Source organism: Dermacentor andersoni, chromosome 9 (genome assembly GCF_023375885.2).
Source record: "Dermacentor andersoni chromosome 9, qqDerAnde1_hic_scaffold, whole genome shotgun sequence".
Taxonomy (NCBI): domain Eukaryota; kingdom Metazoa; phylum Arthropoda; class Arachnida; order Ixodida; family Ixodidae; genus Dermacentor; species Dermacentor andersoni.
In genome coordinates this window covers 48,218,057-48,339,952 of record NC_092822.1, presented here as the reverse complement: position 1 = coordinate 48,339,952, position 121,896 = coordinate 48,218,057, and the positions used below count along the sequence as shown (strand labels likewise).

General features: G+C 46.8%; 3 protein-coding genes across 5 annotated transcripts in view; 2 read left to right on the top strand and 1 right to left on the bottom strand.

Annotated features, from left to right (window-relative positions):
• Positions 1-11,081: 11,081 nt before the first annotated feature.
• On the top strand, positions 11,082-50,802 carry LOC126528005 (solute carrier family 22 member 6-B-like). 3 transcript variants are annotated; one of them, XM_055069074.2, is made up of 10 exons: positions 11,082-12,279; positions 17,493-17,921; positions 26,494-26,597; positions 28,082-28,236; positions 29,435-29,603; positions 31,570-31,800; positions 41,600-41,814; positions 46,153-46,334; positions 46,624-46,775; positions 50,519-50,689. In XM_055069074.2, exons 2-10 carry the CDS (start codon positions 17,541-17,543, stop codon positions 50,601-50,603), a joined length of 1,674 nt encoding a protein of 557 aa, XP_054925049.1. In that variant the 5' UTR covers positions 11,082-12,279; positions 17,493-17,540; the 3' UTR covers positions 50,604-50,689. The 3 variants fall into 3 exon arrangements, with proteins under 3 accessions (XP_054925049.1, XP_054925047.1, XP_054925048.1); XM_055069072.1 differs by lacking the exon at positions 46,624-46,775 and having other exon boundaries at positions 50,519-50,802; XM_055069073.1 differs by lacking the exons at positions 11,082-12,279; positions 46,624-46,775 and adding an exon at positions 14,724-15,063 and having other exon boundaries at positions 50,519-50,802.
• A 23,338-nt stretch (positions 50,803-74,140) lies between these two features.
• Positions 74,141-90,731, top strand: LOC126528009 (uncharacterized). The gene is made up of 4 exons (XM_050175851.3): positions 74,141-74,365; positions 80,460-80,958; positions 82,601-82,848; positions 90,156-90,731. The coding sequence occupies exons 2-4, from the start codon at positions 80,474-80,476 to the stop codon at positions 90,584-90,586; spliced, it is 1,164 nt and encodes a 387-aa protein (XP_050031808.1). The 5' UTR covers positions 74,141-74,365; positions 80,460-80,473; the 3' UTR covers positions 90,587-90,731.
• Positions 90,732-116,064: 25,333 nt separating this feature from the next.
• LOC126528010 (uncharacterized) overlaps positions 116,065-121,896 on the bottom strand; it is an 18,563-nt gene continuing 12,731 nt past the window's right edge. Inside the window, exon 4 of the mRNA XM_050175854.3 lies at positions 116,065-116,603. Within this exon, the coding sequence (XP_050031811.1) occupies positions 116,173-116,603 (431 nt within the window). The 3' untranslated portion in view covers positions 116,065-116,172. The remainder of the gene's footprint in view (positions 116,604-121,896) is intronic.

Sequence of the window (121,896 nt, the reverse complement as noted above, 5' to 3'; positions counted from 1 at the left end):
GGCAGGGAGGTCAACCAGAAGAGTATCCGGTTTGCTACCCTACACTGAGGGTGGGGGAAAGGGGAATAGAAAAAGGAGAAAGGGAGAGAGTGAGCACTGAGTACGTCTGGGCGGGACACTATGCACAGGGACACTATAAGCGGTCTCCTAAACCGGTGCACCTAGAGTATTGCAGTAATGCACGATTCGCTTTTCGTGCCAGTGACGGGTGGGGCCACGGTCCGAGTATCTTTGACTCGGTGAAAGGTCGTAAGTCGAGTCGGTGCAAAGTTTCCCGCAGAGGGAGGCGTTGTAAATCGTAGCGGGGGCAGGTACACAATAGGTGCTCAATGGTCTCCTCGCACCCACAGGAATCGCACATCGGGCTCTCGGCCATTCCCAAACGAAAGGAATATGAGTTTGTAAACGCTACTCCCAGCCACAAGCGGTACAGCAAGGTTGCTTCACCGCGGGAAAGGCTAGATGGCACTTGTAGCCGTAGCGTGGGGTCCAGTTTATATAATCGGCAGTTGAAGGCACCTGAACTCCATAGATCTTGCGACTTTTTGCGTGCATGTAGGCGAAGTTCCCTGGCAGCGTCCGACCTCGCCAAAGGTATTGAACGCGTCTGGGTATCTTCGTGGGCAGACCGGGCAGCCTTGTCTGCTAGGTTGTTGCCGACAATGCCACAGTGAGCAGGAATCCATTGAAATGTAATGGTGTGCCCCCTTTCCAGAGCATGGTGGTGCACTTCCCTGATGTCAGATATCATCTGCTCATATATTCTGTGACGTAATGCAGACTTGATGCTGTGAAGGGCTGCCTTAGAGTCACAAAATACGACCCATTTCTCTGTTGGCTCTTCGGTGACGTAGATCATAGCGGCATGGAGAGCTGCAAGTTCTGCCGATGTCGATGTAGTCGTGTGCGACAATTTGAATTTAATTGTAACCTTCTTGGTTGGAACGACCAATGCGGCAGTTGAGCTGGCACGTGAGGTTGAACCATCGGTATATATATGTATGCGGTCATGATACGTCTGGTGTAGTAATAGGAGCGTAAGTTGCTTCAGAGCCGGCGATGGATGATTGGACTTTTTTGTAATTCCAGGAATATCAAAATTCACTTGAGGCTGTCGTACGCACCACAGGGGAGATGAAGGCTTTGTCGCCGGTGTAAAAGATGACGGTATGCACTCTTGATGAGCGCTAATCACTCGTGAAAAGGTCGCTTGAGGTCTTTCGGCTGGTAGGGAGGTCAAATGATGGTCGGGGATCCTTGACAGATGGCGAATGTGCGCCCTGAGCGAGTCGAACACTACGTGTGTCTGGATCATATGGTCCCCAGCGATGGCAATTGTTGCTGCTGTTGACGTGCACCGAGGCAGCCCTAAACACGTGCGTAGGGCTTGACCTTGTATGCTCTCCAAGGCGCGAAAGTTCGTCTTGCATGCATTTGACAACACTGGTAGACTGTAACGTAGGAGTCCGAGAAACAGTACCCTGTAGAGCTGCATCATAGAACGGACTGGTGTACCCCAGTTTTTGCCGCAGAGAAATTTAAAGACCTGAGCAATGGCAACCAATTTCTTCTTTAGATAGACGCAGTGAGGGCTCCACGAGAGGTTGCGGTCAATGATTACACCCAGAAAGCGATGTGTCTTAGAATAGGATACCGCTTGACCATTGATTGAAACAGGATACGATGACATTTGCTTGCGCGTAAAGCCAACCAATGCGCACTTTTCAGTAGACACGCTGAGGCCTTGTTCTCGTAGATAAGACGCCGTCATGGTTGCCGCCCGCTGAAGCCTGGCTCGTACCTGAGGTCGAGTCACCGCAGAAGCCCAGATGCAAATGTCGTCGGCGTATATTGAGACGTGAACTGACCGCGGTAGGTACTCCGCTAGTCCTACCAAGACGAGGTTGAACAGAATGGGGCTCAACACTCCACCTTGCGGCACACCACGCCTGATGTAATGTTCCAAAGTTGGGCCGTCTTCAGTCTGTAAGAAAAAGCACCTCAGTTAAATAGTCCCGTATCCATTGATACATCCGGCCACCAACTCCAACGGCCTCAAGCGAGTTCAGTATGGCCTCATGGGCGACGTTGTCGTATGCTCCTTTAATATCTAGAAAAAGTGCCACTGATAGGCGCTTGAGGCTTTTTTGATTTTGGACCCAGGTAACGATGTCAATGACGTTGTCGATGGACGAGCGACCTCGACGAAAGCCCGTCATGGCGTCCGGATAGATGTTGAATCGCTCTAGGTACCATTCCAAGCGAGCAAGAATCATTCTTTCCATCACTTTACCGACGCGGCTCGAAAGCGCAATCGGACGGTATGATGAGACCTCAAGCGGAGACTTTCCAGGTTTCAGAATGGGGATCAAGCGGCTTGATTTCCATTGTCTAGGAACGGCGCCGTTCTGCCAAGACTCATTGTAGTAGCTTAGCAGCTCATCACGTGCGTCATGTCCAAGGTGGCATAGGGCAGCATACGTGATGCCATCAGGTCCTGGTGACGACGAACGTTTGCAGGTCGCCAACGCAGCATCGAGCTCTTCGAGTGAAAATAGCACGTTCATTTCTGGTACACGTGCCTCAGGGATGTCATTCAATGCTGCGTCAGTAATGATGGCCACGGACCCAGCAACCCGTGCACAGAACTCTTCAGCCACTTGAAGTTCCGAGCGGAGTTGGTAGAGGGCCAGAGCAGCGAAGGGCTTCCTTTGATGCGGAGATGAGCGAAGTCCCCTAACAGTTCTCCATATGTGCGAGAGCGATTTTCGGGGATCAAGCGACTGACAGAAAGTTTTCCATCGCTTGTCATCCAGTTTATCTATACGACGCTGTACTTTCTTCTGTATGCGTCGTGAAGCCCTGAGATCCAAGACGGACTTCGTGCGCCGATACCTCCTCTCCGCCCGTCGGCGTTCCGCACGAAGCCTCTCCAGTTCCATATCCAAGTCTCTTCGCCTTGCTGACCTTGTGAGCGAGCAGATGGATGTTTTCAATGTCTCTGCGATTGTATCTTCGATAGTGTGTGAAAGGCCTTCTCGACATGCGTCATCCATATCCTTCTTAAACTTTGTCCAATCAACTGTACGCAAGACAGTAGAGGAGCGTTGCTCAACTCCTCTGATCTTTATGTATGTTGGAATATGGTCACTTCCATGTGTTTCAATGTCCGTAAACCAGTGGACGCTCGAGGCAAAGCGCCGTGACACCAAAGTTAAGTCCAAGCAGCTACTATAGGTGGTGCCTCGCAAAAACGTAGGGCTGCCGTCATTCACACAGCACAAATCATGGTCGGCAGCAAAGGAGGCGAGACTCCTGCCTTTGGAATCAATTTTTGTGCTTCCCCATAGCTGGTGATGCGCGTTGAAGTCACCTGTGATAACCCAGGGGCCATTGTTCATCATTAATATTTTCTTGAGTCGTTCGCCGTCAAAGTGGCCCGCTGGGGATATGTAGGCTCCAATTAGTGTGAATGACACATCTTTCTTTTGGATATTCAGGCAGACATATTGGTTGTCGTCGTGAGGCTCTACCGCGTTAGCGACATATGTAATGTCCGTGCGGATGTAGATGATTACTTTCGTGCTCGCTCCGCATGTGGACGAGACGAAAGATTCGTAACCGGACAGTCTGAGTGGAGTTGATGTATTTGGAGTTGATGTAGTGGAGTTGATGTAATGCTAATTAATACAATGCGCATCATACTGAACAAGCTGCAAACCCCAGCAGCTCGAAGTGCTCTGCAAATACTGGATGCACTAAATCCAGTGCTTGCTAGCATCGTTTAAGCATCATGGCTCGACCAATAGTCCCCTTCCGCACTGAAGTTAAAAGGGCGTCGATCTTTCAGTGGAATGTTAGGGGTCTAAGGACCCGCATAGCAGACTTTCGCCAATTCATTTTTACAAATCGGTTTCCCATACTTCCCATTCAAGTTCAGACAATAGTGACGGGGAGACTAGGCTAAGATCTATTGAAGAAAATGTTCTGCTTGCAAGAGAATAGTATGTCGCTTCCTTCTTATTCAGAAGACAAGCACCAGAAGAGAAAAGGAACTGTTCAACAAGACGTCCTCGCGCATCTATACGAGGGTTGCCCCACAGGTAGTTGTGTGCATTGAAGTCGCCAAGAACAACATAAGGTTCTGGCAATTGATCTATAAAGGATTGGAATTCATGTTTAGTTAATTTGTAATGTGGCGGTATGGAGAGAGAGCTAATAGTGATGAGTTTGTTTAGGAGAACAGCTCGAACCGCCACTGCTTCAAGAGGCGTTTGTAGCTGTAAATGTTGACACGCAATGCTTTTATGGATGACAATGGCAACACCGCCCGATGATGCGACACCATCATCGCGATCTTTACGAAACGTTATATACTGTCGGAAAAAGTTTGTGTGTTTTGATTTTAGGTGTGTTTCCTGTAAGCACAGCACTTTTGGGTTGTGTTGGTGGATGAGTTCTTGTACATCATCAAGGTTTCTCAGAAGACCTCTGATATTCCATTGTATGATTTGTGTATCCATATTTAATGTAAATTGGTGCTGTGTATGCGGAAACAGAAATGATTAGTTAGATTACAGGGCTCTTGCGAGGCCCTGTAACCGGAGTTTTGCCTTTTTTGGAGCGTTCGAGGGAGCCTCGCCGCTCCTTAGGCGCTTGGTGCGCCGTGGGGATAGGTGTTGTGTCGATTGCCTCTTGTGAGGCGCTGGACACGCGCTCTTGCGAGCGAGAAGTTTTTCGGGAGAGTCTCACCTCGGAAGGCGAGACCCCTGCGCCCACCAACCCGGAGGTCGACGGAGCTCCCTGTGGAGTTTGGCTGCGCCGGCTGGTGCCAGCGCTGGGGGGGGGGGGGGGGCAGGTCGCGGCAGCCTCAGCTGCGCCTACCTTCGTGGCCGCTATCGGTGCTGCGGGATCGCTGCGTGTAGCGCAGGTTGCCGCAAGTAACTCTTGTGGAGCCGGCAACCCAAGGGTAGCCTGGCCTGGTTGCTAGTTGGATGGAGTAGGCTTACCTACTTCCACCCTGGGGGCAGGAGCCAATGGTACCTGCTCGCTGTACGCGGGCTGGGCACTTGGCAATGACCGCTGCGACGCTGCCCCCCGACGCGCCGCATCAGCATAATGTGTGCTGTGGAAAGGTAGCACCGTTTACGGGCTTCCTTAAACGAAATATTTTCCTTGACTTTAAGGGTGATTATATCTTTTTCTTTCTTCCAGTTCGGACAGGAGCGTGAGTAGACTGGATGGTCACCACTGCAGTTCACACAGTGAGGTGTGCCACTGCAGTTCTCGGAGGGGTGGCCCTGCACTCCACACTTTGCACAAGTTGTTTGACCACGGCAGCTCTGCGAGCCATGGCCGAACCTCTGACATTTGAAACACCTTCTAGGGTTGAGGATATATGGTCGAACATTTAATCTGATGTATCCTGTTTCAATCGTTTCTGGCAGTACGCTGGATGCAAATGTTAGGATAAGATGCTTTGTAGGGATTTCCTTATTGTCCCGTCTAATTATAATACGCTTTACATCGGTCACATTTTGATCTTTCCACCCTTCCAGCAGTTCAGCTTCTGTCAAATCCTGAAGGTCTGCCTCTGAGACGACTCCGCGTGAGCTGTTCATTGATCGGCGAGGTGTAACAGAAACTGGAATGTTGCCAAAGGTCACCAGGCTGCCTAGCTTTTCGTATTGATTTTTCTGTGGGATCTCAAGAAGAAGATCTCCACTTGCCATTTTCGTCACCTTGTATCCTGACCCTAAAGCTTCGGTCAAGGATTTTGAAACTATGAATGGTGAAATGAGTCTGGCCTGTTTTGCAGCATTCTCACTATGTACAACATGGTATTTCGGGTAGTTCTCTTTGGTGCGGGTCAAATATGAATTTATGTCATCGGTGCGTCCCCTCTTCTGAGGGTGACGATCAAGTAGGCGGGGAAATGCGGGTGTTCCCATAATTTGTTAGTTCGTTTTCGGCAGCAATGGCGGCCACCCACCACGGAGCCCAACATGGGGACGCTGCAGGCCTTAACGTGTAAGGCTGCAGGCGCCAACCGTACATTGCCACTATAACCTAATATATTATACCCAAGGGAGGGCACATACACAAGGTTAACCCTAGCCGCCGTGAAGAAAGGAAGTAAATGGAAGAGAAGAAGAAGACAGGAAACATCAAAAAGTGAGAGATAAAGACTAAGGTTTAGGGAGAGAGAGACAGGAAGAGGCGACTGCCGATTTCCCCCGGGTGGGTCAGTCCGGGGGTGCCGTCTACGTAAAGCAGAGGCCAAAGGGGTGTGTTGCCGCCGCCGAGGGGCCGTAAAGGTCCAAACACCCGGCATTGGCTCAACCCCCAGGATCCCCTTTTCCCCGGACACGGCTAAGCCGCGCACGGCTACACGCGGGAAGGTCCAACCCTCGTGTGCTCGGGTACGTGGTGTCGCAACACACCAAACGCCTGCTCACGCAGACGCCCCTGCGGGGTCCGCTTGCCATCTCTGAGGCTTTACAGCAAAGTCCATTTATATTTGCTAGGCATTTAGCTCCTAGAAAAGTGACAGTTTTCATAAACTTGTGTTGCCTTCAATGCGAAGGACATGCTACTTTGGGAAGGTGTCTTCATTTCATTTCAAAAAGAACTGCAAAGCTGCTTCTATGCGCCCTCTTTTTAGGGGGCGATCTTGAATGGGGGGAGCGGTAATTGTTAGCCATATAAACCTTGGAAAATTCGGAGGCGATGGTAGCCACCCACTACCGAACCCAACAAGGGGACGCTACAAGGCGGGAAGAATACCTGCAGACGCCAGCCATGCACCGCCACTATAACCTAATATCCGAGTATATGTACCCAATACTGGATATATTACACAAGGTTAACCCATGCCAGCTGCAACTTTGGAAGTGAGGAGAGTGAATAGAAGATAGGAAGGATGTAAAAGTGGGCTTGGTAGCACCACCCGGTGCACTATCACTTACTTCGTACTGTTCTTCATGCAGATCCCGCTGGGGTTACGTGGATGCAGCGCTGGTTCCTTCTCTGTCTCGGCAAAGGCGATGGCATCAACGGCGTCGATCACACGACAACCCACTTCCACTGCACTGGGCGTATTGCCAGCATCGATACCGATGTGCTCAGGTCACACGGATTTCGTGCTGGCTGAGTCACACCTGGATCGTTCATTTGGCTCACCAGCGACCCCTGGAACATCGGTGGACCAGCTTAAAAGGAAGCCGACCAGCCAAGCACTACTCGGTGGGCTTGGTAGCACTTCCCGGAGCACTATGACTTACTTTGCACTGTTCTTCGTACAGGCTTGTAAAAAATAGTGTTTTGGTACCTGCGTTAAGAGCAATGTTGTCTGTCTGGTAGTGCTGCCGAGACCGCAGTGCACACTGCGTGGTTGTTTGGAATCATTTCGCGTCATTCTCATGCTATTGCAACGGAGTGGTGACGTAGAGAAAAATCCGAGCCCCGATAAACTATATGAAATATTGCGGGCTGTAACTGAAATCCTAACTTCGCACTCGACCTTAGAAACTGGTCTATCAGATGTGCAGCAGAGGCTTCCATAAACTGAAGCGACCCTCTCGTCACTCAAGCAATATCACGAGAAACTTGATAAGTGTGAGGCAAATGTGCACGCCATGCGCAGTGAAGTTGCCCAAATGACAAGAAAAATTGATGAGCTGGAAAATAGGAGCCGACGCAATAACCTCGTCATATATGGCGTGAATGAGCACGATATAGAAAATCCTACAGCCTTGGAATCGTTTGTAACAAAAGATATACTGCATAATATTCTAGACGTTCATGTGAGAACTGTGGAACGTGTGCACCAAATTGACTTAAAAAAGCCAGGTCGAGATGGATCAGTCATACTACGCTTTTATAACTTTACAGAAAAAATGACAGTTCTTCGCAACGCTTTCAAACCGAAAGGAAAGAAATTTTCAATTTCTGAAGAACTTTCCGCTGACATTCGTGATATACGCAAGAAGCTATGGAAAGCCGCGGCAGGTTGTCGGGATAACGGCGATAAAGTGAGTCTACACTTTGACAATTTAAGGATTAATGAAGATCTGTACGTCTGGAATAACGATCACAACAAAATAGGACCATTGCAGCGCTCGAAGCCCCACGTGGCAGCGAACGCTAGCACTTCCAATGAATGACAAATACAAAGTACTGCCCGGCTAACGTTACTGTGCTTTAATGCGAGAAGCATTGTCAATAAACTTGAAACATTTGAGGAACTGCTGCTGTTGCATGGCGCAGATGTAATCGTAATTACAGAGACGTGGTTGAATTCAGATATGCATGATTCTGAGGTGGTTCCTCCCTCCGATGCATTGCGACGCACAGATCGGCACGGTCGTGGTGGAGGTGTTGCTATTGATGTTTAGCGGCATTTGTTTTTTCACCGAGAAACCGGTATTGCTGATCGTGAGAGCGTATGGTGTACAATAAGTGTCAATGATGTCAATTTACTAAGAGTCGGTGTCTACAGACGACCAAGCACTCCGGACAGTTACCTTGTAGAACTGTACGACTTCTTATACACCCCCATCTACCAAAGAACCACATTAATTCTAGCTGGAGACTTCAACTTGGGGGGCGTTGATTGGGATAACTTGTTACTTGGCAATAAAGAAGTCAAAAGTTGCGACCTTCTTTTTGATATCACACAGAGTTTCTCGCTAGCTGAACTTCTGCATGAACCAGCACGCGTTCAAGGTCAACTGTGCTCAGTCCTAGACCTTGTGTTCGTGTCCGCATCTTTAACCTCTGAAGTTAGTATAGAACCGGGTATATCCGACCATAATATGATTTTATTGACAATTGACGATCTTGGCATGGGTGCCAACATCACCCTAGTACTGACAACATAATTTTGGTTAAGGATTACACATGGGCAAATGATAAAATCATCATTGATTTTTTTACGAATTATGGAAGATGATTTTGACGATAATACGTTGGACGCCAACGACCTATGGTTAAAATTAAAAGGTGGGATTGCACACTGTGAAAGTAATTTTATTCCTGCCAAGCTCAAAAATATAAAGCGGAATAATACTTTACTTGAGTTTATGACGAATCAGCCTCGGAAATATTTGGTGGCATCTGTCAAAACCGGAAAGTCCTCCAATCAAATTGGACATTGCCGGTATAGTGGTTGAGGATGCGCGTACTATCGCTAGCTTATCGCTAGCTTATTCCATGCATATTTTCAGTCGGTCTTCTGACGTGCCCACGTCCCTAATATGCACTGATCAGAGTACGAATCAGCAATGCCTGAAATCCTGATAACAGAGTCCGTCGTTTTGAATTTGCTGCGGCAAATAGAGCACTTTCCTCAAGCGATACGCAGGTCAATTGCCCCACTTCCTGCATAAAATTTTCGGTAAATCACTTGAAACGTCAGTGCTTCCCGCGGACTGGTTGTGCGTGAAGGTCGTGCCAATTCACAAAGGCGGGAACAAGCAGCTTCTAAACACATACAGGCCAATATCCCTAACCAGCACATGTTGCAGACTAATGGAACATAGAATAAATAAGGCTATCGTGACTTATCTGGGAAGCAAACAACCTATTTCACTTCAGACAACAAGACTTCAGGCCAGGGCTTTCAACTGTAACTCAAGCTTTCGAAATTACACACGACTTTGTGGTAAATCGATTCAACACTGCAAGCTGATGCAATTTTTGTCGATTTTTAGAAGGCGTTCGACCGCGTTCCACACAGTTTATTAATCTTGAAATCAAGTGGTATTAATCCCAAGATTGTTTCATGAATCGAAGCCTACCTCTCGAATCGGTCCCAGTTTCTTCGCGTGACGAATACTGAATCAGACTACATTAATTTTATTTCTGGTGTGCCACAGGGATCGGTTCTGGGAACAACTCTGTTTCTTGCATATATTAACGGCTTGTCTACATGTATGGAACCAGGGGTAAAAATAAAGCTTTTTGCGGACGACTGTGTCATATACACAGTCGATGAACGGACAAAGCTTAACAAGTCTCTACAAAACATCGTTACCTGGCGCGAAAAATGGGGCATGAAAATTTACACACAGAAAACTATGTGCATGACAGTAACACGAAAAAAAGAGGCCTTAAATTTCACATCTAAACTAATTAAACTAATTGATACTTCGTTGGAACGAGCCGACTCAGTCAGATATCTAGGTGTCACAATAACAAGATCGCTGAAATGGGACGTGCATGTCAATAATGTTTGCGCACGCGCCTTCAAAGAACTCGGATTTTTACGAGGAAAGCTAGCGACCGCGCCCACCTCGGTGAAATTAACTGCTTATAAAGCCCTGGTTAGGCCCATATTAGAATAAGGCAGCACAGTATGGAACCCGCATCAAAAGTTTTTAAACTTGCCATTAGGAAAGATCCAAAGCAGGGCGCTGCGTTTCATATACACAAAGTGTTCGAGGTACGGGAGCGTAACTGCGCTCCGCACACAAGCAGGCATACCAATGCTTGCTGGTCGGAGGCGGTTGGCCTGTTTGCCGTTCCTTTACCTTCTTTACCATGACATGATAAACTTAACAAAATCCGACTACTTGGTGCCCCCCGGACGTCACTCCAGCCGAGCTAACCATGATAAATGTATTAGACCATTCCTTTCGCTTTGCAGCACAGTAAAAAAACTACTTTTTTCCTTCAACAATAGATCTGTGGAATTGCCTCCCAAGTGACATTATCTGCTCACAATCTGTGCACTCATTCATGTCGACACTCGAATTCAACCTCGAGCCATTATCGGAATGATGACCGCATTGTGGTCGTCTTGGCTGAACGTTCTTCAGAGATTTATCAATGACGTGTTGCCCTGCCCCAACTTCTTCCACACGCGCCGGCGTCCATACGTTCTTTCGTACTTTTCTGCGCTTGGTTATTGCGCACGTTTGTCCATTGGATGGTATGTTAATATACGTTACACTTGATAGTGTTTGTATATTACACAGCACACCCAATATGAATTTTGTTTCTTGTATTACCTGGTTCTTACACTTTACATGGCGCATGCACTGTATAATTTGTTTTTGTTTCCTTGTATTTAATTATATGGTGCGTCGATTCTAACCATTGTTTTTTATTTGAGTTTGCTCCAAACCCTGTATAGCAAAGCGCTACGCCTGTACTCTTTGTATGTCCAATCCTGTATGAACCTTTCAAGGCTTACAGTATTGATAAATAAAAATTGAAGTAGGAGAGAAAGAAAAGGGTCCGAAAGGGGGTAGAAGAAAAGGCAACTCCCAATCTCCTCCAGGTGGGTCAATCTGTAGGCGCCGTCTATGTGAAGCACAGGCGAAGAGGTGTGCTGCCTCCGCGGTGGGGCCGTAAAGGTCCAAACACCCGGCTTCAGCTCAACCTCCAGAATTCCCTTTTCTCCGGACACGGTTCAGGCGCGCACCTACACGCGGGAGAGTCCGACTATCATGTGATCGGGTCAGTGGTGTCGCAACACAGGAAACACCTGCTCCCACAGACGTCCCTGCAAGAGTAAAACACTTGCATTTTCAAAACAACAAGCGGATGGAGCACGGATCACCTAATTAAGGACACGCCCTCCATTTTGTATCCACTTTTTTTTGCTATACGAATTACTAACTTGACCAAGGCTTCACAACTGTACGTTTCCGAGGAATGAATCACCGGATGCATTATTTTACCTCGCTCTATTCCCATAAAGCTCCCCACAGTCCTAAAAAGCAAGTACAAATTGCGTATTAAAATAAACAACGAAAAACGGGAAGGCAGGCTCGTGTCCGCAAAAAAAAAAATTGAATAGAGAACGTCCGATATTGAGCCTCTTCTAAAGGAGGCGATAAATAACGGCGCCACTAGAAGCTGTGATAAGGACAGGTCTTTATCGTGAAGAAACGTCGAAGAAGCCACGACCGTAATCGTGGCCTCATTTGGATTCCCTCGTTCCGTTCCGCGAGCGTCTCCGATGGCTTTTCTGAAATGTGCCGCGTGGAAATGGTATTCAAGGGCGAAACAACTTGGTGGTTTCCTGTAGAAGTTAAAAGCAGTGCATCCGGAACGTGAAAAAGTTAGAGTCAGTTGAAATTTGTAACTCGACTGCCGCACTGTGCGAGGGCGGATGCAGGCTGACAGATGTTTGGTTTCGTTCGTCGCAACCGGATAGACGTCACTATAGCACAAAGCCGCCGTACCCCAGACTTCGTAACCCGGGACTGTTCCCCAGGCAGCTTATCAGCATTCGTGTCAGTGATCGCCGTTTTACAGCACCTGCGAAAGGTCAGTCGAGATGCACTTCGGGAGCAATAACTTTCGCGCTGCAATGGTCTCTGTTTGTCAAGGAAGCGTTAAGTTTGCAGTACAGAATAGTGTTAGGCAAGAAGATTGGTAAATCGTTTGTCACGTGCGTTGCCTTAGGATTCTTTAAATTTGTATGTAGTAAAATCCAGTAAATAAGAACGCAGTCATTGGATGAAAGGAGTATTCGGAAAATACTTGCAAGGCTCACACTGAAGCGAGAAGCGTGAAGCTTACCGTCAACATGACCCCTATATCCACCGAATACGAAGTCGGTGCCGTGTAGAGTTCTCCTAAGACCTTGGAAAGCATTACGCATAACGGTCGTAATAGCTTTTGAACGCTTTGTTAGGATTTTTTTTACAAAACGCGTTATCGACTAACGCTTTTGAACTTTTTGTAATCAAATTAATAGTCCTCCGCTTTCCTTTAAATTTCAACCTTTTCGCGCGTTCACTTCTTTCAAGGTATTGGGCGAACTTCCTACGCGGTTCTTAAAACACTGTTATAAAGTCCAAAACACTTGTATAAGTAATTTTCTGCAATGACTGTAATTACTCTACACACTTATTACATTCAGTAAACGTCTTGCAGAACATCGCCCTATTATCTCCGAATTTAGATTTGCACCTTGTTTAGTTTTTCGCAGAACCACGGGGAAGCTCTGCAAGCATTTCATAACACAGCTAAACGGTAAAAAAGCGATTGCCGAGTAATTTTAATATAACCCATGTTAAGAGACAAAAAATTTTCTCCACATAAACCCTAACTTGTTCTGGATTCCTTCTAAATATATTTACTTATTTCTCCCAGCACACTGTGAAAACGCGGATAACATGTTTCAGAGCGCTTATAGACGCAAGAAGCTTTGTTATAAATCACTTCATTTTATTATTTGAAAGTACCTTACAGGCCCTAAGGGGAACACTTAGTAAGGGGGGCCTCGCTCAAGACATTATGACAGAAAACCGATACATGAGAGCTAAAAATGTGAAAGCTAAAATGGTCTTGAGAGCTAAAAATGTTTACAATGATAACGTGCTTGCAAAACACTCTTACGAATAGAAATGGTAAATCAATACAAAGATTTGTCCGGAAAGGAATGAAAAGCACAGTTCACAGTGACGTAAAACGCTGCACATCACTCGTGCAAGATAACGCACCTACCGCGAGCACATAAAACAAACAGCATAACTGAAACAAGAAGTTGAAAAAAAAAGTTGGAAAGAACAAGAACTACCAGAGAAAGAGACAATTCAACCCGGCATACAGAACGGCGCAATGGACAAAAATTTGCAGTGGCTCAGCTCGGCTATGCCAGGATATACGTAGCGAAAGCTAAGGTATAGAATGGTTAGCCCTGGTCAGTGTTGATTGCAAGTCCACGTTAGTCTGGTTGTCTAGCTATGTCGCGGTGTTTAGCCTGTCGTTCGGCGCGCTGTTCTTCTGTTTCCTGGGCGATTCGTTTCCACTTCATCTCGTTCCGGTGTCGATTCCAGGCCTGCTTATCAGAATTGCCGCCGTCCATACTGCCGTCTCAACTGCGGTTGCGGCGCACGCGAGCTCTTCTTTTCAATCCTTCGACATGTTATCAGGATGCGACACAGCTGGCGAAGCTAGCGGAGGCGAGCGCAACGTCGAGGAACGCGGTGTGACGTCATGTGCCTTCTTGGAGCACGGCCACGGCGAAATCGCATCTTCGCGGCGAGTAAAGCTTTCACTTTAAAAAAGAGACAGAAATGGCGCATATATGACACGTATTATATGACATGACATATTTACGGACGAATATATTTGTTATGATGAAAACTGCGGGTTCAGTAGTTGTCTTAATTTATCTTTGCTCATTGGCACAACAGTGCTGTTAGGAAGCGAATTCCATAACCGAATTACTTGTGGCCAAGCTTTGAAGTTAAGTGCATTAGTGTTCCCATAAATGCAAATGAAGCTTAAATCATTATAAAGTCATCTTGATGTGCAAGACGCGCTTTCCAGTGGCAAGTTTGATGGGGTCATTTCGTGACTACATCTATGGAGCACAGACAGGAGTGCTATGTCACGTCGGCTACTTAGTGATTGAAGGGAAAGTTCGAGCTTTGTTTGAGTAATGCCTGACAGGTGGTTCTAACTGCGGGAAATGAATCGAGCATATCGGCTTCGTATGGCTTATAACATGCGGATTAAGTATTCACGGTAAGAAGACCATATACACTGTAAAATAGTTTACCCCCCTAAAATTGAAAAAGGGTGTAAATGTATCTATAACTGACACCCTTAGGGCGTTATTTATTTTACCGACACCCGAACGGCATGAGTTACAGACACATTTACACAATTTTTCACTTTTAAGGGTGCAATTATTTTACAGTGTAGGGGACGCGAACTCAAGACGGGGCGCGGGGTGGTGGGGGGTGGAGGACGGCAAACAAATGATCAGAATGCTAATTTACGTATGTTACACGGGCAGATACGCAAGTTGCGTAATGCTATGCAAGTAATGCTATGCAAGGGCAAAGGTATTTGATAGATACAAGCTGCGAGCTAATTTAGTTCGCAGATCCAATGTGAGTCTGCCACAGCTGTCAATCCAGTAAGTAGGAAGCAGCCTTGCTGAAGTGTCTAAGCGCACGTCGATGTTCGGTGAGTAGCAGAAAACGCGCACTGAGACGCTCGCCCGCGCCGGCTCCCTTGCTAATGTCATGACGTTTGGTCTATGAACTTGTTGATGCGAGATACTGGCAAGTTCACTGGAACAGAAAGGGAGAGGTAAGTCGCACTTTAAAAATAAAAGGCATGGCATATGGCTATCTTTGTTATATGAATTAATAAACTGGATTACGAAAAAGAAGCAGAGGGAAATCGCACGCTGAGAATACCGATAAACATACAGTGCGACACAACTTGAGAAGTAATATTGAAATGTCCAAGAATTTAGAAGACAAAATGGATTGAATCGTCACGACGGCACATCTCAATCGCCGTACGTAGAGTCGAAGTCTGTATAACGAAGGTATTTTTGAACACTTCTGATAGCGTCCACGCAACAATGTTTGCTTGTGTATTGTCAAAAGCTCATATGCTACGGCCTAAAGCTCACGCCACGGTGCGAGAACGCACTCACAGCGAAAGCAAAACATTGTGCGCGGACATGCATGCAGACGCGCATTCTGTCGCTGCGAACCCGCGCGATCGCTGAATTTAGCCTTCATTCTGTTATGTTACATTTGGTTATACAGACAACTCACTATGACAACATATTTCACATAGTTTACTCTCAGCGTTTGCGTACCTTTCACGCAAGAAGCCGGTTCGGGAGACTTCATCGCTGCGATCGCGCGCAGTGGCGTTCACTGTACGTATTCGATAAAGAGATAGCGCCTGTTAACAATTATGTGCTTTCAGTTCGCCCAAGATTATTAAATCGACACTCAACAACTTCCCTCGTTTTGAGAGTACTTACGTAAATTACCAGGTGGGCTGCCGCGTGGTGTTTTTATTGAGCGCGGTAAGCGAAACCTATTAGGAGCGCGCCGCGTGATCCCTCATACTACGCAAGGGAGGCGCTTCCGACAGATGGTGACTCCGTGAGTCTTCGCCCCCAATAGCTTCAGGCTTGAAGCAACGCCTGGCTGCACTACTTTCGACGCTCCCTATAGGCTACGTGCGGCGCAAGCCCCATCTGTTTATAGTGACCGAATTATCCGGTGAAAAGGTCTATCAGCTTAAACGCACGCTAATGGTTGACATCGCAGTCAGTGCTGCGCTTTTCAAGGTAAACTGTTAAATTTATTCTTTGTCACCTCCCTGTTATCTTTTCAAGAATCTTCACGTCATCTTCTTTTACGTTTATTCTAACTGTATTAGGCAGCATACGCTTATGTTAATCTTTTTTTTTTATTCCTGGTCAGGTATTACTAGTTTCGCTGCATTTTTGAAATGTATCGACGAGAACCGACGGCTTCGTACACTTGAGCGACGACGTAGGTTGTGCAACATAGCAGGCAGGAGAAGTACATTGTCGCACTTGACGTTAATATGCGTCCTACTCTCAAAATACAAGCTTTATTTATGTATTCGAGGACCACGTTCTGTGGCAATGAAGGAATAGCTAGGCAGAAAAAGCGCGCAAGTAAGAGCGCTAATAAAAAAAAAAAGCTCAAGCTAGGGAAATGACAAAAATAATATCTCATTTACAACTGCAGAATGTGGCAAAATACACCGCTGAGCGTTCAATTTCACTTATTTCCTCAATACGTGCTAGGTGAAAGAGCTTTACCAATCGTGAGAGTAGCTCGCGAATACAAGAAAATATAGCCGCGCGACTGGCCGCTCGAGGCACTTAGCGTGTATTCACGGGCTTCTTTCATGCTCAGTAAACCCCTTTTATTTAGCGCACACTGAGCAAGACAAAGCTGTATCGGGAGTTTTTCATGTTGTTCTACAATTTTCTGATTGACACCTTTCATCTAATTATAATATTTGAGAAGTTTATTAGTCAGCTAAGACTAGTAAAGTAATTAGGCGGAATGCAAAATATACTCTGTATCTCTAAGCGACGGCAAACAATATTACCTTGGTTCTGTGCAGCTAGGTGGTATTTGCATAGTTTTAAATCTTGGTGCATGACAGTTGTGACTGCCTGTATAGTTCCAAGCCAACAGTCTTCATCCCGTTCCAGCTTGCCCAGCTCGTCTGTCACCCCCATAGGGGATATCATAAGAAGCCAGCAAACACTGACACCAATGACAACATAGGGGAGATTACTTGTGCTTAATAAATGAAATGTAGCAACAATAAATTGATGGAAATTAAAGTGGACTAATAAAAATCGGGCCCCTCGGTTAACCCCCTTTCTTCTCGTTTAACCCCATAGGGGAGCCATTTGTCTAATATCCGTTCATAACGCTTCTACGAGGAGGGTAGAGAACGAGCTTGACAAATCGCAACAAAATGAAGTAATTCACAGAGTCGAAAAACTAACGCCACGAGGTAGTGGATTCGAGGTTGTCGCTGATACATTGACTGACTGTGCGTCTATATCCGACAAAATGTTATCGAGCTGTTGTTCTTCATGAGCGTCGCCTAATTCCAGGATAATATAACAATCCGCATTGATTAAAACTTTGCCCTCTCTCCCTCTCTCTCTCTCTCTCGCTCTCTCTTTAACCTCTGTTTTCTTTTTTCTGCTTTTCCAGTTGCCAGACTCCTAGTTTTGAAAACGTCAAGCTGGCGAAAAAGGCAACATGAAGGAAATAAGCTCTCTCATTGGACCGCCGCGGTGGTACCACTTGATCGTCTGCTTGTTGACCTTCGTGCGCGCATTTCCGTCCTCCTGGACATATTTCACAGCGTTGTTTGTCGCCGCGGACGTCGAACACTGGTGCTCGAGGCCACGTGACTCGGCCTTCGCCAATTGGACGGAGCAGCGGTGGAAAGCCGAAGCCATCCCCGTCATAAACAATCCTCTGCTGGGGACCGACCCCAAATACGAGTCCTGCAGGATGCACCCTGCAGAAGCTCTAATTTACAACGCTTCTGCAGTGCTCGTCGACCAGTCGAGAACAGTGTCGTGCGACGCGTGGTCGTACAACGAATCGACACCAGGGTCGTCGGCAGTGCCAGAGGTTTGTTTAGCAATAACTTTTAAATTTTACGACGAATGAAGCTCCATTGAGGGGACGCTCCTAAACACTGGTATATGTGCTATCATTATCATATGTGCTATCATTCTAAACACTGGTATATGTGCTATCGCCGAAGCCTCCCGGCACTAGCCTGCGCTTCTCTGACGAAGATATTTGACTAGACAGACGTGTTGACTGAAAGGTATCACTGAATTAAGAAAACGTTGCATATCCCTCGCGTGAAGAGCAAGAAACGGCTATCGAAATCGGCAGTAACAGCCCATACAGCGTCCCGGGTCGGCGGTTCATTTAGGACATTTTTGGAAGTTAAAATACCAATCGCAAGTGAAAATTGATGTTGTGGTACTTCCGAGCATGATACTGAATACGGACAGCAAATTTTTCTTTGTAGTTCAAGCGTGAGGTTTTGTTACTGGGTGATAGCGCATCTACCATGTCTGTGCGAGACGCATTTCTCCGCGAAACTAAAACTGCTTCTCGATTTTGACATGTCAAACTATCCTTTGATGCTCATCTGTTGGCACATCTTCTTGGATTGCCATGACTCCGTTTCCTTGTGGGATGTTCTCAAACGAACTATGAAGAAAGAACTGCCGTTAAGTCCTTTCGGTATTCGCTTCTTACCATGTGCAGCCACAGTTGGAGTGCCAGCTGACTTGATAATGCTTTTGTGTATGAGCAGCGTGTAGAAAACGCGTATGGATGTCAGGAATGCCCACGTAGATGAAAGGTCGGCGAGGGAACACCTAAGTGAAAGTCTTAGTCTCATGTGCTTGAGGGCATCAAGCCTGTAGGCTTGATGCCCTCAAGCACATGATTGAACCGCCAGAGTGGTTTCAGGAGCTTGAAACTTTGGTGTCTGTGATATCCTCTTTGAGGGTCTTTAGTACATAATACGTAGGACAGGATATTCGAAACGTTCGCGAGCCTTAAGAAGAATATGACATCCATAAGCAAGCTTTGAACAAAGGTTTTTGATGAGAGTTTTCCAGTGCAAGTCTGAATCGAAGAAAATGCCTAAACATTTGTAGGAGACAACTTTTTGTGGTTTTGTACCTCGTAATGATATGTGCAGTATTTCAGTATTGAGTTTTTTTCTTCCTGGAATGAAAAACTCTATACTTAGTCTTACTAACATTAAGGGTCAGTTTACTGGACGTCAATTATGCACTAAAAAAGATTATATAACTCTGCATTTATTTTATGCTGTATATCAAGCAGATGGTCTCCGGTAAATAGAAGAGCGACGTCATCAGCATACATCAAAGCCTGTGAATGCCTAAGCGTTGCAGGGAAATCATTTATGTAGAGTGAGAGAAGCATGGGCCCCAGAACGGAACCCTGTGGCACACTCTTTAGTACGGTTCGCGAAGTAGGCGCATAATTTTTAGGTATTACTTGCTGCTTGTGGTTACTGAGGTAGGTTTGAAGCAAGTTCAGGATTTTGAAACGCGTTTAGTAGCAAGACACGACGCGATTCGTCACGTAGAAAAACATACCACAGCCACACATTACGATAAGAGAGGCGGAGCAAATTTTGGGTGACAAACGCGCCCAGTTACGTATATGGGGTCCCAGATTATATAGGCCTCCACACTTCAGTCACGGCGTGCTCTCAACAATCTTGTAGTAAAGTTTATTCAGTAAATTAACAGGTCCCTATAACTTTCGCATTCGTCATACGCTAGAAGGCACACTCACTCCCTTTTTGTATAGAAACTGTCGCTATGCAACGTGGCTGACGCGCCAAACGTCTCGAAAGGCCACGAAACCGCGCCTGTACCGTGAAGTGGGTCATCATCATCATCATGATCATCATCAGCCTAGTTACGCCCACTGCAGGGCAAAGGCCTCTCCCATACTTCTCCGGCTACCCCGGTCATGTACTAATTGTGTCAGGGAAGAAGACGACGACGCTGTTCGATCTGTTGTCACCTCAGCTCTGTAATTTTCCCTAAGTTTTGCTATTCATTGAGTGAGTTATTTATATCCTGGGAAGACGGCCGCATCTTTAAGGCGGTACTGTCCCTATGGAAAGGGTACGGCTGCTCCGGCGCCGACATCTTTAAAGGGACAGCGCCATCCGAAGGAAGCCAGCGTGGCGGAGGCGGCCATGGCCTCGCAAGGCGTGGAGCTGCCAGTCATCAGGGACGATCAGCAGTCCAGTACGTCATTATCGCTCAGTGGGGACGACTCCACTACCGTCGACCCTGACGAGGAAGTGGCTGATATGGCGGAAGTGGACAGCGACGGCTTCAAGGTGGTGAGTCATCGGAAGCAAAGAACGGTCGGAATCCCAGTGATAGTTTTACCAACAGAGAAAGGTGCTGATTTTAGAGAGCAGAACCCTATCAGGCTCTTCGAAGCCATTAAAGTGCTGCTGGGATCTGCTCCGATTCGCAGTCGCTTCACTACGCAAGGTGCTCTTCATCTAGATATCGCAACGGAAGAGCAAGTTGACGTTCTTCTCCGGTGCTCTCAGCTTTGTGACATAAGAGTTAAAGCCCGGTTGCCCCACTCCTACATGACGAACACATGTGTTATTAGGGGAGTACCAGTGTGGTATTCAGAAAGCGACCTTCTTGACTACTTGAAACCGCAAGGTGTACTGCACGTGAAACGTATGATGCGCCGGGTGGAAACTCAAGAAAAAGAATGGGCAGCGAAGCCTACTACCTCTGTTGTGCTAACGTTTGCTCCCAACACCGAGCGCCCAGAGAAAATTAACCTCGGTTTCACCAAGCATGCAGTCAAAGAATTCGTTGAAACTCCTCCCCGATGCTTTAAGTGCCAAACGCTTTGGGCATGTAGCCAAAGTTTGCATCAAAGATCAACGTTGCAAACGATGTGGTGGCGCCCACGATTACAAAGCCTGCAAGGCAGATTTTGCTTGCGCTAATTGTGGGGGCGACCATCCAGCGAGTTTCGGTGGCTGCCCCTTCCGTGTAAGCGCCTTACACCGTCGAGTGTCCTTCATTAGTGGTCCCAAACCACGACCTACTGAGAAGCCGACACCTGGAAGTGACAAGTTCCCTGCGTTAGAGTCGGAAGTTGAGTTCCCTGCGTTAGAGTCGGAAGTTCGTGGCTTGGTAACAAGCGACGTCAGTGAGCGACCTGACCCTAGCAAGACGGCAAAGTCCTCTGTGAGTGAGTCGGTTGTTCGATCTGCTTCAACCAAAACTTTCCAAGTTCCTCAGCGACCAGATCACAACCAGACTCGAAGACAAGGAGGACATTCCCTTGCCTCAAAAGAGACGAAGAAACCAGCTGCAGCGACGAAGAGTGAGTCCCAGTCCGCATCTTTTGTTGAAGTGGTGAGGCAGTGCGTTCAACAAAATAAGGAGCTCAAAAATCGGGATCTGTCCGACCTTCTGCGAGTTCTGTTTGAAGTCCTCCGCTCCTATGTTCAAGCGATGCAGGCTGGCACCCTGAAGACCTTTCTACAGCTCGTTCTTTCGTTTGAGTCCATGATTACCGCCTTCGCAGCGAACTTTGCCTTATAATATGGCTAGTTTTCTTCAACCTCGTGCAACCAAAAATCACCGAAAAGTGCCGTTTATTATGCAATGGAACTGCGCTGGGATTCTAAGTCGATTAGCAGAACTGAAATTATTTTTGAAAGAAACTTGTGTTCCAGTATTGGCGCTCTCGGAGGCTGGCCTACCAAGGGGGAGATCTTTGACTGGATATGTTGCGCACAAGAATTGCAGCATAAAGTCATTTCCCACAGGAAGTGCCGCCCTTTACGTACGAAGAGAGATTCCTCATGTGGCTGTGAACGTTACCGATCTTTGCACCGATAGCATTGAGGTAGCGGCTGTGAAGATACGGCTCGGCTTTCGAACTCTTTCAGTTGCATCCGTATACGTGTCTCCGCGGAAGAAGGTAGCAATGGATTTGTTTCTCCAGCAGCTTTGTGACCGTTGCCCAGCGCCCCGAATTATCTGCGGTGACTTCAACGCCCATCACTCGGTCTGGGGTGACAGGAACACAGACTCCCGCGGACGCGAACTGGTAGAAGTTATCGACAGTTTGGACCTGTGCGTGGCCAATGACGGAAGTCCCACTTTCTTCCGGCCTCCCGCCTCAGCCACATCTATAGACCTCACTCTGCATTCACCTGACATTCGTGTGAAGTGGTCAACTGCACCTGACCGCATGGGAAGTGATCACTACCCAATTTTTGTGTTTACTGCCGACTTCAATACGCGCGGCACTAAAAGAAGCCATGTTGTTAATTGGGACAAATACAGGGAGCAACTTGCACGTGTTTCTGGAGATGTGATAGAAAAAATGATTTATGGCAAGATGGCAGCTACCCCGGCGGTCAAGTTGCCTAATCATTTTCCGACTCCAGATTTAAAACTCAGGAACCTTTGCGCAGCGCGCAGAAGGGCGGAGCGACAAATGATGCGGAAGAAGGACGACAGATCCTTGAAGACGACCTATAACAGGCTTAACTCTGCCATTCGTCGCCATACGAACAAGCTCTGTAGGTCGCAGTGGGCGTCCTTCTGCGCCAGCTTGTCTGTTTTTTCACCAATGACGAGAATTTGGCGAGTCATTGGCAGCCTTGCTGGTGATTCTCGTCCTCGTAAGCCTTTCGAAGCGCTTGCACTGCTAAAGCAGAAACCTCTCGCTTGCTTGGCAGAGGAATTTGCAGATGCATTTGTACGTGCAAGCTCAGGAATTCAGTGCGCTCGGCCTGCAACATCTACGTCTGTTATGGACGCCCCGTTCACACTTCGAGAGCTACAGACAGCACTCAGCAGCCTGCGGCGTCGATGTGCACCAGGTCCTGACGACATTACCAACCAGATGATGCAGAACCTACCTCTAGAACACCGGAAGATGCTCCTAAGCTTTCTCAATCGAGTATGGGAGACTGGCGACGTCCCTCCTTCATGGAAGGTGGCTTGTGTTGTCCCAGTGCTGAAACCCGGCAAAGAAATGACAGACTTGGCCTCGTATCGACCTGTATCATTGACGTCGTGTGTGGCTAAGCTCATGGAGAAGCTGGCAAGTAAGCGTTTATCATGGTGGCTTGAAGATAGAAGGGCTCTGCCAACATGCATGACTGGATTCCGCACAGGTCTAAGCGCGCAAGATAGCGTCTTGGACTTGATAAGCCACATTGAACATCAAAGAGCTTTCGGCCTCTCAACACTAGCTATTTTCCTAGACGTATCAAAGGCTTATGATAACGTACTTCAAAGTTCAGTACTAAATAGCTTGATGGACATAGGCGTACAGGGCTATCTTCTGCGCTTCATTCACTCACTTATCAGTGATCGTAAAATCCAAGTGCGGTTAGGAAGTACCATAAGCACCGAAAGGGCGGTATCGCGAGGTGTACCTCAGGGAAGTGTTCTTTCCCCGACGCTGTTTAATGTTGTAATGGCTGGTCTTCCCGCTGAAGTGCAAAAACATTGCAGGCATATCCATATGTCGATATACGCGGACGACATTTGTATTTGGTTAAGCGGATATCAACACAAGCGTTTAGCTCTGATAGCTCGACAGGCCTTACTTTCAGTTCAAAATTACCTTCAAGGTGTAGGGTTGACTCTCTCGGTGGAAAAATCTGGCTTCATCATGTTTCCAGGTAGAGGAAGACGGTATGCGCGGCTGAAGATAGACATTGATCAATCTTGCCTTCGTCAATTGAAGTACAAACGCTTTTTGGGCGTAATCATTGACTACCGTCTACAGTGGCGACGAGCTGTGGACTCTATTGTGACATCACTATCTCCGCGTCTCAATGTGATCCGTAGAGTTGCAAGTGAGCAATGGGGAAATCACCCTTCTTCAATGATCAGGCTGCACGATGCACTAGTGACGAGTCGAATAATGTACCAGCTCCCTTTAATTTCCCCCTCACTATCACAGCTGGAACGACTTGAGGTTTTGCACAGAAAGGGCCTAAGGAGGGCTCTTGGCGTTCCGCAGTCTGCTCCTAATAATGCAGTACTTTATGAGTCTCTATCGAGACCTCTTAGCCTAGTCGCTTCACAAAGGCTATTGATGCAAATTGGCCGCCTCAAACAGACGATAGCCGGTCGAGCCCTTCTACAGAGCCTTCGAAAGAGATCCGAGTCCCGAGCGTACTTGGCCCTTAATACTATTGGTTACCTGGGTCTTGACGCTAGAGGTCGAACTAAGAGGTTGAATCCACCTTGGTCTTTCGCGAGCCTCGATTGTTCGTTGACAATTCCTCACGTTCGTGCTAAGCGGAGTTCTCCTTTGGCGGCGACACGTTCGCTCGTACTGGAACATCTTGAAACTGAATATGCACGTCATCTTCAAATTTTTACTGATGGCTCTGTGGACAAGGTCAGAGGATCTAGTGCAGCTGCTTTTCATATTCCCGCTTTAAAGTATGATTGGTCGGTTCGCTTCACTACAGTCGTGTCCTCCACAACGGCCGAAAGCGTTGCCATTGAGGCAGCCCTAAAAAAGCTACGGCTTTGTACGCCTCAACCCGTAGTCATTCTTACAGATTCGAAATCCGCCCTTCAAAGGTTAGAGTATGGGTTCACTACTGATGCTTTATGTCTAAGCTCCCTACGCTCGGTGCACACTCTCCTTATCAAAGGCTTCTCCATACGATTCCAATGGGTGCCCTCACACATAGGTATCATAGGCAACGAGATGGCGGACAGCCTTGCCCATAGAGCGCTGTCTGGGAATCCTTTGAGAAAAGTGCCTCAAGAGGACAAGAGACTCTTCAGAGAAGCGGTGTCGTGCCACTTCCACTCTTTGTGGAGCTCACCTCACAAGCCATGTGTGACTAAGGGTCTCAAAAGAAACCAAGCCACTTTACTGCTCCGCATTCGCACGGGCTCTGCTCGTACCCCTGCGTGGATGTGTAAGACTGGCCTGGCGTTGTCACCATTATGTTCAACGTGTGGTGTGTGCGGTGACATAGAACATTACCTTATGTGCTGTACTCTGTATGACGCGGAAAGGAGCGTATTATTCGGGTCCCTCAAGAGGACAGGAATTCCCCACAGTTCTATACAGGACATTGTTTTCCCGCGCGGGAACCGGTTAGATAGGAAGGAGGTTTCTCGCCTTCTTTTAAATTACCTGCAGGACACGGATTTGGCCTCCACATGGTGACCTTAGGTGTGACTATGTGTAGTGTAGTTGTGAGGTCTGTGTCTGATTTATATGATTTATGTATTTTAAGTGTCGCTACGGTGGAGCAATTGCCGGCAGCTACTGCAAGGCTAATCCCACCAGTAGCCTACAACCACTCAACTCAACTCAACTCAACTGTACTAATTGTGGCCATGTTGTCCCTGCAAACGTCTTAATGTCATCCGCCCACCTAACTTTCTGCCGCCCCCTACTACGCTTCCCTTCCCTTGGAATCCAGTCCGTAACCCTTAATGACCATCGGTTATCTTCCCTCCTCATTACATGTCCGGCCCATGCCCATTTCTTTTTCTTGATTTCAACTAAGCTGTCATTTACCCGCGTTTGTTCCCTCACCTAATCTGCTCTTTTCTTATCCCTTAACGTTACACCTATCATTCTTCTTTCCATGGCTCGTTGCGTCGTCCTCAATTTCAGCAGAACCCTTTTCGTAAGCCTCCAGGTTTCTGCCCCGTAGGTGAGTACTGGTAAGACACAGCTGTTATACACTTTCCTCTTGAGGGATAGTGGCAACCTGCTGTTCATGATTTGAGAATGCCTGCCAAACGCACCCCAGCCCATTCTTATTCTTCTGGTTATTTCAGTCTCATGATCCGGATCCGTGGTCACTACCTGTCCTAAGTAGATGTATTCCCTTACCACTTTCAGTGCCTCGCTACCTATCGTAAACTGCTGTTCTCTTCCGAGACTGTTAAACATTACTTTAGTTTTCTGTAGATTAATTTTCAGACCCACCCTTCTGCTTCGCCTCTCCAGGTCAGTGAGCATGCATTGCAATTGGTCTCCTGAGTTACTAAGCAAGGCAATATGTGCGCATTTAAAAAAATCTAAATTGTCCTAATTAATCTGCAGGCACCCCCCCCCCCCCCCCCCTTACGGTGTGTCTCATTATTAGGTCGTGAGTTCGGCACGTAAAACACCGGAACTTACCTTTTATTTTTTTGAGGCATGCGTCCGTGGCCTAATAGTAAGGGCTCCGGGCTTCTGCGCTGGTAGAACCTTGTTTTAAACCAACCATTTGAAATGTTTTTCTGTATCTAACATTTCCATCAGCTGTTGGAGCACGGCATGTTCGATGACGGTGTCACGATAAGTATGCGCATGTCACGATAAGTATACGCTCAAGCCGCAATAAGAAAGCTTCGCTTTAAAAGAATTTAGCACAATAGTGCACGTTTTAAAAAAAAATTGTGGTTTCACGGTATAAGCCAGCAGGATAACTTCGGGGAGGCGCCGTCACCTTCTTTCCGTTTTTTTCGTCTTGGATGGTTTTGCATGAACATAATGTACAAGCGCAGCATAATCAATTATCCCTCCTTAAGGTTTCTTTAACGTTACTCTTTCGTGTAATCTATTGCAAGACTGGTTCTTACTTTTTTCAATCTTGCAGTGGGACCTTGTGTGCCAGCACGAATGGCAGCGCTCGATGATGACAAGCGTCGTTTTTGTTGGATCCCTCGTAGGGTCACTCGTCATGGGGCATATGTCTGACAGGTGGGCACTATATCCATGCTGTAGGCGTACATCAGCTTCCTCCTTTGCAATCGTTGATTTTTTTTTCACTAAGCGTCGTCGCCTTAGTGCTTATTTGCCATAACTGTAACAAACGCGAAGAAAGGGGGTTAACCGAGGGGCCCGATTTTTGTTAGTCATATCATGAGAAGCCAACAAACACTGACACCATGGACAACATAGGGCAAATTACTTGTGCTTAATAAATGAAATGAAGAAACGATAAGTCAATGGAAATTAAAGTGGATGAAAAAACAACTTGCCGCAGGTGGGAACCGAACCCACAACCTTCGCATTTCGGGTAACGAGGGTCTCGAATCCGGCAACATTGATGCCTTCAGGTAGCATATGTGGGTTTATTGGCCAGTTGCCTTCACCCAAAAAGATCACGTTCTCGTGACGCCTGCGGCAACAAGGACGTTCCACGTCCGCCGCCAAGGTCTGAGTGGTGGCGCTGGCTAACACTCCCAGGGTTCTACTAGTACACATAAATACCCAAGAAAGTGGATGGGGAAACAGCGCCGCAGTTGCTCAATTGGTAGAGCATCGCACGCGAAATGCGAAGGTTGTGGATTCGGTTCCCACCTGCGGCAAGTTGTTTTTTCATCCACTTTAATTTCCATTGACTTATCGTTTCTTCATTTCACTTATTAAGCACAAGTAATTTCCCCTATGTTGTCCACGGTGTCAGTGTTTGTTGGCTTCTCATGATATGACTAATAACTGTAACAAGCTACACATAAAACAATAACTACGTAAATAACCTTAATGAGCGCAAAAGTTAGCATAATATGCCGTCGCGCCTTAACGATACGTCATTTTCTTGAATTTGAGGACAAGGCCTAGCCTGCCAACGGCTGCAGGAGCAGCAGCGGTGGTGTCGGCAGGTCGTAGTAATAGTACTACTACTACTACTACTAGTAATAGTAGTAGAAGTAGTAGATGTTGCATTAGTTACAACAGCTATTAAGATTTTATGTCACGTGGTGGAGTGGAGCGTACCACACTCTTAGGCAAAGTTACACCCTTTGGCTTGCCCCTTCTGCCACACAACAATAATCGTTATCTGCCTTGATGCGTTTCCTTTCTTCAACGCTGCGAACCCAGTACTTTCCAGTAACGAACGGCACGCGCGTTATCAGCATAGAACAGTTTACACCCTTTGAAGTGCCCCTTCTGATAACGCACGTGCCGTTCGTTGCTGGAAAGTTCCGGGCTCGCAGCGTTAAAGAAAGGAAACGCATCCAAGCAGATAACGATTATTGTTGTGTGGCAGAAGGGGGAAGCCAAAGGGTGTAACTTTGCCTAAGAGTGCAGTACAGAAAACACCGAACACTGCTTGGAGATCAAGTTACCACATACGGAAGACAAAAGAAAAGAAATACAGTTTGTAAGTATGATGTGGCATGGCGATAGTTGAGTCCAGCCGGCGCGTTGTGCAACCCGCTTCCTTCTTTTTTTCGCAGATTCGGGCGTCGAACCGTATTATTTTTCTCCGTGTTCGGAGCTGCCCTCTTCGGGTCTCTGGGCGCGGTGTCCCCGTCGGTGAAATGGTACAACGCCCTCCGCTTCTTTGCCTGCATCAACATCGCCGGCATCCAGACAAGCTCGGCGGCCTTACGTGAGCAGCGCCGCCATCTTTCGTCGCGCCTGAACTCCCTGACGGACGCCGCCTTTTCATCGCAAACAGCAACCTTACTTGCTCGTTCAGAATATATCGCTTTAGCCAACGCTTCGCAGTTTCTTCCTCAACTACCACTTTGTACGAGATCACTAGCTGTTGCATTTCGTGCGTCTGAAGGTCTGAAGCCACCATGTGGCTCATGAACCTCTGAGAGTTTCCGATCTCGGAAGCTATGCCTTGCTTCCGAGATCGGCCGGTGCGCGCGTTACACAGCGCGCCACCCTATCTCTGAAGCCGTGCTCTTGACATCACCTTTGAAATCGCGCGCGCACTCGCGGTCTTGAAGTCAATGTCATGTGTGACCGGTCTTTGTCGCCTGTTGTGGGGTAGTACGAGTGGCGGAGTTTTTCAGGTGGCTTACCGAGGCAATGGAATGCGCTCTCGTTTCCGCGACGTTGTAATATTTCATAACTTACCAGCCTAGTAACGTCAAGGTCAGCGACCACAGCTTCTATACACTGTTCACTGTTTAGCAGGCAAAGCTGTTGAGGTAGAGTTATCACAAAAATGCGCGGAGTGAAATTTTTATGACGACTCCAGCGCTAAGCAAACTAAATGTTTTAGTGGAATAACTGCTCCATTTATTGTTATTTTAACATTTTATATTAAAGGGACTCAGAATATCATCAGCAAAGTCAGAAATATGTATACACTTTCTAAGCGACTGTTAGCCCTAGTTCTCGCTATCGAAGTAATCCAAGTCATATTACCTGGAATCGGTAACATTTTTTGTGCTCGCCATAAGCCGTAGCCATAGTGCAGGACGTAGCTTTTTTGCGGCAAAGCAGTCCAGCTCACCCAAATGTGACAAAGGAAGTGCAGAATGCAAATTCTCTCGTTCTCCGTCATTTGTCGAGTAGTGATAGTGATGCAGTGAGTAAAAACAGGACAGCGCGTAGGTATCTTGTGACTCATTTGCACAGGTGTTGAGTTTCTCAGCGAGAAGTGAACAAATAGCTTCGTGAAATACAGTCCCGCAATGTTAATCGTAACTTTCCTGCTTAGGTGCCTAAAAACATCTATTACGTCTATTTCCGCAATCACGGCCGTTCGGCTAGGGGGGAACTGGTGGGGACTGATGAATGATATTAAGCGTACTGTGTAATTCAATTCACATGATCACTGACTCCCGCAGTGACCGAGATCTTGGACCCTCGCTTCCGAACGTTCCTCAACATCGGCTACACGGCTGGATTTTCCATACCGTCCATGCTGCTGCCCGGTGTGGCCTACCTACTCTCAGACTGGAAACTTCTTCAGCTTGTTTCTGGACTCGTCGCTTTGGCCTGCGTACCATTTATGCTGTTAGTACACGTGCGCAGAGCGTGAAAGAACTCTCTTGACTCACATTGATACTGTTCATTTAATTTCATACTGATACGTGCTCATTTAATTTAATTATCTTCTTTGAAGACCCAAGCACAACAGAATAGTGGGGGACGCGTAAATAAAACATTTGAAAAGCGTAGTGGGTAACGGTAAATTGTTGCTGAGGGCCTTCCCAAATTCCAATTGGCACCGAAAATGGAAACAATGAAAGCAAGAAGGTTGTTCCAGTTCACGATAGCTGTGGGAACAAACGAATTGTTACACAGATGAGGTTGGCTACATGGGCACGTCAAAATTGAACTGATGATGATGTATGGATAAATATACAATGATAGCAACAAAATATAGTACTTTAAAGTATGGCAAAAGTGGTAGATTTGATTATACAGAGAGGCATTGAACTTTGAGCACTGTAACACCCTGGTTAGAGGCTATCGTCGACAAACGTTCCTACACGATCAGGAAAGCAACAACGTGGCGCTCCGGATATTCAAAGGCAGGTCTATGGAAAATGTGGACACAAGACCAACGAAAGGGACAACACAATCTCCGACGATAGACTGAAAAGTTGACAGTTTCTTAGGTTAATGTATGTGGCTCGTTCGGTTACAGATGGCGAAGTTGTCAGTCAATGTTTAATTCTGCTCGTTTCACACCTCTTCTGTGCACGTTTTCTCCACCGGTTCCTTCGAGCAATGAATTCTCACCAACTGGTCAATATTTCTGTCTCTGAATGTCGCGTTACTTCTCGGCCTGACTTCGCGGCTAAATTACGTTTTATAATATTCGTATCTTTTCTTTTCGTAGTACCGTTCCTTTGCATTTATGATGTGGACTATGCTCAGTTTTTCCTAACTTTCAGGCAATTACTGTGCACACCTGCGCGCTCGGGAGTTATTTGCGTTTAAACGGCTTCGCATCTGGTGTGCATCGCGAAATTTCCTGCCGTAGGCTATCGCTTTCCTTCTACGCCGTCAAATCTATGCATGAAGCAGAAACAACGTTTAAGCTGTTACACTTTTCAGAGTCAGTTCCAATTTCTTAGTAACAAAATTACTACTAATACAACCAGCGTAACATGAGCATTGATGGAGGCTACGTGTTCGATGAATGCGTGGACGTTTGCATACTGTATGCACCAATGCTATTTACGTCAATACGTTCCTGCGTGCGCATTTATGAGAGTATGAGTACGGCATGCCTGAAAAAAATGCATGCTTGTGGGTGTATATGTAGATGTACGGGGTGCGGTTGAACACACGGCACCTCATGCTATACTGCTCCAAAATATGTTCCATATATGAATGGTTCATCACGCAATTTATGAAGCGTTCGGTGTTTATCGGCCGCCAAAATTCATCTAGATGTCGCTTCCAGAGCTTTAGCGTGATGCATGTGAAACACTGTTGATGAAGAAATTGCGGTCACTGACCAAGGCAAGGTGAAAATGTGTGATCAAGGAAGTGTGAAATTTTTGAAAAAGTATGATCAAGGAACCCGTAGGTGTCCCGAAACGTCTCTGTGTTATTTTCACCTTGACTTGGTCAGTAACCGCAATTTCTTCACCGTCATGTTACCTGACCAGACGAACTTCCGTCGAACTCTTGACTAGATGTGAAACACTTATGACTCACTATTGCTTCCAGCGTTATCCCTGCTAAGCGTTTTGCTCTCTCTTTCTCCACAAAAGCATGCAACAATGTGCCGAGCCTTGAAGTATTCAAAGTGAGAGCCGAAAGAATCTGGCAATTTTCACCCATATTCCAATCGCACTGATAAGCAGGACGAATCGAAAGAAGTCTATTCTTTAAATCGAAGCGGGACAAAAACGCAAGACACTGAGGAAATACACGTTAAATTTCTGCGTATAACGATGTCGCGGTTTGACCTATTTGAGAGTTGTGACGGAATACTTGTATCTCGAATTTTTCTTTTTTTCAGCGTGATCCAGGAGTCACCACGATGGCTCATCACGATTGGCAGGGAGGAGCAAGCCGAACGCGCCATCTCGAAAATACTGAAGATGAACCGCCGGAAGGTTCCGAACCTGAAGTCAACCATGCATGTGATTGCGGAGAGAATTCAGGCATCTTCGACCAGTGTCTTTGGGCCTATAGAGATTCTGAGGCACAGATTGATTAGGAGGAACACCTTTCTTCTGTTCGTCGTTTGGTGAGTTATAGTCAACCAAGCTGTGAAGTATTGGACGGCGAACGCCGTGAGGCCGACCATTTCGCGTAATCGCCGTCCGATGATAAAAGCAGCTCCTCCTGTCGCGCTATTATCGATGCCCGCGGAAAACAGTCGTACGTAAAATGACATCAAGTCAGTCTAAGTGAATTACTCCTCGTAACTGCCTAGGGGAATGAAATCATACGTGTAAACATGGAAGCCCCTTTTGTGCGGATACCGAAGTAATACCGCATGGCAAAAACTTCGATGAAAAATAGCGCTACGGTACCGACAGTTGAGTTATACCTCAGCAACGGAGTTACCTCCGCCTGCTTTGAAGTTAATGCGCAAAATAAACGCTGTGCACGCCGGTACAGGTTGCAACCATAGGTGAGTGTCAGCAGCCCGATTAATGTTACCGAGACAGAAAAATTCAGTGCGGAGGAACACCCTTGTCGTTGTCGTTTGGTGAAAGCGTACCAAGATTTTGACGGCGAATGAATGGACGCTTTTTGCAAACCAAAGCTTCGATGAAAAGATCACTTCTCGTCGCTAAAACTGTCGATCACCGGAAAAAAAAGGACTACTTACTCAATCTATGTGCATTGCATCCCGTGAGTGCCTATCGGGGCCGGTATAGGTTTCAGTATTAATGCGGAAAAGGGGAGGGTGTAATAACCTGTAATAACATGTTATTACAGGTCAAAGTAACAGTAATAACCCGGCAAAAGGAAACGCAGTCATGATTGCTTGTCAGCCTCTGCAGGTTGTTCAAGATGTTTTTATCTAGTTCAATTATATTTGTCGCAGGGGACCCGGATCATGGGAAGGATAGTTAAGAAAAAAAAAGTGATGGACCGCATATAGAATGCACTACCATGTCATAACCACTAGCTTGTAAAAAATGCGTGCAATCATTGTATTCTAGCGGCATGAATACGTGAGCCTGAAACATAGAAACTAAACAAGAAGCTTCAGAAGGGCTTAAATACCGTGTACCGAACGATGGAGGAATAAGTTAAAATGAATTAAATTATGGGGTTCCACGTGTCAAAACCACGATCTGATTATGAGGCTCGCTGTAGGAAATTTGGACCACCTGGGGTTCTTTAACGTGCACCTAAATCTAAGTGCACGGGTGTTTTCGCATTTTGCCTCCATAGAAATGCGACCGCCGTTGCCGGGATTCGACCCCGCGGCCTTGTGCTTAGCAGCCCAACACCTTAGCCTCTAAGCAACCACGGCGGGTAGGAGCAGTAATTTAGAGGCGTATATAGAATGAAGAGAGAAGAGCACAACAAGGTGAATTAGACGGCTCCTGGGTGTAGCTGCCACTGCAGCAGAAACTGAAAGGACAAAATGGAGTTGGGCAACCCATAAATTGCGGAAAGTAGATAACCATTGTTCCAGCCTGATGTCAAAGAGAGAAAAAAGGTTGCATAGAAAGGCAGCGAGGTTTACCAGGAAATTGTTCTGGTTCGCTGCCCTGCATGGTGAGGAGTATTATGGAGATTAAAAGAGAAAGAGCAAAAGAGAAGACCACAAACAAACCACGTACGCTATAGAGCGGTTGGGGGTGGCGTTCTTCAGGTCTATCGTGAAGGCCTGTAGATCGAAGGGCTGTTTTGCAATCACTAAAAACTATCTAATGTTTCGGTGGTCTCTAATTAATGAAATCAAGTGCAGAAAGCTCTGCACCCGTCGAAGTAGAAACGTGAAGTCGTTAACTTGATTTCTGCAGATTTTGCCACGATTGATTTCAAAGTAAAGGCACAGTGAGGACGCCAGAGCGCTAGCTGCACAATAAATAAGGAAACTATGCAGACATACGATGGTGCCAGCTGGCGCAAGACTGAGGTAACTGAAGGTCGCTGGAAGATGCCTTCGTCCTGAACTTGACATAACTTAGAACGGTGAGAATGTACATAATGATTACAACTCTCAGCACTCCGCACTCCGAGCACTCAGTAATTGAAGATGACTGAAAATAAGAAGTTAGTGCCCTTCCACTCTGTGAAGAAGGATAGCCAGCGAAGCTGTATTAGGGTCACTATATCGACAACAATACTGACTCCTAGTGATTGCTATAGGATTGCTATATTGATTGAATGATACATACAAGTAACTTCGTAATTTTTATAGCCTTTATTCTGTCTCATTCGTGACCACAGTGACCATTGCATTGTGGTCACTGCGGTACATCGCCATCGGTTTCACTACTATGCTTGGCAAGTTCTTGCCAAATGTTGAATCTCTACATGACGGCTGACGCGTGGTCGGCTCATTGACATCCGTGTAGCACTCAATTCCAAACCGTTCCAACACAAAGGATACAATCGTCTTGCCACCGGGGCGCGCTCGGTCGACGTCAAAGTCGGCGGTCGGTGGGTACACTATTGCGTTTTTTTATGATTTTCGAGCCTCCAATGAGAGTACAGAGCGCCGCCACACCACGCTTTCTCTATGGCCATGAAGGTCATGCGTCATAACATGGTCGTTAAAATGATAACATTCAGAGCGACTGCCGCAAGTGATAACACGGAAATTGTAATTCTCTTGGTGCATAGACGGAAGATAACGTTCAGAGCGGCCACCGCAATTTCCTCTTTTTTCGCGCATGCGCATGGGGTTGCACCGGAGGAGTTTTCGGCGTACAGGCGACACACGGATGGACGGATGCACGAATTAGGTAGCCATCTACACCTTCGCTGTGAGAAAAATCGGGGCTGCAGCTTTCTGAGATCTTGCTGCGGGATGTACTTCACGCGTCGTAGTCGAGCACGTGCTTCTACGGAAACAATTATCTCAGGCTTGCAAACATTTCTCAGTATTACAGTTTCACTCGTATGCTGGCACGTCATTTGAAGTAGGTCGCAAATCACAAGCCGTTATCGCCGGTGCATTCACGTCGGCGACCACCGACATTGTTCGGCGTGAAGTACACATCGTTATCTTTTCGGCGCCACGAGACTATCAAGACACCTCCTGTGTGTTCTGCTGTCAAGGAGCACATGTTCGGAGCAGTTGTTTCTTATGAACCCGAGAGTTATAACTTTGCCCTGTCACTTATAAGCCTGATAGCCAACTTGTGGATCAATTTGTCCGCATGCAAAGGCGCGCAGTGACAAACGCCACTGAGCTTTGTGCGTCGATTATGTTGTCCGTGTCTAATGCCTAAGAAAAACTGACTATTCCCATAGTGGCATTGAACAGCAGTAAATATCGAGCATTGCTTAGATAAATTTTCGTGCTGTCGTCGGACCGGGGAAGTTAGGCGATATGAAGGGGTAAGTTGCAGTGGAGCTGCTTATAGCAGGTATTCATTCGGGCCTACATCATCAGCATTATTCAGAACAGATTTACTAGTTACACTCGCTCATCTCCGTACCGATATTTCGAAGGTCATAGCCTTGCGAAGAGCATCCACTGATCAGTTCTGAACGCACACCTATGGTAAACAATATAAAGCAAATCTTTTTTTATATGTTTCGTTAAAAGGACGTCATGTTGGCAAAATTAGATCTGCAAAAACCACAGGTTGAATCCTCGCATTTTCCAGAACCTTTGCTATCACAACAATCGACAAGAAAGAAAAGACATTCTTGCTTATCTTTCATTCTTTTCTTATTCATGATTAAAGCTAAGCTTTAAGACAGTTATTGCTAATCGCTGCAAATTATGTACTGAATGTCTGAGTGCTCACGTTGTATATTATGTCAAGCCTTTTCTCGTACACCGAGTGCTCTATTCATTTGTTCAAACCGAGTCGCTCATTTTCGGACGTCGCACACATGTACTACGTAATGTTAAAGCAAAGTCCTCAGTAAAAAATACTGCAACCGCAAATGATCTGGTTCGTGCCCCGGAAACAAGAGCCTTATACTTAATCCATGAATAATTTATTTACTTACCGTACCCAGGAACAATTGTGTGCTCTGAGAGCTGTCATCCCCCCCTCGCACGCATACATTAAAGAAACTGCACAGTAATATCAGCAAAAAACAGTTATTAAAAGGTAAAATTATGAAATCGAGGTTGCACATATAATAAAAGTGAAGGTAAATACAAACGAAAAATGAGATTCAGTTGAACAATGTGTGAAACTATGAAACAACGCAAACCTCAGAAACGCACAATGACAACGATTTATGAAAGATATCAAGCTTATGAAAATAAGCGTTATGAAGACTCAGTGTTCTGTGGATATTAGTGTGTTGGTGATGACAGGCAGGAACATGATAAAGGTCTGCGTTCTAGTTAGTTATTTTGGGTTTAGTGGCACAAAGGCAACTAAGGCCACGCTGCGCCAGTCACAAGACAAAAGGAAACACAACGTTAGAGCAGGTAAGCCTGCATTGCACTATAGTTCGTGTAAAAAAACCAGTTCTCTCTAAAACGTGGAAACGGTTAGTAAATGGCACTAGCGGGTCATCTGCCAATAATAAGGCAGGGTGTAAAGGTATATGTAAATCATATAGGTTATGTAAAGGTTTACGTCGCTGTGTTTCAAACTGTGGAAATGTTATAAGGATATGTATTACTGTAAGAGGTTCATTGCATTTTTCGCAAGTCGGCGGGTCTTTCTTTCGGAGGGGAAAGTTTTCTATTAGATGTGGGTGTCCGGTCTACGTTCTATGTTGAGATTGCTCCGAATACGAAACATGATACAACATAAAAGTTGAGAGCAGGTGAGGATACCGTGAAGGAGTTTAAAAAGATCACGTTGACAGCAAAGTACGGGCAATGCGAACAATCCAACAATGCTCGGAGAAGGTCCAGTGTCCGTGTTAGCAAAGCGGTGATTGTATACACGGTCTACCAGCTTAACTTTAGCCAAGCTGCTCAACAAAAAAAAAAAGTGTTAGACCCAGTTCAAATTACAATTGTACAACCTAGCTACGGTGTTCTGAGGACCGAAAACCATAGGTCCTAAATTCATGTCTTGCCCCGTGTTATTTCTATATGTTTTCTGTTTTCCTTGAACTGATTGGCTAAAGTTAGCTAGAACATCCTATAGGCTTATAAACGCTTTGTGGGCCCGATGTATAATGTGACCGTTTAAGCTACAAATGGCATTCCCGACTATACTGACGCGTATTCATGTGAAGGATGACAGATTGCTGTGTGCAACTTGCGGAAACGTGCAAGAGAACTTTTCTTCTGTAGTCGGCAAATAGAGCCCAGAAAGCTCTAGTAATTATAATAATAAATTATTCAAGAAATATTGCACAGTAATATGGTGAGTCACGTATCTGGATCCTGAGCCAATTAGGCTAGTTATTGATATAGTATCTAAAGATATTTAAAAAGCAATGAAACAAACATGGTATACGCATCACAAAATTGTAAAATAGTATATACATGCTGAAAGCAAAATGCATAATATTACCAGACCAAGTCACTATGAAAGCCCTATAAAGGATAAGTTACGTGTGGAAAGATTGGTGCATAATGTTAATAAACATTGTTTGTGGGCGCTACATAGAATACGAATGTTGTATTTGCATATTCTATATTTGTATTCAAATGCTGCGGCAGCTTAGAAGCGAAGCTACTTTGCGACTGTTTACGGTATTTGGTGACATTGGGGACTGCGGCAGCGGATGTCACTACCGCTGGCGTCGCCGCCTTGCTCACTAGGCGCGTACGTGACGTCACGTAACACTTGCGAGAGCAGGGTCACTGGCCAACAACAGTCAGCATTATCACAGTCTTTCGCGTCACACCTCTCGCAAGTCCTGCCTCATCATCATCATCATCATCAGCCTACTTACGCCCACTGCAGGGCAAAGGCCTCTCCCATACTTCTCCAACTACCCCGGTCATGTACTAATTGTGGCCATGTTGTCCCTGCAAACGTCTTAATGTCATCCGCCCACCTAACTTTCTGCCGCCCCCTGCTACGCTTCCCTTCCCTTGGAATCCAGTCCGTAACTCTTAGTGACCATCGGTTATCTTCCCTCCTCATTACATGTCCGGCCCATGCCCATTTCTTTTTCTTGATTTCAACTAAGATGTCGTTTACCCGCGTTTGTTGCCTCACCCAATCTGCTCTTCTCTTATCCCTTAACGTTGCACCCATCATTCTTCTTTCCATAGCTCGTTGCGTCGTCCTCAATTTCAGCAGAACCCTTTTCGTAAGCCTCCAGGTTTCTGCCCCATATGTGAGTACTGGTAACACACAGCTGTTGTACACTTTCCTTTTGAGGGATAGTGGCAACCTGCTGTTCATGATTTGAGAATGCCTGCCAAACGCACCCCAACCCATTCTTATTCTTCTGGTTATTTCAGTCTCATGATCCGGATCCGTGGTCACTGCCTGCCCTAAGTAGATATATTCCCTTATCACTTCCAGTGCATCGCTACCTATCGTAAACTGCTGTACTCTTCCGAGGGTGCTATACATTAGTTTAGTTTTCTGCAGATTAATTTTTAGACCCGTCCTTCTACTTTCCCTCTTCAGGTCAGTGAGCAAGCATTGCAATTGGTCCCCTGAGTTACTAAACAAGACAATATCAGCGAATCGCAAGTTACTAAGATATTCTCCACTAACTCTTATCCCCAATTCCTCCCAATCCATGTCTCTGAATACCTCCTGTTAAAACGCTGTGAATAGCGTTGGAGAGATCGTATCTCCCTGTCTGACGCCTTTCTTTATAGGTATTTTGTTGCTTTATTTGTGGAGGACAACGGTGGCTGTGGAGCCGCTATAGATATCTTCCAGTATTTTTACATATGGCTCATCTACACCCTGATTCCGTAATGCCTCCATGACTGCTGAGGTTTCGACTGAATCAAACGCTTTCTCGTAATCAATGAAAGCTATATATAAGGGTTGGTTATATTCTGCACATTTCTCTATCACTTGATTGATAGTGTGAATATGGTCTATTGTTGAGTAGCCTTTACGGAATCCTGCCTGGTCCTTTGGTTGACAGAAGTCTAAGGTGTTCCTGATTCTATTTGCGATTACCTTAGTAAATACTTTGTAGGCAACGGACAGTAAGCTGATCGGTCTATAATTTTTCAAGTCTTTGGCGTCCCCTTTCTTATGGATTAGGATTATGTTAGCGTTCTTCCAAGATTCCGGTACGCTCGAGGTTATGATGCATTGCGTATACAGGGTGGCCAGTTTCTCTAGAACAATCTGACCACCATCCTTCAACAAATCTGCTGTTACCTGATCCTCCCCAGCTGCCTTCCCCCTTTGCATAGCTCCTAAGGCTTTCTTTACTTCTTCGGGTGTTACCTGTGGGATTTCGAATTCCTCTAGGATATTCTCTCTTCCACTATCGTCGTGGGTGCCACTGGTACTGTATAAATCTCTATAGAACTCCTCAGCCACTTGAACTATCTCATCAATATTAGTAACGATATTGCCGGCTTTGTCTCTTAACGCACACATCTGATTCTTGCCTATTCCTAGTTTCTTCTTCACTGTTTTTAGGCTTCCTCCGTTCCTGAGAGCCTGTTCAATTCTATCCATATTATAGTTCCTGATGTCCGCTGTCTTACGCTTGTTGATTAACTTAGAAAGTTCTGCCAGTTCTATTCTAGCTGTAGGATTAGAGGCTTTCATACATTGGCGTTTCTTGATCAGATCTTTCGTCTCCTGCGATAGCTTACTGGTTTCCTGTCTAACGGCGTTACCACCGACTTCTATTGCGCACTCCTTAATGATGCCCATGAGATTGTCGTTCATTGCTTCAACACTAAGGTCCTCTTCCTGAGTTAAAGCCGAATACCTGTTCTGTAGTTTGATCCGGAATTCCTCTAGTTTCCCTCTTACCGCTAACTCATTGATTGGCTTCTTGTGTACCAGTTTCTTTCGTTCCCTCCTCAAGTCTAGGCTAATTCGAGTTCTTACCATCCTGTGGTCACTTCAGCGTACCTTGCCGAGCACATCTACATCTTGAATGATGCCAGGGTTCGCGCAGAGTATGAAGATTTCATTTCTAGTCTCACCATTCGGGCTCCTCCACGTCCACTTTCGACTAACCCGCTTGCGGAAAAAGGTATTCATTATCCGCATATTATTCTGTTCTGCAAACTCTACTAATAATTCTCCTCTGCTATTCCTAGAGCCTATGCCATATTCCCCCACTGACTTGTCTCCAGCCTGCTTCTTGCCTACCCTGGCATTGAAGTCGTCCATCAGTATAGTGTATTTTGTTTTGACTTTACCCATGGCCGATTCTACGTCTTCATAAAAGCTTTCGACTTCCTGGTCATCATGACTAGATGTAGGAGCGTAGACCTGTACAACTTTCATTTTGTACCTCTTATTAAGTTTCACAACAAGACATGCCACCCTCTCGTTAATGCTATAGAATTCCTGTATGTTACCAGCTATTTCCTTATTAATCAGGAATTCGACTCCTAGTTCTCGTCTCTCCGCTAAGCCCCGGTAACACAGTACATGCCCGCTTTTTAGCACTGTATATGCTTCTTTTGTCCTCCTAACCTCACTGAGCCCTATTATATCCCCTTTACTACCTTCTAATTCCTCCAATAACACTGCTAGACTCGCCTCACTAGATGGCGTTCTAACGTTAAACGTTGCCAGGTTCAGATTCCAATGGCGGCCTGTCCGGAGCCAGGTATTCTTAGCACCCTCTGCAGCGTCACAGATCTGACCGCCGCCGTGGTCAGTTGCTTCGCGGCTGCTGGGGACTGAGGGCCGGGGTTCGATTGTTGTATTCATATAGGAGGTTGTGGCCAAGTACTGCAGCAGGGTGGCCAATCCTGCTCTGGTGAGAGAGTGCGTTACCGGTTCTGGTCACCGGGATCAGGCCGCACTCCAGGCCTGTTTGTGCAATTTTCTCAACATACGGTTTTTTTGCCTCAATAAATACCAAACATCGCCTTCGTCGTAGTGATGTCACTGCGTCGATGTCTGGAAATGTGCACGCATTTGAGCTGCCTGTTTGTAGTTCGGCGTAGCTTCTGAAAGACGTAGTGCATGAACATAAACAGTGCGCAACATTAAAGCTGCGACCAGTTGGGTGCATAAACGTAAACACGTTTCATACGATTACCTGTTGCACAACATGACAACGGAGGCAGCTGTGAGCATTGCGTTTAGTCTTACGGCGTTTGATTTACCGTTTCGCATCAGTTCCAGCATGTGCTTTGTATCTGCGTGTTCATTTACAAGCGGTAATCTAACAGCCGTGGTTCATTTGTTATAAATGTGTGAGCATTTCTACACCTACCCAACGAGGACACCCATCCGTCCGTCATATAAGACGATCGCTTGAAATAGGTAGGGCCGGCTGGGACATACGCATCCGCCGCCCGATTTCGGTTGATCACGTGTTTGATAACGGTTCACATCGAAAGGAGGCAGCGTCACCGGCCATGTGTACGTACGACTTCTACTAAATGGGACGCTATTCAATTGCGTCAAATACAGCACGCAACGGTCAGTGCTCATCTTCCACGAAGCAGCGGCGTCATCCAAACGCACCATCGTGTAACATGAGTGAACACTGCTACTACTCGCCTCTTCTTCCTCGTCTCATGCTGGTCACTGTTAATATTTCGATGTTTCATCCGCGCTTCTTCGTTTAATGATTATTTTGCGGTGTTCCTCGCAATTATGCCAAACAGGGCAGCATACGACGACGAAACAGCAGGTGATAAGTAGCAATGCTTACGCATCATTTATACAACTCCCATAGGAGATTCTGCGTGTAACTTTTAGCGCCTTTGGTGTACTTCCAAAAAAATTATGTTGACAGTGTTTCTGACATGAAATGGCCCACAACACGTGTTTCACGGTCAACCCCTGCGACAGGTTCTGCGACAACTTCCTCGTGTTCGCTGTGATGCTCGGTGCCGTGGATATCGAGGGTAGCCACCTGGTAAACTTCACCGTGTCCACAGCGGCCGAGATACCCGCTGCATTCGTAGGGCTGGTCATGGTATACTACTGTCGTCGTAAGCCGTCTCAGGCGGCCACTCTCATATTGGCGGGGATCGCAGCCGCCGCGGTGGAGTTGACGCCCCCCGGTAAGAATCCTGGCCCTCGCCCGTTGACGTTGCTTTATTCACAGATGCTGAAAAAAATAGGAGTAGGTACAGTGTTACGGCATCGCACGGTTTTAGCTATGACGTAAAGTTTCTTTGGCATAACACGCAAAACTGAATGCGTCTTTTTCAAGTATCCTAGCCTCAACGTATATTCTTCCTTTACCCCCGACTGCTTCAAGTAATATGGTAACTTCCTTGAAGACTATCCTTTACCTTGAAATATACCACCTTAGGCAATATTTCTGCGCGGAGAAATAGCGGAATCAGAACTTTGCCTTTATTGTCGGTGATGGCGGCTGATCATTATTACGAACATATTATTGGTTACGGTGGACGGCCAATGGCAAACATCTCGTATATGAACAATCAGTCATTGGGAGTGCCGGTTCTCCTCTTTAGCCACTGCTTTCATTCTGCATCTGTCGTTTATAAAGAGATAATGAAGAGCGCAGTGCACCAGACGGAATTTGGGACGGAAAACGCAGCGCCGTGTCCATTGCTGCGCTTCGTCCAGCCCATGCGCTATTCGCTGCCTCTTCAGCACGTATAAACATGCCCGCTTGCGCTTACACATTGTTACGCCCACAAAAGGCGTTACTTTGAAGCCGGGTAGAGTTAGAAGCGATGGCCTTGGTCAACTGAGCGCCTGTCGAGATTCAGCCAGCCAGCCACACGTCGTCGTCCTCGTTCACTACCCTTCGGTGCCCCCGCATACTGTTTGTTGAGGCGTGAACCCACTATGCACCTAAGAGCGTCACATTTCCCTCCGCGCAGACGAAGCCCGCCGGGCAAGTCAAACAGGCTGTCGAGAAATAAAGGGCTTTAAACGGGCGACATGCGAAAGTTCAGTCTTTGCTGACCGTCGGCCATTTGATGTGAGACGTGCTATGCGGTAGGTTAATTCGCTGATGCGCTCCGTAATACCATAGGGTCCAACATAGTGGGCCAGCAGTTTTTCACATAGTCCACGTTTCCTGGTTGGTTTCCAGAGCAACACTAAATCACCAGGGTCATATATCACGTGTCGGCGTCGGCGGTCGCAGCGTGCCTTCGAGCGGTCTTGTGAAACAAGAGTGCGTAACGAAGCAAGTCGTCGGGCTTCTTCAGCAAGACAGACTGTCTCTGATATGCAAAGATTATCGTGGCTGGAAAACGGGAAGATAGTGTCTAGTGTATAACGAGGCGGACGAGCGTAGAGAAGAAAGAAGGGACTGTAGCCCGTAACTTCATGCTTTGAGGTGTTAAATGCGTACGTAATGAAAGGTAGCACGCTGTCCCAGTTCTTATGATCTGACTCGACATACATGGACAGCATGTTAGTAAGAGTTCTGTTCGTGCGTTCCGTAAGGCCATTTGTTTGGGGATGATACGGGGTGGAATGTCGAAACCTTGAAGCACAAAGACGAAGCATCTCTTCGACCACGTCTGCAGTGAACTGCCACCCACGATCGCTGATGATGACTCTGGGAGGTCCATGTCGGAGAATGACAAAACGCAGCAGAAAAATACACACTTCGGTTGCAGTAGCCGATGGTATTGCAGCTGTCTCACAGTAGCGTGTCAAGTGATCGGCACACACGATAATCCAGCGATTCCCATCGGATGAACGCGGGAAAGGACCGAGGAGGTCGATGCCAACTTGCTCAAAGGGAGAGCTGGGGGGTGGCACTGGATGGAGTTGACCAGGAGGAGCACTCGTCGGACGCTTATAACGTTGACACTCGCTGCAGCTGGACACATACTGGGCGGTCGTCTGGCGCATTTTAGGCCAGTAGAACCTTTCTTGGAGGCGGTAGAGAGTTCGCGCAGAACCCAAATGTCCAGATGTTGGATCGTCATGCATAGCGCGCAAGACGGAGACACGGAGACTCTCCGGGACCACCAGAAGATATCGTGGGCCTGTAGTAGAATAGTTCTTTTTGTAAAGAACCCCATCACGAACACAGAAACGAGTGGATGGTGCTGATTGCCTTGGAGTAATGAGCAGTGGTTCTAAAGTTCTGTCTTTTTGTTGCTCGACCTTGAAGGTATCTATATCAGGAAATCCCGGCTCCAGTGATGCGATATAGCAGTCGAAGTTGTCCGCGTCGCAGTCCGTCGTTGGAAGCGGCATGCGCGACAGGCAGTCAGCGTCGGCGTGTCGGCGGCCGCTTTTATAAGAAACGGTAAAGTTATATTCCTGTAAACGGAGTGTCCAACGCGCAAGCCGGCCCGACGGATCGCGGAGATTAACCAGCCAGCAGAGAGAATGGTGGTCTGTCACCACAGTGAAGGGGCGCCCGTACAGGTACGACCGGAAGCGCTGTACTGCGAAAATAACTGCAAGACATTCTTGCTCTGTAACGGTGTAGTTACGCTCGGACTTAAAGAACGACTCGCATAGGCTACGACGTGTTCTTTGGTGTCGACGCGTTGAATAAGGACGGCGCCGATGCCAATACCGCTAGCGTCCGTATGAACTTCTGTGGGAGCCGCATGGTCGAAGTGTCGGAGAATGGGATGAGACGTCAGACGAGACTTCAGCTCACGAAAGCTAGCTTCACATTCAGGAGTCCATTCAAAGGGAACGCCCTCCTGGAGGAGGCATGTCAGCGGATACGCGATGTTGGCAAATCCACGAATAAACCGGCGGAAGTACGAGCAAAGCCCTAGGAACCTGCGTAGCTCTTTTACATGGCGAGGTTGCTTGAAGGCTTCCACCGTAGCAGTCTTCGTTGGATCAGGCCGTATACCGTCCTTATCCACTAGGTGTCCCAGAACGAGTGTTTGGCGCTCTCCAAAATGACACTTCTTCGAGTTGAGCACCAAGCCCGCTTTGTCCAAGCAGTCTAGCACAAGATCGAGACGTGCGTTGTGCTCACTGAACGTGCGCCCGAAAATCACTACATCATCTAGATAGCACATGCATACTTCCCACTTCAAACCACGCAGGATGTTGTCCATGAAGCGCTCGAAAGTTGCAGGCGCATTACAGAGCCCGAACGGCATCACATTAAATTCAAAAAGTCCATCTGGTGTTACAAATGCCGTTTTCTCTTTGTCTGCCTCATGCATAGGAATCTGCCAGTACCCCGACCTCAAGTCAACAGACGAAAAGTAAGACGCTGATGAGAGGCAGTCGATAGCATCATCAATACGCGGAAGAGAATATACGTCCTTTTTAGTGATGGTGTTGAGGCAGCGGTAGTCAACACAAAATCGCCATGTACCATCTTTCTTTCTAACCAGGATCACTGGCGCTGCCCACGGACTACAGGATTCTTGGATTACATTCTTATTTAGCATTTCGTGGACTTGGTCATTGATCACCTTGCGTTCCGACGGTGAGACTCTGTATGGTTTCTGTCGCAGCGGTTGGGCAGATCCCGTATCGATGCGATGGTGTATACGAGAAGGAGGAAACAATGGTGGTCCCTCTTGCTGGAAGAAGTCAAACAGTCGGGCATGTTTTAGCAGAATATTCGCCGCTTCGTGACGCTGCTTAGTGCTGAGCGACTTGTATACCATAGTCAGAAATGAGGAGTGCGCCGCAGGGCAGACATTAGCGAAATGGCGCTCATCCGCAGAATCAAGGGCCTCTGTAAGAATGGCGAGCGATAGCACGTGATCTTCATGGTAGGCGGCAAGTTTCAGACCCTGTGGTAGTATTGCAGGTTCACTCGAACAGTTTACGGCCCATAAGTTGGTGCGTCCCTGAACAACTGACAGCGTGCAATACGGTATCAGTACATTCCTCTTGATGCAACTCAGGTGAACGGGCTCCACGGTAGCGTCAAACGTTCCGTCGGTGGTGGGGAAACAGGTGACTGAAACACACGTTGCGGATAACGGAGGCACAACTGTATCGTGACGCTCTTAGGTGCATAGTGGGTTCACGAATGTGCCGCGCTTAGGTGCATAGTGGGTTCACGCCTCAACAAACAGTATGCGGGGGCACCGATGGGTAGTGAACGAGGACGACGACGTGTGGCTGGCTGGCTGAATCTCGACAGGCGCTCAGTTGGCCAAGGCCATCGCTTCTAACTCTACCCGGCTTCAAAGTAACGCCTTTTGTGGGCGTAACAGAGTGGTGGAGGTGCGGGGTACGACAGAACGTACCACGGAGTCGCAACATCTAGAACTTCGCCGGAGCCGTCGTCTTGCCGGTCTCTTGCCAACGACCTTCCCTATGGCTCAGGACGGAGGTGGACAAATGCCAGCTATAGTTTCACCTTCTCAAAGGTCAGCGCCAGTTGGACCTTTGCGGCACATTCGTGAACCCACTATGCACCTAAGAGCGTCACAATATGTAGTCACTTTGTAAAAACTTCTACGCAGGTTGGCCTTACGTAGGCCTGTCGATGTCCATGGCGGGTCGTTTCGTACTCATCCTGTCGACATCGGTCAAGTGGGTCTGGACTATGGAGCTGTTCCCCACAGCGGCGCGCGGGTTCGGCTTCGCCGCGTGCTTCACCGTCGGTCGCGTTGGGGGCATCGTGGCTCCCTTCATGGGCGTTCTTGTGAGTAGCTCGTTGCTCGTCTGCATCCCAACCTGTCCTCGTCAACGTTTGTCCTCGTCGCACACGTTGTCCTGCGTCTAGCACATACGTTGTTACCAAGCGCCATATGGCATGCACACCACATGCTACTGTACCACGACATTGTGCCAGTAAATATATGTGTCTACTACGAGGAGACTGCTCGACAATATGTGCATGAAATTTGGCAATGAGAGCCAGGAGATGAAACAGTGCTGTGTACTGAAGAGCGGTGTTCTTTCTTTCTCGCACGTACACATCTCATATGCAGAAGAAGCAGGCTTCCGTGTATGTGGCTGCTACTCTGCTAGCGACGGCAGCAGTCATAGGAGCTGCAGCGGCCGCGTTTCTGCCAGAAACTCGAGGCATCGAACTTCCGGACACATTCGACGAGGCCGAAGAGGTCGCCAAAGAGCGCACGAAGTAAGAAGGAAAAAAATAACTGAGGTTTTTTTTGGTAATGGGGTCGGAGCCCCCTCCGCTGCGTATTCCGCGAGTTTAGTTATTTCAAGAGACCTTCGTATCACCATTCACTGAAGCAGCAACTGATTTTGCAACCTTGTATTGAAGTATTAAGGCCACTGCTCCTCGTTGTCACACAGACGTGTTGATTCATCTTTATTTTTATGTCAAGCAACCTCTGTTGACACGAGCCACGTTCCCTCGTCTATCCCCACGATAGTCGATCCATGATCATTTACGACTACTATAAGTATCTCCTGAAGTGGCGCGAATTTTCTTGCTTTGTTTGTTTGTCTCTTCTAATCCTAGCATTAACACGTCGCATGTTTGTCCGTTCTTTTCTTTGTGCACAGCGCACAAACAATTGTTCTGCGATTCCGAAGGGTCGCCTCCTACTGTCTGAAAGTATATAATTATTTACTCAACAAAAAAAAATTGGCGCGAGCGAATGTTTGACGGACTGTGACAGTTTTTACAGGAACTGGACTAGTAATGACACGTGCAAAGTAGACGATGACGGAACCAATCACCAACCAATCAAAAAGTCCTAAGAAAGAAAGTGACGTACAAACTGAAAATTTGCCGACAGATGACTTTCGCATATTCGTGCTGCTTTCTCATTCAGTTCGTCCTCTATCGCGCTTTAAGATTCCATTCTACCTTTCTTTTGAGCAACCTATCTTCTTGTCGTGCTGAAGACGCCGAGGTAGCCAAAAAAACTAAGCAGTTTGTGAAAATGGTTTCTAGCATAAGGAGTCACGCGTTGCCAATGATATTTGCAGTACCATTAAATGTGATGTGCCAGAAAATGGCGCGTTTGCAAAGGAAAAGAAAGCGAATCATGAGTAGACGCTTAATTTTGCTCAGTATCGCCAAGCGATCAGCCACGAGAGCATGGCAGTTTTCTGAACGTACACAAGACGAGCATTGCCGCACCAGAAGCATCAACTGTACGGTAATCCCAACAATACTCGCTTCACCGAGGGAAGCGGATAATCACGTTTCCAATTTGCAGACGAAAAAAATATTAAATGTCATTTAAAGCGGTACAACGCCACTACCCGTAGATGAACATCCGTGGCACTTCGTGGCGTTTAGTTAGGAGCATCGGACATGAATCAGGTCATAATAATTCGAACCCTTTTTTTTTCGCTTGTAAATTTATTTGCGCAGGAAATAGGATATGAATAAGTGTGTTTGCGAGTAAGAACGGTGCAATAATTTAATAATATTTGCAATCTACTATGGCGATTCTTTACGCTCACTTTCTAATATATCTGCGTGTCTAGCAGCTCGGAGACGTTATCCAATTAAAGACAATTAAGTTAACCACACAGGTTGTTATATAAGGACGTTTAGCTTCTAAACACGATGTTTCTTAAATGCCACCGAGCAGTGCAGGAAAATTCTGTAAAGCTTAAAAAGTGAATAATAAGAATTACATGAAGATTATAAGGAATAAATAAAAATAATAAAAGAAATAAAAATATTTCGAACAATTTAACCAGCCCGAAACGTAAACATTATCATCATCATCATCATCATCAGCCTGATTACGCCCACTGCAGGGCAAAGGCCTCTCCCATACTTCTCCAACTACCCCGGTCATGTACTAATTGTGGCCATGTTGTCCCTGCAAACCTCTTAAGTCATCCGCCCACCTAACTTTCTGCCGCCCCCTGCTACGCTTCACTTCCCTTGGAATCCTGTCCGTAACCCTTAATGACCATCGGTTATCTTCCCTCCTCATTACGTGTCCTCCCCATGCCCATCTCTTTTTCTTGGTTTCAACTAAGATGTCATTAACCGGCGTTTGTTCCCTCACCCAATCTGCTCTTTTCTTATCCCTTAACATTACACCCATCATTCTTCTTTCCATAGCTCGTTGCGTCGTCCTCAATTTAAGCAGAACTCTTTTCGTCAGCCTCCAGGTTTTTGCCCCGTAGGTGAGTACTGGTAAGACACAGCTATTATACACTTTTCTTTTGAGGGATAATGGCAACCTGCTTTTCATAATTTCAGAATGCCTGCCAAACGCACCCCAGCCCATTCTTATTCTTCTGTTTATTTCAGTCTCATGATCCGGATCCGTGGTAACTACCTGCCCTAAGTGGATTTATTCCTTTACCACTTCCAGTGCCTCGCTACCTATCGTAAACTGCTGTTCTCTTCCGAAAATGTTAAACATTACTTTAGTTTTCTGCAGATTAATTTTCAGACCCACCCTTCTGCTTCGCCTCTCCAGGTCAGTACCAGTTTCTTCCGTTCCCTACTCAAGTCTAGGCTAATTCGAGTTCTTACCATCCTATGGTAAATGCAGTGCACCTTGCCGAGCACGTCCACATCTTGTATGATGCCAGGGTTAGCGCAGAGTATGAAGTCTATTTCATTTCTAGTCTCGCCATTTGGGCTCCTCCACGGCCACTTTTGGCTAACCCGCTTGCGGAAGAATGTATTCATTATCCGCATATTATTCTGTTCTGCAACTTCTACTAATAACACTCCCCTGCTAGTCCTAGAGCCTATGTCATATTCCCCCACTGACTTGTCTCCAGCCTGCTTCTTGCCTACCTTGGCATTGAAGTCGCCCATCAGTATAGTGTATTTTGTTTTGACTTTACCCATCGCCGATTCCACGTCTTCATAAAAGCTCTACTTCCTGGTCATCATGACTGGATGTAGGGGCGTAGACCTGTACTGCCTTTAATTTGTACCCCTTCTTAAGTTTCACAAAAAGACCTGCCACCCTCTCAATAATGCTATAGAATTCCTGTATGTTACCAGCTATATCCTTATTAATCAAAAATCCGACTCCTAGTTCTCGTCTCTCCGCTAAGCCCCGGTAGCACAGGACGTGCCCGCTTTTTAGCACTGTATATGTTTCTTTTCCCCTCCTAACCTCATGAGCCCTATTATCTCATTTACTACCCTCTAATTCCTCGAATAACACTGCTAGACTCACCTCACTAAATAACGTTCTAACGTTAAACGTTGCCGGGTTCAAATTCCAATGGCGGCCTGTCCGCCGTAAACGTAAACATATCTTGGCTTAAATGACGTGAGTGTAATTTCACAAGCTGAACCCTCTAACTATATCGAATCTTAAATTAAGCAGATCACACACACACACACACACACACACACACACAGGTGCAGGCAGATAGACGGACAGATTTATTGATTGATTGTCAATATATTACTGTCCAGTCATCTTCACGTTCTTTGAAAGGCAAACTGAATAAGCTTAAAAGCAGCGTAAATGCAAACGTCTTTACCGCGCCATGATATATGCGAGTATATTGCCATTCATCCAGCTGTTCAAGTGGAAGGAAGTTTTGAACTACACGTTTATTTCGTCCAACTATGCTTTCCCCTGTATTTGACTCACATTTCTTGCGACATTTCATTTTATGCGTCCTTGATGTGGCCAAAACGCACTGGTAATTAAGCAGAGTCGACCACATCGCAGTGCTCCACAAATGCTGCTGCTAACTTCCTCTGGTATGTTTTGTGTTTGTGTCCGCTCTTCATTTGCTTGTTTTTTTGTCAGATTTCATATTCGCCTTTCTTACACAGCGCAGCAAAGCCTTGAGAAACAAGCGGCGCTCGCGTAACGCTATGCGCAAAGTTGAAATAATCCCCAACTAATAATTTCGAAGCTGGTGACACACCTCTAAAACGAATTTTTATTTCTTCACACGCAGGGCAGGCGATTACCAACTGACGACGGCGGACGTATCCGAAGAACGGAGCCAATCCATTGCAACAACGGCTTTGATGGACGCGTAACACCTGCCTTACCAGTGGATGAGGGTGGCGAAATGGACTTGTCGGTCGATCACCATGGAATGGTATCTGGATATCGCAGCAAAACAGGGACAGAAGACGAAAAGAAGGCGAAGACAAGCGCTAACTCCCAACAGCGAAATTTATTGGTGTATAAGTAGGACCGATCCCGGAAATAATTAAATTTTGTTGTTGATAGTGCTTGTCTTCGTCTTCGTCTCTTCTTGTGTCAGTATTTTGCTGCGCTACCCAGATAGCATTCCACTACCATTGGAGCTGGACAGGCTCTCGGGAAGGATTCTTCAGTGTTGGAGACCCCCCCCCCCCACTTCCTCTATTGTCGTGGTCCATCTCAGCAGCGTTGAACAGTCCCTCGTAGGTAGACGCCGCTGAAAATACGAGGGCTGGCTACGGCAACAAAGTTATTCGACCACACCAACACGGCCTTCAAGAGCAGGCTCTATGCGCTGCACAATCTCGAAGGCTGTTATAGCAGTTCCAAGACACCACTTGAAACTTTCACCGTGCTCACGTCCCTTCCTGGGGAATAATTAATGGATTGACATGCCGCCAGTACCCAACCAGAAGAAACACGTGGCCCCCCATAGGCTGCTAAAAGGGGCTCGAAATGGCAGATGTGAGCGAAAAAAACAAACGCGCTAAATAAGAGCACTGCGTATTCGGCTTTGCGTATAGTGGGTGCTGAGATGTCATTTTCTTGTAGCACTCAAAAATTGCCGTTCTATAGTGGGTTTTGTTGTCCCCAGGTGACGCGACAGTCGGCAGGCCTACGCGTCGTTTGTCAACTATTGTGTCCTCGTTCTGAAACTTGCGACCTATGGGGTGGACTTCGGTCTGATATGGTTGAAGAGCTCTGATGTCCGCCTACCCCGACGCTGCAACAATGAAAAAAAAAAAAGAAAAACCTTTGCACGATAGCTGTGGATCGAGGGACACTTCTGCGCACAGCAAGGCTGGCGCCCGTGCTAACGGAAAATAATATAAATTCTAAAGCCCCTCCATTCATGTACTTGCGACCAATTTAATAAACGAGAGAATTGGTAACCGCGGGTTACGATATAGTTAAGTGACAATCATAGGAAGCCTACAGACAATGACACCAAGGAAAGCATGCGCAGAATTACTTGTTTTAATTGAAATGCAGAAATGATAAAGGCAAATAAAATTGGAAAAAAAGAAAAGGCAATTGGTAACAGGTTAAATACGAACCCAGTCTTCGCATTACCAATTAAGCTACCTCGGCGCGGTTTCCCCATCCACTTTCTTAAATATTGTAGGTGCATAGATCTTCTTCTCGGGATTGTGATAGGTGAAAAAGGGAAACGGTGACTGGCCATAAAACCCTCGTATGATATCGGACACCAGTAGATATCTGATACCAGTAAGCTATCGTAGGAGACGAAAGATCTGATCAAGAAAAGCCCATATATGAAATCCTCTAACCCTACAGCTAGAATAGAACTGGAGAACTTTCCAAGTTAATCAACAAACGTAAGACAGCTACCATAACGAAGCTATCTTAGCTGTCTGCTAAGCTGGAAGCTGTCTCCTGCTGGGATTGTTACCCAGCTCCACGATTTACGGTCTCGGCGGAGGACGTGGAACATTCTTTCTGCCTCAAGGCGTCACGTGATACGTGAGTTAGGGAAACGGCGACTGGCCCTAAAACCCTCGTATATCTGAAGGCACGAAAGGGGCCCGAGTTGAGACCCTCGCTATGTAATGAACGAGAGGAAGGGGAACGAAGCGGCACGATTTTTGCAAGTCACATTCATATGACACCAAAGAAATCATAGCGGAATTGTTTTAATGAAAGCGTAGAAACGATAAATGAAGGGGTAGTGTGAGGTTGCATTCACGCGCAAGGAAAAGATGGAATCCTTGCCTGAAAGATTACAAGGAAATGCTCGCACTCGACTATCACATTCTGTAACTTCGTCTTCCTGCTTTATCGCTCAGCTTTTTTCATTACAGGTCACGGGAAATGTAGGTCCACGCTTGCGCTTGCATTCGTAATACTCGTCCAGTGTCTCCTAAAATCCTTGTATCCCGATGGTAATCTGCAACCACGTGCTGCACATACGCTGTCCAAATTTGTCCGAATAAATTCGCAACGCTCACCGAAGCCTTTGTTCCCTGGGACAGCGTGACGCGGTTTCTTTCAAATACTGTGTAGTTTATTTTGTGTTTTGTTTTTACATAGGCATATAGTTTCGGTTTCCTTTCCAACTGTAGTGTCGCAGTGCTCGCCCTATTGTACATAACCCCCAGACGTCGAACATCAAGTATTACCAACGTGAGCTGGACTCCCGCACAAACAAGAGGCGATTTTCAGAACGGCATTCAACTCATAGAAAGAGCACGACAAATGTTATCGCCTCTTCCTAGAAAACATTGGCTAGCTTTTAACCTTGGTGAAAGAATATACTATAACAAAATGCTCATATCGTAGTTTCCTCGCGGCTACGACTACAATGCACAGATGTAGCAGGCGAATGTCTCTTTTTTTTACTTTTTTTGACGTGAAGCGTCTTTAAGAACAGTCTAATGCAGTCGCTTGCTGAAAGCAACATAACGAAAACATGTTTTACTATTATCGCTTGTATATTTGCGGCCATAATACCAACGCCCACTACTTCGGTATCGTCTTGTAGAGGAGAAAAACGTCATTAATGACTCTGCATGTGTCACGTGTGCAGATTGCGCCCCTGTCGCATCGCTCGTGACGTAAGAGGAGCTAAATATAGCCCCGAATGCGGCGTTCAGAGGCGCGTAACTACATTACGTTTGTCCATCGTAGAAGGAATGGTCGCGTTTGAGAGGCCTCCCTATATCATAGTAGGTGCACTTCATTGAACTCAGAAGTGGCGTTCAGCAGGAGTTGTAATACCTACAAATGGTGCAATATGCTGCAAAACTTTTCACGCCTGCTCGGCTGCAATGATGATGACGTATGGGGTTTTGTGGCGCAAGGGCCAGGTATGGCCAAAGAGCGCCATGTCTGTGCTAATGAGTTTGCAGTGTACTTATGATTACTATGGAGTTGGTGTGAGGTGGCTGTAAAGAGGCCTTAAAGTATACGCTCTAAAGTGCGTAAAATCTGTATGATAAAATTATGGCGATGACGTATGACTTGTAATATGAAAATTTAGATGCATATAAAAAGAATGATACGATAGGTAAAATATATCAGATTATGAGAAATGCCAGAGCACTACTGCCTCCTTAGAGCCCTTGAAACACAAGGGCCTGGAGGCATGTGCTATGCAAAACAATTATCGCAGTGGCATCCTCTCGAGAGAGGAGGCGCTACGAATTCATGGGACCACATTTAAGACCACATCTCTAAGAAAACCAAGCACTGAGCCTGTATTAAAGAGCGGTTCTGGACCAAGAAGCATTGCAGGATGAAGAGGAATGTGCTGCCGGTATGCTAATGAAAAATGTCTCTTTCTCTCAGATTCGGCTTCCCGACACTCCAGGAGGACGTGGAGTACGGTCAGCCTCTCCCCGCATCTACCACAGGTTGGGGGCTCACTTCCGGTCAGTAGAAAGTTATGGGTGCCATATGTGTGTCCTATTCTTAAACGACAGAATAGGACATCTGTTCGGCGCGATTTTGTTGTAGAGGGCCAGAGTCCTAACTGTGGCTTTATTAGGTGGAGCTTATTATCTTTTTCCGCGTCCCACATGCGTTGCCAGTGGGCCCGCAGCCGCCTTCGCAAGAAAGGCCTCAGATCTGTGACAGGCACCTCAGCAGTAGGGTTAACGGCTTGCGATGCTATAGACGTGGCCATCTCGTCCGCCAGAACGTTGCCCTCGATGCTCCTATGGCCAGGCACCCAGCATATAATGACATGCTGGTTAGATATGTACGCTTTACACAAGACGGAATATAGTTCATTAAGTACTGGATTTTTGTGTCTATAGGGTGACATCAAGGCCTTTACGACGCTTAGGGAGTCTGTATATATCGCTGATTTTTGAAGTTTCGATTTTCCTATGTGATTTACAGAAGACAGTACTGCGTAGGCCTCAGCCGTAAAGATACTTGTTTCCGGATGATGATGATATGTGGTGTTTAATGGCGCAAGGGCCAAGTATGACCAAAGAGCGCCATGCCAAAAGGTAATTTTAACAATGTACTGTGAATGCAGTGGATAGTGGATTTATTATGGTAAATGTGACATGGCTGTAAAAAGGCCTAAAAACTGTCGCTGTAAATGGCGTAAAATAAATAGGTACTAAAATGATGACACTGATTAGGGCATGGACGATGGCAATTGGGTTTCGTTAAAAAACATGATGGAACAAGGCAACACATAACAATGATAGTAGAACCTCAAGAGAGCCCTTTTATTAGAAGGGCTGTTAGTAGTGTGCTAAAATTACCTGTCCAAATGATTTTGAGAGTATCTGTTTCCAATAAAAACTATGAGACTAATTTCATGTTAGAAAGCGGTTCATCACTAAGAAAAAATGCAGGGTGAAGAGGTGTATTTTCACGATATGCAGAAGGAAAATACTTTTTCCTCTCTGTTTCTATTGCAGCGCATTGAATAAGAACATGGAGTACTGTGAGACTCTTGCCGCACTTACCACAAGTCGGGGGATCGCCTCCAGTCAAGAGATAAGAGTGAGTGCCGTATGTGTGGCCTATCCTTAGTCGGCAAAGAATTACTTCCTTGTAACGTGCTGTTTTCCCACTGATCCAGTTCCCCAGTTTTGGTTTTATTATGTGAAGCTTATTCATTACTTGTGTATCCCACTTGCCTTGCCAATGATTCCTTAATTTACGGCGTAGAAAAGGCTTTAGGTCTGTCGCAGGGATGGGAATATTTCCATCTCTGTCGCTAAAAGTTACGGATGTAGCGCTTTCGTCAGCTGCTTCGTTCCCTTTTATACCTTTGTGACCGGGTACCCAGCATATGACAGTCACTTGATTGCACATATATAGGGCGCACAATAAGTTATACAGCTCATTCAAAACGGAATTCTTATGTTTTTGTAAACTAATTAGTGCTCTCACGACACTTAACGAGTCTGTGAAGAGAACAGCCTTAGCGATGTTTGTGAGCCTGATATGTTTAATAGCCGTGAGTATAGCGTATGCTTCCGCTGTAAAGATGCTTGTGTGTGGGTTTAGTGTCCCAGATATTGAAAATGATGGTCCAAGAGCTGCGTAAGCAACACCATCAGCAGACTTCGAAGCATCCGTGTAGAATTCAGCACAGGAATACTTCTCTTTTAGTTCAAGAAAATGTGATTTTATGTGAGCCTCAGGCGCTCGTTTCGATATTTCTAGAAAAGATATGTCACATTGGATAGTTTGCCAGTCCCAAGGCGGTGGGAACCGAATAGGAGCCATTAGGATATTTTCTACAAAATGGACGCCTGTTTCTTCTGACAGTGCTTCCACTCGGAGGGACAGAGGAGGCCTGATGGCTGGGCGGTTACGGAATAGCCTGGCACTGGACAAGTCGCTTATTGCAAAATGACATGGATGCTGAATATCTGATTTAACTTTCAAGGCGTAAGAAAAAGATAAATATGCTCTTTGTAGATGAAGAGACCATTCGTTGGATTCGACGTACAGGCTCTCTACAGGGCTAGTCCTGAAGGCACCTGTAGCAAGACGGATACCCAAGTGGTGAATCGAATCTAACATCTTCAAGGCACTAGGCGTAGCAGAACTATACACTATAGCACCATAGTCAAGGCGTGACCTTATCAGACTTTTATACAGGCTCAAAAGGCATCTTCGGTCACTTCCCCAGGATGTACGGGACAAGAGCTTCAGAAGATTCATTGTCTTCATGCACTTCGCCTTAAGATATTTCAAGTGGGGGATAAATGTTAATTTAGTGTCTAATATGAGGCCTAAAAATTTATGTTCATGGCTCACTGGGAGCTGTTGTCGATTAAGATAAATAGCGGGTTCAGGTAATATACCTCTTTTGTTCGAGAAGAGAACACACGTGCTTTTTTGTGGGTTTAATTTAAACCCATTCTCGTCAGCCCACATTGACAATTTGTTTAGCCCAAGCTACACATGTCGCTCACAGATGGAAAGACTACATGATTTAAAACCTATTTGTACGTCATCTACATACACAGAATAAAACATTGTACGTGGTATGATAGTATAAAGTGAGTTCATTTTTATAACGAATAGAGTGCAGCTAAGCACGCCACCTTGTGGTACGCCTGTTTCCTGTGTAAATAGACGAGATAGCACATTACCAACTCTGACGCGGAACGTGCGGTTAGACAGGTAACTTTGGATGACATTCAGCAAATTACCTCGGACTCCCATTTCGGCCAGATCACGGAGAATTCCGAACCGCCACGTGGTGTCGTAAGCCTTCTCCATGTCAATAAATACTGACAAAAAGAACTGCTTGTGTACAAAAGCATCGCAAATATTCGTCTCGATGCGGACAAGGTGATCAGTTGTGGATCTACCTTCCCTGAAACCACACTGTAGGGGATCTAATAGTTTGTTACTTTCAAGAAAATGAAGGAGACGCCGGTTAACCATTTTTTCAAAGAGTTTACATAGGCAACTTGTCAACGCTATAGGCCTATAGCTGTTGACTGAAGTTGGGTCCTTGCCGTCTTTTAGTATTGGAACAATTATTGCTTCCTTCCAGGCGGATGGAATGTACCCGGCAGAGAACACAGAGTTGAAGAGTGTCAGTAGTGTTTTGTGGGTCTCAGGGTGTAGGTGTTTGATCATTATATACAATATTCTGTCACTTCCTGGAGCGGACTTGTTACAGCCATTCAGCGCAGCCTGAAATTCCGCCATGTTAAATGGGCGGTTGTAAGGTTCGTTACTATTTCCTTTCCGACTCAGAGGCAGTCGTTCCGCTTGTTGCCGGTATCTCAGAAATGTGTCTGAATAGTGGGATGAGCTAGAAATCCTTTCAAAATGTACCCCTAGAGAGTCGGCTTGGTCAATGAGTGTGTCTCCTTGTGTATTTACCAATGGTAGAGGATGAGTTTCGCGGCCTTTTATTTTGTTTACCCTGTTCCAGGCTTTTCCCTCGTCTGTATAAGAATTAATACTAGAGATGTATTTTTGCCAGCTTTCCCTTTTGGCAAGGCGGCGCGTCCTTCTACCTTCTGATTTTATTTTCTTGAAGCTAATCAAGTTGTCGGTAGTTGGGCAGTCGCGAAGGCGACTCCAAGCCTTATTTTGATTTTTGCGGGCTTCCTTACACTGCTCATTCCACCAAGGAATACGCCGTTTAGAGGGTGATCCATTCGTTTGAGGGATACATATTGATGCAGCATCAGTTATAAATGCCGTCAAATAAGATACTATATCATCGATTGAGAGAGTACAGATCTCATCCCAGGTCAAATGTGTGAGCTCTCTGTATCGTTTCCAGTCAGCACAGTCGACCTTCCAACGTGGCAGATGTGGGGAACACTTATCGCCTTTTGTTAATCTTAGGATAATTGGGAAATGGTCACTCCCATATGGATTTTTAATCACGTCCCACTCCAGGTATGGAACTAGTGTACTTGATGTTATACTTAAGTCAATGGATGAGAACGTTTTGTTAGCCACGCTGTAGAATGTGGGTTCTTTTTTGTTTAGTAAGCATGCATTGGAGGATAAAAGGAACTTTTCTAATAAGCGCCCTCTCGTATCACAACGAGAATCTCCCCAGAGGGTGTTATGTGCGTTTAAATCACCTACTACAATGTAAGGTTCGGGGAGTTCTGCGATAAAGCTCTGGAATTCTATTGTGGAAAGTTTATGGCATGGAGGGATGTACAGAGAGCTAACTGTTACTAACTTATCAAATAGCACGGCTCTGATTGCCACTGCCTCAAGGGACGTTTGCAGATGTAAATGTTGGCAGGCGATACTCGTATCAACTATAATAGCAACACCGCCTGACGAGGCGAGAGCGTCACTGCGATCTTTGCGGTAAATGGCATATTGTTTGAGAAAGTTAGTATGTGAAGGATTGAGGTGTGTCTCTTGCACACACAGCACCCTTGGATTAAACCTGTGCAGGAGTTCCTTAATATCATCAAGATTATGTAATAAACCTCTCACATTCCAATGCATTATCTGTGTGTCCATATTGGAGGTGTTTTATGGTGTGTGTCAAAAGATCAATTAGGTTGGCTCAAGGGAACTTTTCAGGCCCCTTGATGCGGGGTATTTCTTTTTTCTTGGCGCGCTCCAGGGAGCCACGCCGTTCCTTCGGCGTCTGAGACGCCGGAGAAGTTTTTGTGACATCCATCGCCTCGTCAGAGGCGCTGGATGACGCCCGCTCAGCGGGCACGCGCGGGGGTTTTTCGGGCCTGTCTGCACGAGCAGTGGCCCTGGGACCAGCAGGCTCGGAGGTCTGCTGGCCCTTCGTGGTAGGGGGCGGAAGAGCAGTGACTGCTCCCGCCAGGGGGGCTGATGGCGTAACCGCCGTCACACTCCGTGTGACTTGCGCGGCCGCCAGAAGATGTGGCGCTGCCCCCCGGCGCGTCACATCACTGTAGGACGGATTCGATTGGTTGTTGACACTAAAACGCTTGCGCGCTTCTGGAAAAGAGATGTTTAGTTTTACCTTCAGTTCGATTATTTGTTTTTCTTTCTTCCATGACGGGCACGATCGCGAATAGGTGGGGTGGTCTCCGTCACAGTTAGCGCAGTGGGTTGTAGAAGAACAGTTGTCTGAAGAGTGGTCTTTAGATGCACATTTTGCACAAGTGGCACGCCCTCGGCAGCTCCGAGACCCATGCCCAAAACGCTGACACTTGAAGCATCGGCGCGGATTGGGAATGTACGGTCGTACGCGTAGTTTACAATATCCTGTCTCTAATGAATCAGGTAGTTCGCTTGTTCCAAATGTTATTATTAGATGCTTTGTTGGAATTTCCTTGTCGTCACGCCTTAACTTAATTCGTTGCACTTTTACCACGTTTTGGTCTTGCCATCCCTCCAACAGCTCGCTCTCACTAAGATCAAGGAGGTCGTCATCAGAAATGACACCACGCACAGTGTTCATAGACCGGTGGGGGCCCACAGATACAGGAATGTCACCAAACGCAACAAGTTTCGTCAGTTTGCTGTATTGGAGCTTGTCACGCACTTCCAGAAGAAGGTCGCCGCTTCCCATCTTCGTTACTTTGTAACCAGAACCGATTGCTTCTGTCAGGCATTTTGCGACCACAAACGGGGATATTGTGCGGACTGTCTTGGTTTCGTGTTGACTATGTATTACGTGGTACTTGGGAAATATTTCTTTTGGTTTGAAGAGAAAGTTGAAGGTTTCATCGGTGCGCCCCCTCTTCAGGGAGCGATCAGGGAGTGTGGGGAAATTTGAAGCCATATATAGGATTACTCTATTCGGAAGGAATGCCCGCCGCCCACCTCGGAGCCCAACCTGGGGACGTCACAGGATTAGAAAAATTCTATTCTGCGTACGCCAGCGGTACGTTCCCACTATAACCTAATATATATATACCCAAGACTGGATATATTACACAAGGTTAACCCTTGCCGCCCGGAAATACGGAAGTAATTAGAAGTGAAGAGAAGACAGGAAAGATGGAAAAGTGGGAGAGAAAGACGAAGAATGGAGAGGAGGACAGGAAAAGGCGACTGCCGATTTCCTCCAGGTGGGTCAGCCTGGAGGTGCCGTCTATGTGAAGCCGAGGCCGAAGAGGTGTGTTGCCTCCGCCGGGGGGCCTTAAAGGTCCAAACACCCTGCATCGGCTCAACCCCCAGGATCCCCTTTTCCCCAGACACGGCTAAGCCGCGCACGGCTACACGCGGGAGGGTCCAACCCTCGTGTGCTCGGGTCCGTGGTGTCGCAACACACCAAACGCCTGCTGACGCAGACGCCCCTGCGGGGACTTGTTTCCGGATGCAGTAAACCAGATTCTGAGAAGGATGGGCCGAAGGCAGCATAAGACACCCCGGCATTTGACTTCGAAGCGTCTGTGTAGAACTCTGCGCAGGAGTGCTTCTGCTGGAGTTCAAGAAAATGCATTCGGATTTCTATCTCTGGTGCGTGTTTTGTTACTTCTAAAAAGGATATGTCACATTCAATCAGCTGCCCCTCCCAAGGTGGTAACACCCTGGTTGGATGCATTAGGCGAAGCTCGAGGAGTGGAACACGCATTTGATCACTAAGCTCCCTCACACGAAGCGAGAAAGGCTGTCTTACAGAGGGACGATTATGGAAAAGTGTAGCACATGTCATATCGTTAACAGTGTGAAAACATGGATGTTGATGATTGGAATGTATTTTCAGGAAATATGTAAGGCTGATGTAACTTCTCTGTAGATGGAGGGACCATTCATTTGATTCCGCGTATAAGCTTTCAATCGGGCTAGTTCTGAAAGCGCCAGTGGCTAAGCGGATACCTAGATGGTGGACAGGATCTAGGATCTTTAGTGCACCCGGAGCAGCAGAGTTATATACGACGGCGCCATAGTCCAATCGTGATCATATTAGGCTCTTATAAACATTCATCAAACACTTGCTGTCGCTACCCCATGTTGAGTGGGATAGAATTTTAAGTAGGTTCATTGTCCTTAGACATTTTTCTTTAAGATATTTAATGTTCTGTATAAAAGTAAGCTTGGAGTCTAGTATAATACCTAGAAATTTGTGTTCTTTGTTGATAGGTATTTGATGTCCACAGACTTGAAGACAAGGATCTGGAACCAGGCCTCTCTTTCTAGTAAAATGAACACAGGAACTTTTGTGGGGATTGATTTTAAATCCGTTTTCGTCTGCCCACTTGGAAACCTTGTTCAAGCCCTGCTGTACCTGTCTCTCGCATACTGTGAGGTTGCAGGATTTGAAGCCTATTTGTATATCGTCTACGTATACGGAATAAAAGATGGCCGGTGGCAGTGAAGCACGTAGTGCGTTCATCTTAACGATAAAGAGAGTGCAACTCAGCACGCCTCCCTGGGGTACACCAGTTTCCTGCGTAAAAGGACGTGACAGTGCATTACCGACTTTTACTCGGAAGGTACGATTTGACAAATAGCTTTCAATAGTGTTCAGCATATTTACACGGATGCCCATTCCCGACAAGTCTCGCAAGATCCCGTAACGCCATGCTGTGTCATACGCCTTCTCCATGTCGAGAATTATTGATAGGAAAAACTGTTTATGAAAAAATGCATCGCGGATATTTCCTTCAATGCGCACAAGGTGATCGGTAGTCGATCGTCCTTCTCTGAATCCACACTGATTGGGATCGAGCATATTGGCGAGTTCAAGGAAGTGTATAAGTCTGCGATTAATCATTTGTTCGAAAAGCTTACAGAGATAATTTGTAAGAGCTATCGGTCGGTAACTTGCCGCCAACGAAGGGTCTTTACCCTGCTTAAGAACAGGGACCACAATCGCTTCTTTCCATGTGGATGGGAGGCATCCCGCAGCCCACATAGTGTTGAAAAGTGTGAGAAGTGTAAGTTGTGTGTCAGCATGTAAGTTCCTGATCATGTCATACATGACTCGGTCAGGTCCCGGTGCAGTGCTTTTGCATGTGTTCAATGCAGCTCTCAACTCGGTGACACTAAAGGGCTGGTTATACGGTTCATTCTCTCTGGATTTTCTTAAGATTGGCTTGCGTTCTTCTATTTCTTTAAGTTTCAAAAAGGACTGGGAATAGTGAATTGAGCTGGACACGTGCTCAAAGTGCTCCCCAAGTGAGCTCGCCTGGTCTTGTAGGGTATCGCCTTGTGTGTTTACCAAAGAGAGTGAATATGCTGGTCGCCCTCTTTTACTATTGACCCTGTTCCAGTCTTTGGCCTCATCTCTGAACGAGTTAATACTCGATAGAAACTTCTGCCAACTCTCTCGTCTGGCCTGTCGGCGGGTTCGCCTGCCTTGGGATTTTACTTTTTTAAAGTTGCTAAGATTCTCCGCAGTGGGAGAAGCGCGTAGCAACCCCCCCGCCCTGTTCAGTTTTTTACGAGCGATACTACAATCGTCGTTCCACCACGGGACACGCTGTTTGCAGGCCAAGCCTTTTACTTCTGATATGCATTTAGATGCGACATCTATTATGAAGGCTGTAAAGAACTCGACTGCAGCATCTATTCCTAAGGAAGACAGGTAAGGTAGTAGTAGTAAGGGTTTTTATTTACAGTAAGCAGTATACAAAGCTTACTGGGTAAGCTTTGTATCTCATGGGTAAGCCCATGAGATACTAGTAAGAGATCGAAATTTCTCCCAATCAGCTGTCTCTATCTTCCACCTAGGAGCGTGTGGTGGATATTCGTTTTCTTTCAGTGATCTTAGCAGTATAGGGAATTCGTCGCTGCCGTAAGGGTTGTCGGTAACTTCCCATTCAAGTTCAGGCAGTACAGACGAGGAGACTATGCTAAGATCTATGGAAGAATAGGTTCTGTTTGCAAGAGAGTAATATGTGTGTTTCTTCTTATTCAACAGACACGCACCAGAAGAAAAAAGGAACTGTTCGACAAGACGTCCTCGCGCATCTATACGAGGGTCGCCCCACAGAGAGTTATGTGCATTGAAATCGCCAAGAACAACATAGGGTTCTGGCAATTCATCTATAAAGGCCTGAAATTCGTGTTTGCTTAGCTTATAATGTGGGGCAATATAAAGCGAGGAAATAGTGATAAGTTTGTTCAGCAGAATAACTCGAACCGCCACTGCCTCAAGGGCCGTTCGTAGCTGTACACGTTGCCAGGCTATGCTTTTCTTAATTATAATTGCAACACCACCCGATGATGCGACAGCATCATCGCGATCTTTGCGAAATGTAACATACTGTCGAAGAAAGTTTGTGTATTTTGATTTCAAGTGTGTTTCCTGTAAACACAGCACTTTTGGATTGTGTTTATGGATGAGTTCTTTAACATCATCAAGATTCCTAAGTAGACCTCTGACATTGCATTGAATGATTTGTGTATCCATATTTTAAATAAAATTGGTGCTGTGTTTACGGGAACGGAAGGGATGTTTTAGATTACGGAGCCCTTTCGAAGCCCTGTAACCGGGGTTTTGCTCTTTTTGAAACGTTCGAGGGAACCTCGCCGCTCCTTAGGCGCCTGGTGCGCCTTTAGGATAGGTGTAGTGTCCATTGCCTCTTGTGAGGCGCCGGACACGTGCTCTTGCGAGCGAGAAGTTTTCAGGGCGAGTCTCGCCTTGGAGGGCAAGACCCTTGCGCCCACCAGCCCGGAAGTCGATGGGGCTCCCTGGGGGATTTGGCTGCGCCGGCCGTTGCCCGCGCTAGAAGGGACCTGGGAGGTTGAGGCAGCCTCGGCTGCGCCCACCTTCGGGGTCGCTGATCCCGTTTCCTCGGTTGACGGAGCAGCGCTAGCTGCAACCGCCGCGGGGGCAGATGGCGTAACTGCCGACTCACTGCTTGTGGGTCGGACAGCCGCCGGAGGCCGTTGTGACGCTGCCCCCTGACGCGCCACATCGGCAAAGGTTTTCTTGGGCAGGTATGATACCCGCCTCCGTGCCTCCCTGAAAGTTGTTTTCCTTGACTTTGATTGTAACAATTTCCTTTTCTTTTTTCCAGGAAGGGCACGACCGCGAGTACGCGGCGTGCTCCCCATCGCAGTTTACACAGTGGAGAGCGTTCGCACAAGCTTCAGTGGTGTGTTCGTGTGTGGCGGCCGCGGCAGCTCTGCGAACTGTGGCCGAAGCGCTGGCACTTGAAACATCGCAGTGGATTTGGCACGTACAGCCTAACACGGAGCTTTATGTACCCGGCCTCGATTGACTCGGGTAGGACACTTGAATTGAACGTGAGTATTAGGTGTTTGGTTGCAATCACTTCACCATCGCGCCTCATCTTTATTCTTCTCACATTGACAACATTCTGCTCACTAAAGCCCTCCAAGAGCTCTGCGTCTGTCAGGTGAAGCAAGTCATCGTCTGAGACAACGCCGCGGGTAGTGTTCATAGTTCGGTGCGGAGTCACTGTCACTTGAACGTCCCCAAATGACACGAGACTGGGTAGCTTTTCAAATTGTTTCAGATTCTGGAGCTCCAAGAGGAGATCTCCACTTGCCATCCTTGTTGCCTTGTAACCTTGACCAAGAGCCTCAGTTAAGGACTTTGAAACTAGAAATAGGGAGATTGTGCATGCTTGTGTGTCAGACTTTTCCGAGTGAATCACATGAAATCGTGGGAAGTTGGGTCTTTCACGACCAAAGAACTTGAATACATCATCGGTGCGCCCTCTTTTCTGAGGGCGATCAAGGAGGGTTGGCAAGGAATTTGCCATAGAACTTAATTTTCGGCGATAACGCCAGCCACTCACCATGGAGCCCAACAAGGGGACGTTAGAGACTGTAAAAACAGGTCCTGCAAACGCCAGCTGTACGTTATCACTATAACCAAATATGAGATAACCTAGGTTGGTTATTCACACAAGGTTAACCCTTGCTGCCTGGAAATATTGGAAGTAAACGGAAGCTAGGAGAAGACAGGAAAGATGAAAAAGTAAGAGAAAGACGAAGGCTGGAGGGAGAGAGAGAGAGGAAAAGGCAACTACCGATTTCCCCCGGGTGGGTCAGTCCGGGGGTGCCGTCTACGTGAAGCAGAGGCCAAAGAGGTGTGTTGCCTCCGCCGGGGGGCCTTAAAGGTCCGAACACCCGGCATCGGCTCAACCCTCAGGATCCCCCTTTCCCCAGACACGGCTAAGCCGCGCACGGCTACACGCGGGAGGGTCCAACCCCCATGTGCTCGGGTACGTGGTGTCGCAACACACCAAACGCCTGCTGACGCAGACGCCCCTGCAGGGGCTGTGCTCACGGGATAAGGACATACATTGGTACTTAAGGTTAAGAGGCATGCACCATTTTTCACACCATATAACGATAGTGTCTGTCTTTTTGTAGGTCAATGAAATCACCAAGGTTATGAGTTGGTCTACCTGGTATCACTCCTCAAAGTGATACCAGCTTGACCAACGTGTTTGCGTAAAATGAGCAGTTGTATCTGTGGGTCGCAAGTGTCCGTGCGTGCTACAACAGCAGCACCACGACGACCGCGTTGAAGACGATCGTATGTAGGCAACGGTATGCTTTCTACTCCGGCCGTTCGACAGGAGCTTACAACATGGCTATTGTTGGATTCTACATATGAAGCGGGCGAGCGTAAGCGAGCGACGCACGTATCTCATCAGGGGCTTTGTGTCATACAATCGCACGTACCTATGCCTATCCAGATAAAACACGGGGAAGGCAGGAGATGGAAATTCAAGACAATGAACAAAACGCGAACAAGGTGAAAGCAGGAGCCAACGTTTCTACAAATCGACTTGTCTTCTTCAAGGCCTACCAGAAAGTGCCATGAATGAGGCAAATAATCCTTCGCATTAAAAATTACAGTCACTTAATTTGTCATCCAATGAACATTTGGAGAGACGGAATCCTCTCATTCAACTGCGTACCCTTCTGCATCAAGGCCATCGGGTTTCCTGAGACCACTACAGGTTCCCTGCAGGAAACTTGGATTTTTACTTCATTTTTTTAACTTGTGGTTATTTATTTGTCGAGGGTCGTAGAACTCAACCTAAAGATGAGCACTGAACAACCGTAAAAGAGCGAAGACACCAACGATGCACAGTCTTGCATGCACCGCATGCGAGACTATTGCGTTTAAAGTGCAGGATGTGCCTGCACGCGAATCTAAGAGATATTTCTAATTTCCTATTTTCTATTTTCTTTCTAATTTCTATTTCTTAGATACCTCTAAGAGATCGAAAGCGTCGATGAAGTCGCGACTCGAACGATATCTCTGAAGAGCGAGATGGGTGGCCACTGAAATAATTCGCGCACCCGTGATAAGCAAGATCATTTCAGAAGGCCATTGCGTCATCAGCTTGCGTCATCAGGTCAGCTTGCGTCATCGTGTGGGTACGAAACTGGAATGGCTGAAATAAGGAAAAAAATACAATTCTTTTTTGTGCATACAATAAATCGCAATACAGGTAGAGTAAGCACATGACTCCGGGTCCTTGTGCTTAAGGGCCTTGGTTAGGCACTAGTGCAACTTGTAGGGACATATTTTGGTAAATCACCTCTTCGTTTTACATCATTTCTACATAGCGTATGTCAAGTATCGTTTTCTAGTTTTATTGCGGGTATACTTTAGCGCTTTATAACGAGTACTTTTAGGCCTCTATAAGGACCGCGCAAAGAGCGATGGAGCGAAGAATGCTAAGCATAACGTTAAGAGACAGAAAAAGAGCGGTTGGGATCATAGAGTTAACGGGTATATCCGATTTTCTAATTGATATTAAGAGATGAAAATGAAGCTGGGCCGGTCATGTAATGCACAGATTACATAACCGTTGGACAGTTAGGGTTACAGAATTGGTACCAAAAGAAGGGAATTGCAGTCGATGACGGCAGAAGACTAGGTGGGGCGATGAAATCGGGAAATTCGCGGGCGCTAGTTGGAATCCGTTGCCGAAGGACAGGGGTAATGGAGATCGCAGGGAGAAACCTTCGTCCTGGCAGTGGACATAAGATATGATGATTTTCATGATGATGATGATGATGATTACAGCCCTGTTTCATCCACGTCTCTATATTCATTATTCATTTGATCAAGGCAATCTATTATCATAGCCTCAGTGCTCTTTGGCCACTAGTGGCCCTTGCGCTAATAAACTCCGATCATCATCACGATCAATTTCCTTAGCATCCTGATGACACAAACATTGGCGTTTCATGTATTGTGGTATGTCCATTCGAGACTGTGACCAGCAATGCGAAGGAACCATTCAAGCTATAAAGACGTATTGTTTCCCCGCAGGGGCGTCTGCGTCAGCAGGCGTTTGGTGTGTGGCGACACCACGTACCCGAGCACACGAGGGTTGGACCCTCCCGCGTGTAGCCGTGCGCGGCTTAGCCGTGTCCGGGGAAAGGGGGATCCTGGAGGTTGAGCCGATGCCGGGTGTTCGGACCGTTAAGGCCCCCCGGCGGAGGCAACACACCTCTTTGGCCTCGGCTTCACGTAGACGGCACCCCCGGACTGACCCACCCGGGGGAAATCGGTAGTCGCCTTTTCCTGTCCTCCTCTCCAATCTTCGTCTTTCTCTCTCGCCTTTTTCATCTTTCCTGTCTTCTCTTCACTTCTTATTACTTCCGTATTTCCTTGGCGGCAAGGGTTAACCTTGTGCATTATGCCCAACCTCGGGTATAGGTATTTGGTTATAGTGGGGATGTACCGCTGGCGTGCGCAGAACTGAATACTTCCCGTCCTGTGTCGTCCCCTGGTTGGGCTCCATGGTGGGTGGCGGCCATCCCTGCCGAATATTAATATGACTTATGGAATCAAATTTCCCTCCACTCCCTGATCGCTCCTTCAAGAGGGGGCGCACCGAAGGTTCCTTCAACTTCTTCATGAGTCACAAAGAAACATTCCCAAAATACCATGTCATTCACAGTCAACATGAAAGCAAGACAGTTCGAACAATATCTCCTTTTGTTGTGGCAAAATCATTGGCAAACTCCATCGGCCCAGGTTACAAAGTAACTAAAATGGGAAGCGGCGATCTTCTTCTTGAACTTCGTGACAAGACACAGTACAGTAAATTGTCAAAACTAATTGCTTTTGGGGACATTCCAGTTTCAGTAGGCCCACACAGATCTTTGAACACTGTCCGCGGTGTCGTCTCTGAAGATGACCTGCTTGATCTTAGTGAAAGTGAGCTACTTGAAGGATGGCAGGATCAAAATGTAGTAAAGGTCCAGAGAATAACGATTAGGCGCGACGGCAAGGAAATCCCCACAAAACACATAATCTTAACTTTTGGAACTAGCACTTTACCAGACTTAATAGAAACAGGATACTGCAAACTCCGTGTAAGACCATACATACCTAACCCACGCCGATGCTTCAAGTGTCAGCGGTTCGGGCACGGTTCACAAAGCTGCCGAGGGCGCACTACTTGTGCAAAGTGTGCATCAAACGAGCACTCATCCGACACTTGCACTTCCACCACCCATTGTGCTAACTGTGACGGGGATCACCCAGCGTACTCTCGTTCTTGCCCATCCTGGAAAAAAGAAAAACAAATCATCGAAATCAAAATCAAACTGAACCTTTCCTTCCAAGAGGCGCGCAAGCGCTTCTCGATGAACCAGTCTAGTCCGTCTTACACCGATGTGGCGCGCCGGGGGGCAGCGCTACATCCTTCGGCGGCCGCCCAAGTCACACGGAGTGTGACGGCGGTCACGCCATCAGCCCCCCCGGCTGGAACAGCCAGCGCTGTACCGGCCCCCACAAAGGAGGACCAGCAGACCCTCGGGCCTGTTGGACCCAAGGCCACTGCGCGTGCAGATAGGCCTACCACCCCCGCGAACGTGCCCGCTGCGCAGGCGCTATCCACCGCCTCAGACGAGGTGATGGATACAAATACCAATCCGGCGTCTCAGACGCCGAAGGAACGGCGCAGCTCCCTCGAGCGCGCCCGGAAGTTAGAGAGATCGCGTTTCACGGGGCCTGGAAAGGTCTCGTGAGATAATCTAATCCATATTTCTTAGACACACAGCACAAAACACATACATTATGGATACACAGTTAATACAATGGAACGTCGGGGGTTTACTCCACAACCTAGACGACATTAAGGAACTTTTACATAGGTACACCCCAAAGGTGCTGTGTGTCCAAGAAACACATCTTAAACCCTCACAAACAAACTTTCTCCGACAGTATGCCATTTTCCGGAAAGACCGCAACGAGGCCCTTGCCTCGTCGGGCGGTGTGGCAATAATAGTAGATAAGTGTGTTGCTTGCCTGCAGTTACCCCTTAAAACGCCCCTAGAGGCAGTGGCAGTCAGAGCAGTGCTTTTTAGTAAGCTGCTGACAATTACATCTTTATACATTCCTCCCAACTGTCAACTCTCCAAAACTGAATTTGATAGCTTTATTGCGCAACTCCCGGAACCCTACATTGTCGTTGGAGACTTAAATGCCCATCATACCTTGTGGGGCGACTCTAGGTGTGATGCCAGAGGGCGTCTGATTGAAAATTTCCTATTCAGTACGGGTGCATGCTTGCTAAATAAGAAGGAGCCAACTTTTTACAGCGTTGCACACAAGACATTTTCATCTATAGATCTATCCATTGTTTCAAGTACAGTCGTGCCGTACTTGGAGTGGAATGTACATAAGGACCCATACGGGAGTGATCATTTCCCGATTGTTTTAAAATTAAGGAAACGGGACGAATGTTCTCCACATGTACCCCAGTGGAAAGTTGACTCAGCCAACTGGCAGCGATACAGAGAACTAACATATATGACCTGGGATGATATTCGTGCACTCAGTATTGACGATGCAGTCTCATATTTAACCGCATTTATTCTCGACGTAGCGTCAATATGTATCCCACAAACAAATGCATCGCCTAATAAACGACGTGTTCCCTGGTGGAACGATGAATGTAAGCAAGCACGAAAGAAACAGAATAAGGCTTGGAATCAGCTCCGTGACTCTCCGACAATCGAGAACCTTATCAGCTTTAAGAAAATAAAATCGGAAGGAAGAAGAACGCGCCGCCGTGCCAAAAGGGATAGCTGGCAAAAATATATTTCCGGCATTAATTCGTATACAGACGAAAGAAAAGCCTGGAACAGGGTAAACAAACTAAAAGGCCGTGAAACTCATCCACTACCATTAGTAAACACACAAGCAGACACTCTTGAGGAACAAGCTGATTGCCTAGGAGCATATTTCGAGCACATTTCCAGTACATCTCATTATACAGATACATTCCTAAAATACCAGCGACTAGCAGAACAGCTGCATTTGAGTCGGAAGGGCACATCCAATGAAGCATACAATCGTCCATTTGGAATGGCTGAGTTCCAGGCTTCACTGAACTGTTGCAACGAGTCCGCTCCAGGAAGTGACAGAATATTGTATGAGATGATCAGAGACTTACACCCTGAAACCCAAAAAACACTACTGTCACTCTTCAATTCCATGTTCTCTGCCGGCTACATTCCTTCTGCCTGGAAAGAAGGAATTGTAATCCCTATTTTAAAAGAGGGCAAGGACCCTTCCTCACCCAACAGTTATAGGCCTATAGCTCTGACAAGTTGTCTATGTAAATTATTTGAGAAAATGATTAACCGCCGCCTCATCCATTTTCTTGAAAGCAACAAGATACTCGATCCCTTTCAATGCGGTTTTAGGGAGGGTAGATCCACAACAGATCACCTTGTCCGCATAGAGACAAATATCCGAGATGCCTTTGTCCACAAACAATTTTTTCTATCAGTATTTTTAGATATGGAAAAGGCATACGACACAACCTGGCGCTATGGAATCCTCCGTGACCTGTCTGAAATGGGAGTTCGAGGCAACTTGCTGAACGTGATTCAGAGTTACCTCTCCAATCGCACGTTCCGTGTTAGAGTTGGTAACGCTCTGTCTCGTCCATTTACGCAAGAGGCTGGTGTTCCACAGGGTGGTGTGCTGAGCTGCACTCTTTTCATTGTCAAAATGAACTCGATCCAGACTGCCATACCACGTAGCATGTTTTATTCTGTATATGTGGATGACATCCAGATAGGTTTCAAATCATGTAACCTAAGTACCTGCGAGCGGCAAGTACAGCTTTGCATAAATAAATTATGTATGTGGGCGGACAAAAACGGTTTCAAGCTAAACCCACAAAAAGTACATGCGTCCTGTTTTCTAACAAGAGAGGTATACTTGCGGACCCCGCAATAGATCTAAATGGAGAGCGGCTATCTGTGAGCCATGAACACAAATTTCTAGGAATCATTTTAGACAGTAAGCTTAATTTTGTACCCCACCTGAAGTATCTGAAATCAAAGTGCCTCAAGACTATGAATCTTCTGAAACTCTTATCACGTACATCTTGGGGAAGCGACAGACGGTGCCTTCTAAAACTTTACAAAAGTCTAATATTAACACGGCTTGACTACGGATCAATAGTCCATAATTCTGCTGCACCAAGCGCCTTGGAAATGCTAGATCCCATCCACCACCTAGGTATCCGCCTTGCTACAGGTGCCTTTAGGACTAGCCCTGTGCAAAGCCTCTACGTCGAGTCAAACGAATGGTCATTACACTACCAAAGGACATATTTAACTTTCTCCTACGCCTTGAAAGCTAGATCAGATGTTAAACATCCTTGTCATTCCACTATATGCGACTTGTCCACTGCTAGGCTGTTTCGTAACCGCCCGGCCACTAGGCCTCCTCTGTCCCTCCGGTTGGAAGCACTCTCAGAAAATACAGGGATCCCTCTTTTACACAATGTCCTAATGGCTCCTACACGGCTTCCACCGCCTTGGGAGTGGCAGACTATAAGATGTGACATCTCTTTCTTAGAAATATCCAAACAAGCACCTGAGGCTCACATACAATCTCATTTTCTTGAACTTAAAGAGAAGTATTCCTGTGACGAATATTACACAGATGCTTCGAAGTCTCCAGCTGGTGTTGCTTACGCAGCTCTCGGACCCTCATTTTCAACATCAGGGCCACTAAACCCACACACCAGTATCTTTACGGCAGAAGCATACGGTATACTTTCGGCTGTTAAACACATAAGGCGCAGAAATGTCGCTAAGGCTGTTGTCTTTACAGACTCATTAAGTGTCGTGAGAGCCCTGATTAGCTTACGAAAGCATAAGAATCCCGTTTTGAATGAGCTGTATAGCTTGTTGTGCTCCGCATATATCTGCAACCAAGCGATTATCCTATGCTGGGTACCTGGCCATAAAGGTATAAAAGGTAACGTAGCTGCTGATGAAAACGCTACGTCAGTGAGTTTTAGCGACACAGATAGAAATATCCCTCTTCCTGCCGCAGACCTAAGGCCCTTTTTGCGCCGTAAATTGAGGAAACATTGGCAAGCAGAGTGGGATACACAAACATTGAATAAGTTACACATTATAAAACCAACATTACGGAATTGGATAAGTGACAAAACAGCACGGTACAAGGAAGTACTTCTTTGCCGTTTAAGAATAGGACACACTTACAGTACTCACTCCTACCTATTGACTGGCGGCGATCCTCCTACTTGTAGTAGGTGCGGCGATAGCCTGACTGTCCTCCATGTTCTTATCCAGTGCCCTGCAATAGAAACAGAGAGGAAAAAGTATTTCCCTTCTGCATATCGGGAAAATATACCACTTCACCCTGCATTTTTTCTTAGTGATGAACCGCTTTTTAAACTGCAAATAGTTTTAGATTTCTTAGCTGAAACCGACATTCTGAAAATAATTTGGCCAGGAAATTTTAACACGTGATTACCAGCCCTTGCATTCGAGGGCCCTCTTGATGATTGAGTGTAACTGTTGTCTGGTCTTATGTTTTTATCAAAACACAACTGCCATCGTCCATGTCCATAATTAATCAGTGTCATTATTTTACTAGCTATATATTTACGTCATTTAGAGCGAAAGTTTTAGGCCCTTATACAGCCATGTCACACCTACCATAATAAATTCACTGTCCACGCCATTCAGAATAAATTCTTTAAATTACCATTTGTCATGGCGCTCTTTGGCCATAACTGGCCCTTGCGCCATTAAAAACCACATATCATCAAAGACGTATTGTTTCATCGTCTCCGCGCGCTTCGTGGAAATAGACGGGCCACAAGGAGAGCGCATACACCCCCATGAAGTCCACCTTCGTCACTAACTGCGCACTTTGACAATGACCAGCTTTCCATTGCCTGCTTCTTTCATCGATTCCATGCAAGCACACCCATTCAAGATATCTCCGGCCCGTGTATTCTGAGAAAGTTCGCGTGCGTTTGCATAGCTCTTGCTGACAGACCGAACCCTGTAACGCCAATCACGAAGGTCAAGTACTTGCCGTGTGCCCGATTAGTGCGGTTTATCTATGCGTAAACAAGACTCGGTTTTTGGTTCTGGCGTTATCTCGCCACTTCACGATCACAGCCTTCTTCGTATTTCTGGCGAACTTCGAAGCGCGATGGTTTGGGCTAGTTGGTTCTCCATTTTAGACTGCGTTCTACAGCGCGAAGCGGGACAGGGGACACTGGAAACACGAGGCCAAGCGCTTACTGCCAACAGAAATTTTGTCGCCTGAAACAAAGTTCTAATAGAGAAAATAGAGGAAGAACGACATCAAATATATATATATATATATATATATATTTCTTCCTCTTCCACACATACATATATATGTGTAGAGAAAACGAACAGTAAAGATGAAAAAAAATCAAGAAAAACAATATAACGATGCTATCACCGCTCACGGTTCGCGCTGCGATTGTCTAAGAATGCCAACTTCTTTCGTGATAAGGCCTAGCGACACCCCTACGAATCGGCCCCGGCACGCTGGAAGTCGCCATCTGCACTTGCGCAGTATATCAATCGCAATTGTTCCTCTCAAACACGGGACTCACCCTTCGCCTGCTCTCGGTCCCGCTCTCGCGCCTCCTTCTCGCGGTATCGCGTTACGTCACGACGAATCGGCCACGTCATTCGCGAGTTCCACGTAAATGTATCGGTATACGTATGAATTACCTTTGCCGCGACTGCTCCCGGAACATTCAGCTGAAATAGCGGAGATACGCGCCCTCTCTTCTGATTGCGCAACCAGAGCGGGATTAAAGTCGACGTGAAGCGGACTGGCCGCATACCAGAAGCTGTGCTGTCGCTCTGGACCACTGCCGCTTCGACTTGAAGTCCCTTCGTTGAACCGCTTGATCGGCCAACCTCGACTTCGCCACGAAACGCGAGCGTGAGTTTCAAACACCACAAAATTGTACGCTGCTGTTTTCGCCGCTTTGTCTATGTGATAGAGCTTCCTACTGAAATTGTTAGAGGGAACTCTGGGCGGGCGATTGTTTTGGCTAGAGTACAATTGACAGGTACAATATATGTATTTCGGAATGCGGTGTAAATGAATTTGACCATATACTATAGATTTGGTTATGTGCAATGTAGACATGGCCCTGTGTATATGGATTTTGTTCCTACATACTTCGCGCTTGTGGCTTCAGATATTTTTTGCGTAGTTCATTACATATGTTGGTCATCTAATAAGTTAACTCTCATTTTACCTGCTACAGTAACGATCTGATTATGCGGCGCGACGTGTTGCGGTATTCCGGCACTCCACCCAATGCACAGTAAACGGGCAATTTTGTATTCGCCCCGCAGTGAGAATGCGGCTGCCGCCTCCGGTATCGAACCCGCGACCCCGTGCCCAAGCAGCTGAATGCCACAGCCACTCAGCTATACTGTGTGTTTGTAAATTTCCAAGTGATCACGTTTTCTTTTACTGCCCGAAAAGAAAAAAACGGACTCTGCCCTCACGAAGAATAATTGCGCGTTCCACCATTTCTAGGCGCAGTACACTTTGTCGAAAATGTTTAACTTGCAAATCTATAACGTCGTTGGAAGCCGGAAGTTCGAAATTTAGACCAATTCATGTACACGTACATCGTTACGGCGCTGGTTGAACCATCATAACTTACAGCTGTCAGACTAGTGCCAAGCTTCCGCAGTAGTAATTTTCGTAAAAATCGTAATTGCCTATGCGGTGCTGGTGTATATGGTCTCGATTTAGGAAGATTTCATATATATAAAAAAAGGAAATATGTAGTTAGCTCACCAGCACGTAGGTGCAATTACTACGCTCTAAAATATTTCAAAGGACCAAGAATATAAAGAAAGAAATTTAACACATGTGGAAGAGCCTACTACATAGCTTTAGAGACTTGTGCGCGCACAAAGAGAGGACGTCACACGAAGAAGGTGCACACACCATGTGTGTGAGTCCCTTCTTCGTTCGACGTCCTGTCTTTGTGCGCGCATAAGTCTCTAAAGAATACTGTACGACCAGCTCGCCCAAAACGTAACGATACTGTACTACATAGCATCGCCATGCGTCTTAATTAGCTTCTTAGTTGGTTTAACTCTGGCGCCACGTATGTGCTGAGGAAGACAAAAACGTTAACACACGGGCGGCGACGTAGACACATGCGCAAATACGGCTACGGGAATCTGTTTTAGACTTGAGATAATTATTTTATGTGCATCATTATTTGCACATTTTTTCTTTAATTCCGAGTGGGCCGCCGTTCCTGTTTAGCGTCTTCTTTTGGGTACGTTGGTCATGTAATTACAATCAACAGCAAATGTTCGCTGCTCAACCGGGTTCACGTGTCCCAGACCAGCTAGATAGGATTAGGACTGGCTAGATGACGTACACGATGCGTTAGTCGAACGTTCGTGTACAGATAATCAACCGCACCAGAACGTTCTGCCTCTTTAACGAGCTCAACAACCACACTCAAGCTTCCGAATTGGCTTGTGGTGGCCGATGCGCGCCAGGCCGGGCACCCACTTTAAGCGATAACTCCGTAGACCACTTTTTCGTCGGGATTTCTCGTGACGGACGCATATCGCAGCAAATTATGCGACCGGGCTAGTTGGCGTTGATCCACGAGGTTTGAAAGCGCCAACATGAGCAGAGGACGGCGAAAGAGGCGACAAACCGAGACAAGCGTTGACTTTCAATTCCTGAGAAAACAAACATATCTATACAGGTTGCACACGCCCGATTACACACTGACACTGGATCATATCAGTGTCCAGTCTGCAGTTATTGCAATCCAGATTGTCCTTGTTATGCAGACTGACCTGTCCTGTAAATAAGGAAATATAAGGCTGTAACATCAATCATAGAAACCCGTTTGTTAGAAAATGCACAAAAATGTAGTGTATAATATCCCTCTCCCATGTGGGCAGACATAAGCGGGTCAAACCAGAAGGTGTCTAAAGAGACTAACACGGCAAGCTGGGCGAGTGGGTGATTGAACATGTTCCTATGGGTGGGCAGCGCAACCCGTACGAAAGACGACGGCTTCTCGTCTTTCGTCCGGGTTGTGCTGCCCACCCACAGGAACAAGGTCTAAACGGACGCCTTAAAGAGCACCATCGAAAAAACTCGGAAGGGATGGCTTTTTGGCGCGACATTATTCAGAGGGCGGTTGTAAATCTCTCGTCTGCGACACTACAGTTATCGATTGCTAGGTACGCACATGGCCATACCACACTCATGATAGAAGCAGTGACAATTGAAGAGAACAACGCGGTAACAAAGTCTTCAATAGCCCTATCGAGCAAGGAGCTATCATATCTGGCAATTGCGAGAAAAGATATGCCTGCTCCTTGACAATGACTGGTGTCGCGCGCTTATGTTTCGTTCTCTTTTGTCTTTGATATGCGCCAGCGTCAGAGTGAAATCGCGCTTGTGAACAGCGTATATGTGCTTGTATTAAAATCATGGGGTTTTACGTGCCAAAACCACTTTCTGATTATGAGGCCCGCCGTAGTGGAAGACTTCGGACATTTCGACCACCTGTGGTTCTTTAACGTGCACCTAAATCTAAGTACACGGTTGGTGTATTCGCCCCCATCGAAATGCGGCCGCCGTGGCCGGGATTCGATCCCGCGACCTCGTGCTCAGCAGCCCAACACCATGGCCACCGAGCAACCATGGCGGGTATATATGTTTGTTTTCTCGAAAAGTAAAATTCCGTTGGAAGTCAGCGCTTGTCTCCGTTTGTCGCCTCTTGCGCCGTCCTTTGTCCAAGTTCGCGCTGTGAAGCGTCACATATCGCAGCGCTAAATGAAATGGCCAACGCCCAGATAGCGCCACACCGCGGATACATACGTCTGAAATATGCCTGCATATGGTCACATTTAAATAATCTGTTTGCCTCCAAGTGTAAAGTACGACGAGTCATCGCTTTGATATGCAGCCTCCTAAAAAGGCTCTAAATTCGCTAGCGACCACAAAAATTTTTACGAAGCGTCGGAACAGTGAAACGAAGAAATGACTCACGCCGCAGTTGTAAAGTATTATTATTACTATTATTATTGTTATTTTAAAGAGAGAATCCTGTTCTCCGCGTACGATTCCACAACCGATAGCACATTTAGTAAACCTTGGTTTCAGCCCCATCGAATATTGATTATCCATCTACAGTGCTTAACGCTCAAAGCCTGAAACTTGTTTCCACAGATTACCATACCGGGTTTAGTTCAACAGCGAAGTTGTTTTGTGTGTGTGCGTGTGTGTGTAAACCTAAACCTGTGCATACGAACGTTCTTGCATTCCGCCCTTGTCGGAATGCGGTCGACGCAGCCTGCTACGGAGCAGTGGGTCTGTGTTAAGCAACAATACGCCATACATACAATGAACCACGGCAGCGAGTCCCAAAGCATCTTCGAGCTAATATCGCGTTAGGCAGTCATAGCAATTAGTGATTCAATTTAAGTAAAATTAAAAAAAGATAAGTAAGTTTTATATCTTACTGCGCTGCTACCGCCTAGCTACATCTGCTGACACCTGAGTGGCGGTCAGCTGTTGGAGTAGGGGGAAAGGAAAGGAAAGGCACAGGGGGATAGAGGATAGGAAGAGTGGACAGACAAGGTCGAGAAAATGTATGTACATAACGTACAATGTGGTAAAAGAAGCTGGCTAGCGCTCAATACAAAACAGCTTTCACATCGCTTCTTACATATACCACTTTTATGCATGCTTGCACATATGTTTTACTGCCATGAGAAAGCCACACCACAAAGAAGAATCAAACTTACATTTTCTTTCTTACACTTTTCTACGCTACACACCAGTGGCTTCCATTCGCACGGAAAAAGGCATCGCTCTGAGGGTGCCTTCTGAATACCAGCTATTGCCATTCGCTCATTGCTACCGCGGTTGATCCCGCATAGTTGGGAGGATTCCAGCATGAGGTGCGTGATTCGTTATACCCTCTGCCGACACGAAATGTGCCGTAGTGGACATTCAGACTCGTTGGGCAGACATTGCGTCTCGGTTGCACGTTTCGCTTTGTCGGACATTCAGTTTCCTTGTACATTCCATCTGATTGGACACTGGGTCTCACTGCACATTGCAGGCTCTGAATCCTTCTCTGACCCCAACTTAGATAAGGAGCATTATCGCTTTACAAGTGTGCTCTCATTAGCAACCGTTACTTTAAGAGCATGGAAACCACTTTTTTGTATTCTTTTGTTTATTTAAATATCAAAATAAGATGCACAAGGTACCACGTTAGTGAACGTGGAGGAAGTAACCGTCTAATTCAAGTTTCTTCTTGTAAAATCCCCTTTTCTTTAAGCACGGAGATGAAGATGCAGCAATGGTAGGTGGTGGCAGGTTCACATGGTAATGCTGCCTTTTAGATTTTGATGTCGAACTGCGGAATTCGAAACAACTTTCACGGATGCAATTTTTTTTTCTCTGTGACTGACCTATGGTCTAAAGCAAATCACCGTTAACTTTCACAAACGCTTACGGCAAGAATATGTTTAAGCCTATTCTGGCACCATCTGCCAACAAATGCAACTGCACGAGCGGAGTTGCACGCGCGCGCAGGCTGCGACAGAAAATGCTTATGTCTATTTGTCGCGCATTTTTGCGTGCATACCTGGTCAACCGTACTGCGCATGTGCTTTTGCGCATGCTTCTATATGCCGAAATCAATATAGCACTACGTTCGCATCGTGTTATCGAACATACAGCCCCACATGCCTAGGAATTTGTATCCCGGATGATTGCCAAGGTAACTCAGCAGTAACTGCGTAATCAAACATTCAAAGCAGTGTGCCGTACATAATATACAAGGACGAATCAAAACGACATTGCCCCTATTTTTTATTAAACAAAACAAGGTACATATAGCTAACTAGAAGTATGGCGTACTGTCTAGGCACCTTACATTATTTTTCCAGATGTGTAGTCCCCACACCGGTTCAGACATTTGTCCCATCGCAGCAGTAAATTTGGGATACCACTGTGGTATAATTTGTCCGGCTGACTGTGGAACCACCGTAGGACCGTTTTCTTGGCTTCATCGTTTAACGTGAATCGCTGTCCTGACAGTAACTTCTTCGGCGGACCGAAAACGTGTAAACCACTAGGGGCGAGGTCTCTGGGTTGCAAGGCCGGTGGCCCAGGCTCTCCCATTGAAATGACTGGAGCTTGTCGGCGGTTCTTTGCCACGCAAGTCTTCACGGCGATTTGCGAACTCTCAACACCACCTCCTCACACTTCTAGAAGGGAGACACCTTTCCCCATACGTGGGCTGCATTTCCTTATGGATATTGAAAGGCGTTCGCCCTCTGGTCCATACAAAACGAATCACACTTCGTTGCTCGTGCGCCGTGGACGAGTGAAGCACAACCGCCATCTTCAACAACTGACAGCAGCGCCGTGCCGCGGAGCTACCGGCAGATAACGCCAGGCCGGTCCAGGAAAGGTCCACCGCTGGGAACGGATATGTTAACTTCGTATTTACGGCCGTATTTTCGCTAAAAGAATAGGGGAAACGTCTTTCCGATTCACCTTCGTATATAGATGGTCGCTCCATAATGTGACATTTCAGTTAAGAAAGAGACAGAGAAATAAGGTCTTTTTAATGAATCTTGGAGACGCTTGCCTCAAGGCACGCCTAGCACGCTATACTCCAGATGGGATATGTTACAATGTGCGATAGATACAGAACCTAGAAACAACACGTCACTAAAGCATCTCATTGTAACCAGTGTTTCTGAGGAAGTGAAAAATTGCCTCGGTTGCGCGAGATGTACGAGAAGCGTTAGCACATGTGTCAAGAACGTGTCTTAGCTCAAGATATGACAGTATTTTGTTAATATAAAATGCGGACTTTAAGGCTATTTTGCCTAGTTAAAATAGCATGCAAGCGCAGATTAGGTGGGCTACATTTTTTCCCGTCCGTCGCCCAGCGGCGACCTCATCCGTTTGATTATAAGTACGAATTAACAAGAACCACCCACAGATCATTCCAGTGTCATGGCGGCAGCGGCGACCGCGTACCAGTACACCCTGACCGGTTTCGGCGAGTTCCTGGAATGGCGCACGGTTCGGTTCGTCGAGCCCATGCCGCGGATCCGGGTGTGCAGACTCTGCGGCGTCGTGTCCTCGGTGGCCAGACTGCTGCCGTGCACGCATGTGCTGTGCGATTCGTGCGAGAGACAGGCGGCCGACAGGGGGCGCCAGTGTCCCATAGACGGCGCCGCATTCGAGAGGGAAGAAGTGCAGACGATGCCGTTCGCTAGGCAAGACCTCGCCGAGCGTCAGGTCCGTTGCATCAACGACGAGGCGGGCGGCGACCGTGCCCTCGGCTGCATCTTCACCGGGAAGCTGGCCGCCCTGGAGGAGCACTTTCTGGCCCACTGCATGCACGGCCTGGTGCGCTGCTCCAAGTGCGGTCGAAGGGTAGTCCGCAAGGATGCGGTCGAGCACTACGTCGGCTGCGAGGGTGGAGACAGCGCCAGGTAACGAAAAAATGATGCACTTGTTGATTCGCGACGTCTGAACAAGGACATGGAACCTGGCACGTATACTTAAGGAGGGTTAGGGGGTCCCGACACCCCCCGCCCCCAAAATTATCACCGCGGTGATGCACTGACAAACACATATATGTAAATATATTATGTGTATACATATCAATATATGCATCACATGTTTATACTATCTTATGGCAGCGATATGTCTGATTCATACGCGAGAATAGGTCAATAGAAATATTCACGATTGACCGCCGTTGTTTGCGCAAATCCCCTACCGCGAATAATTTCTGGGCATGGCCCTGGCGGAAACGCAGCTTTCATCGTAGCGCTACGGATGCTGGTACCATTTTGATGCTTAGGGTACATGCGGTTTATTTATATCATCCTACGTCTGCAAAAGTGTGCCCTCACCATTGCCGCCGCCATCCCCTATAGCACTTGCGTGTGGTCGTTTATGCTTGTTTTCTTGCATGCTTGTCTTTTTCTTGTCATGGCTCGGGCGTGCAATTTTTACCGTGTTCCCGTTACAGAGGGTCTAACAGCCTATTATCAGAAGCAGTAAACATAGAAAAAAAAAGAAGCCTATGTTTTGGTGAGTCGACTTGTGAATGTAACAGGTAGGTAATGCTGGCAAATGGAGTAATAAACGCAATCCGTTGCGAAACTCTACCTCCGGGCGAAAATTTGATCAAGAATCGCTCCCGTTTATTTAAAGGAACCATGTATACCCGGCGCTCATCGTTAACATAATATGCAACTACGTCAGAGTCTCGAAATAAACGAACTATCTTAAAACCAAGAGTATCGAAAAAAAAAAGAGCAATCAGATGATTGTGAAATTCAGTCAAATCGCATGCACAATTTTATCCGGTATATGCCCCAGACTTCCCGAGATGGCGTACGTCAACGCTCAACAAAGGATTTTAGGTTTGTCCGTAAACATAGCTTTCACGAGATACCCGGCTGCCGCAGACGTGGACTGCAGCAACTGCGCATGTACAGACATCTTACGGGGCTTTGTACAATCACAAAATATTTTTGTTTTTGAAGGCTGCATGTTATTGATCGGGTCGTTATTGACATGTCACACCACCAGCTAAGTAGAACACGGTTGTTTCAGGCAGCAATAGCTGTGTGCTCTCACTGGTGACAAGAGAGTGGTAGCACGGACAGGGAACAAGAACCACAATAAAGTACAATAAACTACACACGCACGGCGCTTTTTAAATTTTTTGCCCATTCTGGTGTCCTTGTTCCTTGTCCGGGCTACGAATCGTTCTGTTAACGATGAACTACGAACAAGCCCACATCGCCTCTCTGTGGTATAACTCTGTGCCACCAACAATACTGCTCATGTTTACGTCTTCTGAAATCTGGTGTTCCTCAAAGGTCAGCAAAGGTGTGCTGATCAATGGTCATCACGCTTACAGACAAGCTAAAATTTTTGTTTGAAAGCAAAGCACAGCTAATATCGAGCATATTGCGGTGCAACAAATAGAATCGCCCTTATTATTGGTAGCTACCTGCATATCTGGCGTGGTATTCCCACAGGTTTGAAAGAAACTGTGCCGCTTATTTAACAGAAGCGTAATCACTTAGCCCATCTGACTCGAATTTTTTTTTCCAGTCCCGGTGAGCCCGACAGTGAGGGCAAAGTGACTCTCGACGCCGCCGAAGCGGGACGCCTCGCTGAAACGATAAAGGAGATTCAGCAGGAGCTCAAGAACTCAGATCTAGGCACTCCCAAGACCCACGCGAACATCGTATCACTGAAGCGCAAAGCTGTATCCCTGGGCAATTTTCTCAGGGTGCTCGATCCGCACGCAAGCCAGGGCGATGCATCTAGACGCAGCAGCTGTTATGACAGTGAACTTGGTGAGTAATTCCTGCTCGCGCCGATTTTACACTGAACATCACTCTTCTAAAACGAAGCTTTCTTTGCCTCTTCCTTCGATTTTTCCACTGCTGCTGCGGCTGTCTTGCGCACCGCGTTAGGGGGGGGGGCGTAGTTGAGAGCGTGTATATAGATTACAGGAGCGTGACAGAGAGGAAAGACGACACGAAAAACTCGCTTGGAACTTTCTATCACGACGCATCTGCGCCATGCCCTCTGGAGCTCCCTGGTTGTCGCCAGTTAGCCTCTTGACAGCTGTAATTATCCATGACCTCTTGAAAAGGCATTGCAGAAACTGCAGCGCTTACCGTTATATTAACGTGCAAGTCCAAAGGGGAGGTAGATAGGATTGCAGTGAAGAGGCAGGAAGAGCAGGCAGATAATGTGTAGTACCGACGCAGTCGCACAACGAGCAAACAGCCTTGTCATTTTTCGCACGCAGTTCGCACACAGGGGGAAGGGGGAAAGGAAATAGGTTACGAAGGAAAACAATCAAACACTACCACTATAGAGGCGGTAGCTGTTATGGCCAAACTAAAGGTACCGTACGGTGCGTTTTTGCTATTTCTGAAAAATAAACACTATGCAAATTTGTCAAGCGGGCAACTGACGCAGGGCTTGCCGACGCAAAGCCGCATTGAATCACTGCAGGGTCTAGGTGACACTACGGAAGCGGTCACACGCCAAATTAACACTTCTGTGCCCGCCGCGGTAGCCGTGCGGGTTCGATCCCGACCGCGGCAGCCGCAATTAGACAGGAGCGAAATACCAGCGCGCTCGTGCAATTTAGATTTACGTGTACGTTTAGGAACACCACGGTGCCAAAATTATACGGGAGTCCGCCACACAGCGGGACTCATAAACCGATTGTAGGTTTTTGCACGTACAGCCCCATAATTTGATCACGGTTTAACACTCCTTCCATCGTGCCATATGCCATGGGAGGCAATGAGAATGATCAGCCCTCTCAGAGGTTATGGGCAATGGCTCACAAAGCCTCGAACAAGCACATCTCCCTGTCTGTTCGTTGCACCGCACAAAAAGCAGCGGTGTGCACAAGGTAACGTTTAACAACAACTCACCGCTCTCGTATTGAAGTAAAAGTTGAAGAAATTCAACATTCGCCATAACCATCACCGCTAATTATCGTAAATCAAAGCAATGAGCACAGAAAGCTTCGCTTACATCGATTACCACAGGGCGTGGGATAAGCATAATCTTTCCCCCTTTTTTTCCCTTATTTTGCCACGTAATCTGCATTTTAGAATGAACGTGGGCTGGGCTACGCGCTGGGCATCAAATGTGAGATTACAGAAAACTGGAAAACTCGTGTCCCGGCTCAGATCAACAGTGGCTTAACAAGGGATCTCTTTGGAGCTTTAAAATAATCAGACAACTTATGGGGCGAACTTATTGGCATGTCCCACCAAGTTTGCTAACAGGGAATGCTCAAATTGTGAGCAAAATATTCACTGTGAGCATCATCACTGACAAGCGGACGTGCCATATCAGGCCCTGACAAATACAAGACTGGTTGTCAAAATATCGGCTTCCGCCACATATTCCTTGTTCCATCGCGGTTGATCACTTCAAGCCCCCCCTTTCTTGTGATGCTGTTTATTTGCCTCGCACTGGACAGCGACTTGAACAAGGACATATTGCTACGGGATAGTATTCCCAATGACGAAGAGCCGAGCAGTAAGAAGACGACGACGACGATTGGAAGCTAGCGTGGGCTGTTGCCTCTTGGCCAACTGCGGCGTATTGCCTTGTAAATATACTTGTAAATAGCTTTTCGTCGGTGTCTTCCTACGTAACAATATTGTGCACAAGATGAGGTTTAAGCTGTGGAGTGTTCTTTGAAATTATGATTGTACCCAAGCAGAAAATACGGCAGGCTTAACAAGCCAAACTTCCTTGAAAATGATGAAAATCATTAGCCGATCTCGGTTTAGGAAACCTGGCAGAAAATTTTTGGCACGTGTATCATAACCGTTGAAATCTTTCGACTTACCACAGACTCCCGCACAAGCCTGGCCTAAATGTATACAATGCGTACAGCAATTCCAGTTCGCCGTATGTCCCAAGTGCCCAACGCAGATCATTCAAAAAGGGTACATCACTTTACGTGAGCAAAATACATGTTCACCGCCAAGTTATATTGGAAGAATTTTTGTTATTCGGTAAGCTAAATGTGATAAATATTCTACGTGAAGTACATTTTCATTAGGGACGTGTGAATTAACAAGTTGTCGACAACTATGAATACTCCGTTTGATACATAACGTGCAACGCTGCGAAAGCTACGGAAGTTGTCCACAGCAAATCGAATGTGCGACTGCAATTGCGTCATGGCATTTTTTTTTCTTTATTGCCATATTTAACAAAACATCCGCTAGCCTACGTAAGGTCAGTTGCACTTATACTTATCCACTTTAAACCGCGTAGAGGTATCCAATATTTCAAGCGCTTCCTCTTCAGCGTGTCGGTGTTTCAGCGCATCTCTGAGTTTCGGTGCATTCTCAACAAAATTAACATTCAGCGATGGTGCTTGAGTGGTTCGGGGCGCGCGCCAGTACATGCACGTTCCGAATGACGAGGGTTCGAATCTCACTCTGGCGAACATTTCTTTTTCGTCATTGAAGTCATTCAGTAGAAATACTTAATTTTTTTGTTCTTGCCTGCGTAACAGCCGACTTGACAACGCCACATCTGATCTCTCAGTGTACCTTGCCTTGTATGATTGCAGCAACATTTACTGTCACTTTGTAAATGAGCGTCACGACTTGTACGACAGCGTTCGTGCTGAAGCCCGGCCACAGAGCCTGAAATTTCTGAGCGCGTGTGTTTTTTTAATTGAAGAAAGGAAATTGAGGTGCATGGTTTATTTAACTCATTCTCCCTGTAACGTACTTCTCGACAGAGCTCGTGCGAGTGGAAGTGCATGAATGACGAACTATTAAAAGAACAGGAACCGCACACAAAATAATGTCTTTCAGTCTATTCCATGTGTTACCGCCGTGAAAAAAAATTACTGCACTACTTCCTAGCGGATGTGAGATTTCCGCGGTGCATTACTCTGTTAAGAAATGACAAAAATATTGTGGACTCCACTATATACCTTGGCTACAATTTTGAACATGTACCTAAAGAATTCAGTGGGCAGGGAAAAATAAATTTCATAATTGGTGAAAATGAACACAGCAGTTTATTTTTCCGCAATACCCAATAGAACATTTCTAACAAGTGCTACACTTTGGCAATGAGAAAGAGAAAGAACTTAAGCAAGCTTCTCGATATCGCTAAATGCTGAACTAGACTCGTCAAAAGAGTTCCCACTTGAACCACCAGTGTTAAAAATTACCGGCTCGATTTGACTATTCGATAATCACATCCCGCTTCAACGCCTCATCTTCAACACCCTACCAGCTTGTTCAAATTTGTTGGGTAACTGACGCCACTGTCTTTGGAAAAAACTGTTCAACATGCACCGAAGTAATCTTTTTTTTTCTCGTGACATCGTGGTCTTTTCACGATGCCACATGCATATTCAATTAGGTTGAATTGCCAGAAGTTCGGAGGCAGTAGTAACACTTCATGATCGTGTTAAGCAGCAATAGTGTCTATACGGTACACAGTACTTTATAGCCAGCGTTGGGTGCGCTCACTCCATTTGAAAGTTGCAACCTAGCGGTACGGACCATATCCGCGGAGCTCCAAGCTATTCTCGGCCTCGTAAGCCACGTTTGGATTTCGCCTTTCTGTGTCGACGCTGTGGCCACCTTGTTCTTGAGTCGCACTGTGATACTGCGCATCGTACATAATAATGACGTTGTTGGTGGATATATTGGGCGCCAATATGGTCGTAAACCAGTGCTCAAAGTATATGCCATCCATTCCCGAAAGGTGGTCCCCATTTGTGCTTTCTTAGCCCTGAAAAAGTCTGCTGCGCCTTTAACTAATCCAGTGTGACTGGTTCCTGCGTGCACAAGGATCAGGCCGCCTCCCTTTCCGGACGGGGCTGCAGAAACCGTCGTTGGACGACTCGGGAAGGCGTTCTCAGACGGTTCCCCCAAGCGGTCATGCCATACATGCTGTTTGGTGTGGCCAGCATTCGCCGACGTTTGGTCGAGATAAATGCTGGCCCTGCGCAAAAATGGGACAAGCATATATGTCTAAAAGGTGTCCTAACTACAAGGCATGACACTTTTACAAAGGACAGGCCATTATACGCAAAGATAACAAAGTGCATCTTGTTCACAGCCGAGCAGAGTAGCCGCCAGTAATTTTTGTTGATGCGTTCAATTTATTATTTGCAATTAACTCGTTTTATTACTGCTCTGAATGCCGTGCTGTCAATGAAGAATTTGTAGGAAATTGAAACGAACTTAAAGCTGGTATGTTTACAGCCAGGTAAATTTTGTCCGTTTATTTTTCTAGGCCGATAAAGAAAGTTCACGGAAAATTAAAAATATCACGTGAATAACCGTCCACCTGCAATACAGTCACTGTATAGGCTCGCTTTGGAGCTTTTACGGTAACTATAGTGCGCCAAAAGCAGCGGACTCAAACACGTTCCATAGCAGTTTGGTGTTCGTAAGGTAAAAGTAAAGATAAATGTTGGGTGATGCGTCGTGGAAAGTCTGCGCTTACCAACTGCCGCGGGGCGTACTTCAGGGTGCTGCTTTTTGATGCGGGCGGATGGTTATTCACGTCATAAGTTATCGCAATAGCAATTTTTGGACACCCCTGGCGCATTTCTAACGTCGTCATCGCCGTCGACGTGATGCTCCTTATAAAGTCCAAGAACGCTAACATCTTCGCCACGCGCCGTATGATGCATGTGCCAGTGAAAGCGGGGGTGGGTGAGCTGACGATGGTGGTTCAATGTTGCGCGTGCAAGGAAGGAAAGCGGGCAAATGCGCGCCGTCTCTCGCCGTGCGCAAGGCACCGACGAAAGGGTGGGGGGGGGGGGGGGGGGGGGGCGTTCTACTCAGGCGGCAGCTGCGTATGGCGCGGTCGCGCGGGCCCTATCTTGAAAGCGTTCTGCGATGGGGACGGAATGCGCCGAGTGTTGATATCTTCGTGTGCGTTGTGTTCTCGCCGCTTAGTTCGCGTTGAAGCTAGGTGCAGCACGAAGGTCAATTCGCTCGCTGCAGGTGCCGCACTTCCTCACTCCAGCGTCTTGACAGCGAGTGCGCGCGGTCATGTAATGATATCTGTTCATGCCTGCTTGTCCGCGCGCGACACCATGATTGTTAATTAGTAAGCGTTAATTGTAAATAAATCCCCTATCCTTACTTCGCATAGCTGCCTACTAACTTGCTATCACAATCGATGCTTCGTTTTTCGGGCGAAACTGCGTCTTTCATTTTTGGCTGGCTTTATCACAACGTTACCGCAGCGCGAAATAAAACATACCACTTCTCCCTGTGTTTCAGTTTATATGCGCTTAAGTTTTAGTTCGCAGTGCTATAACCTCATTATGCAAAACCAACTGGCCCAATATTTCACTTTAGCAGACGGACAAAATTAAACGTGCAAGAATTGCTCAGCTCAAAACATGCCAATTTTAAGTTCCTTTCAATTTTCCACAAATTCTTTACTGGCAGCAAGCCATCAGAGAAGTAACTGAAACAATTAGCTAATTGTAATCAAGAGATTGAATGGCACCAACAAAAATAATACTGGTTGCTGCTCTACTCGACTGAACAATATGCACCTGGTTACCATCGCATAGCATAGCCCGTCTTTTTTTAAAACGCCGCGCATGACAGCAGGGACACCGTGTATAGCCTACCTGAAATTTTATTTACAATGGCAAAGCGCTTGAAACTTAGCGACATGCCCGGCGCGTAAAAAACAAATAAAACGCTAACACGTGCTGCTGTATCACAGCCACTAAAGTGCTACGTACCTGCCCTGCTTCCGGAATTCCTTGAGAGCTCAAGTACTTCCGACACCAGGAAATGACGTCGTCACGCTTGGTGAGCACCATGCAGCTTTCGTTTCCGTTCGTGAGAGCTGGAGTCGATTTCGAGCAAAAACCTCTCTGCAAAGTTATCTGGCTGAGCTGCGGCAGGTCGTCGTCTTCGTTAACCACTTGCAGAACTTTTCCAAGAGTTCGAAGTTCTTTTTCAGCGCACACCCAATGTGTACAGTGATCACGGAATGAAACGAGTCAATTTAGGGCTAACTAATGCGGGCGCTTTGGTTTCCGCCGGCTGCAGTTCGTGTTACATCGACGTATTTCGGTGCGTGCACTTAGCCCAGAGTCCGCGTCACCTTTGGCGATCAGATTTCTAGTGACATGACACGGTACTCTCGAGTACGTTGCACATACGCAAGGTTCTACTAAATGCTCCCTGTCGCGTTTCATTCCGCGAGCACTTCACCGCCAACCGAACGGCGTGCAGCGTAAAACCAACGTGCTTGACGGTGTCGCAGCTTGTTACAGTGACTTTACGAGGTCTCCTCTTCAGCGAGGTCTGTCGGCTAGAGAGACATTCCGTGTGACAATTCGCGACAGTGCGAGCGGACACTCCGGATCGGCACTCACAATATCAAGAATTTCTCGGTCTGCCCTCTCCGAGAAGTGTGGCCGTCCTGCTGCATAGGCATTCAAAATAATCTGCTAGCATAGTTTTGAAAACTTCCCTGAAGGAATCTTACGTAAAAAAAAGCAAGCGAGGATGCGATGCGCTTCTCGGTGAAGTGGGAAACGCCATTTTCTTCGCGTCGACTATCTGTACGGCGCAAACCCTGACAAGAACTATAAGACGGATAATAAAAGCAACACGCTTCGAATAATTGCAGCTTTAAACCTGCATCAATTCTGTCTATGAACGAAAGAGCAGCCAAATCCTAATTCTCATATTTCTGTTCACAGTATCTTATTTTTTTATTTGAGTAGCATTGTGCATTTGTCGCAAAGAGCGCCCTATTACGGTCCGTAGTCTTGGTAACGTTGCACGCTATGTATGAAACGGAGTATAGGAAACATCGAACTCGGATACTTCTAGCAAGGTGCTAATGTTTGCTTTTCTGTGGCTGCAAAAGAGAGCCCGCGGAGCAGGAAGAATACCACGTGACTACGGCCTGCACACTCATCCACCACCACAAAGTGGCGCCCTCCATCAGGGAATCTCCTTAAATCGACGTGGTGCGTGATCTCGTGTCCTGGCTCTCGTGGAGCGTTGAAATCTTGAAAATGAGTTTCAGCTAACTACATTCTGGCTTGTGATCTATCTCCAGTTTAAGATTTTTCCTCTCTCTTTATTTCACGTAGACTCGTGGACTATCTGCAAGTTCGAGGGTATCGAAGCGATGCGGAAATCCAACGAGCAGACGCTGTCGCTGAAGGAGCCCTGCAAGTTGGCCGGCTACACGTTCACGCTCGCCTGCAAGTTCGAGAAGAGCCGAGGAAAGCTATCCAGCGTGTCCTTCCTGTTCTGCCTCTGCCCTGGAGACAGGGACGACTTCCTGGAGTGGCCGTTCGCCAAGAAGGTGAAACTCAGCATCAACCATACCACGATGGAAGGCAGAGATATCCCGGTCACATTGAAGATTTGCCAAGAGAAGAATGCCGAAAGCCTGAAGAGGCCCCAGCCAGACGTGCCGCCGAAAGGAATACTGTCGGAGAAGATCACGTGGAAGTACATTGAGAAGAAAGATCTAGTCCGAGACGACTGCCTCTTCGTGGCAGTGGAATTCGAATGAGCGGCCGCTTACGCATCACCCTCACTACATCATATTTCATCTTTCGTGCTTTTGTACTCTTTCTTTCGTGCAACAATAAAGAAAAGTGCAGAGAAAGGCAAAAATCCTAAGCTACACCTAGACGTCTCAAGACAGCAGGGTACATTTATCCGATGAGTCCAAAGGCCTTACTCCCTCCCGCACACAGGCACCACCTCAGAGGTCTACTCACTGAGGACCTCAACCCTTCCTCCTCCCTATAATCACTGCGGTGACTATCACAACACACCACACAACTTATTGCAATGCCATCAGACACTACTTCCCTTGTCCAAGCCCTCATTCCTCTAACCCAATTCCTTAGGTCGAGTGGTTGACCACCGCAACCGTCCTTCACGATTGGCGGCTCTTTGCGGACGTAATTGGCCTACAGCGCTAAAGCATGCTGCAAACAATATCCTTAACGTAACGTTTATTTTTCATGCAATAAATCAGTTTCTCGCCCTAAAACACTGTCGCGAGTGAGAGCAAATGATGTTCTCTGCGCATCCAGCGCTTTTGGGGCCAAGAACGACAAAGCTCGATGCTGACGTCGCGTGCGCGAAGTGCTTCCATGACGATAAACAAAAAAACTTGGGGCCAGCTTTACCCTGGTCTCTAGAGCCATCACATGTATCTCATACTGTGTTAGAAACCCACATTTAAGCCACAGCCCACAACGCCCCAATTCACACACACATTCTTAAGACCACACGTCTACCAAATCTTGTTTCATTGCAGTTATTGAAAGGTGGTTTTGAGCACGAAAAGGGCACGCCACCCAAATCCAGAGCCTACATATGTAGATCCCATCATCATCCGTTCGGCTTTTCACGACCTATAATCGGGCATGGTGAGCGGCGGGGGGGGGGGGGGGGGGGGGGGGGGGAGGTTGCTCACCTTGCTCGACTGGACACGAGGGAGACGATTTCCCAATTTTCACGACTTGGATTCACGAAACACGCTCCACTTGATTTCTTCAAGACGTGCATATGCGAAACCTAATAGACTTCTTTTTCTGCTCGCGCACCAATGTCATATTTTATGATAATAGAGCCAAAAGCAAACACGCAGTGTAAGCATTGATTGCAGCGCGCTGCTGTGAAATAAGACTCAAGGACGCAAGGAATTGACACAGATGTCCTTTGTCTAATGTACAACCAGCTAACACGAACCTTAGTTCTTCCAGTGTAAGTAGAGAATACAAGACTCAAGAAATGAAATTAAATTAATGCCGCGAGAGCATTAATTCGATGAGGGTGAAAAAACGCTCGTTTGTAGTGTATTGGGCGGGTGTAAAACACCAAGTGTTCGAAATTATTCTGGAGATTTCCACCAAGGCGTGCCTCAGTCCGATCACCTTTTTGGCATCTAAAACACCAGAATTTAATTTTAGTATAAAAATCGCGTTAACTGGGTCCCGTAATGAAACCTAATAGTGCTGTCAAAGCGCATCAGGAAACACGGGTAAATGTGGCGCAGGCAGTTACGCAAGATGAGATGCTCAATGTAATTCCTTCGTGTCACACTTTTAAAAAAATTCTGCTCTCTCATGCCACGCTTCTTTAAACACATTATGACCTTAACACCTTATTGTACTTTTTTTGCAAACTTGAAATCATTCTAATAAATATCTGCTGTCCCAGAACCCGGAGAGAAAACGCTAATGTAACACTTCCATATGCATCAGATGGTGCATGTACAATGGATCAATTTGATTGCTGCAATGTAACTGACAACGCTGAACGACGCCATGCATATTGAGTGCGACATTAAATTCATTTCTAACTTGAAACAGGTAAATTTGGTAGATAGCATCACAAGCGCGGGTCGAAACAGCAATGGAAATGAGGCAGATAATCGTCACCTATAGTGAGTGCATTTCCGTTTTTAACAAAAGCTCCCGGTATTTTCGGGTCACGCACGGTATTAGCGTATCAGGTTGACATCACACATCACTTTATTAGTGGAAACATTCCGTTTACGGTTACGATTTACGGTTACAGCTACGTTTCCACTGGAAATTCATACCCATTCATATTGAAGAATCCCATTTCTGGGTGGAATCGCACTCAAGCATGCAGCTGCATGCAGTGTTTGAGAAGTCGTGGCCATTTAGCAGCGCTACTTTTCTTCAATAATCGCACCGTTAACGCCGTGCCCCCTAAGTTAGTTAGTTAAATGGGGTTTAATGGCGCAAAAGCAGCTAAGGCTATGCTGCGCCAAACACGAGGTGTTTTAAAATCCAGTTTGTGAAGGAAAAGGCTGGGTTAGTAATTTATATTTTATGTAAAAATCCAGTGTCGTGTAAAAATTTACGGACGTCACATAATGGGACTAGCGGATCATCCCCTAATATCAGAGCAGGGTGTAAAGGTATGTGTAGTTGATATAACTTGTGCGAAAGTGTTCGTCTGTGTGTTTCAATCTCCGTACATGTGAGTAATATGTGCATAACTGTTAGTGGCTGTTGACATTTCTCGCATGTTGGTGTGTCTTCTTTCGTAAGTAATTGTGTGTGAGGTGTGTGTGCCCAATGCTTAGTCGGCATAAAACTACTTCGATGAACCGCTCCTGATGATAGAATGACTTCCACTCGCCAACTATGGGTTTCGTGAGATGTAGCTTGTTGTCGGCACAAAGGTCCCATTCGCGTTGCCATTGTACCGTTAAGCCTTTCTAATTGCACGGATGCTATCTTTGTATGGGAGTGTTGTGTTTGTAATTTCTTTGTGCGCTGCCATCAATGCATATCTATCAGCTTCTTCGTTACCCGGTATCCCAACATGGCTTGGGACCCAGCAGAAACGAATTGACCTCCCGTATTCGTTGAAAGCCACCATGTTTAAGATGTCTACAATCAAGGGTTCACACTCAGATTTGAAATTTAGAGCCTTTAGTGTGCTTAAAGAATCTGTGTATATGACTGCATTTTTGTGTTTATCAGCGATAATCTTTTTTACAACAAGCCATATAGCGAAAACTTCGGCCGTGAAGACAGAGGCGTGTTGTGGGAATCGAATACTTGTTCCCCAATTTTCCGTTACGGCCCCCACTCCCACGTGATCTTTTGTTTTAGAGCCATCAGTGTAATATTGCATGTTCTGATATTTGTCCTGAAGTGATGATGATGATGATGATATGTGGTTTTTAATGGCGCAAGGGCCAGTTATGGCCAAAGAGCGCCATGTCCGTGTTAATGAGTTTGCAATGAAATCATGAGTTCGATGAATTTGGGGTGACGTGGCTGTAGAGGGGCCATAAAAGTGTTCGCGCTAAAGTGCGCAAAATCTGTACAATAAGATTATGGCGATAACTTATGACGTGTACTATGAACATTTAAGGTGCATTTAAAAAGAATGATACGATGTGTAAAATATATATATGGTTATATGATATGCTAGAGCACTGCTGCCTCCTTAGAGCCCTTGAAGAACAAGGGCCTGGAGGCACGTGCTATGCAAAAGTGCCATCGCAGTGGCATCCTCTGGAGGGAGGATGTTCTACGAATTTAATGGGCATATAACGTGTAGTACAACCTCATTTAAATAGTGGAGGACTGCCTTGGTGTTAAAAAGCGGTTCATGACCAAGAAACATAGCCGGGTGCAGAGGGATGTAATAACGGTATGCTAGCGGAAAATGTTTCTTTCTTTCAGGTTCAGCTTTCCGACACTCCAAGAGGACATGGAGGACGGTCAGCCTCTCACCGCATCTACCGCAGGTTGGAGGATCGTTTCCCGTGAGTAAAAAGTTGTGGGTCCCAAATGTGTGTCCTATTCTGAGGCGACAGAATAGGACTTCTGTTCGCCGAGATTTTGTTGGGGAGGGCCAAAAACCTAACCGGGGCTTTATAACGTGCAGTTTATTATTTATTTCTGCGTCCCACGTGTGTTGCCAGTGGTTTCGCAGTTTCTTTCGTATGTAAGGTTTCAGATCTGTGAGAGGCACCAAAGCAGTATTATTAACAGCAGGGAGTGCAATTGACGTAGCCATCTGGTCTGCCAAAACGTTACCTTCGATTCCCCTATGGCCGGGTACCCAGCATATGATGATTTGCTGGTTAGATAGATAAGCTTTGCACACGTCGGAATAGACCTCAGTAAGTACGGGATTTTTATGTTTGTAGGGTGACATTAAGGCCTTCACCACACTTAAGGAGTCTGTATATATAACAGCTTTTTGGAGTTTTGATTTCTTTATATGCTTTACAGCCGACCATACAGCGTAGGCCTCTGCCGTAAAAATACTTGTTTCTGGATGTAGTACATCGGATTCCGAAAAAGAAGGACCGACGGCTGCATAGGATACTCCGGCATGCGACTTGGAAGCGTCTGTGTAGAACTCTGTGCATGAGTGTTTGTACTGAAGTTCTAGGAAATGCATTCGAATTTCTACCTCTGGAGCATGCTTTGAAACTTTTAGAAAGGATACGTCACATTCTGGGACCTGCCAGTCCCAAGGAGGTAATAGCTTGGTTGGGCGCATTAAGCGGTGCTCCAGGAGTGGGACATGCATTTCATCGCTAAGCTCCTTCACATGCAGCGAGAAAGGCTGTCTTATAGACGGACGGTTGCGGAAAAGTGTAGCATACGTCATATCGGTAATGGTATTAAAACATGGGTGTTCAGGAATGGACTGCACTTTAAGGAAATAAGTAAAGCTGACGTATGATCTCTGTAAGTGGAGCGGCCATTCGTTCGATTCAGCGTATAGGCTTTCGATCGGGCTTGTTCTGAAAGCACCAGTGGCTAGTCGGATACCTAGATGATGGACAGGATCCAGCATCCTTAGTGCGCTCGGGGCGGCAGAGTTATACACTACGGCCCCATAATCCAATCTTGACCGTATTAGGCTCTTGTAGAGATTCATTAGACACTTTCTGTCACTACCCCACGTAGTCTTGGATAGAAGTTTCATTAAGTTCATTGTTTTTAGACATTTTTCTTTCAGATATTTGATGTGCGGAATGAAAGTGAGTCTATCGTCAAGTATAATACCTAGGAATTTGTGCTCTTTGTTGATAGGAATTTGTTGTCCACACAGTTCTAAGCAAGGATCGGGGACCAGGCCTCTCTTCCTTGTAAACAGCACACAAGAACTCTTTTGAGGATTGATTTTAAAACCATTTTTCTCTGCCCACCCTGACACCTTGTTCAAACCATGCTGTACCTGTCTCTCGCGTACTGCGAGGTTACAGGATTTGAAGCCTATTTGAATGTCGTCCACATAGACGGAATACAAAATGGCCGGTGGTAAAGAAGCACGAAGCGTTGTCATTTTAACAATAAAAAGTGTGCAACTGAGCACGCCTCCCTGGGGTACACCAGTTTCTTGTGTAAAAGGACGTGACAGCACATTGCCGACTTTTACACGGAATGTGCGATTGGACAAATAGCTTTCTATGAGGTTTAGCATGTTACCATGAATGTCCATTTCTGCCAAGTCTCTTAAGATCCCGTATCGCCACGTTGTGTCGTATGCCTTCTCCATATCGAGGAATATGGATAGGAAAAACTGCTTGTGTGCAAATGCGTCACGGATGTTTGCTTCAATACGTACAAGGTGATCAGTTGTGGAGCGCCCTTCCCTGAAGCCACACTGATAAGGATCAAGTATTTTGTTCTGTTCAAGGAAATGGATGAGGCGCCGATTTATCATTTTTTCAAATACCTTACACATGCAACTTGTGAGGGCTATCGGGCGGTAGCTTGCCACTGAGGAAGGATCTTTGCCTTGTTTTAAAACAGGGACCACAATGGCTTCTTTCCATGCAGTCGGAAGGTACCCTGCTTCCCAGATAGTGTTGAAAAGTGTAAGTAGTGTAACTTGCGTGTCATTGTGTAAGTGTTTCAGCATTTCATACATGATTCTGTCAGATCCCGGTGCAGAGCTCTTGCATGCGCTCAAGGCAGCTCTGAACTCTGCAATACTAAAAGGACGGTTGTATGGTTGATTTTGACGACATTTTCTGTTGAAAGGCTTACGTTCTTCTATTTGTTTGTGTTTGAGGAAGGATTGTGAATAATTTGTTGAACTTGACACGTTCTCAAAATACTCCCCAAGTGAGTCTGCCTGGTCTTGCAGTGTATCGCCCTGCGTGTTTACCAGAGGGAGTGAATATGTTTGGCGCCCTCTAATCCTATTCACCCTGTTCCAGGCTTTGGCCTCATCTCTGAACGAGTTAATACTCGATAAGAACTTGTGCCAACTTTCTCTTTTGGCCTGTCGGCGGGTTCGCCTGCCTTGGGACTTTAAAAAAGTAAAGTCATAAGGTTCTCTGCTGTGGGAGAAGCGCGTAGCAACCCCCACGCCTTGTTCTGATTCTTACGGGCGATCCTACATGCGCTGTTCCACCACGGTACATGTCGTTTGCATGCCAGACCACTTACTTGGGATATGCATTTTGCTGCGGCATCTATTATGAATGATGTAAGATAATCCACAGCAGCATCAATTTCTAAAGAAGGAATGTCGGCCCATGAGATGCTGGTGAGAGTTCGAAATTTTTCACAGTCGGCTGTGTCCATCTTCCACCTAGGAGCGTGTGGTGGATATTCGTTTTCTATAGGTGATCTTAGCAGTATAGGGAAGTGGTCGCTGCCGTAAGGGTTGTCGGCAACTTCCCATTCAAGTTCAGGCAGTACAGACGGGGAGACTATGCTAAGATCTATTGAGGAATAGGTTCTGTTTGCAAGAGAGTAATATGTGTGTTCCTTCTTATTCAACAGGCACGCACCAGAAGAAAAAAGGAACTGTTCAACAAGGCGACCTCGCGAATCTATACGAGAGTCGCCCCACAGGGAGCTGTGCGCATTGAAATCGCCAAGAACAACATAAGGTTCTGGGAATTGATCGATCAAGGACTGCAATTCATGTTTGTTCAGTTGGTAATGCAGGGGTATGTAAAGGGAGCAAATGGTAATGAGTTTGTTTAGTAGGACAACTCGAACCGCCACTGCTTCAAGGGGTGTGTGTAGCTGTAAAGGTTGACACGCAATACTTCTGTGAATGACAATGGCAACACCGCCCGATGATGCGACGGCATCATCGCGATCTTTGCGAAAGGTAACATACTGTCGAAGAAAGTTTGTGTATTTTGGTTTTAAGTGTGTTTCCTGTAAACACAGCACTTTTGGATTGTGTTTGTGAATAAGTTCTTGCAAATCATCAAGGTTTCTAAGGAGACCTCTGATGTTCCATTGAATAATTTGTGTATCCATATTTATTTTAAATAAGTACTGTGTCTACGGAAAGGGAGGTGATGCCTTAGGTTACAGAGCTCTTTCGAGGCCCTGTAACCGGGGTTTTGTTTTTTCGGGAGCGTTCGAGGGAACCTCGCCGCTCCTTAGGCGCTTGCTGCGCCGTAGGTATAGGTGTTGTGTCCATTGCCTCTTGTGAGGCGCCGGACACGCGCTCTTGCGAGCGAGAAGTTTTTCGTGAGAGTCTCACCTCGGAAGGCAAGACCCCTGCGCCCACCAGCCCTGAGGTCGATGGGGCTCCCTGTGGGATTTGGCTGCGCCGGCTGTTGCCAGCGCTGGGAGGGGCCGGGGAGGTCGAGGCAGCCTCAGCTGCGCCTACCTTCGTGGCCGCTATCGGTCCTGCGGGATCGCTGCGTGCAGCGCAGGTTTCCGCAGATAACTCTTGTGGTACCGGCAACCCAAGGGTAGCCGGGCCTGGTTGCTGGTTGGGTGGAGTAGGCTTACCTACTTCCACCCTGGGGGCAGGAGCCAAAGTGCCTGCTCGCTGCACGCGGGCAGGGCACTCGGCGATTGCTGCTGCGACGCTGCCCCCCGACGCGCCGCATCAGCATAAGGTGTGCTGTGGAAAGGTGAGCACCATTTACGGGCTTCCTTAAACGAAATATTTTCTTTGACTTTAAGGGTGATTATATCTTTTTTCTTTCTTCCAGTTCGGACAGGAGCGTGAGTAAGCTGGATGGTCACCACTGCAGTTCACACAGTGAGGTGTGCCACTGCAGTTCTCGGAGGGGTGGCCCTGCACTCTACACTTTGCACAAGTTGTCTGACCACGGCAGCTCTGCGAGCCATGGCCGAACCTCTGACATTTGAAACACCTTCTAGGGTTGGGGATATATGGTCGAACGTTTAATCTGATGTATCCTGTTTCAATCGTTTCTGGCAGTACGCTGGATGCAAATGTTAGGATAAGATGCTTTGTGGGGATTTCCTTATTGTCTCGTCTAATTATAATACGTTTTACATCAGTGACATTTTGTTCTTTCCATCCTTCCAGGAGTTCAGCTTCTGTCAAGTCTAGGAGGTCTGCCTCTGACACGACTCCCCGTGAGCTGTTCATTGTTCGGTGTTGTGAAATAGAGATTGGTATGTTACCAAATGTTACAAGACTGCCAAGCTTTTCGTACTGATGTTTCTGGGGGATCTCTAGGAGAAGGTCCCCGCTAGCCATTTTCGTTACTTTATAACCTGTCCCTATGGCTTCGGTTAAAGATTTTGCAACTATGAAAGGGGAAATGAATCTGGCCTGTTTTTCGGAGTTCTCGCTGTGCACAACATGGTATTTCGGATATGTCTCTCTTGTTCTGTTTAAGCATATGGTTAGGTCATCGGTGCGTCCCCTCTTTTGAGGGTGACGATCAAGAAGGCGGGGAAATGCGGGTGTTCCCATAGTATTTCAGTTTCTTTTCGGCGGCAATGGCGGCCACCCACCACGGAGCCCAACATGGGGACGCTGCAGGACTTAACGCGTAAGGCTGCAGGCGCCAACCGTACATTGCCACTATAACCTAATATATTATACCCAAGGGAGGGCACATACACAAGGTTAACCCTTGCCGCCGTGGAGAAAGGAAGTAAATGGAAAAGAGAAGAAGACAGGAAAGATTAAAAAGTGAGAGATAAAGACAAAGATTCGAGGACAGAGAGACAGGAAAAGACGACTGCCGATTTCCTCCAGGTGGGTCCGCCTGGAGGTGCCGTCTGTGTGAAGCCGAGGCCGAAGAGGTGTGTTGCCTCCGCCGGGGGGCCTTAAAGGTCCAAACACCCAGCATCGACTCAACCCCCAGGATCCCCTTTTCCCCAGACACGGCTAAGCCGCGCACGGCTACACGCGGGAGGGTCCAACCCTCGTGTGCTCGGGTCCGTGGTGTCGCACCACACCAAACGCCTGCTTGCGCAGACGCCCCTGCGGGGATTTGTCCTGAAGTGCACGGAATTCTTGTATAATGTGTTCGTGTGGGATGTCTCTTTTCTTTAGATGTGTTAAAGTCCTATCACAAAGGTATGTGAAATCGTACCACGGGGGCAAACGCTGTGGCTTTCTGGCAACCTGTAGGACTTCGCAAGAAATGTTATAATCCCGAACATATTCCTCATATCGCAGGACAAGAGGTTTAATCGTGTTTGGTTTATTTGTATAGTGTAGGCGTGAGTTGCATTGTGTGAGTATATTGTAGCATATGTGTTGTGGTGATGACTGAATTCTTAGTACGTAGGAAAAAGTGAGTAATGCTCTGCGCTGATGTAATGAGGGTTCGTTACACTCAACATATAAACTTTGGACAGGTGACGTTCTGTAGGCGCCACTTGCCAGTCGCAGTCCAAGGTTATGTACTGGATCAAGTCGCTTGATATATGACTGTCTGGGTGAGCAGTAAACCACGGAGCCGTAGTCTAAAAGGCTACGCACAAGAGACCGGTAAACTCGTAAAAGGCACGTTCGGTCGGAACCCCAGTGCTTATGGGACAAAACTTTAAGGATATTTAGAGCTTTATTTGCTTTAATCTTTAGTGCTTTTATGTGAGTTAGGAAATTAAGTTTGGTGTCAAAGGTTACTCCTAAAAACTTATGATCTTGTTTCACCGGCAATATGGTGTCGTTCAATTTTAGGACTGGATCGCTGTGTAGCCGTCGTTTCTGAGAGAACAAAACAGTAACTGTTTTCTGTGTGGAGAAACGGAAACCATTTTTGTTAGCCCATTGTGTAAGTTTATTTATTGTCATTTGAAGCTGTCTTTCACAGGTTGGCAAACTTTAGGCGCGGCAAGCTACTTGGAGATCGTCTACGTAAACAGAGTGCATAAGAGATGACGGTATAATCTTATTAATTGAATTCATCTTTACTATAAAGAGCGTCGTGCTGAGAACACAGCCTTGCGGAACGCCATTTTCCTGTGTAAATGTATTAGAATGAACTGAACCCAGACGTACTTGAAATGTTCTGTTAGACATAAAATCAACTAGGCAATTCAGCATTTTACCACGGATGCCGAGGTCAGCCAGGTCTCTTAATATTTCATATCTCCATGTGGTATCATAGGCTTTTTCTAAATTGAAGAAAACTGCAAGACAGTGTTGTTTGTGTAAAAATGCATGTCGAATTTCATGTTCAAGACGGACAAGATGGTCGGTGGTTGAACAACCCTTTTTATATTCACACTGATGGGGGTCTATGAGGTTCCTTGATTCTAAAATAAATGAGTCATATTGATAATGCTTTCATATGATTTTGCCAAACAGCTTGTGAGGGCAATGGGTCTGTAGCTGCTTGCGGATGTTGGGGATTTACCGGCTTTTAGAAATGGAGCTACTATTGCTTTTTTCCATTCTTCGGGCGTTATACCAGATTCCTAGATTATGTTGAAAAATTTGAAGAGAGCCTCTACAGATGCCTGAGATAGATGGGCCAGCATGGCGTAGTGAATAAGATCGTGACCTGGCGCTGTTGTTTTCCCTGTAGAGAGGACTCTGTTTATTTCTTGTTGTGTCAGGGGGGAATTATACGGTTCATTTGACACGCCAGTAGTGGGCAGCTTCTGTTTTTCAGCTGACTGTTTCTATTGCAGAAATTCCTCTGTATAATTCCCTGAACTGGATACATCACGGAAATGTTCGCCAAGTATATCTGCCTGTTCTTGTATTGTTGTTTGTGTGCCTGGACATGTGAGTAGTGGAATTGTGTACGATGAGTACTCTCCTCTAAATTTTCTGACGTGCTCCCACATTCGTTTTGATGTTACTATACTGTTGATTGAAGATATGTATTTTTGCCATGAAGATTTTTCAGCCTGTCTTCTAATGAATCGTGCTTTGGCTTTGGCTCGTTTGAAGTTTAAGAAGTTGCAATAGGTGGGGTACCTCCGTAGGATTCCCCAGGCCTTATTTTGTTCTTTTTTAGCGTTGGTACACTCCTTCGTCCACCAGGGGTTTAGCCTTTTGCTCACATTTCCCGATGACTGGGGTATCGTCTTTTCTGCCGCTGAGATGATTACCTCAGTGAATTTTTTGTTAAGTTCATGAACGCTTAGGTCTGGCGAAAAGACATCTTCCAGTTTCGAATTTTCCGTAAAGAGCGGCCAATTAGCCAGCTTTAGTTTCCATCGGCGTGGCCTAGTGGTTACGGTTGATGGTGATGATAGGAGTTTAATGACTGCTGGTAAGTGATCACTACCATATGGCGTGTCGAGGGCCTCCCACCTAAGATCATTAAAAAGAGATGGTGAGCAAAAAGCTAAATCTAAACAGCTAAAACTGCGGGCAGTTGGTGAAAAGTACGTTGGGGCACCTGAATTTAAAAGGCAGATATCATTGGATAGGATAAAATCTTCAAACAGCTGTCCTCTTTGGTCAGTTTTGGCGCTGCCCCAAAGAGCACAATGAGCATTAAAATCCCCTACTAAAACAAATGGTTCCGGTAATTGATCTGTTAAATTTTCTAATTGTTTAATAGTGAAGTGGGTGTGGGGTGGTATATACAGTGAGCAAATGGTGATGGTTTTGTAAGATAGGATGGTGACAGCTACGGCTTCTAAAGATGTATTCAATTGGACGTTTCGGGTAGGAGTGCCGCCCTGCACGACTATAGCCACTCCGCCTGACAAACGGGTGGAACAATCGCGGTCCCTTCGGACAACGGTGAAACCTTTGAGAATGACTATTTTTTGGACCGAGATTTGTTTCCTGAAGACACACGGCAACTGGTGAAAAGATGTTGATGATGTCTTTGATGTCACCTAGATTGTGCATGAGACCTCTACAGTTCCAATGAATAATAAAAGCCATTTTAAAATTGAAAGGTAAGAATTGGCACTATGGAATGAATAAGAGGTGAGATGTTAGGTGACATGGAATTGAAAAGGCTTATACAAATGAGCGATAACCTTTAGGTTATCGCTTTCTTATTCTGAGTGGTTATTGGGATCTTGTCCCTCTTACCGCGCTCAAGAGAGCGCTTGTCCTTTGGTGTCAATGACACCGGGGTTTTTGCGTCGACCTCCATCGCTCTCTCTGAGGCGCTGGAGGATCGAGAGTTAGGCGCCGAGACACGTGTCTCGGGCCTTGGGGTTCGCTTTATCTTAGGGCCCTGCGGGACTGGTGTTTGCTGGGCCGTCGAAGAGGGTGGAGCAGTACTGACTGCTTCCACCACGGGGGCGGGAGGAGTCACTGCGGCACCACTGCGCGTGGGCTCGGAGGACTCCGGAGGCCTCTGTGACGCTGCCCCCGCCTGCGTCACTTCGGCATAACTTCTTCGCGGAAGATACGATAGCCGCTTTCGGGCTTCAAAGAACGAAATTTTTTCTTTTACAGTTAGAGCAATGACTTCTTTTTCTTTTTTCCAGCAAGGGCAGGACCGTGAATAAGCTGGGTGATCTCCCTTGCAGTTAACACAATGTTGGGGAGAGGTGCAATTCTCAGATTGGTGTTCGTTGGAGCTGCATTTAGCACAAGTTGTTTGTCCTCGGCATGCATGTGAAGCGTGTCCAAACCTTTGGCACTTGAAACATCGTCTGGGGTTTGGAATATATGGTCTTACATTGACTTTAACATAACCTGCATCGAGCGAGGTAGGCATTACGCTTGTTCCGAAGGTGAGTATAACTTGTTTGATGGGGATTTCTTGATCGTTTCTGCGGGTTACTATTCTCTGTACTTTGGTAACATTTTGTTCCTGGAAACCTTCCAGCAGTTCCTCGTCGCTTAATCCAATAAAATCTTCAGATATTACTCCCCTACTTGTATTGAGTGTTCTGTGGGCTGAAACAGTCACTGTCGCCTCGCCAATACTGGTGAGTTCAGACAGCTTATCTGCTTGGTCTTTACTATTCAATTCTAGGAGGAGGTCCCCGCTAGACATTTTGGAGGCTTTGTATGTCTGTCCGATTTTATCTTGCAGGCATTTGGCGACCAGGAATGGAGAAAGCTTTCTAATAGGCGTGTTACTTTCACTGTGGACTACGTAGTATTTGGGTAAAGATGGAGCGTTGCTTCGAAAGGAGAACTCGAATGGTACTTCGGTGCGGCATCTTTTGAGACGCCGATCATGGACAACAGAGATTTGAGCTGCCATAGGAAAGTGTGTCTGTTCGGCAACAGCGCCGACCGCCCACCACGGAGCCCAACGAGGGGACGCGGCAGGGCTTGTGTCCAAGCCTGCACGACGCCAGCCGTACGCCGTCACTATAACCAAATATGGTGTACCCAAGGTAGGATATCCACACAAGGTTAACCCTTGCCGTCGTGGAGAAAGGAAGTAAATGGAAGAGAGAAGAAGACAGGAAAGGTAAAAAAGTGAGAGATAAAGACGAAGGTTTGAGGGCGAGAGAGAGACAGGAAGAGGCGACTACCGATTTCCCCCGGGTGGGTCAGTCCGGGGGTGCCGTCTACGTGAAGCAGAGGCCAAAGAGGTGTGTTGCCTCTGCCGGGGGTCCTTAAAGGTCCGAAACACCCGGCATCGGCTCAACCTCCAGGATCCCCCTTTCCCCGGACACGGCTGAGCCACGCACGGCTACACGCGGGAGGGTCCGACCCTCGTGTGCTCGGGTACGTGGTGTCGCAACACACCAAACGCCTGCTAACGCAGACGCCCCTGCGGGGCCGTGCCCCCTAAGGAACCAGTACTCGATGCCGAGTCTCAACCGGATCTCGAAGTGCCTAGAGAGGTGATAATCGTAGGCGATGGAAATGTTTAGAGGTTCCTGACAATGGTTGAAAAGGCTATTGACGTAGTGAGAGAAATGGTGCTTATGTTGCACAAAAACGTCATGACCGAAAATGTGATGCATTATGTCGATGTCTTCGAGAGGAAGGCTACGGCGAGCAATCGCTGATACCGCGTGTTTCAGCAAACACTTTCAAAATATTTTTAAAGGTTGCTTGTGGCAGATAGCCCAATTCTACTTCTTGAGCTGGTCTACTCAGAGGCGTACATTACATGCACAAAATATGGAAATGCATAATGGACTAATTATCAAAATTTCACTAATTACGTTTTAACCAATTACTTTATGGCCCATATTGCAATTTACAAAGTCTAGCCGTGGAGTTTGCAAGACGGATCCACTTGGAAAGAATTATCAGGATGACACCAGCTTCGATATATTAATTCCCGAACATTGCGGAGAAATGCATCGGCGTTCCAGTTACTTTAGTGCTTCAATGCATAAGACGACGTGTTACTAAGAGTAAATGGAACGCGAATGCATTTCTCCGCAAACTTCGGAAATTAATATCTTTAAACTGTTATCCTGAGAATTCGTTCCAAATGGATCCGCCTTGCAAACTCCAAGGCTAGAATTTCTAAATTGCAATATAGGCCATAAAATAATTAGTTAAATACTTAATTAGCGAAGTTCTGTTAATTCGTCGATTATGCATTTTAGTTTTTTGTGCAAGTAGTGTCCGCCGCTTCGAGTAGACCAGCTCTTTAACTAGAATTGTGCTATCTGCCACAGGCAACTTTCCGAATTTTTGCAAGTATTCGCTGAAACACCCTGTATATAGTTCACGCTAGACTAGCGGATATCTTAAATACACTAACCACGTGACCGAGATGTTCAAAAGCGGTTAGAAAGACCACCCAGCTACAGCTTTATGTTCAATTACGGAAGTCACCGCGGGAGGCGATAAAGTCCTAGCTTCAGTGCGCCTAGCCGACGTTCTGCTAAAGAAATGGTGACGACGCGTTCGGCAGAAATGTCTCGATCCGCGCAAAGGATGGGATGCCCGAATCATGAATAAGAATGCACAGCATCAGTGGAGTGCGCTTTGTGGCCGCAAAAATCAGCACTACGGCTCGGGTCTGTTTCGCGAACGCCCCCGCCGTATCCACCTCCACGTACCACCAAAGTTACAGCGCCAGATGAGGGGTCCTCGGAAACGCAGGCACCGGCGAGCTACCCCAAGCGAGAACGGAACGAAACAGACGGATGCTACGGCCAGCCAACAGCACGGGCATAACGGACACCGTCATGCCCGGACATCATCCCAACAGCCTATGACCACCCTGCCACCCTGGATACGCGCCCCCATCGTAACACCACGGAATATTAAGCCCGGCTCAGCAGCCATGTACTACGAAGTGGGGAGCTGGTCAAGCACCACCTAATGCTTGCTACACATACTGTCCCACTCATATGCAAGCGACAGCCACGCCGACACAAAAGAGTGCCTGCAAACTTGCAATTTCTAAAGCGACACTAAAGGCGAATATTAATTCAGCGTGGATTTACAATACCTTTCCGGAAACCTCGTAGTGCTTGTTTCGGGCCAATAAAAGGTGTAGTTTAAGAGAAAACTGTGTCTGAGGGGTTCGTCTACCTTTATCGCAATTCAAATCTCCCGCCCCCCAACGGGGAGTGATGGCGTTGCATGCGGCTTCCCCGCCCTTCACTGCCGTCGGTGAGTAAAGCGGCAACCGACAGGCGGTTGTGCAAAACTTTTTTTAGCGCAATACGCAAAGGCGCCACCGTTGAAGAAACCGAAACAAGACAGAGCGTTGGATCTGCCGCCCTAGCTGCTCTTGATCAATTGGCGTGGAGCGTTCAGGCATCCCGCAATATTTCATGGACGTGGCATTCTCTACTTGCAGTTTGTCCGAGTTATGCGAGACAAGACCAGCGCGGCAGCACGCGATAACGAAACTACTGAAACGCGAAAACGCAGATGGCGCAGAGTCGAGCGAAAACGAAACCTTACGACCACTCGTGTATTATTTGTCAATGGTAATGTCAATGAGTAATTTTTCTAAAATTGGAATACAACTGGACAAGTAGCATTTCCTTCAGTCTTATAATTCAATACAATAATCTTTTTATAACGAGTGGTTCAGTACTCGTGGCAAAATAGTAATGAGTACCTACATCATCGGGCTTGCACCTGAGTGTACTGGGGGAGTCTTATATTGTGTTCTGCATTTACCCTAATTCCTCAATTAATGAAGCTCTGTTCGTAATACTATTTACGTCGTAGACCTTCTATAGCATTAATCTATAAATTTAGCTTGACGTATTATTTTCCTCAGTGTCCCTTTCCACTTTTCGGACTTTCTGCGCACCGTGCAGGTCTAAAGAACTTTAGAGGACTACAACAGCCGAGCACTTCGTTATGTTCGCAGGGGCGAAAACCCACCTCCTGGGCCTGGAGAATCCGCCTACAAACCACGGCTGGTAACAACCGGACCGATCGATGTCAAAAAGAAAGAGGGGTGTATGATCTGTGGCGAAGACGTTCAAGTTATAGTCGGTGTGGCGTATTTATGCGTTGCTGGAGGACTCGACGTGAACGATTGCCGGATCGGGCAATGCATTAGAGATGACACGACCCATTTGGTAAGGGAGAAAAATGCTCCTGATGAGGAATTTCAGTTGACACATACAGCCTTTCGACGGTTTTCAAAGTGCAAACAGATCTTCGATGCTGCAACTGGTCGAACCCCGTGCTGTGCGCGAAACAGCACACTATCAATTACGCACGTATGTCATGCAGGCTGACCATACAGATCACTCAGGTCCACGTTGGCGGGGCTGGCAACTGCAGTTTGGCAATTGACCTCAACCCCTCTCTGTGAGCGCCAGCGCGCTGTATTATAATTATATATGACGTTCGTGCGCAAGCAGAAAAAAATAGTATTAGGTATCGCGTATGCACGTCTTGAAGAAATCAAAATTGGAGCGCCTTTTGTGAATCCAAGTCGTTGAAAGAGAGAACGCGTTTCAATGCATTTGCGACCGCCTCTTCTGGGACAGTTTTGAGCCAGCACGAGAAAGTAGAATTGCCATAGAGGAACATAGTAAACAACAAGAGTCGACACTCGAGCTGTTTCGCGGCTGAGCTATGGAGCTTCCCCGATTCTGCTAGGTGGCAGAGCATATCAAGAAATATGCGGCTGCGGCTAGCAGCTTGAGAGGCGGCACGACCACTGGGCACGAACCAACACGTGTGACGCCTAGTCAGGCCGCGCCGCCGGGCTCTTTCTGTAAAATGCACCTGAGCATCGTTGTTGGGCTCTTCCGCCAGCGTCTGCTTCGTCGCCGTTTCATGGTGAGGCCATAGAAAGTTCTTCTGCGCGTTGTTAACGACTTATTCGCTCCGCATTTCGTTATGTCGATGTTAGCCGCATGAATGAGTGACGGCGGCCTTGCCGCCATGAACAGCTGCTGCCCATTTGCTACACTGACTTTCATTCTGCATTACTTTTTTATTCGCAGCAATGAGCGGTGATGCAAGCGATAACAGCGACGCGGCAGCGCCCGAGCTGTGAGGCACGTTCGATAAAATTACTAAATTAGAAAATAAAATAAAATGGTTCGTTAAGAAAAGCGGCCTACGAACACATGCCGTTCGGTGCAGAGAGCTTTATGTTACGCGCAGCGGCTTCTGGAAAAGTATGGCGGTCTACTTTTGCAAAAGAAATGTAGCTCTTTCTAAAGCGGGACACGTGCAATATTTGCAGTATGGCAATAATGCGCTCTCTATCAACCTCTGTAGCAGGTTATGTGCGCTCGAGCGTTGTTAGCTATTCTGCACTGAGTTGAAGATACGTGTTTTCATGTTTTAATTGTGTATGCGGTCATTACCGTAGAATGTTACTTGCTTCTTAGTATATAACAGTGCTTCCTTGACCGAAAAAGTACTCATTACATAAAGGAACGCAGCATATCCATTATGAAGCTTTGCAGGCTCCATAGAGTTCCATATTGCAGGCTCCAGTATCGCATAGAGTTTCCTACAAAAATTACAAGAGGGAACTCTGGCGCTAGCGTCTACGGGAGCTGCAATGGGAGCGGTTGTACCAGCATGGCAATTATGGGAAGTACATGGATTTGCCTAAACTTCGTCTTTTTGGCTACAAACGGCTTTGTGACTTCGTAAACTCGTCGTTTTCCACAGTGTATTGCGTAATAAATAACTAAACAGATATTAAAATTGTCCGACGACAGGATTCGAACACTGGAACTCTAGCACACAAACCTGACATTGAAACCATTAAGCCACGGGCGCGCGTATCGGCACGCGAATGAAACGCCCTTATGTTGTATCGCGGGCATGCCAGTGCCGTGAGACGCTTGGCGCGTTTCGATTTGGTCACCTGAACACACTCACTCGTTGCAATTATTAGCAATCCTGCGTTTTCCCGGCGTCTTCTGCACTTCGAAGAGCATAGATTGCGCTGAAATTTACGACAATAAGATTGATATAGCGTAATATGCAAAGCCACAAGAACGTATGATGATGATGATGATGATGTGTGGAGTTTTTTGGCGCAAGGGCCAGGTTTGGCCAAAGAGCGCCATGACAGGTGGTAGTGTTAACGATGTATTATGGAAGATGTGACTTGGCTGTAAAGTGGCCTAAAAATAGTCGCTGTAAAAGCGTAAAATCTATGTACTATAAAATTATGGCGATGACTAATGACGAATACCATGAACATTAAAATCCATCGTGAAAGAATGATGCATTGTTTAAAATATGCGAGATGGTAAATTGCTTACAGCACTACTGCCTCGCCAGAGCCCTTGAACCACAAGGGCCTAGAGGCATGTGCTATTCAAAATAATTATCGCAGCGGCATCCTCTGGAGAGAGGAAGCGCTACGAACGTGTGGGGCTAATAACATGCAACACAACATCTTTCAAAAAACCTAGGACGGCGTTGCTGTCAAAGAGTGGTTCTGGACCAAGTAACATAACAGGATGAAGGGGGATGCGGTGCCGGTATGCTACGAGAAAATGTTTTTTTCTTTCGGATTCGGCTTCCCGACACTCCAGTAGGACGTGGAGGACGGTCAGCCTCTCCCCGCATCTACCACAGGTTGGAGGCTCGTTTCCCGTGAGTAAAAAGTTATGTGTGCCAAAAGTGTGCCCTATTCTTAGACGGCAGAATAGGACATCTGTACGGCGGGATTTTGACTCAGGAGGCCAAAAACCTAACTGTGGCTTTATTACATGCAGTTTATTATTTATTTCTTCATCCCACATGCGTTGCCAATGCTTTCGTAGTTTCCTTCTTAAGAAAGGCTTCAGGTCTGTGACAGGGACCGAAGCAGTAGGATTAACTGCATGCAATGAGATTGATGTGGCCATCTGGTCGGCTAGAACGTTTCCCTCGATGCCCCTATGTCCAGGCACCCAGCATATGATCACATGTTGGTTAGATATATATGCTTTGCACAGTGCGGAGTAGAGCTCAATAAATACTGGATTTTTGTGATTACAGAAAGACATCAAGGCCTTCACAACACTGAGGGAGTCCGTATATATAATTGATTTCTGGAGTTGTGATTTATTTATATGCTTTACGGCCGACAGCAGTGCGTAGGCCTCAGCCGTAAAGATACTAGTTTCCAGGTGCAGTACGTCGGATTCCGAGAAGGATGGACCGACGGCTGCATAGGATACCCCGTCGTGTGACTTTGATGCGTCTGTGTAGAACTCCGTGCAGGAGTATTTGTGCTGGAGTTCCCGGAAATGCATCTTGATTTCAATCTCTGGGGCATGCTTTGTGACTTCCACGAACGATATATCACATTGTATGAGCTGCCACTCCCAAGGAGGTAGCAGCTTGGCTGGATGCATTAGGCGAAGCTCGAGGAGTGGAACGTGCATTTCCCCGCTAAGCTCCCTCACACGCAGCGAGAAAGGCTGTCTTACGGACGGACGATTGCGAAAGAGTGTAGCACATGTCATGTCATTAATGGTACTAAAACAGGGATGTTGGGGGTTTGAGTGGACTTTCAGAAAATATGTATGACTGATGTATGTTCTCTGCAGATGAAGTGACCACTCATTTGATTCTACATATAAACTTTGTATGGGACTCGTTCTGAAAGCGCCAGTGGCCAGTCGGATTCCTAGATGATGGACTGGGTCTAGCATCCTTAGTGCGCTCGGGGCGGCAGAGTGGTAAATCGCGGCGCCATAGTCTAGTCGTGATCGAATGAGGCTTTTATAGAGATTCATTAAGCACTTCCTGTCACTACCCCACGTAGTCTGGGATAGAAGTTTGATTATGTTCATTGTTTTTAGACACTTTTCTTTGAGATGTTTAATGTGGGGGACGAAGGTGAGTCTGTAGTCAAGTATGACACCTAGAAATTTGTGTTCTTTGTTTACAGGTATCTGTTGTCCACGCAGTTCTATGCAAGGATCTGGGATAAGTCCTCTCTTTCTTGTAAAAAAACACAAGAGCTTTTGTTAGGATTTATCTTAAACCCATTCTTGTCTGCCCACATTGACACTTTGTTCAGGCCATGCTGTACCTGTCTCTCGCAGACTGCGAGGTTACACGATTTGAAAGCTATTTGAATGTCGTCCACGTAGACAGAATAAAAGATTGCAGGTGGTAATGAAGCGCGAAGCGTGTTCATCTTCACGATGAAGAGTGTGCAGCTGAGCACGCCTCCTTGGGGTACACCCGTTTCTTGCGTAAAAGGACGCGAGAGTACATTACCGACTTTTACCCGGAATGTACGACTGGACAAATAGCTTTCTATGAGGTTTAGCATATTACCATGGATGCCCATTTCCGACAAGTCTCTTAAGATTCCGTAACGCCACGTCGTGTCATACGCCTTCTCCATATCTAGGAATATGGATAACAAAAACTGTTTGTGCACAAATGCGTCCCGAATATTTGCTTCTACACGTACAAGATGGTCAGTTGTGGAGCGCCCTTCTCGGAAGCCGCACTGATAAGGATCAAGCATTTTGCTCTGTTCAAGGAAATGAATGAGTCGCCGGTTTATCATTTTTTCAAACACTTTACAAATGCAACTTGTGAGGGCTATCGGGCGGTAACTTGCCACTGAGGAAGGGTCTTTGCCTTGTTTCAAAACAGGGACCACAATGGCTTCCTTCCACGCGGTTGGAAGGTACCCTGCATTCCAGATGGTGTTGAAAAGTGTGAGTAGTGTAAGTTGCGTGTCATTGTGTAAGTTTTTGAGCATTTCATACATGACTCTATCAGATCCTGGTGCGGAGCTCTTGCATGCGCTCAGGGCAGCTCTTAATTCGGCAATACTAAATGGACGGTTGTAAGGCTCATTCTCTCGACATTTTCTTGTTAGTGGCTTACGTTCTTCTATTTGCTTATATTTCAGGAAGGATTGCGAATAATGATTTGAACTTGATACGCTCTCAAAGTGCTCCCCAAGTGAGTCTGCCTGATCTTGCAGTGTATCGCCCTGTGTATTTACCAGAGGAAGGGAATATGTTTGTCGCCCTATAATTCTATTTACCTTGTTCCATACTTTGGCCTCATCTGTATAATAGTTTATACTTGATAAAAACTTCTCCCAACTTTCTCTTCTAGCCTGTCGGCGGGTTCTCCTGCCTTGGGACTTTACTTTCTTAAAGTTGACAAGATTTTCTGCAGTGGGCGAAGCGCGTAGCAACCCCCACGCTTTGTTCTGATTTCTACGTGCGATTCTGCATTCATTGTTCCACCACGGGACATGCCGTTTGCATGCCGAGCCGCTTAATTCACGTATGCATTTAGATGCGGCATCTATTACAAAGGCTGTGAAGTACTCCACAGCAGCGTCGATTTCTAAAGAAGACATGTCATCCCATGATATATTAGTTAAGTTTCGGAACCTCTCCCAGTCTGCTGTGTCAATCTTCCACCTAGGAGCCTGTGGTGGATATTCGTATTCTTTAAGTGTTCTTAGTAGTACGGGGAAGTGGTCACTTCCGTAAGGATCATTCGTAACTTCCCATTCTAGTTCAGGCAGTATGGACGGAGAAACTATGCTCAGATCTATTGAAGAAAAGGTATTGTTTGCAAGACAGTAATATGTGGGTTTCTTCTTATTCAGAAGGCACGCACCAGAGGAAAAAAGGAACTGTTCAACAAGACGACCTCGCGCATCTATACGAGAGTCGCCCCACAGGGAGCTGTGCGCATTGAAATCGCCAAGTACAACGTAAGGTTCTGGCAATTGATCTATAAAGGATTGGAATTCATGTTTCGTTAATTTGTAATGGGGGGGTATGTAAAGAGAGCTAATGGTGATGAGTTTGTTTAGGAGTACAGCTCGAACCGCCACTGCTTCGAGAGGCGTTTGTAGCTGTAAAAGTTGGCATGCAATGCTCTTATGGATAGAAATGGCAACACCGCCCGATGATGCGATAGCATCATCGCGATCTTTCCGAAACGTGACATACGGTCGTAGAAAGTTTGTGTGTTGTGGTTTTAAGTGTGTTTCCTGTAAACACAGCACTTTTGGATTGTGTTGGTGGATCAGTTCTTGTACATCATCAAGGTTTCTAAGGAGACCTCTGACGTTCCATTGTATGATTTGTGTATCCATATTTAATGTAAATTAGTGCTGTGTGTACGGAAACAGAAGTGATGCCTTAGATTACAGAGCCCTTTCGAGGCCCTGTAATAGGGGTTTTGTTCTTTCTGGAGCGTTCGAGGGAACCTCGACGCTCCTTAGGCGCTTGGTGCGCCTTGAGGATGGGTGTAGTGTCCATTGCCTCTTGTGAGGCGCCGGACACGTGCTCTTGCGAGCGAGATGTTTCCCGAGAGAGTCCCGCCTTGGAGGGCAAGACCCCTGCGCCCACCAGCCCGGAGGTCGATGGGGCTCCCTGAGGGATCTGGCTGCGCCGGCTGTTGCCAGCGCTGGAAGGGGCCGGGGAGGTTGGGACAGCCTCGGCGGCGGCCACCTTCGGGGTCGTTGGTCCCTCATTCTGGGTCGACGGAGCAGCGCTAGCTGCAACCGCCGCGGGGGCAGATGGCGTAACTGCCGACTCACTGCCTGTGGGTCGGACAGCCGCCGGAGGCCGTTGTGACGCTGCCCCCTGACGCGCCACATCGGCAAAGGTTTTCTTGGGCAGGTACGATACCCGCCTGCGTGCCTCCTTGAAACTTATGTTTTCTTTTACTTTAATCGTAACTATTTCCTTCTCTTTCTTCCAAGATGGGCACGACCGCGAGTATGCAGCGTGCTCACCTTCACAGTTTACGCAGCGGAGAGAGTTTTCACAAGATTCAGAAGTGTGCTCATTAGCACTGCATTTAGCGCAGGTTTGGCGGCCTCGGCAGCTCTGAGAGCTGTGACCGAAACGCTGACATTTGAAGCAACGCAGGGGATTAGGGATATATGGCCGAACACGGAGCTTGATATACCCGGCCTCGATGGACTCGGGCAGGACACTTGTGCCAAAAGTTAGTATCAAATGTTTGGTCTGTATTTCCTTGTTGTCACGCCTCATCTTTATTCGCTTAACGTTCACGACGTTCTGCTCACTGAAGCCCTCCAAGAGCTCAGCCTCAGTCAGCTCCAAGAGATCATCATCGGAGACTACGCCACGGGTGGTATTCATAGTACGATGCGGAGTTACTGTCACTTTGGCGTCGCCAAATGATACTAGGTTCGGTAGGTTCTCAAATTGCTTCTTGTTTCGGAGCTCCAAGAGGAGATCACCACTTGCCATTCTGGATGCTTTGTAACCTGTACCAAAAACTTGGGTGAGAGACTTAGACACGAGAAATGGTGAGATTGTTCGTACGGGTTTGTTTGGTGTTTCGGAGTGGACTACGTGGAAGCGTGGAAAAGTTTCTTTTTGACGGGCGAAAAATTCTAAGACATCATCGGTGCGCCCCCTCTTCAGGGAGCGATCAGGTAGTAGGGGAAAGGAAGTAGCCATAGGAGATTGTAATTTCGGCAGTAACGCCAGCCACCCACCGTGGAGTCCTACAAGGGGGCGCTGCAGGGCGTGTGAGACACGGCCTGCAAGCGCCAGCTGTACATTACCACTATAACCAAATATGAGATAACCTAGGTTGGTTATTCACACAGGGTTAACCCTTGCTGCCTGGAAAAATTGGAAGTAAGCGGAAGCTAGGAGAAGACAGGAAAGACGAAAAGTAAGAGAAAGACGAAGACTGGAGGGAGAGAGAGACAGGAAAAGGCAACTACCGATTTCCCCCGGGTGGGTCAGTCCGGGGGTGCCGTCTATGTGAAGCAGAGGCCAAAGGGGTGTGTTGCCTCCGCCGGGGGGCCTGAAAGGTCCAAACACCCAGCATCGGCTCAACCCCCAGGATCCCCTTTTCCCCAGACACGGCTAAGCCGCGCACGGCTACACGCGGGAGGGTCCGACCCTCGTGTGCTCGGGTCCGTGGTGTCGCAACACACCAAACGCCTGCTGACGCAGACGCCCCTGCGGGGAAGAACGTATGAATCCACAACCACGAATATCAGGCAAATTCATGTACTTCTCATAATTCCCATGGCGGTACAACGACTGCAGCTCCAGAGTTTCCTCTAGTAACTATGCAGTAGAAGGAACGTAGCGTCTACATTCAATAGCTGTGAAGCCTCCAGTATTGCTTACCTTGTCTGACATTCCACGTATTGCAGGAATCTCCACGCTTTCCTCAAAATAAACCATATAGCCAAAGCGAACCCCCCCCCTCCCGCTCGCCCTGCCCGATTGCAGCTCCTGAAAAGCCCAACGGATGATGATGGAACCATGTAGGCTCTAGATTTGGGTAGAGTGCGCTTTTCGTGCTCACAACCACCTCTCAGTAACGGTTATAAAACGAGATTTGGAAGAGGTTAAAGTGGTCTTAAGAAAGTTTTTGATGTGCCGTTGTGGTCTGTGGCTTGAATGTGGGTTTCTTGGACTGCATGAGACACATGTGATGGCTGTAGACAGCAGGGTAAAAGGGGCCCCATGTTTTTTATTTATCGTCATGGAAGCACTTCGCTCACGCGACGTCAGCATCGATCTTCGTAGTTCTTTTCTTAGCCCCAAAAGCGCTGCATGCGTAGAGAACATCATTTGCTCACTCGCGAGAGCGTTTTAAGGAGAGAAACTGCTTTTTTGGACGAAAAAAAAAGTTACGTACAGGAATTTGCTTGCAGCATGCTTCAGCGCTGTAGGCCAATTACGTCCGCAAATAACCGTTAGTCGTGAAGGGCAGTTGCGGTGGTCAACCACCCGGCCTAAGAAATTGGGTTAGAGGAATGAGGGTTTCTGTAAGGGGAGTAGTGTTTGATGGCATTGCGGTAAGTTGTGTGGTGCGTTGGGATATTCACCGCAGTGATTACAGTGAGGAGGGAGGGGGGAGGGCCTCATTGAGTAGACCTCTGAGGTGGTCCCTGTGTGCGGGTGAGAGTAAGGCCTTTCTTTGGGCGTAATCGGATGAATGTACCTGCTGTCTAGAAATGTCTAGGTGTAGCTTAGGACTTGTGCCTTTCTCTAAAGAAATTCGCACTTTTGTTTTTTTATTGCACGAAAAAAGATTGTACAATAGCGCGAAAGATGAAATACAATATAGCGAGGGTGATCAGTAAGCGGTTGCTCATTCGAATTCCACTGCCACGAACAGGCAGTCGTCTCTGACTAGATCCTTCTTCTCGACGTACTTCCACGTGATCTTCTCCGACAGTATTCCCTTCTGAGGCACGTCTGGCTGGGGCCTCTTCAGACTTTCGGCATTCTTCTCTTGGCAAATCTTCAATGTGACCGGAACGTCTCTGCCTTCCATCGTGGCATGGTTGATGCTGAGTTTCACCTTCTTGGCGAACGGCCACTCCAGGAAGCCGTCCCTCTCTCCAGGGCAGAGGCAGAACAGGAAGCACACGCTGGACAGCTTTCCCCAGCTCTTCTCGAACTGGCAGGCGAGTGTGAACGTGTAGCCGGCCAGCCTGCAGGGCTGCTTCAGCGGCAGCGTCAGCTCGTCGGATTTCCGCATCGCTTCGATACCCTCGAACTTGCAGACAGTCCACGAGTCTACGTGAAATAAAGACAGAGGAACAGTATTAAACTGCCGAAAGACCAGAAGCCAGAATGTAGTTAACAAACTCATCCTCAGGATTTTAACGCTCCACGAGAGCCAGGACACGAAATCACGCACCACGCCAGATTAAGGAGATTCCCTGATTGAGGACGCCACTTTGTGGTGTTGGAGGAGAGTGCAGGCCGTAGTCACGTGGTATTCTTCCTGCTGCGTGGGCTTTGTTTAGCAGTCACAAAAAAGCAAACATTAGCACCTTGCTATAAGTATCCGAGTTCGACGTTTCCTATACTCTGTTTCATACATAGCGTGCAACGTTACCAAGGCTGCAGACCGTAATAGGGCGCTCTTTGCGACAAGTGCACAACACTGCGTTAATAAAATTAAGATACTATGAACACAAACATAAGAATTAGGATTTTGTTGCTGTTTCTTTGATATAAAGAATTGACGCACGTTTAAAACTGCAGTTATTTGAAGCCTGTTGCTTTTAATATCCATCTTATAGTTCGTGTCACGTTTTGCGCCGTTCGGATAATCGTCCCGAAGAAAATGGCGTTTCCCGCTACACCGAGAAGTGCATGGCTTCCTCGCTTGCTTTTTACGTAAGATTCGTTCATAGAAGCTTACAAGGCTATGCTAGCTACTTATTGTGAATGCCTAAGAAGCAACAAGGGCACGCTTCCCGGAGAAGACAGGCCGAGAAATTGATGATATTGTGAGTGCCGATCCGGAGTGTCCGCTCGCACTGTCGCGAAGTGTCACACGGAATGTCTCTCCAACCGACGGACCTCGACGAAGAGGAGGCCTCGTAAAGTGTCTGTATCAAGCTCCGATTCCGTCAATCACGACAGTTTTACACTGCATGCCGTTCGGCTGAAGGTGCAGTGCTCGCGGAATAAAACGCGACAGGGAGACTTTAGTAGAACCCTGCATATGTGCAACGTGCTCGAGAGTACAATGTCATGTCCCTAGGAATTTGGTCACCAAAGGTGACGCGGACTCCGGTCTAAGTGCATCCACCAAAATTATGTCGATGTGACACGAACTGCAGCCGGTAGAAACGAAAGTGCGCGCATTCGTTAGCCCTAAATTCACTCGTTTCATACCGTGAGCACTGTATACATTGGGTGTGCGCTAAAAAAAACTTGGAACTCTTGGAAAAGTTCTGCAAGCGGTTAACGAAGACGACGACCTGCCGCAGCTCAGCCAGATAACTTTGCAGAGAGGTTTTTGCTCGAAATCGACTTCAGCTTTCACGAGAGGAAACGAAAGCTCCATGGTGCTCACCAAGCGCGACGACGTCATTTCCTGGTGTCGGAAGTACTTGTGCCCTCATGGAATTCCGGAAGCAGGGCGGGTACGTAGCACGCTTAATACTTTTGCCAATTGAAAGCTGAGCTCACTTTACTGCGTTTTCTTGGTGCTTCGAAGTCAGAAGACTTAACTTTTATGCACTTTAATGGCTGTGATACAGCAACACGTGCGTTAGTTTTCGTTTTATTTGTTTTTTTACGCGCCGGGCATGTCGCTAAGTTTAAAGCGCTTTGCCATTGTAAATAAAATTTTAGGTAGGCTATACACGGTGCCCCTGCTGTCATGCGCGGCGTTTTTAAAAAAGGCGGGCCATGCTATGCGATGGTAGCCAGGTGCATATTGTTCTGTCAAGTAGAGCAGTAACAAGTAATATTTTTGTTGATGCCATTCAATCTCTAGATTACAACTCGGGAATTGTTTGAGTTACTTCTTTGATGGCTTGCTGTCAGTAAAGAATACGTGGAAAATTCGAAGGAACTTAAAATTGGCATGTTTTGAGCTAAGTACTTCTTGCGCGTTAAATTTTTTCCGTCGGATAAAGGTGAAAGATTGGGCCAGTTGGTTTTGTATAATGAAGTTATAACACTGCGATCTAAAACATGAGCACAAAGAAAGAGACACACGGGGACAAGTATGTTTTATTTCGCGCTGCCATATCGTTGTGATAAAGCCCGCGAAAAATGAAAGACGCAGTTTCGCTAGAAAAGCGAAGCATCGATGGCGATGGCAAGTTAGTAGACAGCTATGCGAAGTAAGGATAGGGGATTTATTAACAAATAAAGGGAAGCTGACGAGTCTGTCGAATTCAATAAGACGCTGATATACGGATGCGGATACCTTATAAACCATGCATGTCAAATTTTGGGCGGGACCTTCCACTTAGGAACGACGTAATCGCCGGTTAAAATTGCGTTGTCGCCCCGCGCCCCGTCTAGCGCCGCGGGCTGCTGCTGACGCTGACGATGCAAGCGGAGACCAGAAACCGCGCCGTGGTGACGTCAGCACTGGTGTTCCGCTCCTTCACAGTCTCTGCGACCGTGCCTGACCGCGCTTGTTTCTGTGTGCGTGCAGTCATAATCTGCCTCACTCGAGCCTGCATTCCTTTGTGTGTATGTAGAGTGGTAGTTGACGTGCGCAGCATCAATTGAAGTGGTGGGCCGATCATGCAGTCGTTCTGTGCAGCCTACGGTTGCACGAACACCAGCGGCCGCGAAGATGTTCCATTCCTCCTCGCAAGACAAGAAGCTTACAGCTAAGTGGGAGGCTCCTGTGAATCGAAAGAATTTCAAGCTCTCAAGAACAACAGTGCTGTGCTCTAACCACTTCCGTGACGACAATTACTACCAGAGTTTATCAATAAGGCGTGAATGAGTGAGAGTACGACTTTCTGCTAGCAGGCTTACTAAATGCAGCGCGAAAAGGTCGGGGCAACGAACGCACAAATGCGGGACGGGTGTGGGCGGACGGATGGTAACTGGTCTTGGAAGACCTTATGAATACACGAACTCGTCCAATCCTGGATTTTGATTTATTGCTAGCTCCGTGTTAGCATGCTGAACGGAAGGTAGATGTTCATCTGCCACCCTTGACGCAGGTTTGGTTGCAAACCGCCGTTAATTTTCTATTCGCACGTGTGTTGTGAAACAGCCAACATGCAGCTACCATAATGCAGTGCAACTGTAAAGTTTTCATGTGTTTGAAAGCCGGTGCACGCCAGGACGCTGCGCTCACCCTCGCGCGCAGAGAGAAAGCGGCTGTCTCACGTAGCCGACGGAATTCGCCGCCTTTACGGCTCCGGTTACGATTAGCGTGCGGATGGCGCGCTGATGAAGGCCACTACACGTGCTACAAGAGCCGGAAAACTTTTCCCGCATGTAAACCGTCTGTGTAGATTGCCGACAGCTTTGGGGCAGAGCACAAATGCCGACGATCGCATCCCTCCTTACGTTCCACGAGGAGGCATGCAGGAACATAACAGTACAGTTGTTTGTCCGGAAACGAACTCACTGGATCGCTGAATACAGCTTTGCAAAAAACATACTCACCAAAGAACATTTCTAACACGACGAGATGCTTACACTACGCTTTCGTTCGCGTCGAAAGTACTGGCGTCGAAAGTACTGCTTCCTACCAGCATCTTTTGTTTCTTGGAGAGGCCGGCTACGTATACATGTAGGTAGCAACGCCGACGCCCTCAGAGAAACGCAAGCTCTCGAAATTTACCATTATCGTCTCACCAAACTACAGCGCCAAACCACCTTGCATCGTGTGTGGCGGCAGCGGCCAGTCCGGACGAACACCAATGTTGACGTCACGAGGCGCCCGACCAATCACAGACGGAAACGAGGCGCTCGAGCTGCCCGAGTCTGCTGCTGCACTTTTCGTCGAAATAAAACCTGTTTGCGCGTTCTTTCGCTCAATTTCGATGCGATATCCGGATTCGGAGGGTTGAAAACCATTACGTAAGCTCTTCACTCATTTTTTTTCTGGAAAAATTTTCAGCTACCCTTTAATGCTTACTAATCAACAATCATGGTGTCACGCGCACACAAGCAAACATGAACAGATATCATTACATGAGCGCGCACACTTGCTGTCAAAACGCTGGAGTGAGGAAGAGCGGCAGCAGCGGCGAGCGAATTGACCTTCGTGCTGCCCCATGCTTCAACGCGAACTAAGCGGCGAGAAACCAGCGCACACGAAGATAGGAGCACTCGGAGCATTCTGTCCTTATCGCAGACCGATTTCGAGATTGGTCCCGCGCGACCGCACCATACGCAGCTGCCGCCGGAGTGGAACGCCCTCCGCCCCCGCCTTCGGTGCCTTGCGCACGGCGGGAGACGGCGCGCCTTTGCCCGCTTTCCTCCCTTGCACGCGCAAGATTGAACCACCAACGTGAGCTCAACCAGCCACGCTTTAAAGGGCACATACAGCATACGGCGCGTGGCGACGATGTTAGCTTTCTTGGACTTTATAAGGAGCATCACGTTGACGGCGATGACGACGTTAGAAATGCGCCTGGATTGTCCAATAATTTCTATCGCGATAATATGTCACGTGAGTAACCTTCCGCCCGCATCGAAAAGCGGCGCCCACAAAAAATGCTCCGCAGGAGTTAGTAAGCGCAGTCTTTCCACGATGCATCAACCAACATTTATCGTAACTCTTACCTTAGGAACACCAAACTGCTATGGAGCGTGTGTGAGTCCGCTGCTTTTGAGGCGGACTGGAGTTACTGCAATAGCTCCACAGGGGGCCTATACAGCAACTGCATTGAGGTTGGACTGTGATTCAAGCGATATGTTTAATGTTCCTAGCACTTTCTTTATCGGCCTAAAATAATTGACGGAGAAAATCTGTAAACATGACAACTGTAAGTTTGTTTCAACTTCCTATAAATTCATAATTGACAGCAAGGCATTCAGGGCAGTAATAAAATGAGCTAATTTTCAATTATTAACTTGAACGGCATCAACAAAATATTACTGGCGGCTACTCTACTCGACTGGGAAACAATATGCACTTTATCTTCGCGTAGAATGAATGGCCTGTCGTTTGTAAACGTGGCATGCCTGGTAGTTGGGACCCCCTTTGGAAATATATGCTTGTCCCATTTTCGTGCAGGAGAATAATTTACCTGGACCAAACGTTGGCGAACGCTGGCCACAGCAAGCAGCAAGTATGGCACGACCGCTCCGGCGAATCGTCAAAGGACGCCTTCCCGATTGGCCTAACGACGGGTTCTGCAACCGCGTCCGGAAAAGGAGGCCGCCTCATCCTTGTACACGCAGGAACCAGTGACGCTGGATTTTTTAAAGGCGCAGCAGACTTCTTCAGGGCCAAGAAAGCACTAATGTGGACTACCATTCGGAGATGGATGGCACATATTTTGAGCACTGGTTTACGACCAAATTGGCGTGCAACATATCCGCCAACAGCGTCACTGTTATGGACGATGTACAGTATCGCAGT

What these genes read in the sequence shown, in the direction of transcription:
- LOC126528005 (XM_055069072.1), top strand. Translation starts at nt 17,541, where the DNA reads ATGAAGGAAATAAGCTCTCTCATTGGACCGCCGCGGTGGTACCACTTG. An exon ending in GCCTGCGTACCATTTATGCT is followed by an intron (nt 29,604 to 31,569) that starts GTTAGTACACGT and finishes TCTTTTTTTCAG; the next exon opens with CGTGATCCAGGAGTCACCAC. An exon ending in CTCCCTTCATGGGCGTTCTT is followed by an intron (nt 46,335 to 50,518) that starts GTGAGTAGCTCG and finishes CTTCACACGCAG; the next exon opens with GGCAGGCGATTACCAACTGA.
- LOC126528009 (XM_050175851.3), top strand. Translation starts at nt 80,474, where the DNA reads ATGGCGGCAGCGGCGACCGCGTACCAGTACACCCTGACCGGTTTCGGC. An exon ending in GAGGGTGGAGACAGCGCCAG is followed by an intron (nt 80,959 to 82,600) that starts GTAACGAAAAAA and finishes TTTTTTTTCCAG; the next exon opens with TCCCGGTGAGCCCGACAGTG. An exon ending in CTGTTATGACAGTGAACTTG is followed by an intron (nt 82,849 to 90,155) that starts GTGAGTAATTCC and finishes TATTTCACGTAG; the next exon opens with ACTCGTGGACTATCTGCAAG.